Source organism: Bombyx mori, chromosome 24 (genome assembly GCF_030269925.1).
Source record: "Bombyx mori chromosome 24, ASM3026992v2".
In the NCBI taxonomy this organism is placed as follows: Eukaryota; Metazoa; Arthropoda; class Insecta; order Lepidoptera; family Bombycidae; genus Bombyx; species Bombyx mori.
The window spans coordinates 13308778-13452956 of NC_085130.1; the positions used below are offsets into that span (position 1 = coordinate 13308778).

Consider the following 144179-nt stretch of genomic DNA (forward strand, 5'->3'; position numbering starts at 1 on the left):
AGGTTTCTTGTCTATTTAATCTGGTGGCCAATGTCCCATTAATCATAAATTTATGGTAATACCAAACTTGTTGAAACGTTCAAAAACTTCACGCAAATGGTTTTGATGAGTTCTTAAATCTTCACTTGCAGTTATGACGTCATCGATATACCCATACAAAAAATCTAGACCTTCTAACACTGTGTGATTAATAAACCGTTGAAAGGTTTGCGCAGCATTGCGCATGCCGAAAGGCATGCGCGGAAACTCAAAAAGTCCGAAAGGTGTGATCACTGCTGTCTTCTCCACATCCTCAGGCGCTACCATAATAAAATGATAGGCCTTATTTATATAAATACGAGAGAATTTTTTTTTTTTGGTCAGGAGGAAATCGCCGGACTTCCGCCCTCCACTGGGGATGGAGGGCGGGGCATGTCAGAGTCGAACTGACTAAAACCTCCTGTCACTCAACAACCAACGTCCAAACCTCGCAGGAGACAGAACTCATGAAGAGGCAGAGGGGGAAAGTGAAGCGTTTAGTGCGGAGCAGCACATCTCTCCCGTCACCCTCCTCCTCGGGATGCCGGACCGGCGGTCGTCGGCGCCACGACCACCAGCTCTCTCGGTCGGCAGGCTATCCGAAGCCCGCCTAGATGGCGCCGGTTAGAGTGAGCTATCTATCCTACGGAATACCCCGCTGGACCAGAACCAGCGTGAGTCGAGGATAGCCGGCCTACCATCACCCGGATGCTCTTGCGTAAAACGCGTGCAGAGCAGCTTGCACGTCGTCTTCTTAGGCCCCCTCGCCGGTCCCCAGACCGACATGTGAGGGGGAACCGAAACACTTAGAGGGCCAGGGCTTGGGCGAGATCCGCCTCCCTGGCCCCCGCTGGATGGCGGCGGGATTGTGCGTCTCTCACGCGCCCCGCCGCCTCCTTCTGCGAGATGGTGCACTCGCAGAAGTCGAGCATCGCCTTCCACGACTCGTCGTCGCCGAGCATCGATGCCACAACACTCGGCAACGACAAGTCGTTTCCTGTTTTTGCGACGAGGACACGGCGCCACCCCTTCCATGCGGGGCAGGCAACGAGCGTGTGCTCTGCCGTGTCCAAGTCGCAACCACAATGGTGGCACTCTGCCGTCGGCTCGGCTCCGATCCCGTGCAGGAACTCACCGAAGCAACCATGCCCAGTGAGCACCTGCGTGAGCCGGAAAGTGAGGCGTCCTCTGTCACGATTCACCCAATTCACAAGAACCAGGCGAATCGCCTCGACGGTCCTACGACCGGCCGAAGGATCAGCCAGCCGTCTGGACCATGACTCCAGCACGGACCGCCGAGATTGGGCCCTCCGCGCTCTGACCACACTGGGGCTGGGACGCGCCACGCGCGGGCATGAAGGTCAGCCCGCCACTGATAGTCAGCAGCGAGCGCCTCCGCTTCCAGAATCCAAGGCGGCGTCCCAGCCAGTACACACGCCGCCTCAAAGGAGATGGTGTGATAACCACGGATGACTCTGTCCGCGATGGTGCGTTGCGGCCGTTGCAGCAGCTTCGCCACCCCCGCGGCCAGGGACTGGCCCCACACAGGTGCCCCGTATAGGGCCATTGATCGCACCACCCCCTATAGAGACGGCGCGTCACCTGGTCAGGCTCCCCGACGTTGGGCAGAAGCCGGCTTAACGCGCCGGCCACCCCCAACAAACGAGGGACCAGGTTCTGAAAGTGAGCACGGAAGGTCCAACGACTGTCCAGGATGAGGCCGAGGTACTTCAACTGCACCCCGACCCCGATACGGACGCCTCCAACCACGATATGGGCATCGACAGGTGGCACTCTCCGGGGCCTGTGGAACCACATGGCCTCGGATTTACTGAGCGCCACGTCGAGGTTTATTATTATATATTACTATATATTCTTTTATCTTAGCGTATCGGTACGGTGGCAACGGCTCCGCCTTAAAGTAAACAGGCGGTACACCGCATTGTATGAGGTCCTTAAATGATATAAGCTTAGTAATATGGGGATACTCGGCTAAGAAATCGTAAAATGGATGTGTTTCGTCTACCGTTTTTACTGGTTGGCAGACCGGACCAACCCTTCAGTCCCCAAAAATGTGAACTTTCCGTCTGTTGGGGAGAGTGGGGGGGAGGGTGACAGTGCTGAAGGGGTGGGGTCATGGCAATTTTGGGGCTAAATGATCGCACTGTGGTGTGGTGCTCTAATCTAATGCACTGTGGTGGTAATGAGTAGAGTACTTTTCCTTTTTCAGTGAAGAAAGCTGTTCCTGCACGCAAATCGTGCAGTTCGGCGTATGTGTAGTACATCCCGGATTTGGTTAGTTCTTTTACAAAGTGGTCTACTCTGTCCGCTGCGGCTACGCGCACCCGGGGCTCTTGGGTGTTTTGTGATGATGTTGGTATCTTACCCAACAGTTTCTTTGCGCCAAAACTTAGCATCAGCGCGTGTCCTTGTGTGTTCCATGCTGTATAATTTTGATCGCGGGCGTACTTTGTTGAAAATATGTCCATATTACGTGGAAGAGATGACAGTGGGGAGATGGAATTGCCACTGCTCGGTAATGGGTATGCGGAAGGCATTCTTAAAGATGTTGACTAACCTGCTGTCCTGGGTCGTCAGTCCGAACACGGCGCGGGTGGCGCCGAGTCTGCCTGTCTCCATCTCAACAATCCTCGATTAGCTTCTTACACAATAGAGATATATATACACTACTACGACTTTCTAAAATTACGGCTACATAAGTTATCGCTAGAAGAATAGTAATCACTAACAACAATATAATAAGAAAAATAACTAAATGACTGCGTCTGATCTCAACGTGGCTCTGGTTCCGTGACGGGAATAAAGGGGTTTCCTCATCCATTGCACTATACAGGTAACCTCACTTAAGAGTAAACGCTAGTCCTCGCATTAGGGTGCCGGGCTTCGGCTTCGCTTTTCCGTCTGTTCCGGAACGTCAGGGGTCTTGCTTCCTAGCTCCACTCTCCCTCCGGTGTTGGAATATGACGCTGCCAACTGCAGGCAAGGTGAGAGTGCTGAGGCGCCACACCATCACGGCTAATACTGCACGGGCAGCGGCTGGCAGATGATTTTGCCACAAAACCGTAAGCGTTTCATCCGTCATCCTATCTCCTGCCAGTTCCTTCATTCTTCTCAGGGATTGCGATGGCCTTTGGTCGCCTAAGTCTATTTCCCCTATTAACTTTTGGATTTGTCGATTTTCTGATTCTTCGTATATTACGAGAAGTCTCCTCATAAAGGCTTCGTAATTTTCTTCTTCTGGGGGTTTTAATAAAAAAAAATTTTTTTCATTGTGAGTTTACTGGTGGCCCTGAGGCCTTTCCAGTTTCACCAGGGTAGAGGGGCGAGCAAAGGCTCAGCCAGGAGGGGTGGGATTTGCTAACAGCTGCCCGAGCGCCTCCGAAAGAGACCTAACAACTCAAGAGCAGCTGCTTCGCGCTGAGAAGATCCGGCGAGAAACTCAGGGAATTGATCCATGAGTTAGGTTGCACGTCGAACTCTTTGTCGAGTTCGACGAGAACGGTTACCGGGGTCCCCGGTAAGCCTGCTCCTAGTGTTAGAGCTGAAGGCGTCTAATGCAAAGGTTATTGGATCTGATGGATCCGTAAGGACGTGTCTAGGGCATCGACGGTGACTGGCTCCTGCGTGATCAGGATTCGAGGAGTAGTCAGCAGCGGCAACGATAAGGCGATTATCATGAAATAAATTATCTGTTACCTGCTCTATTTCTTGCTTTCCCATGTTAGCCATGACGATATTTTGCTATATCTGCCAAGTGTTGGGACTGCAGTATGGCTTCGACTTATATAAACCATAATCGAGGCTGATCCTGCCAAATATCAGGAATTTTCGCTACCACTGACACTGCTAACACTAAACTGCACAATCTAAAAGTTTGAGTTTTTCACCTTAATACGCACAATGTTTTTCATTATAAATTGTTATCACCGTTATAATCACGCCTCAGCCACGTCGGCAGCAATCACGTCAGGGTCACCACTGTTGATTGTATAGAGCGTGTGTATATTATGCAGGGTGATAATTATTAACAAGACACAATAGTTTGCAACCTGTTTATTGTGTGACGACTCGATACAGACTGTCTAAGCTAAACCCGCTACAAGCATAATGTTGGCGAAACAGACCAAATTCGGAGAGAGATTTCACAGAAGGCATTTGAGCTCTTTGTATTACCTCAATTAACTCCATTTTCGTACAAAGCTTACGATGTTTCGGGATGTTTTTAAAATCTTCTAGAAGCGAAAGCATAAATAGTCTTGAGTCAGATTTTTGCTTTCGTTCACGCTCTTCTCTTATTGCGATATTTTCTCTTAATACTTGATGCAAATTTTCATCGTCACTTGTCTTTTTTTTTTTTTGAAATAGGTCGTTCTGTTTGAATATTACCGCTATTAGCGTTGATTTCGGAAGTGCGTATTTCACCCATGTTATTTTGAGTTTCATTATTTACTACAGTGGCCCTAAGAGACTGAAGTTGTTCGGAATATACTCTTGCGTGACGCTGCTTAACAATTTTTAGCACTGGCTCTGCGTTTTATTTCCCTGCTGTAACTAGTCCTGAGTTTCTTTCACTTTTGCGGTAGAGATATACCTAAAAATGAATATTTGTATACTTTATTACGATATCTTGCTGCAGGATGTTCTTTGATGGAAATTAGTCATAATTTTCGGATCGGACAATACAACTGTCCTAGATATCATAAATGAAGTTTGCATGGCGATTTCGGAGAACATGAGACAGTCAGTGCTTGGCCAGACAAATAGGCGGGCGCGGGTGCGGGACTTCACTTGTCCTTGTCCATAGTTGAGCGCGCAGCTCGTCCGAGTGGTGTCGTGTCCAGTGTTTGCCAAATACAATATTGATGAAACGGACTTATTTTTATTAGAAAATTTATTACTTAAAATGGCAAGTGCTACAAGTGGGATTAATCTAGACAGTCTAGACTTAGGAGCTATATGCAAACTACAACGTTCCTAACGCTCACACGGGTGAAAATTTAGCAGATATTTTGAGAAATATGAAAATAATATAGAAATATTATTCAGAATGGAAATTAAATGGCAAAATTTCTACTATTGTTACTGATAATGGTAGTAATATGATAAAAATTTGTGAAGTTATAAGAGATTCTTTAGGGCTTTCACTTGTATGTGATATTGTAAATAAATCCGAAGGCATTATTAAGTTTTTTTAAGAAATCTTCTGCTGGATGGCGTGCTCTAAAACTTGAGAAGAAGCAACGAAATCCTGATATCACTCCTCTGAAAGTAATTCAAGATGTGGCGGCTACTCACTGGAACAGCACCCTTTATATGTTGTCGAGACTTCTGAAGTTATCGGATGTTATCGCAATCGTTTGTTAAGAATTACCACAAGTGCCGGAATTCTTGACAACAGTCGAAGAAAGAGTTACCAGGAATGTGGTAGATATCTTAAAAATATTAGATGAAGCCACTAAACTTGTAAGAGCTGACAAATATCGAACGAGTTCCTTGATAATCATTTGTGTACCATTTGAAAATTTAGGTACGATAGAGAATTCATTGCAAACTGATCAAGGTAAAATGTTTTGTTCAACGGTAAGACGCAATATTGGGAAGTAGACTTTTAGTCCGCAAATATCCGCATATCTGCACTTAATATTCAGAAATGGCTTTCACCAACCAGAGAACATGTTGCCTGCACAAGAGATGGTGAGTCGTGAGCTGGGGAATTTTCTTAAAGAATTTTCAACTCTTGCTTTATCATCAGAACAGCCAGAAGAAACCACAAACAATTTTAAAAAGCCTGATATTCTGGATTGTTTGCTGTCGCGAAAACGGAATATTCCGAACGCCACGGCGGCCGCAGTGAAGAATATAGTGCGAATGTATATTGAGACTGAAGCCGACACAGGAAACCACACCGAAATTGCTGGCACTTTTTGGATGAGCAATACTCATTTAAGACCTTTAAACAAAATAGCATTTAAATACCTATCAGTGCCAGCAACTTCTGTGCCATCTGAAAGTATGTTTTGGACGTCGGAGTACGTGCTAACATCCAGAAGGAGCAGGCTGCTGGATGACCCAGTGGACCAACTATTATGCTTCTTAAGAAGAGTAAATCCTTGGAGGAAGACCTTGTTTTATTGTGGTCCAATAGCAAGCAAATCCCTCAACTAAAGTTGGATGTCCATGTTAGATTTGATCCAGAAAGATTGTCAAGAATTTTTTAAGTCTCAAGGGTGGTCTAACTTCTTCACAAATTCTAATTACCTCTATAGACAAATGGGATGATAAATTATCCCCAATCAGTATTTTTCTCCCTGGTTTATCTTTAAAGAATGGTATTTTAATGCATTTAATATAATCTTCGAACGTGTTACCATCAATCCATCCAGATGCAGTTCTATGATTCCGCGTTCCTTTGGGTCCACCTGTGATCCAGGAGTCATAAACATTACTAGCTTTATAAATTACATAAGGAAGGTAAAAGCACTCCTGCTGCTGTACCAGCCATCATAATTGATATGGATGATTTTGATTGATTAAGTACCCTTTCAGGGTTCCCCTTTTAACAATAATCTTTTTTCGCCCAGGATCATCACTGAGATATGTTTCATCGTAATTGATGATATTGTTTGGGTCGATTTCGTTTAATGTCTCTTCCAACTCTCCAAAATATTCTTCGATAGTATCGGGCTTTTTTTATATTTTGACATAATCATTATCGATATAAATAAATATCGTTATATCGATTTAATGTAATTATTTTTCATTATACTGACAACACTGAATTTAATCTGACTGACTGACACTTCGCTTGCTGCTGCTTACGTTCAAAATGGATGTGTTTTGATTTTTCTTCAATTTATTTTACTGGCTTTGTTTTATGGACTTCATCCTCTCTTCAACGACGACTTTGGCTCAGGAGTTAAGGATCACAGCTACATTCGATTATGGACACCGATCAATAACGTTTCACTTATTTATATAGAAAATTAACCTCAAAGCGATTTTTTATTTTTATTTTATTTTTATAATAGTGGCGTCAATTTCAATATATTTTTTAGATATCTAATACATTTAAGAATTTGAAGCAGTCCATTTTTATAGTATTATTTGTTGTCCATTTGTGGGCCTAGCATACTATGCAGAGTGGGCAATTCCCCTTTAACGCTCAACTTTACCGAATGAAAATAACTTCATATATATATATATATATATATATATATACATATATATATATATATATATATATATATATATATATATATATATATATATATATATATGAAGTTATTTTCATATATATATATATATTCAATTCATATATATCTACTAACTGGTATATATTTCATATTATATGTAAACGGTATATATTTTGTTTATTGTATGTATATATTTTCTATAATGTATTATCTATAGTACACCGCAACATACCTGCTATATTTTTTTATATTTTCCAGAATTTCTATAAATTAAACGGTTGTCTGGAAGAGATCGCTTTTAGCGATAAGACCGCCTATTGTACAAATGTATCTGCTTTTTTTGATTGTTTTTTGAATGTAAATTGTGTTTTGGTGTGCAATAAAGTGTATTCTCTCTCTCTCTCTCTCTCTCATCACCAAATTGCAATGAATGCTCCCTAAATGAAGAACAAGCTTTACAACATATCTTTTTCACTTTTCCGGCTTTTAATATTCATCGCATCCTATTCATCGATAAACTGCAAGAGGTTTATAAGGATAGCATCCCGCCATCTCGTCAAGAATTGCATAAATGTCGTTTTGAGAATACTAATTACTGGTGGTCTCCCAGTGGTCGAAATTCGAACATAATTAATTTAAATGTTAAGTTTGAACATTATTAAGGTTGTATTGTCAAATACTATACTTCTATTTTGTCTTTTAATATTAAAATCATCTAAAAACCTCAATTGCGAAGCCCACGGCCAAGACTTATACTTTTTATGAGCCTGGCCTGTAGAAGATTCATTATTTTTCTTGTACTTGTTGTAGTTATCCCTCAGACTCTTCACTTGGCTATCCATACTTTACCTAAAAAAAAAAAAATGTTACAGGTTTCTTGCTACAGGAGATACGTTTAAAACAATCGGCCATTCATATAGGATGGGATTTACAACTGTTGGTAAAATAGTGAAGGAAGTAAGTAAAGTAATATGGAAAACTTAACGAAGTGACACTACATTACTATTTAAAAATGTGTTTATTGCTTTTCGAAGTATTCTCCGCGAAATTTGACACATTTTTCCATACGATGGAACCAATCATTGAAGCAACCATTCCATTCGGAAGTTGGGGTCTCCAAAATGGCCGTTTTGTAGGCGTCCACGGCTTCTTCAGGTGATGAAAATCTCTGTCCACGCAATTTATTTTTTATTTTAGGGAAAGTATAGAAATCATTAGGGCTTAGGTCGGGGCTGTACGGCGGGTGGTCTAATAATTCTATGTTTTCTTGCTGCGGGTGGTCTAATAATTCTATGTTTTCTTGCTCTAAAAACTCTTTTGTTCTGTGCGCGGTGTGAGAACTCGCATTGTCGTGATGGAGGATGATGCGGCGGTTGCAGTTCTCTTTACGGAGTTCAGAAACGACCTGTGGCAAACAAATGCTAGCATACCATTCTGCATTAACCGTTCTTTGTCCCTCAAGAGGAATAGTCGTAACATGGCCGGTTTTGCAGACAAACGTGGCCACCATTTTTTTTGCAACACTCCGTGAACGAACAATTTTTGTTGGTAAAGCCAACTCATTTTCGAACACCCAAACTTGTGACTGGTTTTTTGTTTCGGGTTCGTACGCGTATATCCAGTATTCGTCACCTGATACAATGTTGTATACAGCATTTGAGAATGCTGCGTGGAATCTTTCGAGAGTTCTGACGCACCAAGTAACGCGGGCCGCTTTTTGCTCTTCACAGAGCGAATGCGGTATCCATCGGGAAAACAACTTTTTTACACCTATACTTTTAGTGCAGCGAAACTATCGTCGCTAACCTGCTCTTCATCGTCCTCATCATCTTCATCACAACATTGAGAGAATTCAGTTTCCACACTCGAACATTCAAAGTCATCCAGACTACTGTCGGCACTAAAACTACGGCCTCTTTTAGCCCGAGAACCCGAAGTTAATACGCTACCAGAGCGTTTAGAAGGACCTGGCTCGTCAGTCATTTTACTAGAAAAAGGTCTATTTTTCAAACGACTGTATTTTACAAACTAATCGTGTGAACCCCGATCCAACGCTTGATTTTAAAAGACCGTTACTTTACGCGTGTGGCCACGTGCGTCACGTACGGTTATCGCAACGGCCGGAACGATACTGATGCATAGAAAAATGATACATAGAAAAATGATGCATAGAAAAAACACAGTCGCAAGCCACGGCGCCGTGTGACCGGCTTCCCGCCCCTCCACGGCGCCGTGTACTCGGCCATATACATCTCCACGGCACCGTGTAGTTGGCATTAAATTTGTTAAAAATACTTGCCTTGCGGCGAGCCCCAATTTCTCGGATCTCAGCGGTTCTATTGAACACAGGTGGCGATGCGCCGCAATTACTACAGGACAAAGAAAAAACACGGCAAAACAGAAATAACAAAAAGAAACGAAACAAATAAAAACTTCCAGGAAAAACACTTGGTCCGCAGATGTACCACGAACACAGGCCGCGCGAACAATGGCCGGGCTAACAAAAGCCGGGCGAACAAAGGCCGAGCGATCGAATGGTCGATGAGCACGTCCGCACGTGACGGGTGCTTCTATCGGAATGACGCCATCTCGTGGTACAATTTTCAATTAAAGTTCCACGTGATCCATGAGGGATAACGGGTAAAATTTGCCGAAAATCACCACATAAAAGTATCGTTTTTCCTGGTTTACGTTTATCATTTTCATCACATAGATCCAACAATAATCTGGCTATGATTTTCAAAACTTGCAATGGGCACGTAGAAACTTCACCAATAATTATCAACGATGATGAATGTATGTCCTTGGACCATAGCTACTATTTGCAGTAATATTTACTACAGAATTTTCTAAAATGGATGTGGCGTTCTCTACACAGCGGCAGACATGCAAATATCGTATGGTGTAATGCGCACAAACAAACCTTGTGCCTTCTTATACAATACAACTGTTAAGCTGTTGGTGGAGTGTTTTATTTCGGGATATATTGTGGAACAAGCCGGGACAACTCCGTTTGTAACCGTACTTGTCGAACTCGACAAAGAGGTCGGCGTGCAACCCATGCATCAGCCCGCTGAGTTTCTCGCCGGATCTTTTCAGCGGGTCGCGATTCCGATCCGGTAGTAGATTCATTCGCGGAGCAATTGCTCTTGAGTTGTTAGGTCTCCTTGGAGGCGCTCGGGCAGTTGTTAGCAAATCCCACCCCTCCTGGCTGAGCCTTTGCTCGCCCACCTGTCCTGGTGAAACTGGAAAGGCCTTCGGGCTACCAGTGATCTTTCAATCATAAAAAAAAAAGAAAAAAAAAAGAAGTTTTTTGGGCGCGAAAACGTGAAAAAATTAAGGCGCACTGAATTTTAAAATTTGTTTTAAATATTTTTAACATAGTAATTTAGTGTATTGTTTTGTAAAATAATTTCATAGTATATGGTGGATAAGTTTGTATAAATAATTCGTTATGAGGAGAAGCGGGAAAAGGAAAAAAAAGAGGAAGGAAGATGAGAGCGAAACGGACGAAGGGGAAGAAAATTGTTTCTTTTCCAATACTTCGGACTCAGAAAAGAGCGTATGTATCTTTCTCAATGTATTTGCAAACACGGCGTCTCAGGTGTTTTACATTTGAGAACAATCAATAAATTTAAAGTTGGTATTACTTTTGACCTGGCCAATAACGCAAATGTTTTTTTGCAAAATAAGAAGCTATTAGACGAGCTTCGGTTAAAAGCAAGCATACCGGCCTCCGATACTGAAATTACTGGAGTGTTAACTTCAGTACCAGTAGGATTATCAAATAAAAAAATTTCAACTTCAATAGGTAGCTCTCGAAATATTATTCGGGTTCGTAGGTTTATGCGTAGGGTCAAGAATGACAACGGGTTAGTCACATTTCAACCAACACAGACAGTGGCAGTGACATTTGCTTTTACACAACTCCCACAGTACGTATAATTGGATTCTTGGCGACATGAGGTATCTCAGTATATTCCCCAAATAAAACTATGTCTAAGATGTTTGAAGTATGGTCACATAGCTAAATACTGTAAAATGCACAAGTGTGCTCAATATGCACGAAAAATCATAACTTTAAATCATGCACAGTGGAAACAATCAATGCCAAATGCGTAAACTGTGGTGGGAACCACGTTGCCATCTCATCTCAATGTCCTATTAAAAAGAAGAAAGTAGAAGAAAATAAAATAAAGTCTAAAACTGTTACTTATGCAAATATATTTGACGAAAAATCTTTTCCACAACTTACGAACAGACATAGTGTCCGAAATCTTTATGATTTTTTTTTTTTTTTTTTTTTTTTATTGCTTAGATGGGTGGACGAGCTCACAGCCCACCTGGTGTTAAGTGGTTACTGGAGCCCATAGACATCTACAACGTAAATGCGCCACCCACCTTGAGATATAAGTTCTAAGGTCTCAGTATAGTTACAACGGCTACCCCACCCTTCGAACCGAAACGCATTACTGCTTCACGGCGGAAATAGGCGGGGTGGTGGTACCTACCCGTGCGGACTCCCAAGAGGTCCTACCACCAGTGATTACGCAAATTATAATTTTGCGGGTTTAATTTTTATTACACGATGTTATTCCTTCACCGTGGAAGTCAATCGTGAACATTTGTTGAGTACGTATTTCATTAGAAAAATTGGTACCCGCCTGCGGGATTCGAACACCGGTGCATCGCTACACACGAATGCACCGGACGTCTTATCCTTTAGGCCACGACGACTCAAATGAATCTTCTAACAATCAATTCTTAAAGTAATTCATGATCAAAAAAATTATATACCAATTAACACTGGTTCCATACGTAACATCCTGCTTGAAACTTTCAGTCAAAATATCTTATTTCCTTCTTAATGGATCATTTGAATATACAATGGAACTCACAAAGTATTCTTTGCAATAGATTATACGAGCAAGATTATTCATTTAGCAATTATATGTGAAACTTGGCTTCGTCCAGAAACCGTTTTCAAAATTAAAGGTTTTAACGTTGTTAGACATGATTCAGGCAATAAGCACAATGGAGTGGCCATTTTAATCAAAGATACTATTCAGTACAAGCATTTGCCAACTTTTTCAGACAATGGTCTCCAAAATATATGTGTGACATTTTTTTTTTACTAACAAAGAATTAAGTTTAATTAGTTGTTACTGTCCTACTTACAGTTATCCCAGATTCGATAAAACTAAATTTGATAATCTTATAAAATCTATTCCACATCCTTTTATTTTGGCCGGTGATTTCAATGCTCACAATACATCTTGGGGTTGTAATTCAACATCACGTCGTGGTAGAGAGATTTTAGACGTCATCAATGATAATTGTCTAGTTCTGTTGAATGATGGGCAGGTTACTACTGTTGCATCTTCATCATGGCGTCCAAATGCATTAAGACCTTACAATAGTTTCTCCAGAACTTGCCATGTCTTGTGAATGGTCTGTATATAACGATCCTCTCGGCAGCTATCATCTTCGAGTAATAATTAAATTCCATTTAACAACTGCAACTGATATCCACAACACACTTCATACAACTCTTCCTGTTTGTCCAAATTACAAATGTGTCGACTGGAATTCTTATAAAAATAGTATAGATGTTGGTCTTCAAAAAATAAATTTCAGCCAATATTCATCTTTAGAAAGTTACCATATATTCTGTAAATTATTGGTTGATTCAGCTCAGGCTTGTAGTGGCGTTTCTCGTAGTAGTAAAAAATATATCATCTCGTAAAGGTCGTATTCCACGACCTAGACTGCCGTGGTGGAATTTCAAATGCTTTGATGCTGTTGTAAAATCTAAAGAGGCAAATGTGAAATTTAAAAATTGTCCATCACAAGAAAATTACATAAACTTTAAAAAACAACAAGTTTTTAAAAAACTTACATTAAAAATAGAAAAACATAACAGTTGGGTCCGTCTTTGTGAATCATTCAATCGCTCAACACCATTGACTTTGATCTGGAAACATATGAGGAAATTTTGTAAAATTTATAATTCAAAAGGAGAGCAAGATGGTTGGGTTTTGGAGTTTCTTGAAAAATACAGTTCTGTTTATCAAAATCAGCTACAAATTGAAAATGTTTTGTCAATTAATAACAACAGTTTTTATGTGATTCTTTTACTTTCCAAGAGTTGAAATCTGCAGTCGCTTCTCGTAAAGATACAGCATTCGGTTTTGATGGTATTCCATACATTTTGTTTAAAAACCTCAGTGATTCTGAGAAAAATATTGTTGATTCTGAATGAATTGTGGTTAAATATTGAAATCCCAACAGACTGGAAAATTTACATTTTAGTATTAAAACCTCAAAAACCTAAATACAATGCTAATTCTTATCGCCCAATAACTCGCACTTCATGCGTGGGTAAACTTTTTGAACAGTTGTTAAAACAAAGATTGGAATTTTTTGTTGAAAAATATAATTTAATATCTGACAATCAGTATGGTTTTCGTAAAGGTAAATCTGCACATGAAAGCTTCTGTCAATTGCCTTTAGATATTTGTAATAGTGTTGTAAATAGAGATTGTCTTGTTGCTGTATATTTTGATATTTCTGGAGCATTACCAGTTTTGATATTGATGTCCTCTTCAAAGAACTGTGTGGTTTAGGTGTACCTGTAAAAATTGTAAACTGGGTTCATAATTTCTTACTAAATAGAAAGGTTTATGCTAAATATAATGGTAAAATTTATGGTCCTATGTCTTCTTCAACAGGTGTTTGTCAAGGAGGAATATTGTCACCCCTGTTATTTCTTTTGTATATACACAGATTAAATGAAATATTAGGCACTAATACAAAAAACTTACAGTTTGCAGATGATTTAGTAATATAGGCTAGTGGGAAAAATATCCAGCAAGTGATTGCTGATATAAATTTAACTCTAACAAAGTTACATGAATATTTTAGTTACTTAAAGCTTGAAGTTAATGCGGCCAAATCAAAAGTTTTGGTTTTTGGTAAACATTCTTCTATTCCTCCTGTAGTATACAACAACTTACCATTGGTTCTGTCATTAGAGGCTAAGTTTCTTGGTGTTTTATTCACCACTTCATTATCCTGGAATGAATATGTAGAATTAATTATTGCAAGAGCCAATAGATCTTTGAATATATTAAAGAGTTTGTCAAAAATCAGTTGGGGGGCAGACCCTAAAATACTGCTGATGTTGTACAAATCATTGGTCAGAAGTCATTTTGAATATGGTCTGTTTTGGTTCAGTCCATAAACTTGTTGATAAACTTGATAAAATACAAAACAATGCTTTACGCTTAATTACTGGTGCATTTAAAACCACACCTATTAATGCAATGCAATTAGAGTGTAATTTACCACCAATCAAAATCAGATTAGAGCACCTAAAGGAAGATTCATTTTAAAAATATTTACAAATAAAAACAATACATTACTTATTTATTTGTCATCTGCTTCTTCAACTTTCTTCAATAAATAATGTCCATTTGTTCTTGAAAATATATCTGGGTTTCTTCAATTTCTCCATGATGCGAAATTCAGCGAAATGAATCCCATTTTCCTTGTTATCAAGGTGAATTTGAAAGTAAATACCCTGATATAAATATAGTAATAGATTCTGAATTACATAGAAAAGAACAAGTATATGAAAAATTTTATTCTTGGCGAGATCATAGATTCATTTATACAGATGGGGCTAAAAATGATATATGCACATCTTTTGCTGTTTGTGATAGTGTCCTGAAAGATGGACTTGGATATAAACTTGATAACAACTTGAGCATATATTCTGCTGAAGCTATTGCAGTTCTGTCTGCATTGCAACATATATATATAAGCATAAAAATACTTTTTTAAAGTGGGTTATTGCCACTGATTGTATGAGCCTATTAAAAAGTCTAGAACACAATGTAAATAAAACAAATGTAAATTATTTAGTGTATAGTATAAAACAACTTTTGTATTATTTGAATGTAGTTTGTCATGTAAATATTGTACTAGTTTGGGTTCCATCCCACATTGGCATATTGGGCAATGAAAAAGCTGACCATTTAGCAACCATGATAACAAATTATAGTGCGGGTTCTGTCCCATATTTTGAAGTTGGAATTCCTTTCACAGATATTCATAGTTGTCTTAAAAATGGAATGTGTGATAACTGGAAGAAACATTGGGATCATTCTACTCAAGTCTTATCTAAGGGTACTTGGTAGTCTTTTGAATTCCGAAGTAAATAAAAGACCTTGGTTTTGTAAAGGAGAATATGTAAATAGAAAGTTTTATTCTATTTTATGTCGTTTGAGGTTTGGTCATTGTCGTCTGAATTACCATCTATATCGTATGAGAATGATTCTCAGTGACTTGTGTGATCGTTGTGGAAATGCTGAACAACAATCTATAAACCATATTCGATTTTCTTGCCCATCCTTTAACATTTAGCGCCTTGTGTTAATGGATGAGTTACAGGACGTTTATGGATCTTCAAATTTGGTACCGCGCTGCATACAAGATCTATTGAAGAATGAGTCTACATACCAGTATATTTGTAATTTTTTTGTTAATACTGGAATAGAATTATAATTTACTTTGGTGATCTGAATTTTTTTAAATTCAATTTGACATATGTCAGTAGATTTTCAAAAAAAGATTACGGGACTTGACGTACCAACTAAGAATAATAATGACTGAAAACACTCCCGGATTATGAATAATGAAAATGTAGAAAATGAAATAATATACGGAAGACAATACATTGTTACTTAAAAACCTAAGACTAATTTTACGAAAGACGAGGCTGTAAGGACTCAGTCCATTGCCTGCTTGCAAGAGCAAAATATTAAAAAAAAAACAACCCCGTTTCCCTGCTACACGGACCACCACAATGGGCGTAGGCAATTTAAACACATTTACCATTCACTTTTGAAGATGAAATCATATTTCGTTGAAAAAGTGGCTCACCATCAACTGTATTAAATATTATTGCTACATCAGTTTGAGCTGCATCATTGAAACGCCGGAGATCTAAATCATGATTTACGTTAATGAGCATACAAATTTCTTTATTTTGATTTTCAACTTTTTGACAATGATTTTTGTTGATCGAACAAAAGGATTACGCCGTTCTAATTGGAGATAAAATTCAGGCATTATGTTGTTAGGTACATGTTTGATTAAAATGTTCTTGTAATCTACAATTGATAGCAGTGATCAGATCATAAAAATATAATTTGCACATAACACAGTGAGCGACCATATGTAGCAGTCATTGGACCCGATCTGTGGTAAAAAAACCATCATATATTGTATTGGAGACGTAGGTTCCCAGCTCAGTAGTTGTGTTTCAGCCAGTTATCTTCGCGACACACACACACTAGGTATGGACAAACCAATCGATCCCTGGTCGGGGATGGATACGGAGCTTGGTCAGCAAGGTGTCCTAGAGGTCCCCGATGTACGTCTAGGATTCAAAAATGAGTAAATGCACATACGCACCTGGGTCTGCCATACGGAGCTCCTGGACGCGTGCACTGTTCTAGATTCACTAGGCCTTTTGTTAATTTATTATAATTGAACTTCACCCGCGGTCGTCGAATTCGGTTATGTTTTAAATATTATAGATTTGGTTGCGTGTTGCTCGGCTCCCATTCGTAATTGATGTGTTGTGCATGCGATGTAGCTTCGCTGTCATTTGATGGATTCGAACGTGGAGATCGATTGGCGTTGTAAAATGTCACATTTAAAATATACCGCAAAGACGGCACATATATTTTAAATTAATACGCTCCAATTGTAACTAGTTGCCTCGGAAACTTTAGCTTCTGAGCTAACCATTACAAACTATGTGTTGAGTGCCCTGTAGTCGCCGCACGGTCGCCAGCCGTCGACCTTCTTACGAGCGAGGTGAAGAGGTGAGGACCACGAACTTTCGAATCTTCGAGCGGTGCCGTTCTGTAGCATTTGTTCGGATTCCTTTTTAGCAATTTGGAGTCTCTCTGGGTCAAGACGTCGCAGACGGCTAGTTACTGGCGGACCCGGGGTTATGTATGCTTAGGATCAACGTGTTTACCAGCTGGACGAGTAATATCAGGATACTGGCGTAATAGGTCGTGGTATCTCGTACCTTCGTGGCTCAGTACTGTGTGAACGGATTGTAGTTCGTCGATCCGTCCCTGGTGTGGTGCTGTGACAAAAAGTGATGTGAGTCCGTCGAGTAGCCTTTTGTTTCTGCAATCGACTAGCAGGTTATAAAAGCTGAGAAAGTCTACTCCAATAATCGGCTTTTATACATCAACTATGACGAAACGCCATCGGAAGTCTCTTCGAAGACCTAGGTCCAAGTGTAAGTTAACGTACCCGTAAGCAGCAATTGTTGTGCCATTCGCTGCGTATAATTCGTATTTTGTTTTGGCTTGTACAAGAATTCGTATTGCTGTACGTGGGTAAACGCATAAGTCCGACCCTGTATCGACCAGGTACTGCACCTTACTTTTTCGCTCTACGACGAAGATTCGGCCTGGTGACGCGGGACAACCGGTAGAGGCCACTAGCGGTTTCCCTCGGAGTTTTCCGAGGCGTAGCTGCACGGTTGTCTACACTTCTTTGCCTTATCTCTAAACTCAAAGTGGTACCAGCAGTGTGGATGGTCATCTGGTCGTTGCCGTGTTTGAGTTCTGGATCTGGAGCGTATGTGGCGCGAGTTTGACCTGGAACGGATGTCGCGTCTTCCATGTTGTCTGCCACGGCGGCTCTATATATTTACTTGCCTCGACAGCGCTTCTATGCGTAGCTCTAATGTAGAACTGGGTGTACTTGTCGAAGTAGTCCTTGATCCGGCGCTGGCTATTACGGGTGTTGTCGGTTGCACTATGTCCACGATGCAGTCGGCAAGCTCGGCTGCGCCTTCGAGGTCCAGCTTTGGTTGTGATGCTACAACAGTCTGTATGTTTACAGGTAACCGACTGGTCCACACCGTCCGCAGAAAGTCGCTTGGAATATCCGGTCCGGCCAAGTACTGCAGATGCTGCAGAAATTGGCTCGGTTTTCTGTCTCCCAGCTCCTCGTGTTGCAGCAACTGTAGCGGTTTTTTTTTCTCTGGACACGGTTATTCGACGGATTAGCTGCTCTTTAAACGTTTTGTATTTATCCGTAAGCGGTGGTGCAGTTAGGATGTCTTTCATCACCCTTGCGTACTCCTGGTTGAGCTGTGATGATACCGTGTGGTACATGGTACTGTCGCTAATAATGCCAGCGAGGGCAAATTGGCCTTCGACCTGCGCAAACCACACCTCCGGATCTTCAGGGCAGAAGGGCGGCACTCGAACAGACACTCGGCTCACCTCTGAGTTCGGCCCTGTGCTATCTCCGCTACCGCCGGCCGGTCCGCCGGTATCTTCACTAGTTGACGCGCTGCTCTTATCCTTTTTCGAAGCCATGATGCACTCGTGATCACGTCGGGGTCACCAATTGTAGCGGGTTTATATTTAGGTATCAACCCACTAACTGTCGATACGTTTGTAGCGACTTAGCTGAGACAGTCTGTGTCGAGTCGTCGCACAATAAACAGGTTGCAAACTGTCGTGTCTTATTAATAATTATCACCCTGCATAATATCTCACACGCTCATATAAGCACAGACTCAATGTAGCAAACCTACATTAATGTCATTCATTCTAAATCATTCACTAGGTCTTAAACCAGTCATAATTTTCAGTCACAAAATTCGTTTCCATCGCTGTGCCTGTAAAAACCTTTGTACTTTCTATAAATACCAATAAACACCCAGTAATAGTGATAAAGTGTTTATATTTCACAAGAACCACAAAACCTACAGTCCACTCAGTTAGTTCAACATCAAACATGGTCCTTACGAGCCGTAAATAAGTGAAATACAAGGAGTGCAACACGTGGTTTTCAACATTCGTGCCACGAGTCATCACACTACTCGCACGAATTGGTACAGCAGCGATTCTGCCGCTTCGAAGCTGCTTCTGGTGGATCATACTTGGGCCAATCGAGCATTCATTTGTTGGACCAACAACCTCAATCAGCATCAAGAAAGAAGCAAAGCGGTCGGCCATTTTGTCTTGTTCGACAATACATACATTTTAGGTGTAAACAAGACAAAGTGCACCTGTGCATCGAAGTATCAATATACATCGATCAAGCATACCAACATCAAGAAGTGCATCTCGTCAAGTTGGCTTCGTTCGTCTTTCGTCGCGCTAGAGGTAATTCGGAGGCCGCCGGGAGTGACCGAAAAGAAAAAGGAAGGCGACGACAACACCAACTTCACATCAAACGAGTAACATTTGCACCAATTTTTTTTCTATATTTATTCGTTCTATGAACGAACAAAACGGAACAACTCTGCTCACTATTTCCGTTTCGATTCGTTTTCGTTGTCAAAAACGTGACACGAACAACGCTAAATTCGCCATTTTGTGTTCTTGTTAATTCTTGTCGAGTCAATCGTTCATCTTTGCATAGAAATTGTGTTATTTTATTTAATTTTAACAACATTGTTTGGAATCTGGCTTCATCATGGAAAAAAGTGATACTGAAGACGATAATCTTATCACGACGAAAGAAAGAAGAGCATATAAGCAGCAAGCATTAACAAAGTTATTGACGAAAATCTCAGCCACCGACTTCGCTGCAGCTTCCAAAGCTTCTTTAGCAGTCTTGGAGTCAAGACTTATTTCGATCTATGCTGAATTTGAAACCCTTTGTCAAGAAGCGTTCGCATTGGGAGATAAGTCAACGAGCAAAGCTGATGAATTTGAAGAAAGGTATATCAATGCTCTAACGCTACTGAAAGAGAACTTAAGCCACTCATCAAGCCATAATCAATCCGAACAAAAAATTAAATTACCAGTGATTCAAATTCCACTATTCAATGGTAAGTCAAGTGATTATAAAACTTTTATAGGATTGTTCGAATCTTTAATAGATAAAGACAGGTCATTATATGACATAAAAAAATTATATTATCTCCGTAATTTTGTGACTAACGACCCTTATGATCTCATCAAAAACTTGCCATTGGTTGGTGAAAGTTACCATGAATCACTCAAAATTGGCTGCCCCGCTAAACTAACCACGGATCAAGGCAGACAATTTGAAAGTAATGTTTTTAAGGAACTAATGAAGTGTCTAGGTATTGTCAAGACACGCACTACTCCCTATCACCCGCAATGCAACGGGTTAGTGGAAAGATGGTACCGTTCACTCAAGGCAGCGTACATGGCCCGACTAGATTCTAAGGCGTGGGTTGAAGAATTACCTATTGTTTTGCTAGGACTTCGTGCAGCACCGCGGACCGACTCAGGCGTCAGTGCCGCCGAAATGACCTACAGGCAAACATTGCGTTTAGCGGGAGATTTTTATAATGATAGTATTATACCTATATTAGATCATTGTCAATACGTAAAGCATTTGCGCGCTATGATATATAATTTGAAACCTAAACCGCTACCGCGTAAGGATGCTCATACAGTGTTTGTACATAGCGATTTGAATAACTGTACTCAGGTTTTTGTTCGTTCAGATATAGTTAAAAAATCGTTAGAACCTCCCTATGAAGGACCTTATAAAGTCCTAAATAGAACAGATAAAGTATTTTTAGTGCAATTTCCTAACCGAGATGCGTATATATCAGTAGACAGGTTGAAACCCGCTTATATGTATACGGCAGAGGCAGAAAATAATTTGGTTATTAAAAATAACTTATCAACGGATAGACTTAAAATAAGTGACCACAACAAGGAACCTATCGGAACCTCCGAGAATAGCGATCAAAATCGCTCAGCTAATTACCGTGTTACACGTAGTGGTCGTATTGTGAAACCACCGGTACGTTTCGCTGATTAACGGAGGGTTCCAATATCCAAAAAACGAATCGTTTTATATTACGATCCGGTACAATATCTACGAATCGTAGGACAAAATAGTTCCTATAAAAACGACTCGTTTTTTAAATTACTGATGATTTGCTACTAACGGATGGGAGGGCTAACATAACGGTTCGTACTGCGTTTTGTATGGAGACTGTTGTCTGTAGTGTTCCTGTATTATTTTAGAAATGTCAGTGAGCTGTCAAAACTACCACGCGTAGAGCATTTTATAACCTACCGATTTTGTTCGGTTGTGCTTTGGAATTTTTGTGTTTGTGTTTTTTCTTTTAAAGTGTCGAGTTCAGAAAGTGATAACGAAGTTTTAATGTTACTGAATTCAAGCGACGATTCAAGTGATGATACGCGAAGTAATAGAGTGTATTAAACAAGAATCAATTATTATTCAGAGCTCGATAATCAGGAGTTTCAACTAAGATTTCGGCTCGACAAGCAGTCTGTGCAATTACTGTTAGGTGAAATTTATCCTTTTTTAAAGGCAAAAGGAACCAGGTTCGTATTTTTAATGCCAGCTGTTAATTGGTATTTTATGAAGTAGTTAACTATTTAACACGTGATTACATGAAAATAGTATTTACTAGTTTATTTTAATTCTAGGAATCATGGAATATCTCCCTTACATCAACTGCTATTAACTTTAAGTTTCTATGCCTTAGGAACTATGCTACTATCAGTAGCAGACTTTATAGGTGTTTCGAAAGCATCAGCATGTCGTACTGTTCGCGACGTCAGTAATGCTATAGCACAGCTATATAGCAAGTACATCTACATGCATTCCGATACCGAACAAGACTTTTATGCTGTTTCAAGATTCCCAGGTGTCCTTGGTGCACTTGATGGTACACACATTAGGATTCAGTCACCATGTAAGTACTTAATTATGTGCTATACTAAGGAACCAACTAAAGCTATCCTAAACTAAATACTCAATACTTCTATTTTAGGTTCTCAGATTGGAGAAGAATTTAGAAACCGAAAAGGTTACTTTTCCCTTAATGTCCAAGCTATGTGCAATGCAGATTTATTATTTATGAATGTGGTGGCTCGTTGGCCAGGTTCAGCTCATGATGCCACAATATTTAATAATTCAGACTTGCGAGGTAGGTGCCCATATAATAGGTACCTAATGATAATCAGTATTCATTAGTACTTAATTTCTTTTAATATTAATTATAATTAATTTTTCTCTTCAATTTAGCTCACCGTGAAAATGGCTCATTTGGAAATAAGTGGTTACTTGGAGATAGTGCTTATCCCTTGAAGCCATATTTATTAACGCCACTAATTAACACACAGACACGGGGCCAACAGCTTTATAATGAAGCCCATATTCGAACAAGAAACTGCATTGAAAGGTAACTCTTGATAATTTGATTTTGATAATAAAATCTTTTAAACTTATAATCAAGTACTTTCAAACTAAAAAAAATTAACTAATTTTTAATTTTAGATGTTTTGGTGTTGAAACGAAGATTCCCTGTTGTAGCCTTAAAATTGCGCCTGAGCCTTCTAAGAGCCAATGCAGTGATTATAGCTACAGCTGTACTCCACAACATTTGTCGACTGAAGAAGCTTGATGATATATCACCAGAAGTAGAAATTCCTGAGGCAGGCCTACAGAAAGTAGCACTGAGGAAACTTTTAGTACAGAAAGAGCTAATTTGATTGCAGAATATTTCCATAAGTTATTATTTTGTTATATTACTACTTTAATTTATAAAATACTTCGTACCTGTGCACTTACTTATTCTTAATTTTTTTTTATTTCAGTTTATGAGGATTGAACTCTTCAGAACAGTATCTACAATTAAGTTTGCTTACAAGTTGTATGGTCTGAAATTACTAAATATGTTTAAGTACCTACACATAAGATTTAACTGATTTGCTTAAAGTTAGGAAGGACATGCATTATAGGCTGTTACTGCATTTTTTGCTTGGTATTGTACAGTTTAAACAATAACGAAATAGACGTTAGTTATAGTCTTCCTGTTGTAGTCATCCTTCTGATCCTAATGTAATGTCAGGGAGATTGATGTTAACCTATCATAAAGGTCTGACCATGATGTGTGTGTGCAAGATGTAAAAATTATTTCCGACCCTTAGGTAGGTTTATAATAATTATCAGTTATTAATAGTAGGTTATATTGTATATTGATATACCTAAAGGAAATTTTGATTAAAGGGAAATGTGAAGGTTTTATGTCGTGTGATTTAATCCTGGTATGCACATTCATTGCTCTACCCCTAAAATATAAATCGCCACAATACCACCATATTTTTATGTAACAGTAATAAATACTTTCTTCTGGTTTATAGGGCAAAATGGCAGGTCTTTTGATAAGCGCTGATGCTTTTGAGTAAATAGGCGATAGTTACTACTATGCACCTAATGTGCCATGATATGCTGATCTGTCTATAATTATAACTAGTATTTTAAAACAAACTAGGTAGGTATTTAAAATTAGTAAATAAAATAAAATAAATTGAAAATACAATTTTTATCTTTTTTAAATACAAATACAATTTTATAAAATACAAAAAGAAAATACAATTTTTATCTTTGCCTTATTTTAACAATTTAAAAAAAAAATTGTCATAAACTTATCCTAATTCCTAATAACATGGCACTAAAGGGTAAAAAAACTAGTTAATATAAAAAATGGATATGGTTAATATTAAAATAAGGCTAAAAAATTAAATTTAGAATTTCAGTTGCTAGTTCTAAGTACTTTTTAAGCACTATTGTTATCTTTGTCTGAAATTTCTTTCTTTAACAGCTGAATTTCTAAATCTAATTTTTCAGCCTTCTCATAATATTTGGCCATAGCAAGATTTAGTTCAAGGCGCCCATCATCTCTTGCGTCTTTTTTCTTCCTTGCTGGAATTGAAAAAGTAATTTAGATAAGAACACATGAAGAGAAATGTTGAATTGTCTCAGTACTGCAATAAGTATTTATTATTATTATAATTTTTACTTAATATATAGGTACCTTTGGTTTGCAAGCATTTAGACATGCTCTGCATTCCGAAAAATTTTTTTGGTGTAAATGATCTTTGGTCTTCTAATTGCACCTCACATGGTGCTTTGTTTTATTGTCTGAAAATATATTATTCATAAAAAGAATTAATATATTATATAAATAAAGCATCAAAAATCCATATTAATAATTAATTAATGTTACCTCTTTTTGGACTTGGACACAGAACCACATTCCCTTCAGTTTCGGGTTCACAATGATCCGACTGGTTCTGAAGTTCAAGCCCACCGACTTCCAATTCCAGCACCATACCAACGCCTAATCCGTCACCACCAAAAGGGACATCGAACCCAGTGCAGGTCGACCCCAAAAGAGATGTTACTTTTTCTAACAATTCATCTGGTGGGATGAAGTCAGGTTTTCCACCACCAGTCTGTATAAAATAAAAATTATACATATTATTTATTGTAATTTCTGCATTATAATGTATATTAAATTAAGGCATAAAACCTGTACTTCGAAAAATAATAATGATTACCTTTAGACTATTCATTCGTACTTTTTGTGCTCTCTTTCGGGCCATCTTTTTCAAATTGTCCCATTTTAATTTGAGCTGTTCCTTCTGCTTGGGGAAGGAGCCACACTTGGCATTGTAGGCAGCCGTAAGGGCCACCCATGCTTCTTTTTGAGTCTGTTGGTAGTGGCGTTGGTTTCCTTGCTCGTAATTATAGGACTGCCTTCTATTATCTCTATGAGACATGCAACTTCATCCTTTCCATCCAAGAAATTGGTAGGTACACAGGGGGGAAGGGCGCCCCGGCGAAGGAGTAGTTCGAGCGCGGAGGCTCCAATCTCGGCGGTCCGTGCTGGAGGCGTGGTCTCGCCGCTTGGCGGACCCGTCGGCCGGCCTCCGTACCGTCGAGGCGGTCCGCCCGGTTCTCGCGGACTGGGTGGGCCGCGACCGCGGATGCCTCACCTTCCGGCTGACGCAAATGTTGACCGGCCATGGTTGTTTTGGCCGGTACCTTTTCAAAATAGCCGGAAGGGAACCGACGGCGCAGTGCCACCACTGCGCTGACCGCGACGAGGAAGACACAGCGGAACACACATTGGCGCGTTGCTCTGGATTTGACGAGCAACGCGCCGCCCTCGTCGCGGTCATTGGAGAGGACCTCTCGCTGCCGCGCGTCGTGGCTACGATGCTCGGCAGCGAGGCGTCCTGGAAGGCGATGCTCGACTTCTGCGAGTCCACCATATCGCAGAAGGAGGCGGCGGAGCGAGAGAGGGAGAGCTCTTCCCTTTCCGCACCGATCCGTCGCCGTCGAGCCGGGGGCCGGAGGCGGGAATACGCCCGTACGTCCCGGCCCCTGTAGGTGGCGGCCTCCCCCCGGTGAAGGTCAAGGGGCGACCTGAGGGGGTGAGGCCGTGCGGCGCGCTACCAGCACTCTAGCGCGCCGCCGTGGAGTGATTAGAGCGACCGGTCGACGGTGTATCGCGTCCCGACCCGGCAGGCTGGTTCTGGTCCAGCGGGGTATTCCGGGACACCAGCGGCACCGTCTGGGCGGCCCGACGGGCTGCCGTACCGAGACGGCCGACGTTTCAGAGCCTTCGATTCGCCTCGAAGGCTCCGTCGGCTGGGCGTCCTTGGGGTGAGCCGCGCCGTCTGGTTGTAGTGTTGACCGCGGTAGCCCCCCTACCTCATCCGGGTTCTGACCTCGGAGGGGATCGGACGTCGGGTGTAAGAGTGCAGGGGAGTCGTTTAGTGGGTGGGTCCTAAAATCCTTGGGCCCGCGGTCTGCTCACAACACCATGCAGATCGTTGAGTCTCACATACCCCGCGCGCCCCTTTTGCGCGGGGACCTCGTAGGAGGTTCGGCCCTCTACCCGAAAAAAAAAAAAAAAAAAAAAAGGTTCTTTTTTACACGATTAGAAAACATTTAATCCACAATATTTGAACACGGATAACTTACCGGAAACACTTCCATTTTTAGCAGTTTTATGTAAGTTTAAGCTAAAAATTATTTAACAATATTATAAACTAGATAGTGGACACTAAAATAAGGTACGTTAGTGATAATTTATCAGTTTGTAATGAAATAAACGAACAACAAAGTACGACGCTAACACAATTTTTTTGGTATTTTGGCGCGGTCCGGCCGACATCTGGCGTTTCCTTTGTCTCTTCATGGCGTTTTGTTCACATTACAGTTAAAACTAAAGTAACTGTTTTTAAATTGTGAATGTTCAAATAAAATTACACATGTGATGAATTACAATTAATTTATATTATTTTAAAATATTTATGTAAAAATACTAATAAAAACTTATGTATTTTGAAAAGAGTTTTTATTTTTAAAGGATCTTTGTGACACAATCATTTGCATTAACGAAACGCAGAGGGATTCGTTAGTAAGCAGCGCGCCAACGGATGCTCGTAGGTAACGCGGCAAGTAAAATAGTTGTGGAACGCTAATATACGCCTACGTATTGGTAGCATGATTACGATTAGTTGTTATAATACAATGACGATTCGTTATTTTTTGGAACCGGGCATAAGTAGGTGAATAGAAAAACGATATCTTTTGCACAGTACAAAGTATTTCGCAATAAATTAATTATAATAATTTACTAAATTGTAGACATTCTAAATTCATAAGGCAAATAAATAACACGTTCTATAAATTAACAAATTAAAATGGGTAACCAGTCATCAAAAGAGGAAGTTTTAGTAAACCAAGGTGGCGTTACTACGACAGATACAACTGCTCTGGTGGGGATAACAGGTATTATCCTTGTAGAAATAGTCATGTTCTGTATCCTGTACAGAGGATGCCGGTAGAGTGTAAAAAATGGTTCACGAAGCAAATTACGGATATCCCGAACCGAGCGCAGAGCGCGAACACGAGGTTGAGCTTTCGGCGACCCCAAGAACCAGGCAGCGTTGCAAAACCAGCCACTAAGTTGGAAAGGACAAACCCGAAATCCATACAAACTTGGGCCTGGCGTTACAGTGCTAGAATTTGGGCATAAGTTACAATACCTAAGAAGGTTTCATGAGCCCAATTTTCAGGTCTCCCAGCAATGGCCAAATTGGTAAAATCAGACAATGTTTACATTTTAGGTTATGTTTATTGTTCGAGATATTTTAATAAAAACGATATTTTTGAGGCTGTTTCCTACTAAAGATGAGTAATTTTTTACGAAACCTGTTGCAGCCACAGGTTGCTTTAAAATAAAAATGGAACCTGTTACGAGAAATCGCGCGTTAGGTTGTTTACGAAAACGAACGAAAGCCAAAAATTAAAAACAACGTAATGCGAAACGCGCTGCGCACGAAATGATTTTTTTAAGGGATTTTATGACCTGGTAACTAAGACCTTTAGGTCAGTCTTATTTTAATTTTAATGAAAACTTTTTTATATGAAAAACTATATTTAACTGATAACTTTTTTATATAAAATATAAATTATATAAAATATAAATCATTACGTGCTCCCATAATATTATCTCATCACATTTCATTTCATTTTATTTCATGCCTTTTTTATTTTTATTTTTTATTGCTTAGATACCCATCGACGAGCTCACAGCCCACCTGATGTTAAGTGGTTACTGGAGCTCATAGACATGTACGACGTAAATGCGCCACCCACCTTGAGATATAAGTTCTAAGGTCTCAGTATAGTTACAACGGCTGCCCCGCCCTTCAAACTGAAACGCATTACTACTGCTTTACGGCAAAATCCAAAATATCTTCAGTTGGCAACATTAAAGATAACATAACACGATTTGATACATTTGTGTTTTTCTATGGCATAGTCACATTAATATAAAAATGCAAAACTACCCTTTCATGCTATATTTAATGTTGTCGGTTGTGGATATTTTGAATTGCCGCCATTGTAAGTAGTTGTGTCACGATTCGATGGCCATACTCTATTTACATTGATTAAAATACCTATAAAAACAGTCATTTATCCTTAAGCAAAAGAGTATTAATTATTTTTTACACTTGATTTCCACTAAATCGATCCTATTTTATGGATGTTCTAATTCTAATCCGCACGTTTGTGGAGCTAGTTACGTATATTGAAATAAGTGTTGCAGATGTTTACAAAGATTGTTTAAAACAAAAAATTGAATTCAACTTATTTTCTACACTTGGCCATTGTCAATGAAGCTAAGATTTTAATAGGTTAATCAAGCAAAATAGACGAATTTTTTGGTACATATCCCATTCGTGTAACGCTTAGGCCCAAAATGGGGTTTCTCCTTTGTGAAATAGTGCTACAAATGACTTGAAGTTTAAAAATGTTTTTAAATAGGATTGCTTTTATTTTGTATTTCTTATTTGTTAATCAATGAATAATGTTACAAAGTTATGATTTTTACACTATTATTTTTTTACATTGTCTTATATACTTTTTTACATTTTACTCTTATTTTTTGTAATAATTTTTTTATTTTATGTCTTATTTTTAAGGGGGGAGTGATGTAGCGACTTAGCTGAGACAGTCTGTGTCGAGTCGTCGCCCAATAAACAGGTTGCAAACTGTCGTGTCTTATTAATAATTATCACCCTGCATAATATCACACACGCTCATATAAGCACAGACTCAACACGTTCAGGAATCGAACCCGAACGGCGTCCGGCCACAAGCAGAAACGATGTCGGTATATTAAATAAAACAATACGGAAAATAGTTGTAAATTACGACAACACGATACACTACAGATTATTAACAAATTAACGAGACACAAAACAAACGACTAACAAATATGTGAAATTACAATAGTGAGAGAAACGCGCGATTAGTACGAGGCTTTGTGGCGGACTGCCGGCGCAGCAGCCCGGCGTTACTTGCGATAACGCGGCCACGCGTTAGCTCCTAATTGGCGCGCGCACGCATCAGCTGATTTTAGCGCGCAGGTCCGCACTCAGGTAGCCGTGGCAGAATAATGCCACAATTTCATCTTTTCGCAGACCGCAGCTCCCGGCGTGAACCTTTAGCTGATCCACTGACCACTGAAGTCCTGATAAGTTGGCTCCTTGAGTCTCCTCTGAGTCTCCAACGAAAATCCTCAAAATTCCAATGCCCTTGACAACCAAGGGGAGTCCCGTGATTTCTTCTTTAATTTGTCGCGGCTTCGTTCCTCTCATGGGCCACCACCCGTTGATCAAGCACGCTGTACATCTCATTACATCATTTAATGAGGGTAGGTTGGCAAGGAAAGGGCACTTATCTTTTCGCAGACCGCAGCTCCCGGCGTGAACCTTTAGCTAATCCACTGACCACTGAAGTCCTGATAACTTGGCTCGTTGAGTCTCCTCTGAGTCTCCAACGAAAATCTTCAAAATTCCAATCTTCTTGACAACCAAGGGTGTCCCGTGATTTCTTCGTTAATTTGTCGCAGCTTCGTTCCCCTCATGGACCACCAATTTATGTACCGGCTTGTGGTACATAAGGGAGTTTCTTGTGGTAATAAAACTCCAGCACTTGATATTATTCTTATATATTTAAACGGAGATGTACAGCGTGCTTGAAGAGCGGGTAGTGAATGGACGAATGATAGTGAAATACATTAAGTTATTAAACTGTGATGCTTAGCGCCATAGAAGGCTAGCATCTTTGACATTGCTATTAAAATAATTGGAGGCACTGGCCTGAACAACTTCCCTTTTTATTGAAGGTTAATTTCAAATAAGTCTATTGCACAATGATTTAAAATATTCATTTTGACTTAAGGATGGTAATATTGCTTTACCCTTATGACAACATGAAGTGAATGCAGCTCACCTAGAGTGATTTCAGATGCATTCATCAAGGATTCAAGGATTTCAGATTTAAAGGATTCGATGTAATTTTTGCCTGGATTCCTAGTCACGTAGGTTGTTGGGGTCCAAGGGGAAGTTTTGTTGAGTTCCGAAGAGTAAACTAAGTATGTTGTTTGAGCACCTTTATTATGTCGGTTAAGCACAGATGGTAACGTCTTAACGAGTGCGTGTTGCTAAGTGCACTGCTCTAAGAATATAATAAAATAACCTGACACCACAATGACGACGCACGGCGTGTCCACGTATTAGTTAGATATGTGCAAACCGTACATAGGTATTTCTGGCAACGAACTTGCTGTCAATGATGCTGTAAACTTGCCAATGATGCCGTGGATTGTGGAGATATTTATCCATAGTAAAACTACATAAATGATCTTTTGTGTCTTCCAAATTCAGATCTGCGCGAATCTTGGGGACAAACATGTGCTATTTCTAGTCAAAATAAAGGAAAGAATTATGCTCAAATTCGAACTTTAATTTCTACCAAGCCTTAGTATTACAGTTTTAGATTTAGTAAGATCACAACTGCTGTAACGTTAGAAAAATTGAATTTAATTTTTTTTAGAAATTAACGCCATCTAGCGTATACTTGGCGCAGTGTGGGGAAATAATATGATTATGAAACTGCTTAGTTCTCTCACTCGACGCTGTATGGCGTCGACTGTGCTATCTTGTCTGTGGTTTGAAGGTGAGATTAGCACAGCACTATAGGCGGTATCTTCGAGAACCGTAAGACTATTCATATAAAAGGACAAGTCACTTTGTCCAAGTCCTTTTTCTATCAATATCTCTCGAGCTGCGAGGTGAAAGTATTCTTACGCATTTACCAGAGTCAATTAAATAGTTCCTTGGTGTCTTATATTAAACCAGGGTAAGTGTTTCATAATTTATTCTCCACACTGTGTCCACAAACTTTAACTAATTAGAAGTTAACACCACTTTGTCTTATCGTGTAGGTCCTAATAACTGGTACATTATATGCACATCAGTTAGGGTGCGGAGTGTGACCTATAGACCACCTTCGAGATCCCGCAGTACCTTTCTGCGTGGACGCTGCCGGAAGCGAGATGCTCTGGCTAGGCGATCCTAGAAAGAGTACTTGACTACAGTAGACCAAGAACACACCTGCATACACAACCTAGCTCGGATCCAGCAACCCCAGTTGCTGGGAAGAAATCCGGTGAACTTTCATCGTCCATTTGTGAACTAAACTGGTGAAACCGTCATTGGTTATAGTATTTTAATTTTAATCTCATTTTCATTGATTACTTTCTCGTGTGTTCGGTATACCTACCGACACACATGTAACCTAACCACTAGTACCTTACCACTAAATAAATCTTTGTGAACTATTATAACTAATGTATCTGTGTTATTTGTAGTGAATAAACACAAGTGTTATATTGTAATTGTTGTTATTTATTGGCGTGAGTCTCCCAGAACGGTAAGTGGTGGCGCCCTGAGATCCTCCTCACCGAGTCTCCTGTTCACCGGTTGTCTACCGGTGGTGACGTGTCTAGAAGTGGTGCGACTCTGCCCCGTGTCTCTCGACCCATAGATCACCTTTTGGGGAGTGACGCGACTCGGCCTCATGTAACATCAGCATACCAGGGACACCCTCAGACACAGACACGTTATACTACTATCATAATCTGGATGAGACTGGGTCAAGTTTGCACTCCATCTTATTTGGCTAGATTGGGTATAGTCAATAAATAACAATATGTGTGATTGCGGCGCTGATGTTGGCAATTTAAGTCATATTTTTTTCGCGTGCTTTGTAACACCTTAATGTTAGTTGCATAGTTTTAAAGCGACCCGTGAATTGGCGTGCTCTGCATTGAGATAGAGCTCTGATACTAGCGGCTCGCGCATGCGAACGCGCTGCATCGGGACATCGTTTGTTCGCACTTGTATAAAAGGGCGTGCTACCGCTATAACCACTCATTCAGAAGCCGCGCCATATAGTTGAAGGAAAGGTCATGAGAACAAACTCATAGTTAACTGTATACAAATATTACACATTCAAGTTAATTATTAGTGCCTGATTTGTGATATCGGTAAGACTTTAATTTTTCATATGTTCAAGCTGTAATGTTTCTTGTTACTTACTATGAATAATTAATGCATTATAGGGTTCCAATAGTCCCGTCAAGCGAGACTTTTTTATTTTAATTGGAATACGCTCCGTGGAACGTCCCGTAACTTCGCGGAATCAAATTCTGATCCTAATACTTTTCAACTGACGCCAAAGAACTAGAGTATCATTGATGGACCCCAGGATCCTAGTCTTCTTAATCACCATAATTTAAAAGATACGTGTCATTCTTTAACTGTAATATTTCGATGCACAACTATCAGGCGATTTACCCTCTTTAATTTTGTAACTGTGTTAACCTTTTGAACAATCTAGGTAAGTATTTTAAGTGTTCTTTTTTTATATAGTTATTTTCTTTTATTTTGTATTTATGTGCTTTAGTTTAATATATTTATTGTTGTGACTGCACTTCATTCTTTTTATTTAAAGGCGCCATTCTGAGAACTTGTACTCTCCACTGTGGCTAACGGTTAGTGTAACGCTTACCGTTACATGCTCCTTAAATGACTGTTCCTCATTTATTAATTCCTTAACATCCCTTGGTATTCCACTCTCGCTTTCTATCAATACTTTGTTGTGTATGTGGTCGCAAACGCCACTATTGGTAATAAAATAGTGGCCCACTTCAACTCCACCTGCACCAGCGCAGGACGCTGCAAAAACTTTTATCCGGAGACCTGACCGGAAAAGGAGATCGCTGGACAATATGGCGATTTATAATAAGCATATAGAGGACTACGCGGTGAAACCGAGTGACGCGCTCCTCCAGGAGGTGATGAAGACCTTTGAGGACATTCCATGTAAAGTCCAAGAATACCCTCAAATGAGGAAAGACATAAAGACCTTCCTGGAGGGGCAGTCCGATAAGTGCCTCCGTATTTTATTTGAAATAAGCAAGCGAGTGACAAGTTTGGAAGCAGCAGCAACCAAAACACGGTCGCCCCGTTCAGCCAGATCGCCCGAAAAAGACTTTCACAGCTTAGAAAAGTTGGGCGAAGTGGAGAATCAGGTACAACAGCGACTGAACGAACTGGAGAAGAGAATGCTAGCTCGCTTCGACGACCATATCAGGTTCCAAGACGATGACATCGTCCGCAAGATTGGCGAAAAAATCGACGACGCTAAAGCGGCCATTGACCATACGACAGAGGCCGTCAGGATCGCTCATCGCTCCCAGATTATTTTCTATGAGAAACTCGAAAATATTGCGGGGGATATCGCGGCGGTCAAAGAAACAGTGACTGAGGTCGCAAAAAGTAAGCAACCATGCGAACCTAGGACTTAGGCTAGCGTCGCAGCAGCAGTCAAGCCCGAGCGTCGACCGGCACTTCACTCGATGGCGGTCACCCTCGAACGCAATCAGGAGACTGCCGACGAGGTGCTCGAGAGAGTGAAGAAGGCGGTCGATGCCAGGGGTACTGGTCTGAAAAGCCAGCAGAATTTCAGAATGCACGGAAAATATACGAAAAACGAATGGCTATTTTACATCCTATTAATGACACAAAAAAATTAGAAGAAGATAGTTCAAAAATTATGGTTTCTCCCTACATAAATTGCCATATTGATAACGTCATCCAGCTTTGGAAAAAATAACATGAATCTGCACCAAGTTTTATTGAAACTACTTCATGCTCAAATAGTTTGTGTCAAATTTACACACGAACTATTCCAGCTATAGGTGCTAACCACAGAATAATAACAAGATATGGATTCAGAGCTCTTGAAAAAGCTTTACAATTTTTTCATATAATTTTCAATGTTCGTTGTCCATTGGGATCTTCAATAAAAATACTCATGGCAAGCCAAATATCAAAAGAATACTCAAAAACATGATACCAAATAATAGTGTGGTATCGGAATTTGTGCTGGAATGCATAAGAAGAAAAATTAAAACATGGACTTTGAAAACAGTGTAAATTTATCGCTGCATCACCTTATGATTAATTACGGACATCAAAATTGTGATGTTTTCTTAAATAATTTATCCATAGTTTTTAACCAAAAGAACATTTCGGCAATGAAAACAGAAACCAGAGAGCAAGATAAAAGCAGCCTGTGGCACGAGCTAAGGTATGGCAGGATTACAGCCTCAAACTGCTATGAAGTCGGTCGTTGTAAAACCATCGATGGGACTGGTAGCTATGATCCTGGGTGCAAGTCTCTGAAACTCCAGCCATACTAAGAGGAAAAAAACTAGAGTATGCAGCACGGAAATCAGTGGAAAAGTCAATTGGAATGAAAATTGATAAATGTGGTCTATATATTTCAGATATAACTCCAATCGTTGCTGGCTTGCCAGATGGAATTAATAAGAAAACCACATTTGAGATTAAATGTCCAACAACAGAAACTGCATTGAATTGTATTGCTAAGGATGGAGTTATAACAGAAAGATATTATGCACAATTTAAAATGCATAAAATATGTATTGTGCTAAAACTAAAACTTGCTAATTTTGTGTAAGAAGCAGCAAGTTTGAAAAAAATTATCAGGTCACTATAATTAGTATTGATTTTGATCCCGAGCATGTTGCACAGTTGTTAGATAATGTAGTTTCTTTTTGGAAGAATAACATTTCCAATCTTACAGAAAAGTATAATGTTAAATTCCTAAAACAATCTATATACCTATTTTCCTTTTCGGGAGTACAAAATATTGATGTGTACAAAGTGAATGTGATTTAATAAATATAATATTTCAATTTAAATATGTTATCTTTATTCCTTTTCATATATAAGCCCATATTTAGCACATTCGTTGAAAACAGAATCAAAATAATAATGAGTTGCTAGCCATAGAAGACCAGCATAGAAGTTTTATTAAAATCTGTTCAGTCGTTTTTGAATGAAGAGTAAAAATACTTCCAAAAATTCGTATTTATAAGTAAGGATTACGGATTTAATTAAAGCGTCTTGTAGGTGGCAAACTGTCTAAAAACTTGCTATTTTCCACCAAGTTGATATCACTTAACCTTCCTGCATATCCATTGGAAATAAAACTGACCAGACCATCTGGAGTGCATGCAACAAGATATTTTATTGTATTGGTTTTTTTATACTTTGACCAGGTTAGAGATTGGTACATGGCATTTTTAGGTTTTTGTATTTCTATTTCCAAACAATCAATGATACATATGACTTGGTTATCAAAAAGGCATAGGTAGGTTTAACTTGATAGTTTTTGCTGAAAATTGTCTAACAAGTTTTGTCTTACAATTACATTTGTAATTTCTAGGAGCTTGTTGAAAAATATATTGCTTGCTTGACTTACAGATAAATCAAAATCATCAGCCAATTGAGAGAATGTCCTATTTAATTTTATTCTCATCATTTATTCTAATAAGTAGTCTGGCCATAAACACTGTTACAATTGAAAATAAACAAAATATTACATTTGAATTTGGAATCTGTTATTTTTATATGCGCATTGAGTATTCTCATTTTGGCGCCAATACATTGTACAATATTTTGCGATATTAAAATGGAGTGCTGTGATAAAGAGAACCGAATTGCTGTGATTGCATTACACAAAGTAGGTATGGAGCCAAATGCAATTTTTAAAACTCTCCATACGCTTGGTATTAGTAAAATGTTTGTGTACCGGGCTATTAATAGGTGCAATGAGACCTCCTCTGTTTGTGACAGAAAAAGATCTGGCCGTCCACGTAGTGTTCGTAGGAAAAAGGTGGTCAAAGCAGTAAGGGAAAGAATTCGAAGAAATCCTGTCCGAAAGCAAAAGATTTTATGTCGGGAGATGAAGATAGCACCTAGAACCATGTCGCGTATTTTAAAAGATGACTTAGGACTTGCAGCCTATAAGAGACGTACTGGTCATTTCTTAACTGATAATTTAAAAGAGAATAGGGTGGTAAAATCGAAACAAGCGGTACGCAAAGGGAGGTCATAGAAATTTTTTGTTTACAGATGAGAAAATTCTTACAATTGAGCTACATTTTAACGAACAAAATGACCGTATTTATGCTCAAAGCTCTAAGGAAGCTTCCCAATTAGTCGACAGAGTGCAACGTGGGCACTTCAGTGATGGTTTGGTGGGGTATTAGTTATGAAGGAGTGACTGAGCCATACTTTGGTGAAAAAGGTATCAAAACATCGGCACAAGTGTATCAAGATACCATTCTTGAGAAGGTAATGAAGCCCCTTAACAACACCATGTTCAATAATCAAGAATGGTCCTTCCAGCAAGACTCGGCGCCAGGTCATAAAGCTCGGTCTACGCAGTCTTGGTTGGAAACGAACGTTTCGGACTTCATCAGAGCTGAAGACTGGCCGTCGTCTAGTCCCGATCTTGATCCGCTGGATTATGATTTATGGTCAGCTTAAGAGAGTATGGCTTGCTCTAAACGCCATGACAATTTGGAGTCCCTAAAACAATCAGTACGATTGGCAGTGAAAATTTTTCCCATGGAAAGAATGTGTATGTACTTCTATTGATAACTGGCCTCAACGTTTAAAGGACTGTATTGCAGCCAATGGAGACCACTTCGAATAAGCTTTTTATACTTTATATTGTTTTATATTTATGTATTAAACTAACACACTATAAAAGTAGTAAATGTTATTTGCAATAGATTTTTTTTTCCTTTGTCTCAGTATTTATGGCAAGACTAGGTATATTATATTTTGCTCAGAAACATCGGTATGTTTCTTAATCAAGCCTATTATGAAATATAATGCTTGTGGAAGTCCAATATATAAACGTGGTTTATTTTTCACTTTAGATAAAGTTATTATCAGATTCATTTTTTCAACTTTTTTAAAGTCTTTAAGAGCTATAGTCTGAAGTGCAAGTCTTTGATGGACTGGAGATATAGAGAGATAACTCATAGTCAACAGTAGATCCTTTTGTTGCTGGTGTATTTGACTCATCACTGTCAAATTTGTCCTCAAGTAACAACAGTTTTCTTTTTGCTGGTACTGATTGTTTACTTGTACTTGCTTCAGATATAATGAGGGGTGATCTGGCCAATACACACTTGCCTTGCCTTAAAAGGAGATGCTGTGCAGTCTTTATTTCTTGTACTAATATGTACACATTTACTTCTATACTGTGCCACATGACTAACTTCAATTGCTTTGTGTTCCTGTGCTGGAGCTACTTGGATAGCTTTGTCATTACTACACCTATTTTCAAGTGGCTGGACATCTGGAAATATGAAATAATGTTAGCAATTTCCAACAAACTCATAGTTTGTAAATATTAATATGTGTACTGATTATGTGTATGTGTATGGATTATGTGTACTGTAGAAGTAGTAGTAGTATGTAACTTCCTAGTCATCATCATCAGCCAATATATGTTCCCTTGCTGGATACGAGCGTCCACTACCATTGAGGGTTTTTAGGCCTTAGTCCACCACGCTGACCTAGTGCTAGTTGGTGGACTACACACCTAAGAAAATCCTAAGAACATTTAGGTGTGCAGGTTTTATCACAATGTTTTCCTTCACTGTTAAAGTAAATAAGTGATAATACTCTGTGATAAATTATCATTATCACAAACTTCCTAGTACCTTATGTAATAGGAACTGAGGTTCACTGAGGTTGGTGGTAGGACCTCTTGAGACTCCGCGCGGGTAGGTACCACCACCCTGCCTATTTCTGCCGTGAAGCAGTAATGCGTTTCGGTTTGAAGGGTGTGGCAGCCGTTGTAACTACACTTGAAACCTTAGAACTTGTATCTCAAGGTGGGTGGCGCATTTACGTTGTAATGTCTATGGGCTCCGGTAGCCACTTAACACCAGGTAGGCTGTGAGCTCGTCCACCACCCATCTCATTTTTAGTCGTCTCTTCAATCTCCTTGATAATAGAGTCTTTGCCGTTTCACAAATGCAGGCCGAGGTTCACTTTGAGTGAATTTTCGTATTCTATCTACCCGACATTCGAATTTGGATGGTAAACAGTTTGGTTTCATTCGAATTCGGACGGAGCCCATTATCTTGTATTGCATATAATTCTCCATGTCGTTTTTCAGCTAAAACATGAAATAATTTTCCAACACTTTCAATACATAACCTATAAAAAGATTATTAAATTGTTATTTTACTAATGTTAGGTACATAATTTCGTCTGTGTAAAAGAGTTATTATAATGTATACCTGTTGGAGTATTTCCACTTTCGGGTAGCGACATGGTAAGCGGGTGATCTTCGTAAGTCAATAAAACCAGAAATATCAACTCAGAGCGTATATTACGCAGGAGCGTTCCGTCTGACACGGCGACTCGCTTGCTTCTGAGCTCGTGAGACAACAACGGAGCGTTTTTATAGCAAGGTATCGTGGTGGGACGATGTTGTTTACGACTCTTATCTTGCACGTGTTGTTTTCGATGAATGCTTGCACCTGTTGTTTGTCGTCCCATCTTCGTTAGTCATGAACTAATGGTTTATAAAAACACGCGCCGACATACCTACATTATCTCTTGAAAGAGAAATAATGAACATATTGACTTATATATTTTTTATACCTTCATAACGATAGGTAGGAGGACATGGAAAACATATATTTGGTCTAAACTTTACGAGTATGCACATAATTTCATTTAATTTTTTTTTTTAAATTAAATTGTATGCCAATTAATTGCTCCTTCAGGATTTACAATTGTTTTTTTTTTCACGATTAAAACCGCGTAGAAAGTTTAAGCATTATAGTTGACGCATGCGGAGTACACATATTTTGCATACATATATTCAACTAATAAAAATAGTTAATTAAACAAAAAATTAATAATTTCGAAAGAGAACAAACGTATTTTGTATAAGGCCAATCGAAAATGAATATTTACGAGTCATTATACCATCATTAAAACATCAGGGATGTTTGCAGACGCGCACATAGATTGTTTTTACGCTACCATGCGTAAGAGGTGTGCATCTCTGTAAGCAGAGTGAGGGCCAGCTCCAACAGTATCCTGAGCATGATCGCAAGCAGGCTGGACTGTGTATAAATGGGTCGCTGTGGTGCCATCTCCCATGGGATGTTACGACAGTAATTCATTGTGATGTAAATATAACTACTAACATAGGTCTAAGTCTTATTAACAATTTATATGAGTCATGGTTACTTGCAATAAAAACATTATTATTGTTATTATTATATATTTTTTGTATTGTGTTTCTCGAAATACTCAAGATATTTCGGTATAATGAAAATCACGGGCCTAAGCCAAGTGAGCTTCATTCTCTTCTTGCAGAATATTTAGGTCTTCCTGCAAGAATTGACGGACTATACGGCATGTGTTTAATATTGCGGCTTTTTGCATGGTCATGTTCGTGTTATCTGCTATGTCTAATATTTTTAAATATTGGAGTAGGTGTTTAGGTATAACGCCTGTACTGGATAGCACCAGTGGTACAATGTAGACTTTGTTCATTTTCCAGATTCTTAAAATTTCTTCCTTTAATTCTGTATATTTATTTACTTTTTCAGCTATTGATTTCTGTATATTATTGGTGTTAGGAACTGCTACGTCTATAAAATGCACTACTTTATTTATTTTATCAATTTATTTAATCAATTATTTATCAATTGCGCCCGATTGGGAGGCTTTGCACTACTTGACGCGACACTTGGGACAGTGCAACACGTCCAATGATCCACGCAACGGCGAGTACTAGGAAGAAAGCCCCAATCACTACGGTGCTGCATGGGGCAGCGGGAAACTTTGCGGTGATATCATCCGTGGGCAACTGGCAGATGCTAACCTCACAACACCTTGACCCCGACACCAACGCAGCACTCTTCTCCTCTAACGTGTTGTGTATGAGCGTCAAATACCACTACTTGAACACGAAGAGCGAGGGGAGCTTCCTCACTGTTAACGACATGCTTATCGGAAAAACCACCTCATCTGAGGTGCTCGACACATCCCCTCTGTCCTACCCGGATCCACCAACAGAGTTTTTTAGACGGGGAAGACTTAGTAGCGACTTCCGACAATGGTGGGACGGTGATGCCAAATCAGAAACCAGTGGCGAAGGAGACCAACCCTCCAGTGAAGACCCCAGTCGCTCCCACCCCGGTGGAGGACCCAATCCCGAAGAAGACGTTGGGCGACGCGTCCTCCGCGAAGGACGGTCCTTCAGACCCACAGAAAGAGTAGAACAACACATATCAAACACAGGTATCCCAGCTGGCCTGGGGAAAGCAGGAAACCCAGGGTCATGGGCTGGTACAATTAGGCGGGGCATGCGAGACGCATTTAAATGTTTGTCCTCCACCATAATTCCACGCGGCGCCACATTGTATTCAGTGCGCCTTGACGATGAATTGGGCACTAAGATGTTTAACGTTGAACCCCCTTTTCTACCCAACGTCAAGTCACTGGATAAGTTGAGGCGCTTCAGGATGCGCGTGCCTCCCGACTTCCCACTCAGCGGCACATCATACGCACTGGGATTATACCTATCTATACATACAAATACTGCAGAAAGCCGGGCAGCACATCATTGCCTGAACGTTGAATGGAATACTGTACAAAATCAAGAGGTTACTCTCGTTACGGAAAAAAACAGGGCATACTCGACGCATCCGGTGGATGCGACGACGATTTCATCAGGAAAACTATCAAATGTTTGTCAGCATGGTCATTCCCACGAGTGTTTTCTGATGGTCCCGCATACGCACTACTGATGCACTTGGAGAATTTGGGGGGACAAAGCCCTTGGATAGAACAACAAATAATCAACGACATATCGACCTGGACATCCGGTCACAGCGAGGGGAACTTTGAGGTGCTGAAACCATACTTGGACAGAGCAATAGATCGGGGGGGAGTTCCCAACCCTGCTAAACCACACCTATCATTCTCTGAGTTCTGCTCAGACGTGCTGAGGTGGGGGACAAGTGGGGGCGCGAGGAAAGTACACTTTTTTGGAGAGGAGTTTAGGTCAAAGTAGGCGTGGGCGTTTTCGCGAATCCTAGACCCGGAGGGCGGATTACGTGAGAACGTGGACTTGTACGCGATGGCACTAGAAGAGGGAAACACTTGCAAAGTCGCATTTAAGGAGGAAAGCAAAAAAACACGTCAAATAATAACAACCCCAATGTCGTCATATCTGAGACAGTGCTACCTCGTATACAGGTGGGGTAGGATGCGCGGATACACCCCAATCAGCCAGGCGTCTTGGCTTGGACAATTTCAGAAACGCCAATACGCGTGGTACGGGTGTGCTGATGCGGAGAGATTTGACCATTCGGTATCAAAAGAGATAAATTATTATTATTATATTATATTATTCAGTTTTTCTTCCTCGACTTGCTATACCCCAAAATTTTAATGATATTTTATGTGAAAAAAAAAGAATAGAAAATGACTAAATGATGTAGAGAACCCTAGCGTGTGTTACTGTGCGTGAGTAGTGCCTCTTCTTCTTCCCCGTCGTCCTCCTCGTCGTCCTCCTCGCTGCGTTATTGGCTGTTGTGTTGCCGTTGTATGAGTGGTGTCTGTTGAATTTTGTGTGTTTGATGAATGTTGTGTGTTGAGTGGCTGTTGTATGTCTGGCGGTCGTGGCGTGTTTTGTGTGAAGTGTTCTTGTATGTTATGTACGAATACTGTCTCCAAGCACCCTACTAAGTATAATTGATGTGTGAATAGCTGCCTGTTTCTGTAGGATACCAATGTTAATGTTGCTGTCCAATTTATTTAGGTATCTTGTAATACTTTTAGCTACTACCCCGGTAGCGCCAACGACTATTGGGATGACAGACGTTTGTGTATTCCACAAACGACTGACTTCAGTTTTCAAAAGATGGTATTTGCTCAGTTTTTCAATTTCTTTAGCACCTATGTTGTAATCGGATGGTACAGGAATATCAATTAGGAATGTGTTGTTGTTGGTTTTATCAATATAAATTATATCAGGTCTATTGTGCGTTACGGTGACATCGGTTTGTACAGGCATCTCCCATAAGATTTTAGTGGATTCGTTCTCTTTGACTTGTGGCTGAGTGAGTGTTTCCTTCCACCAAAGGTCGGAAACTTCTATTTTGTGTTTCTTGGCTAGACACCAGTAGACGTATTGGACCAGGCTATTATGTATGACGTTTGACATAATAAGTCCCAGCCAGTTTTTCGCATCCTGATATGATGTGCTGCGTGGTTTCATCTTTGCTAGCACATAGGCGACATTTTCCATCTACTGGTTCTTTTAGTATGCCCGTTGATGTTGTCGTGTCATAACAGCTTGATCCTGCACCGCAAATATTGAGGATTCTATGCTGGGAGATATCTGTTGCTTCTTTAACCATTTAAATGAAAGTTCGGTATCTATGTTGGCCTGGTCTAGTACTTTTATAGGGAATTGTCCATGTAGCTGTTTATTTCGCCATGTTTTAACTTGTTTTTTTATAATTGCGTCTTTTATATCTTTGTCTGTATGTGTATGTCCCTGTGGTAAATGTATTCCTCTCTCTATTTCTTGTGCTTCGTTAATTATTGAGTATTTGACCCTATGTGTATCGTGTTGTACTATTGCTTTTATTAAATGATCTCTTTCTACTTTTAGATATTGCTTATATTTAGTATCTGTGCTTTATACATGTTTTGTACATTCAACAATCCTCTTCCTCTTTGTGCAATCGGTAAATACAATCTTTCTGTGTCTGCCTTTTGCTGGTGTACTTTTTTTTATTGCTAGTAGTTTTCTCGTTTTAATATCTATTTTCTGTAAATCACAATTTTTGTAATTAATAATACCGAAAGAGTAGAGCAGAACTGGAATTGCATATCGACGCTTGAAAGGCAAACGTGACTAAGCGACAATGCGTGAACTTTACAGTAGACTAATTTAAAGTTGAAATACCTGAAAAAAATAAATTTTTTAACGAATCTAGATGTAGTAGAATATAGCTAGTAGCTGTGGGATTGAAATGATTTTAATGGACTTAGAAATATAATTTTTTTGTGCCTCGAATATGGTTATTGACTATTATTTATGTACAAAGCAGTTATTGTCGCTTAGTCACGTTTGCCTTTCAAGCGTCGATATGTATTTATACCTTTGATTAGATAGCGCGAGTTAAGATGGGTATTTAGTAGTTTCTTAATCCTTTTGAAATATTCTTTGGTTATCGGTTCCCATATTAAACTGTGTTCTATTTTACCTGATTCGTGAATTCCTAAATATTTATATCTATCTCCTATTGCAAGTTGTTGAAATGTTTCCCCGCTTAATAATATGTGACCTTCTCCGATTGTACTGTTTCGATATCCTGAACTAATATGTATTGTATTGCACTTATCCAAACCGAACCTCATCCCTATGTCTTTTGTAAATATTTCTACACTTTCTAATAAAACTTTTAAGTTATTTTTATTGTTAGCATAAACTTTAATTTTTTATTTTATAACTAATTATTTATAACTAATAATTTTTTTTAATTATTAGTTGAATTATGGATGAATGAATGGTAAATTATATAATATTATAACTATGCACTGCACTAAAATTCGCATGTCAAATAATGACAAAGCATACACGCTGCTTTTAATTTATGTAATAACTCATTTTCACTATGCTTGGCGAATAAATGATTTCTTTCTTTCTTTCTTCTTTCTTTCTTCTTTTAGGTCATCCATATATAACAAGTGATTAATCCAGAAACTGTCTTTAAGTTTGTAACCCTTCATTTCATACTTGTTCAGTATGAATGATAACGGGTTAATCGCTAAACAGAACAACAATGGCGAGAGGGAGTCGCCTTGAAATATACCACGCCTGATGTAAATTGGTTCAGTAGTAATTGAATCCTGGGAGCCACGCGCCGTCATGATCACTTTCCAAGAAGGCATGGCCATCTGCAGAAACCTTTTAATCATGAGAGGACATTTATAGATATCAAGGATTTTGAGCAGCCATTGGTGACACACTATCGAATGCTTTTTGATAATCTATTCACGCCATGCTCAGGTTGTGCATCCTCTAAGATGGCTTTGTTGACCATGAGGTGATCTTAACAGCCCCTAGCACCCCTGCGACATCCCCGTTGTTCTACTGCCATTACGTTGTTCTCATGGCAATTGTTATACAGTACGTTGGCCAATACAGAAGTAAGCAACTTGTACATGCTAGGTAGACAAGCTATTGGTCTCAAATTTTTCGGATCTTCAGTGTTTTCGTTTTTAGGAATTAATATGACCTGACCTGTAGTGAACCATTTTTCCGAATTTTCTATACCTGCAACTATTTTTGTAAATAATGAAGCTAAATATTTATGGACACTGGTTAGATATTTAAGGTAGTAATTCTGTATTTTATCTATTCCCGGTGATTTCCAGTTTAGTAGTTTTTTAATAGCAATCTTTACTTGGTCTTCTGTAATCTCTTCTATGTCTACTGTATTTACCTCGTTTGATGAAATTTCTATTTCTTTAATCCATTTAGCCTCCTTCTTATATTGTATAGGATTGGATAGTATAGACGACCAAAATTCTTCTACACTTTCTTTACTTGGTACCTTGATATCTTTAGAACCCTTACCTTCCAAACTTCTATACAATCTGTGTTCATTTTCGGTAAAGAGCCTATTTTGTTCCTTTCTAGTGTTCATGTCTTCATACCTCTTTATTCTCCCAGCTAAAGCTTTGATCTTCTGCTTTAAAGTTTCAGCTATATTTTTATGATCATTTCCGCTTGCAATATTTTACTGGTTGTATAATTTGTCCTTAATTTTTATCATTCGGCGTGTACTAATCCCTCTTTCTATTTCTATTAATTGTCCTAAATGTTTCCTTAACTTTTCTATTTTAGTTTGTATTCTTTTTTCCATGGTGGTTCAGATTTAGGTTTTATTGTATTCTTCGATATATAGGGTGTTTGGTTATTATTTAGTATTAGAGTTTTGGCTGTTGCATATATAACATTGTTTATATCCCGTAGAGTTGTTCCTGAAGTAATTAATATATTAGGTAAATATTTATTTAACGTGGATAGGTTTTCGAGAAATCGTCTATTTATTTTAGCTTTAGGTAGTACAAAGCTTTCTTCGATTGATATTTCTTTTGTTTCAGCTAATGTTTGAAGAAAATGTAATACTAATGGATCCTGATCTTCGTCAACTACTATATTTTGTGTCAACTGATTTATTATTTCTGCTGATTCTGTTGTTTGTTCTGTATGTTGCGTGTCCTGTGTGATTAATTGTGTGTTAAATATAGGTGGTGGTGTTATGGAGTGTTCTTCGATGTTATTTACTGTGGGCTCTGTTTCTATACCTTCTGCTTGTTTTTGTATCTGGTCCAGTAATTCTTGTGATATTACATTTTGTTTTATTATTCTACGGGCTTGATTTGATAATGTATTGCCATTGAATTTATGAATTTTAGGGTTATTGGGGTTTCTCTCTGTAAAAAGTTTATGTAATTTACTTATATAACCTGGTCCTTCTGATCTGACTTTAAAATAACAAAACACTAATTCCCTTATTTCTTCCGTTGACCAATTTCGTCTTCTGTCATCGCTAACACTGTTATTTGTGGTCGTTGTAGATGAACCGATAGAGCGTGTGGGCAAAGCCCTACTCTGCAAAGTGTCATCCACCCCCTCCCCGCCCCGTTGGTCGGCTGTAGTACCTAGTAGTGTAGTTTGAATTTGAATTTGAATTTGAATTTGAATTTGAATTTGTAGTACCTTCGGGTCCCCCGACTCTCGCCCGCCTGTTCAGCAGAGAGCCGCTGACGGTCCGTATGCTGTCATGTCCAGCGCCAGCTCCAGACGTGCCCCGGCGCTCACCCCCGGGAAGCGGCCCTATACGTTTATTATTTAAGTGTCTCTCCATATTGAAGGTGACGCTAGCGCTCCGTTTGCCATCACTAAGCCTTCGCTTTTAGCTGTGATGTTCCACCCCTCACGTGGCATGTTATAGCTGGACGTGGAGTTAGGCTTGTAAGGGGCTTATTATTATTATTACTTCCTCTATTCGAGCTCTAGGCTCGGTTTACTGAGCTCCCGCCCCGAGACCATCAGGGAAAGGGTGGCTCAGTTTCCCCTCCTACGAAGACCGTATCCCCCAAGACTTTCGTGATGATGGTGACCGTGTGTATGGCAGCTTGTTTCTGCATGATGTGTGGGTTGATGTTTGCATCTAATTTATTTATGTATTTCTGTAGGCTTTTGGCTATTCGTGCCTGATTGGATAGAGTATTTCCTGTGAATTTTCTAAACTTTGTGATGTGTGAATTTCGGTCTTTAAAGGTCTTTTCTAATCGTTTTATATAGCCAGGCCCTCCTGCTTTGGCTAGATAGAAACAAAACATAAGTTCGTCTAGTTCGGTTCGTGACCACTTCCTTCTTGCGTCATCATTATTATTATTATGGACAAAAAAATATTAAAAATTGCATAATTTTTTTTAAAATGAATACAACCAACAATATCAAGAACAAACGAATTAATAGAAAAAATGTTAAAAATAGAAAAAAAAAATTTTTTGAGGGGCTAACTTTAGTCGCCTCTACCCTCCATACCAAAGAGTATGTTTTTTCAAATGGCATTACGCAGTGCGTATTGCCTCATACAAAGGTAAGGAAACGGAACAGTAAAGGAGAATAATTTTACATCGGATAAAGGGTAGGATCAGCAGAATAAAAACCTATCGCTAATACAAAATACTACAATAGGGAAAGGAACACTAATTAATAAATTAAATCAAATAGAATATTAATTATATACATATAACTAGTCAGGTCATAAGTATTGTCACACAGTAAAAACTTTTCTTTTAGAATGCTGGCCACAAAAAGTTTATTGAATTCGAATTTCGAATTGTTCATGAAAATAAAAATGTATACTTTTAGAATTTTACTCATTTTTAATTATGGAGTGGACGCTTAAAGAAGACCGTGTTGCAGTTATTGCGTTGCATCGTTGCGGTTACGCGCCAATTCAAATTTTTAACATACTGAAAAATTTGAATATAACCAAAAGATTCGTTTATCGTACCATCAAACGATACAATGAAGACTCTAGTGTAGATGACAGGTCAAGAAGTGGTCGCCCTCGGTCTGTTAGGACTCCCCTCCTCCAGTCCAGATTTGAATCCGTTAGATTACAAGATATGGCAACACTTGGAGGAAAAGGCGTGCTCAAAGCCTCATCTCAATTTGGAGTCACTCAAGACATCCTTGATTAAGGCAGCCGCCGATATTGACATGGACCTCGTTCGTGCTGCGATAGACGACTGGCCGCGCAGATTGAAGGCCTGTATTCAAAATCACGGAGGTCATTTTGAATAAACTTTAGTGTCATAAGAATCTATGTTTTGTTAAGTTCATTTTGGTATATGAATGGTTACAGAATGAATAAACTTGTTTCAATTATTTTACATTAAACATGTGACAGAATTTATGACCTGACTAGGTATATATATTTATAATTGTATATTATTGTTGGAAACATAAAATTGTGTCTATGGTTAAAAGAAATAAAAATACTCTATGGAGTCTGTCGAACAAACGCAGCGCGAGTGGTTTTATTTTATATTACATTATATAGATTCATAGCTGACTAACTAGGCAAACAAAAACTTTAACATGGTCCTTCGACCACGACGTGAAACCAACGCATAAAGAAAACAGTTTACCAAGTGGTGCAAGAAGAAAACGGTGCGACATACATTGCCGGCGAATTTTGCGAAACGCCATTTTGTTTTGCCCGGCAACGCCGTGAACGCCGCGTGCTTTTTTTCATCGACACGAAAGCAAGCAAGCACTCCATCCATACATTAACGCTGTGATTACCGCGTTCTTTCAAGTTATACAGTGAAACTAATACTATCTGCATTTTCAAAGTACTACTGCGTATACGCAGTTGTAAGGCAAATATTCGTGCAGGTTATATTTGCTACTAGATTGCAATTATTGTGATTGTGAATTATTTTGAATAAGTCGCGGCAATCATATCATGGCAAAGGACAAAGAAGATATACGAAGTATGTAAGAAGGAACATAACCCGCATGCAGAACAGGGTGGCAACAGGCGCGCTCGATGACCCTGCAAATGCTCCTTCTCATGCAACGAGTATGAAAATATAAATATAGAACTTGGAGATTTAGCGGAGGATCCTGATGTAACGGAGACGAGTTACCTGGAGTGCCTGTCGGGCATACGAACACTTTTAGCAAGTCTACAAAAGCGAAGCGCTGTTGTCCCGACTGCGACTTCAGAAGCGAGAGCTTTAGCTCTTGAATCTGACGAGACGGCGCATAGACTGAGTGCATACAACTGACACAGGACGAGGATAAAGGTGATGCTGCACAACCATCACTCTTACACACTCAGTTTGGTTACATAGTAGCAGGTAGTGTCCCTGATTCATATATTCAGAGTTCTGCTGTTGCTCTATTCTGTCAGGAATGTGAAACTGACATAAGCGCCACCATAGCTAACTTTTGGCAATCTGAAAAAGTACCTGAGAAATTTGTGGAACATACCTCAGAACAACAATATGTTGAGAAGCATTTCACCGATACAGTCAAGTTAGAAAACAACCAGTTTGAATTGAATTGCAGGCAGGCAAGCCAGCATCATCATATTTAAAATCTCTGAACCCATTTATTGATGCTGAAGGTATCCTGAGAGTAGGTGGTAGGCTTCAACATTCTGCGCTGCCATACAGCCACAAACATCAAATTATTTTGCCTAAAGAATCCACTGTGACTCATCTTCTGATTCAAAATGAGCACCTTAAATTGTTACACTCTGGTCAGAAGCTAGTTTTAAGTAGCTTGCAACAACGTTATTGGATTGTTAATGGTTTAAGGTTAGTGAAGAAGTTTCTTCATAAATGTATGACCTGTTTCAGGCATAAAGGTGTAACTGCTAAACAACTGATGGGATCATTACCTGCGGACCGAGTAAATATTAGCAGATGTTTCAAAAAGATTGGACTTGACTTTGCAGGGCCTGTGGCAGTTAAACAATCTAGAATGAGAGGATTTATAACATCTCATGCCTACTTATGTTTGTTTGTATGCTTTGTAACTCATGCCTGCCACATTGAACTTTTATCAAGTCTAGAAACTCATACATTTATTGCTTCACTAAAACGGTTTATAGCCAGACGTAATGTCCCATCTGAGATTTATTGTAATAATGCTAGCACGTTCAAGGCAGCTAATACTCACCTGTCAGAACTTTATAAGCTTAACAGCTCAAAAACCCACCAGGCACAGGTGCAAACAGCAGCTTCCAAATTAGGTATAAATTTTAAATTTGTGCCATGTTATTCACCAGTTTTTGCTGGACTTGCAGAAGCAGCAGTAAAAAGCACTAAAACATTGTTAAAAAGAGTGCTTGGTTCGCATGTGTTAACATATGAAGAATTATATACTGTTTTAGTCCAAATTGAGGGCATCTTAAACTCAAGACCAATAACTCCATGGTTAAAAGATAATGAGGATTTGTCTTACTTGACACCGGGTCACTTCCTAACAGGTGCACCTCTCAACTGCATCCCTGACCAAGATTTCACCAACATACCGGAAAATAGACTCAGTTTCTGGAGTAAATGCACTGCAATGCAGCAGCACTTTTGGAGATATTGGTCAAAACATTATTTAAATGTATTGCAAAATCGCCCTAAATGGAAAGATAGCCAACCTAATGTAAAGGTAGGTGCCTTAGTAATTTTGAGAGAGCTAGCTACCCCTCCAATGACCTGGCCAATGGCACGAGTAACCCAAGTCTTTGAGGGGGCAGATGGCCTAGTACGGGCCTTAGAAGTTAAAAAGGCCAATGGAAGAGTGCACCGAACCTCGATTACAAAAATTTGTATACTTCCACTAGAATAAGAAAAATTAAAATAAATTAAAATCTTGTAAGATACCTAAAATAGTTCTAGTATGTTCTTAATTAGCCAGGTATCCGTAAATTATGTAAATAGAGTTAAGTTAAATAAAATTAATAAGATCCTAGTTACCCAGGTATCCTACAATTTTGCTATTGTTTAATTAAACAACTTCTAGGATATCTGCGATTGATATAAGGTGTTGGGAAATTTAGTTAGTTTAAGTTTCTATGTATGAATTCTAATATAAACATATTGTAGATTAGATTGATCTATGTTACTACATTATTACAAACTATTGTAACAATTATTATTTAAAATTTTCATAGATACATAAATCTTTATTAATGTTTATTTGGAAGTGTCATTTCTATTTAAGAGTCTTACACTCAATAATGTTCGAACATATTTGTTTTTATTATGTACAATTTCTTAAAGTTTAATACCACATGCAACAGGTATTACGATAAAATTTACAGTCCACTCTAGAAGCAGATATCATGCAGTTAATAAAATACATTAAAGTTAAACTCAATTATTGTACTTGTATACTTTGTTTAAAATGAATATTGTCACCTCATCTCTTGTGGGGGAATATGTTAGAAACATAAAATTGTGTCTATGGTTAAAAGAAATAAAAATACTCTGTGGAGTCTGTCGAACAAACGCAGCGCGAGTGGTTTTATTTTATATTACATTATATAGATTCATAGCTGACTAACTAGGCAATCAAAGACTTTAACAATTATTTACAGTAAGAAATAAACATAACTTTTTATATACATTATGATTTAAAGATGAAAGCAAAACAGGAACAGATGTAGGTAACGGGATACTGGAAGAAGAATGAGAGTGAAGAATGAGGGTGGACAGGACAGACTGATATGATTTCAATCATCAATATGCAGCCCACACTCACACATTCCACTATCAATAATATGAAACATACATTGGCGCGTTGCTCTGGATTCGACGAGCAACGCGCTGCCCTCATCGCAGTCAAAGGAGAGGACCTCTCGCTGCCGCGCGTCGTGGCTACGATGCTCGGCAGCGAGGCGTCCTGGAAGGCGATGCTCGACTTCTGCGAGTCCACCATCTCGCAGAAGGAGGCGGCGGAGCGAGAGACGAAGAGCTCTTCCCTTTCCACACCGATCCGTCGCCGTCGAGCCGGGGGCCGGAGGCGGGAATACGCCCGTACGTCCCGGCCCCTGTAGGTAGCGGCCTCCCCCCGGTGAAGGTCAAGTGGCGACCTGAGGACACCAGCGGCACCGTCTGGGCGGCCTGACGGGCTGCCGTACCGAGACGGCCGACGTTTCAGAGCCTTCGATTCGCGTCGAAGGCTCCGTCGGCTGGGCGTTCTTGGGGTGAGCCGCACCGTCTGATTGTAGTGTTGACCGCGGTAACCCCCCTAGCTCATCCGGATTCTGACCTCGGAGGGGATCGGACGTCGGGTGTAAGAGTGCAGGGGAGTCGTTTAGTGGGTGGGCCCTAAAACAGGAGGTATAAACCAGCGAGTATTATAACTCCTACGATTACTCCAAGGCCAATAGATAAATACTGCAGATTCTGTAGGTTATCTACTGTCTCCTTATTTATCGTCAACGATTTGTCCTCTTCTTTAACATAATAGTTTCCCATTTTGGGGTATTAGGTGTAGATGTTATCGTACATAAAATTGAAACGAAACTGGACAAATAATGTGCATGAAGTACAATATGCATAAAAGTAATATAAGTAAATTGCTGTCGACATCACGCTCCAAATAATAAATTCAAAATAATTATTTTGTCGCATCATGAAATCGCTCAACCTCAATTAACAAATCGCACCGGTTTTCGTATTTGCCTACCGCTACGTGAGTATGTATGAGTTGGAACGACAATACATTGTTTAGGCACTGATACATTAAAAGGCAAAACAATATCGTCCGTAATGGGCGGACATAAAGACGATGTTAGAACGTCCTCCTCAATCCGCCGGTTTCAATCTATCTATCGACACACGCATTTCTCTATGTGGTAACTGAATTTTAAAAACCTTAGAAGCTCGCTGTAAAATTTTATAAGGTCCTGAATAAGATGGTTCGAGAGATGAACGTTCAACCTCATTTCGTACAAAAACGAATTTACACGTATTCAAATCAGGGTGTACAAAAATAGATTTTTGATCTCTGTTTTTAATTGAAACAGGACGAATTTTATGAATAGATTCTCTAATTTTCCCAATTAGCTCTGCGTCATTATTACATTGTTGTTTTGTGTTAGCACAAAACTCTCCTGGTAACCTGATATTATTGCCATAAACCATTTGTGCTGCGCTGACACCTGTGTCGCTACGTGCAACAGCGCGTAACCCGAGTAGGACCGTAGGTATCTGATCAATCCACGTACTGCCCGTGCATTCGAGCATCGCTCGCAAAGATGTCTTGAGAGAACGATGCCAACGCTCGACGATGCCATTGCACTGTGGGTGGTTCTACTCTTCGCTACACCCAAGTACTTTAGAAGTGAGTTGAAGAGATGACTCTCGAATTGGGTACCTTGGTCACTAGTTAACCTAACGGGACATCCAAAACGCACTATCCAACCTTCATAAAACGCTTTAGCTACGGTGTTAGCAGAAATATCCTTTAGAGGGAAAGCCTCAGGCCACCGTGTAGTTCGGTGATTAACATCAACAAGTATCTATAACCTTCTTGTGACGTCGGCAGTGGGCCGACTAGATCTAAGTGAACATGCTCAAATCGATCTGCCCGCTGAAATTCACCGAATCGCGATATGGTGTGTCTCGTGACCTTAACCTTTTGGCAATGAACACAGGTTTTGGCCCAGAGACCTACGTCCTTGTTCATATTCGGCCAATAAATTTTTTCGCTAACTAACTTCCGGGTCGACCTTATACCTAGATGGCTTAGATTGTGCAACATCTGGAATGCCTTTCGTCTAAAACTCTCAGGCAAATAGGGTCGAATACGGCTAGTTGACACGTCGCAATAAATGGTTTGATTAGAATCAGGTAATGAAACTTTTTTAATATTAAAATTAAAGTTCGTGTCCGGTGACTTTAACAACTCCGACAATTCGCCGTCAGCATTTTGCGCTTGGAATAATTCTTGGTAGTCGATGTTCGTGGGACACGTTACTGTCTCTATGCGCGATAAGAAGTCTGCAACTACGTTCTCGGAACCGTTCACATATCGAATATCAGTTGTGAACTTACTGATAAACATGAGCTGTCGAGTACGTCGTGGGGTATCTTTCGCGCTAAGTTTTTGACTAAACGCATGAGTTAACGGCTTATGATCTGTTAGCACTGTAAAAGTACGTCCTTCAAGCATATACCTAAAATGCTGTATGCTGAGGTAAATAGCTAACAGTTCCCGATCGTAAGCACTATATACTTACGCTCCGTATCCGTCATACGTCTAGAAAAGTATCCTAAGGGTCTCCAAGAACCTCGGACTTCAGTTTGTAAAACCGCGCCTACGCAATCATTAGACGCGTCCGCCATGAGACATAAGGGAGCGTTTTCACTTGGATAAGTTAACAACGCTGCCTCTTGTAAGTCGCGTTTACACTGTAAAAACGCATTATCCGATTTTTCGTCCCATAGTATCTTCGACTTATCCTTTTTCTTGGCGCCTTTTAAAAATTTATTGAGCTCTGCCTGCCGCTGGGCCGCTTTTGGTAAGTGAGCTCTATAGAAATTCAGCATCCCTAAAAATTGCCTCAACTTGTCAACAGTTTCTGGGCGAGGGAAATAGACTATCGCCTTGACCTTGTCCCCCAAAGGTAACACACCGTCGCTGGACACTTGATATCCCAAGAATTCAATTTTCTGTTGACCGAAAACGCATTTACTCAAATTAATGGTTATGCCGAATTTGTCAAAACGTTTAAAAGTCGCGTCCAATTGCGACTATCACCGTCCGAGCTCATAGCTTGTATTCCCTGCAACACCGAGTTGTTCATGAATCGTTGAAAGGTTTGGGCTGCATTTCTAAGACCAAAACTCATTCGCGGAAATTCATATAGACCGAACGGCGTGATAATTGCCGTTTTCTCTATGTCGTCGGGGTTTACAGGAATGTTGTGATAAGCTCTGCAGACGTCCAATCTAGAGAAAATAGTTTTATTAGGTAAGATATATGTAAAGTCTTGTATCCTTGGGATAGGATACAAGTCAGGTTTAGTTATGGCGTTCAAGGCTCTATAGTCGCCACAGTCGCCACAAGGTCTTAATACGCCGTCTTTTTTAGGCACAACTAGACCATGCTCCATTAGATGGACGACATATGCCCATTTCCTGCATGAGTGTGAACTCAGCCTTAAGTTTCTTATATCGGTCGGGCGGGAGCGGCCTTGAGCGCGCTGACACCGGCCGGCCGCTTGTCTCGATAAAATGCATTACGGAATGTTTAGGTACGTCAGTACAATTAATCGATTTGCAAATATCTGGGTATTTAGACAATAATTGTTCATACGAATGATTAGAATCGATAGTTCTCAACGAGGGCTCATTCCAATTTACAACAGTGGCTATAGTACCGATGTTAGTTTGTCGATCAATAAATCTATGACCAGATAAATCCACTAAAAGTCTGTGATATTTTATGAAATCTGCTCCTAAAATAGGCTGTTTGACATCGGCTATTATAAATGTCCAATGATAATTACGTCTTAAATTTAAATCTAATACAATAGTTTTAGAACCATAAGTCTTAATTTCCGAACCGTTTGCGGCGTATATCGTATAGTCGCACACTTTAGAATCGCACTTTTTCACTAACCTGCTGTTATACGGAATTACGGACACACTAGCACCAGTATCAATCAGAAAACGTAATCCTGTCGTAGAATCAGTAATTGTAAGGCGGTTGTTGGTAAGAAGACTCGTACAGCCGTCCGCCGCGGGCTGCACCTCCATCAGTTTTCCGTGGTGTCCTTCCAGCTACAGGGCTGAACGCACTTGTTGGCTTTCGTACTGTTAGAATTGAAACTAGGAACTTCTTTTTAAAAAACAATTTTAATACTCCCTAGACTAAATTTATAGTATTTATAGGGAAAGTGAGGAAAACTCGGTATACGTCCCACTCCGATGAAAGTCTGACCCGAACTGCTTTAAAAAGCTAGCTAGAAATCATCATCGGGAATAAATGCTGATGTTGATGTTTGGTAAGCATTATTGTATGCTATGTAGGGATATAACAACCCCCCGTTTAAGATGAAACTTATAGGTTTTTGAAAATAAGTTTCAACTAGATATGCGAATTCTCGGAATTGGAATTTCTTTCATTTCTTGGACTTCATCTAATGCACTATCGGGCTTAGTTTTGTTTAGGAAAGTAGGACATTTACCGAATCCTTTACATAATTTATAAAATACAAAAAACATGAATAAAATAAGTAAACAATAGGTAATAATAGGGCAGTGGGAATCGTATTGTATAATTGGGTCAGGCGTATTCACAATATTATCAATATTCGTCATTAATTGATGATTTGAAACACTTACAAGTTTTTCTAAATGCATATCGTACAATTTTAAAGGTTCTAACTTCTGTTTGATTGACATATATTTCTTTAAATCACAACAAGGGTCATTGATAAGATTAAAATCAGAAATTACGGACTTAGTCGTTATGTTATAGCTAGGTTTGTAAATAAATTCCTTATCTCTACAGTACGCCTTAAGAAATGTATGGAGGGCAAGGTCTTCCATGGCTTCTATTCTACCCGCAATTTTACTCTTTTTCGGATTAGAAAGGTCTTTTGACATGTGTTGTTTATACTTTTTTAAATTCATTTATATAATTATCTAATTGTGTTTTGTCCATGCATAATATGTTATTTATTTCATTCCGACTTATATATCTATTTAATTCTAATTTAAACTCATACCTCTTATCAGCTGTCCAAAAGTTGGGTTTGCTAGTATTATATCTCCATGTGGAGTTTTTAAGATTTTTAGTGAGTTGTCTATTTTTGTCCATATTTATAGTGAAAGTTATTGATTTGTGATCGGATAGTGTAGTGATATCGTGATTGATTTTCCAGTCGGTGATTCTGATGTGTCTGTGGTCACTTATCATCGTCAGATCTATATGCGAAGATCTAATAGCATTATTGGCCACAGTAGAATATGTACATTCATCGCCAGTATTAACTAAAATTAAATCATAATCAATAATGATATTGACAATGTCGTCACCGCGGCGACTACAATACCTAGAACCCCCCCCATCCATAAAATGGGACAGGTTGCGGACCGAGGGACTGGCGCTAAGTCCCTGTGCAAGGGAGCTCTTTTGAGTTCCAGGTCGTGGAGCTGTTGGTAAGGGAAGGGTATGCCTGTGGCTGCCAGGTGTTATTGACGTGTTGTGTTTGGTCCTTCTCCGCAAGCCTCCCCACCGCGACAAGGTCACTCCACCAAGGGGGGTATGAAGATCTATTAGATAAATAGGAAGTAATAAGTTCCAATGCACCATCTCTAATACCATAGTATATAATGACTACGTTTTTAAGAGTCCGCACTTCATAGTAAACGTCACAAAATGAAAATGAGCAGATCCGATCTGATGGCAACATCAAAACAACCACAGACTACAAAAATCCTACCACTGTCAAAAATAGTGATGGGCATTAATATCGACGTTCAATTAATAATGATGCGAATGGAAAAAGTGCGGGAAACCTCAAATCAGTCACACGTACTTTTTGTTAATTTTTCATTTTATTTTGAATTTCATGTTATTTTTTTTTTATATTTAGATCAGATAAGTTGTAGTTTTTATATATTTTGTAGTAAGTTTGTATTAAAGTGTAAGTTTTGTTTATTTTGTGTAAATTTCATCCTATTGGTAAGTCTTCTTTTTTTCACTTATCTTTCATGACCATGACATGATGGACCCCTGGGTGATCCTGGGGGGACAGCCCCCGATATAGTTCATGTAGTGACAATTTCAAATAATGACGATGGTAGTACAATGGATACAGATGGTTCTGTGTCTCAGACATCTAGTGGCCGTAAAAGAGTGTCAGCTCGGCCCAGAATCTGCAGGCACTGTAATAAAAGACGACGAAAACACCGTGGTGATAAGAAGGATATTAAAGAAAGTGATTTGCAATGTATAGAAATTAAACAAAACCTTTCCAAAGTCGATTCCGGCAATAATTTTGCTATAGTAGTAGAGCCCATACAAAAAAATAACACGGACTCTCCACCACGGCCACAGCCCCCTGTTGCAAGGCTGTTATATAACTCATTCGAGGCTGCTCCTTATGTTGTACAAGTTCAAAAACAGTTTTCATCTCCCGACGATAATGTTACTCTACATCCAGTTACATTTGGACGTTTTCACAAAATAAATTCTGTTAAAAATATTGTGAATGGAAGTTTAAAAAGGATAGGTTGGAATAGGTAGGTAGGTGTAGATATGAAGTTAACCATCTTCTCTGGGATACTCAGCTGGAGCATTTTTTGCCTGAGTACAGGAAGAAGGACATTATGGTATGCGGATGCAATGTCAAGAAAAACCCCAACCAAGGACTCTCTTTTAGGGAGAGCAATGCGTATATCCATTGCAAGGCAACCTACGCTATCCATAGTGCTCAATCCCTTCCTAAAACCAAATTGACTTGCAGGGAGGATGCCTCTACTCTCCACAAACCACTCCAATCTATTTTTAACAAGGTGTTCTAAAATTTTGCTCATGGTACATGCTAGGGCGATGGGACGGTAGCTACTTGACTCGTTATTAGGTTTTGCTGGCTTGAGGATAGGGACGATTATTTGAGTTTTCCATTCATCTGGAGGGATTCCTAAAGAATAAATATTATTTAATATATTTAGAAACATTAATTTGGACGTAAAGCTACATTTGACAATGAATGAATAAGGTATTCCATCGATTCCCGGGGACGAGTCCTTAAGAGACTCCAAAACTGCAGTGAGTTCATCCAGAGAAAAAGGGGCCACAAGAGTATCAGGAGTAGGTGAAAGCGGAGGGGGAAGGGAAGAGGACTCAGCTAAGGTGGGAACGTAAGGGGGAGCAAGTCGACATGAGAATGAATCGATCCAAACCGATGGGTCGTTCGAAGAAGAATTGTGGTCTACAGATACGGATCCGCGAAATCTCCTGACAATATTCCAGACCAAAGAAGGGCGGGAACTGGGAGAAAGAGACTCACAAAACATGTTCCAGTCCAGTCTCTTTCGTTCAGATAGTGTTCTGACTGTCCTTGCAGCTACTTCTTTATAACTTATGTAATTAGCTGGAGACATGTGTAACGCGTACTCCTTCTAGGCTTCTTTACGTTGTTTACATAGATCAGAGCAGTCAGAGTCCCACCAGGGAAGTGATGGAATTTTACCCCTAGAAGCGTTTTTAGTAGGAATCGCAGTCTCTGCTGCTGAAAGTAAAGCATTCCTAAAGATGGAGTAAGCAGAATGGGTGTTCTCATGGGGGACTGGGGGAAGATTAGCCAAAAGAGCGTCAACAGACTGAGAGAACTGGGTCCAGTCCGCCTTGGACAAATTAAATTTAAGTCGAGGGTTGCGAGGGGGGAGTATATAATTAGAGGAGTCAGGAAAGGACATAAGGATGGGGAAATGATCACTACCATGCGTATTGCATAGCGTAAACCATGTGAGGCGCGAAGAGGTGGCTGGAGCGCATAGAGAAAGGTCTACAGCGGATTTTGGGTTCTGGCCAGGAAGAACTCTACGTGTGGGGGAGCCGTCATTGAGGATGCAGAGGTTGTGGTCATCAACTAGGTCAAGGAAGGCGGAGGATAGGGAATCATTCTGATAACAACACCATGAACTGTGGTGGATGTTAGTCACCCAATACAGCAACAGGAGGGGGGAGGGCACCAATGATTGAGAATAGATTTGTTAGGATGGACATGTTAGGATCAGGTATATAAACAGATAAAAAACATATATCTAAGGCTCTAACAGCCACTACATTGAAGCAGTTACTGTCATGTGGAGGGAGGGTGATCTGGGAATATGGGATGGATCTCGGAACTAAAATGCAGCTACCGCATTTTCCATTGTTCTTATCATCCCGGAGGCACGCAAAACCAGGAACCCTGAAGCGGGAGCCCGGGAGTAGGCGTGACTCCTGGACAGCAAAAATCAAGGGATTATGCTTATTTATGAGAAAAATCAGTTCAGCTTTTTTTAATCTAATGCTGCGACAATTCCACTGTAGGATTGTTGGGAACATTGTTGAAAATCGAAATCAGCTGAGTCAGTTTTTGATAGACGTTGTTCGGTAGGGCTACATCATTCATTTTCGAAATGATGTTGATGAGGGTGGACAAGAGAAGTTCTAGTAGATTTTCTTGTTGAGGGGGGTTGGGGGATAACAGAGCGCATCCATTGGGAGTAGTGGAGGCTGGAGTATCTACAATACGACAGTGGGCTTCTCTATCGTAGCCTGGGCTTAGGGCAGCAGAATAAGGGCGTCGGGCTATATTAACAGTCTTCTTATAAGAAGAGGACTGAGAATTGGAATGGAGTGGCTGAGAGAGATCAGTGTGAATAGTCGGAGGATACGTGGACGAAAATGATTGAGTCATTCGGGCAGTATCTGCAAATGATCTTCTCACCTGTGAGAACCTAGCCGATGCTTCTAAATATGAGATGCTTTCCTGTGACATAACTAATTTGATCGATTTTTGTCGACTGTGCTCTGGGCAGGATGTGTCAGTGGCAGAGTGGGGGCCGGAACAGAACAGGCATAGAAGGGATGACTTCGAGCAGGTAATTCCTTCGTGGGGTTGGGAGCAAATAAAGCAGCGAGGGGCGGATCGGCACTGCGTTGAAATATGACCGAATCGGCAGCACTTGTTGCACTGGATAATGGGAAGGACATAAACTTCAACTAGGAGAGAAGTAAAAAAACAGAAAATACGATTTGGAAGTTTTTGACCAGAGAAAGTTAAAACTACAGATTGGGTAGGTATCCAGGTAGGGACATTATTTTCTGTTTTCTTCCTATTCAAGCGGCGTGCTTTAATGACTGCACCGCAGCCAGCAGGAACTTCTACCGATTGGACCAGCTCCTCTAAAGTCCATTCTACTGGAATATCACGCACAATTCCCATTCGTGTAACATTATAAGATGGGATGTTCGCTTCAAATTTAGCCGGCTGAAGTGCTGGGTGTTCTAGAAAAGCGTTAGCCGCAGCAACAGATTTAAATTCCACTGAAACCCTGTTGCGGCCAATGCGTTTCACACCATCCTGGATTACATTTTTTATGCTGTTTCTGAATAGAAAGTGTCCGAATTTGATGGGTTTCAAGGTGGGACCAGCAGACACATCTGTTACCGTCTTACTAACGTGGACTAGAAAAGGGGCAATGTCATCTTCACAGTATCGGGTCTTACGTTCAACAAAATCGGGATGTGTGTACGTAGACTGAATCGACGGCGAAGTTTGTGAAAGATTAGTAATCGTTTTTTTAGGGGGAATGTTTTCCTCAGACTGTGGTGGTGGTCGTTTTCTGGAATTGGGTGGATCAATATCCATCTGAGAAGAAAAGTTTTTTGAGTGGGGCGCACGTGGTCCTTTATAACCTCCCCCAGGATCGTGCGGATCATCCATGATTCTTACCTTTTAATAATATAACAAACACAATATATTTACACTCACGACACAACAGATATATACCAACACCAACACGAATCAGTAGCGCAAGTCAACAGCAATTTAAACGAATATTATCAATTAAAACACCGGGAAGCTTCGAAGACACTTGTGTTCACACCCGACGTTACCCGAAGAAAACCCTGTATTTAATGTATAAAGAACGACCAAAATACATATTGAAAATCCATTTTAAAAGTTTTCCTGGGAAGCGCAAAGAATATAGCACCCTAATTAATTGGTGAAGATCTACATTATCATATGCCCCCTGCATATCAAGGAGAACACAAATTGCAGTAGAACCTAATAACAAACACTTCTTCATATCAGTCAGGTACCTAAGCTATAAAACTTTCTGCTGCACTTTTGCCTTTTCTGAATCCAAACTGACAAGAAGGAATAATTTTCTGGTTTTCAACAAAATAGTCCAATCTAATCTTAATCATTTGCTCAAACAATTTACCAAAACAAGATGTAAGAGAAATGGGTCTGTACGAAGTAAAATGATCATTGGTTTTGTCAGGTTTTAACACTGGTATGACAAATTGCAACCTCCAGGATTCTGGAATAAATTGCTGAGACCAAAGCGAATTTAAAATATTAAGTAGAATGTTTTACAGAAACATGTAGATTTTGAATCATAATATAAGGAATATCGTCCGGACCAGGGGTAGTATTCTTTCAAGACAAAGCCATGTCGAGTTCTTAAAAATAAAAAGAGTTAAGTCGAAATTTGCTCCACTGACTTACATCATTAAATTCAAATAAAGCAGAAATATTATCGTTGTTATTACTAAGCTGCGCTAACTTCTCTAAAAAACTTTCGATCCACTCATCATTTTTGGACAGATTTCTATTAATGTTATTCTCTTAAATCTTCTAAAAAAATTCCACGCTCGGGATACTGGAGTGAATCTATTAAAAGACTTTTCCAATTGTCTTTCTTAGCCATTTTGATATTTTTTTTCCTAGAATCTATTTTCTTATATTCTATAATAATATAATTGTCCATTGTCATATTATGTCTATAATTAGACAACGCTTCTCTTGATTTACAGCCTCAGCACAAGTATCATTCCACCAAGGAGCTGGAGGAGCAGACTTTTTACTAAAAGATTTATGTTTTAACAATGGAACACAGTTTTCTTTTAAACTAAGTAGCAATTTAGAAAATACATGATATTGAACTAAAGGATCAACAGTTGAGGGAGAAAATTTATCAAATATATCTTTGGATTTGTCTTTGTACATATTACAGTTTGTTTCATTATATAAATATATGTATAGACTCTTGAACTGTATATTTTTGAGTTGAGGTAATGATGTTAACAAAAGTAGGTAAATGATAGCTCCCTAAAGAATCATCACCAACATACCACTCACAAAGTGGTTCAATATCAGGGCTAACACAAGTAACATCAATGGTTGATGCAATATTACCAGGTCTAGAAATAGTGGTAGCTTCACCAGAATTTAAAATACATAAATCAGCATCATCAAATATATCCTGGAAGTATCACAACTGAAAGCTATATTGTGAGCATTACACTCACCAGATACAAGACAAAGCTTGGGTAATTGCAAACTAACCTTTCTCAAATTAATCAAACTAATTGAGCTATTATTTTGTGGACAGTAGACACAGAGCACTGAGACAGGACCACATACTGTTATTATGGAAATAGCTATAAATTGAATATTTTGATAGAAAGTAGTTTTTAAGACTTTTAATTTAATATAATTTTTTATTACGACACTTACACCACCATGCTAATTTTTTGCATGTTTTCCAACAAAAATATCACCAGATATATAAAAAGGCGGACCAATAATCTTTTAACCAAGTTTCATTCAGCAAGCACACATCTATTTTACTTTTATATAATAAAGATTTAAGAAGTGTTTTTTTTTATTATTGACACTATGTTATGTTGCATTAATCACAAATAATCCATTATTTTGTTAAACTTTGAATTAAGATATCCTTAATGTGAGCAGTTGTGTTTTATTAGAATTACCTAACATAATTTTTTTTTATTTTATTTATTTATAACTAAAGTTTTGATGATTAAAATCATCAAGAACTGATCATCTTTAATGAGCTGATCATAAGAACCAATATTAGAAGGAGCAGACTGGACTGGAGTTGAACTATCTGAAGAATTTTGTGATACCTTTTGTTTCTTAGGTTGGACAGTAGATGGAGCTAACTTATTGTGAGCTAACTCTACAACTGATTTATAACAGTAACAGAGGAAAATCACTTGACAATAATACAGTTGAATACATTTTAAATGAATAATTATTCTCGTGTTTTTTTAATCTGAGCTGCTTTTTGAGGGCAAAACCTGGATATTGCCAAGTGGTCTCCTCCAAAGTTAACAAACTTCAAAAATTCTGCAGAGCATTCTTTATAGGAATGACCACCTGAACGCTTTGAACAAACCTGATCTTTTCGACATACTTTGGCACTGTGTCTAAATCTCATGCATTTAAAACATTGCATGAGAGGAAGAATATAAGTGAAAACTCTGTAACGCCAGTTGCCTAAATAAACATACTGAGGGAGAACAGTTCCTACAAAGGTAACGCTTATAGCAGTGAGGGGTTCCAGACCATCACCAGCTCTTTTCATAAAATGTCTAACACCAACAATTTTAAAGTCTATCATTAGTTTGTGGTATAAATCTGCGATACTGCATTCCTTGGGGGATAAAACGAATTATACCCACTTGCACAGATCTTCCACTAACTCAATTTAAAAGAAAATTATATTTATGGCTAATAGACAAGGCTTATTATAGTGTGCAAGAATTTTTAAATGATAAACGTTGTACATAATAAAATATTAGAATAAAAAGTGATAAAATGTAAAAATAGATAGATTTAGTAAATTTTGTGTTATAATTAATATAAAAATAAATTAAATTTTCGCATGCCTAAACAGGCGAAATATATGAAACTATGTCCTATATCCATAATATCTTGTAAACTATATTTCTGGCGAATAAAGATTTTCTTTCTTTCTTTCTTTCTTTCTTGCTCCACCGAAGAGGCTGGTACAAAAGCTTTCATTCATATTATTGTCACGTAAGCTCACGTTTCGAAAATCATTGGCAGCTGCAGCTTGTTTGAAAACCAGCATAATTTTGGCCGCATTAACTCGGCGACATTCCTTGATGCCCTTCACATTTTTGACAAATGCAACAGGACAGGATTTTTATTACCGATCTTATCTTCCGGTTTAATTCCCTATACGTTAACGGGGAACTCTTCTATATTACTGTTATCCGGATAGGATCGCCTAAAATCTGGTTTAGAGTAAGGTTTATCATACTTATCGACATCATTCGATTTTACAGAAGTATCTAATCGCCTCTTTTTCGAGTCTACGGGTGACTTTGTAGACCCGTCTTCATCACCATCACTCTCTGAATACATTATTCTCTTCTAAAAGTACTCTATCTTGAAAAGACAATTTAATCTAAAGTAAAATAAATTTTTATTTGAAAGCCTGCATCTTTTTTTTTAAATTAATTTACGGCCAATGGTTACAAGACCTTATATCCTATCTTAAATTAATTCACACACACGGAGTACGTAAAAATTTACAAGTGGTTATAAACAAAACAGCATCAAATTGAAGTATTTTCAATTGGTGCTTAACATTATTCGTTTGTTTTTAAACATTTTCTATTGGGTTAACAATATATCTGTAAATTGGTTTGAAATACAATGAGTTTGATAAAATTACTTCTAAGTCCATCCTTACGCCTGTTTGTAAAGGCGACTTACCCTTACAAGCATAGTCCAGCTCAAACGCTAAAATTAATTTATTTACCTGCATTAAATTTATGAAACATCATCATCATCATCATCATTTCAGCCTATCGCCGTCCACTGCTGAACATAGGCCTTTCCAATAGATTTCCAGTGCGACCGGTCCATTGCCACCTGCATCCAACGAGACCCAGCGCTTTTTACTAGGTCGTCGGTCCATCTAGTAGGTGGCCGTCCCATGAATGAAACATGAATATACGTAAATATCTCCGTCTCCGTCTAATGAGGCCGAAAATTCGCCATGTTTAGCGCACCAAATGTCATTGTCACGTCAGTTCGGCCGTCTGTTTTGGGTTGTACAATATTTATTGACTTTGATATCGATTTAATATGATTGCTTATATCAATTTTTCTAATTTTATCATGCTTAAAACATACAAAAATAATAATTAAAACATATTTATAGGATCTCAAGAAAGTCGATGCTCCAAAACTATTATCTATATATATTTTAATTCATTTTTTTTTTTTTATTATTGCTTAGATGGATGGACGAGTTCACAGGCCACCTGGTATTAAGTGGTTACTGGAGCCCATAGACATCTACAACGTAGATGCGCCACCCACCTCGAGATATAAGTTCTAAGATCTCAGTATAGTTACAACGGCTGCCCCACCCTTCGAACCGAAACGCATTACTGCTTCACGGCAGCCCTCATCCGAAAAATTGGACACCATTTTTCGGTCGGAATCTATTGATCATGACACTATACATAAATACCTCTTTAAAATATGTCATCAAAATATATTTAGACATTCTGTTTAGATATTTCGGAAAAAAGGCTACCGACAAAATCTCTTCGGAACTATTTAAATAAAATAATTATATTCCGCAGTGAGTAAAACACTATTGTAAATTCGTTAAATATTTAATAATTAAGTGATTTTAGAGAGGAAGTCACAAGCAATAACGTTTGAAATTAATGAATAAATGTTCTGTAGGTGTTTTTTTTTTTTCACGCGGTCCCTTGATACGTTTAAAATTTGAATCACTCTCAAGTGAAAGTGATTCAAATGGTGCGGCGCACCCTCCTTGAGGTGCGCTGCGGTAGTGTGTTACGGACTTTAAAGTCAGCAAAACAATTAAAATAGATTGTAATGGTCTAAGAAAAACATGTCCTTAAAATACGATAACATTTAGCATGCTAGAAATGGACAGATGGCACTGTACTACGCCATATCTTTATGTTTTGCGACAAACGACAACTTAAAATCAGTGTAGCAACTTTTAAAAATCATCATATCGTTTACTTGGCAAATTCGAAGGACGAACTTGTCTTAGATTTCGCACATCTAAATCATATCATATTTGCACATAACAATATACCTACTTACTTCCTATTAAAGTATAAATTCTACAAATAATTAATACCCAACAATATTTAAAATAAAATTAAGAACGTTTATCGATAAAACCTAATAGCATTGAAATCTTTCGTACAGCACTAAAACCGCCATGTTTTGTGGCCAGATGACGTCACAATGGCACGAATTTCTTGTTGACGTTTCATTTCCATAGGTTTCCTACTTCAGCGTATGTTTCAGATCAGCGACCCCATTGACACAAAATTGACAGTTTGTGTCCGTTGCTAAACGAAGTTTAAACAAATGAGCAGGAATTCTGCAATGACCGAATCTTAGTCTATTAATGGTGGTAATGAATTGTCTGGAATTCGCTTCTTTAAATTTGTTATACCAAGGTACATGTGGCGGGGTATTCTGTATCTTTGTATACCATTTCCCTTTTTCTTGACTTATAGACTTCCAGTGTTCATACCACAGGGTATTAACATTTTCCGATATTTTATAATAATTTCCAACCACTCTTCTTTTTTTTCATTTAGTAGCTTTTCTATCTATTGTCCACTTTGGGCCTGAAATGGGCATTCCCCTTTGCATTCTTGGTTTTTAGAACAACTGCAGCTGTTTGTAAATATTCATGGTAAGGTGTCAGGGTCACTGAAGTAAGAAACCTATCTATGGTCAAGGTAAGGTCACAAATCACCTGATATTTAAATGTGTCTTTTAATAAAATTGCCACACCGCCATGATCATTGGGTCCATTTTGAAGAACAATATTGTATTCAGGTATATTGAAGGGACTGTTTTCTCTCAGCCATGTTTCATTTAAAAATTCAATAATCAGGTAAATAATTAAAAATTAATTTGTAAAAAAATGCTCATTCCTGCAGATTTGATATCATACTCAGAAAGAAAGTTAATCAATAAAGGCTTTTTGTTACGTACACTTTAAATGTTAAATTGAGCAATTGTTAGAAAGAATTTAAAGTTACTCTGTAAATAGTTAAAACTAAAATTTGCGATTGTCTAGACTAGGTTTTTTAAAAATATGTATATCCTTTATTTTATTAATTGTTATATTATCATCATTAGATGAGTTCGCTAAAGTAACTAGTGATCTTACAATAGCGTTTAATAGAATGTTGTTGTTGGCAATTTGTTCTTTGTTCATTATAATATGATATTTAATTTTGTTGTTATATGAAACATGAGTAGAATAGCTATTGTTATTTACAATAGATTTTTCCTTAGATTTTAAAGGTGGAAAGTTTTTTATCATTATTTGTTACTGAGGCAAATGTACTGTTTTGTTTGTGAATTCCTAAACGTTTTAACTCTATTTTTTTCTTTCTTATAGGACAGTCCCGGGAGACGGCTAGATGTCCCCCAACACAGTTAATGCTTACTAAAATGTCAGACACACACTCTTTGTAATGGTGAACTCCTGCATTATATAAACACATTTGCTTACTGTGACATACTTTATCGAAATGATTAAATTTGAAACATTTGAACCACTGTATTAGAGGTGAAATATATGTCTGTACTTCGCAGCTAAACAAGTTGAGATACAAATAAGGGGGTAATGTAGTTGTAGAAAAAGTTATAGCGACAGAGCTCATAGGTATTAACTTCTTGTCTGCATTTCTTTTCATAAACTTCTTAACAGATATTATTTCAGCATCGCTACTAATATTTTTATAGATGTCTTCGTTGGATAAGTCTGTAGGCACAAATTTAATCACACCCACCTCAAGGGCGGATCCAGCTTTGACGCCAGGAGGGGGTCACATAGTCAAATTTTCGATGCGCTCGTTCCCAAACGCTTGCCATCATACAAAGTTATTATTTTATATTAAATTAATTAAATATTGAAAGTATGTAGTTACATAAAATCTGTATAGTGACAAAATATATAAATAAAATCATTATGTTCAATTAGTGGTTCACCTAAGTCCTGGAACCAGCTCAGGGGGGGGTCATGACCTCATGACCCCCCCCTGGATCCGCCGTTGACCCACCTTCTCTACTAAGTGGGCAGGTATAAAGGCGCGAAATTTGTGCTTGCTGAGAAAGTTGTCAAGTTTGTTAAAGCTATTAGCATCTGCAGCTTTTTGGAAATTCACACCAATTTTATATGCATTAATACGTGAAACACATGTAATGCTTTTGACATTTTCATTTAATAAACCTGTTAATTTTATTGGATTTTTATTGCCGAGTTTTTCTTTTTCCTTTGACTCCACATAAACGGTATAGTTTGCAGAGTCGTTTTCAAAGAATAATCTAGTGTATTCGTTTTAAAATAGATTTTATATTTATCTTCTTCAAAACTACTACATACATCTTTGGTGTTAGCGTATTTTCTTTTCTTTTTGTCTGAATGCTCTTTCCGTCACTATGCTGTCCCATTTTATTAAATGGGACGCAGAGCGTTAATACTCTTTAGATAAAGTTATTAACTTAAATATCAAATGAAAATAATTTAAATTCAAATACGAAATTTAAAAAACGCGAAGAGTGAAGTTGCGTGATTTGCTTAATTTGTCTATTTAGTGTTTATTCAGGTTTAAATGTGTAATAACAGTGGTTTATTAACAGTTTAGTACCTGTCTCGTTTTCAATTCATTTCATGCCATGTTTTATATTAATCAACTTCATTTCATTTCATAATATAATTTTTAAAATAAAAAAGTTTTCATTCAAATTAAAATAAGACTTGACCTAAAGGTCTTAGTTACCAGGTCATAAAATCGCAAAAAAAATTAGATAGGGTACGGTAAGACATGTGCGATTAAAAAAAAATACTACACATTTGTACTAGGGATGACGATTCTTTCCAAAAAAGATCGATTTTTAAATCGATTCGAATCGTAACCTGATAAATCGATTCATAAAAAAATCGAGGTCTAATAAATCGATTTCTAAAAAATCGATTTTTTTCAAATTTGTATTTACAATGTAAATATAAATCCATTTTATGAAAAACAAAAATGATACCATAATAAACAATCTCTGGGATCTCTTATCAGTGAAATCAGGAATTTATTAGTTCAGGGAATTCGATAATTACAATTATTTTTATTACCATATCAAAATATCAGATCAGATATAAAAGAAGACATTTATTTTCTAAATGTATTTGTTACATTAAAAAGTTAAGAGAGTAGATAACAATAGCTTATAGTTCCCAGTGCTTCATTTCTAAGCTTTTTAAAAACAACAATTTGTCAAGTCTAATGGGATCCAAGCGGTTCCGCTCATCACTTGCGATGTTGCCGGCAATCGAAAAAAGGCGCTCACAGGGAACAGATGATCCTACGATACTCATATACATCACGGCTATTGAGTGAACATGGTGATAAATAGAGTTTTTTTGTTCTTGCCAATAAAGTATAGGATCATACTTTAGGTGCACAACTGCCTGTGATAAATAGTGTTTAAACTCTTCGTTTAAGCCTTGACTTTCCAGTGCAAGTGTATTACATGTAGAGAGTTGCTTTTTGACAAGCAACTTATGAAAATCCCAAATTCCTTTTTCTAAATCAGTCCCTTCTATTGCGTCGAATTCTTCACTATTATTTTGTGGAAGTTGTTGCTGTGATTGAATATCTAAAATTGAAGTATTTATTCTATTTATTGCTCGAGAACAGGCTACATGGTCAGTAAAATGAATTTTTATTCCGTAACAAACACTACATAGAAATAAATATTTATTTCCCTAATCACAGTATGTATATTACAACAATCAGCCAACCAAGGCATATATATAAACAAATGAATGAATAATAACAAGACAAAACAAAGACGCAATATCAATCAACAAAGTCAAAGATTATCAACGTAACTTTTTTTAATAAAGAGAAGCGACGAAAACTAAACATACCGCCATCTCGCGAGTTTTTAAGTAATTAAACATTTAACTGGCAATGCCGTAATATTGTGAGTACAATCAGCTAATTCTAAATATATATTTTTTTTTTACCAAAACAGAAAACATCGAAAGTCGATTTTCAAGGGTAAAATATCGATTCACTGAATCGATTTAGTACGACATATCGATTTAAAAAATCGATTTATTTGGTCCGAGAAATCGATTCTACGATTAATCGATTTAAGATCGCCATCCCTAATTTGTACTTTTGAATAAATTTGTTAAATACATAAGAAGAGAGCGAGTTGGCTAAAATATCTGGAACAGTCGAAGGTATTTCAGAGATTTCTGCTTCAATTTCAGCTATCAGTAAAAGTCTGTCGGTACTGTAACAACTAAATTTCAGCAACATATGTTAAATTTCAGCAACATATGTTCAATGTCAGCACCTCCATGCCCACAGTACGGGCATATAACATCTTCAATATTCTTCAATTAAACGCAAACTTTTTAGGTGAGTGGGCACACGGCAATGTCCAAATCTTAATCTGTTAATTACAGTTATCTGCTCCTGAGAGCTTAGTGTGGTGTTGGCATAGCGAGGTTCGGTGGGCGGCGTCTTTTTTATACCGGTATTCCAACCAAAGTTGCTTCAGTGAAACGGAGAATTCAGCATGGAAATCTGTAAATGGAACTTTAAGGAGTGCGGAGTGATCAATGTCAAGATTTCCAATGGTAGCCCGGTCAGCTTCTTCATTGCTCGTAATTCCGGAATGTGAAGGTACCCATTTGAATGTTATCAATATTTCTTTACGAACAATCTAGATTGATTCTTTAATGTCATACACAATATAGTATAAGTGAAATTTACTAGAATTGTTTTCTAAGCTACTATTTGTAGGTACTCATGGAATCAGTCAAAATTAACAGGTTATTTGTGTTTAACAACTCAAAATGCAACAGAACCTGAAAACTAGCATAACATTCAGCTGTAAAGATACGGCAGTTACTCTTTATCTTATAACATTTAGTTAATTTTATTTGAGATGGCAGGCAGATGCTACATTATGGTCAGTTTTACTACTATCTCTATATAAAGTATAAAAATTTGAATTTTCCAAATATTGCAATAGTTCTATCGGTGAGTCTGTCTTTGAGTACAAATTAGTATGTCATTATTAATGACTTCATATGGTATATAATATATAGGCCATTTCATTGAAGACTTATATGTACTTACAGTTAGTCTACTTGTTTCTAGACATCCCAAGAATAAAGGTTGAATAGGTACATGTTTCAGTTTTCATTGCTATGACTAGTGTTGAACACATAGCTCCTGAAATGATTCTAAGTGCTTTAATTTTGTATTACGTCTTCTTCTTTTTCTCCACCTTATCCCCCTAGGAAGGATCGGCAGAGTTAATTTTTCTCTTCCGTTCTCTCCTATCAGCCATCATTTGAACACTCACTCCTCTCTCTCATATTGTCATTCACACACCCCAGCCATGTCTTCTTCGGTCAACCTCTTCCCTCTACATTTGTGTTCGTATTATGTCTAGTTTTCTCAAAAGAGTTCATTTTTCATATTCATATAGGTTAATGAACTATAATCAAAGTAACTGCGAATAATACTTTTGTAGAGCATAGAAAAGGTTTGAGGATCAGAACCCCAATGGATACCAGCTAGTGATCTTAAGATATTGAGACCCTTTGAAGCATTTTTGATTATGTACTTAATATGATCTTCACATTTTAATCTTAGATCAAGCCACACACCTAGAAATTTATGTTTATCAACCCAAGGGGGAGGGCAGTTATTATACATAACTATACTTATACAAATTGAGTTTCAATTTATAAAAGTTATATAAATTTAAGAAAGTTTTATTTAACTTATGAACAGCAATATCAACATCCTTATTGATTGTGTATATTAACAGATCATCAGTACTTAAATTGAAGAAATTGACATAGATAAATATTTAGAAATTTGGTTGATATAAGTATGTAAATATTATAAAATAAAGGTGAGATGTAGCATCATGCATTGTGCCTTTGAAAACATACCTAGGACCATATCGCATGCCCAGAACATTACTGCACTTACTCAAAATAGCGTATTTTTCAGAATCGAAGAAAATCCTTTATTCCATGGTGTACAAAGATTATTGAATTATGTTTTAAATTCTGCATTTTTGTAAACTAATTCTTGTCTATATAATATTGTTCAGTTAGTATAAAACATTCTGTGAACGCAAAAAATTGTTTTTTTTTGACTTGATTCACTATTGTGGAACGACTAAAAGAAATAAAAAAAATATTATTTCGACTTATGTGCTTTTTAATGAATGATTCTGAAATAATGTACTGTTGTTTTGTTGATTTTTAGTGGGATACAATATACAATAATGAACTTTTAATTTTGTTCTAAGGAATAGCCTTGTTAAAAACAAAACAAAATAAAAAATATACAAAAGAAATAGTAAAACAAACTAGATCAACAACAACAAACCTACTATAAAATAGAGTAAATTAAAACATAGGATATTAACATGTACTTTTCGAGTCAGTATTACTATTCTAAGTTGAATGAAGTCTTGTAATAGGAATTAACATAATTAGAAGGGATTCTATTTTTTTCGATTAACTCCATAATATCTCTTTTTGTTTCCAGTCAGAGATTCTGTATATGCTTTAACCAACAGCGGAGAAAAGTCTTGATCTTTGTAGCGTCGTGAACGATTTCGGACACAGACTTTCTTAAAATCAGCCTCTTCATAAGATGTTTTGAAGAAGAAAAACAAAGGATGTTGTTTTTCAACGTGAAGTTGCTAATAAGTTGATTATTGTCTTTGTCTATATTGAAGTTGTTACCCCAAGATTCTTGAAGATCTTTTAGGTCATAAAAATCATCTTATGTAAGCTCTTTTAAAATATAAGGCATTCCTGGTTTTTGGCAGTGCATATTAAAGTAGCATATTGTTGTGGGCAATATTTTTTTTTTTCATACCCTAGCTGATGCTCTAGAGCAGAGCTCCCCAAACTTTTTTGTGTCGTAGACCCCTTGCCATGTTTTCCGTGTTGGGTAGACCCCCTACTTACCTGATATTGGTTTCCTGTAAATTTCTAACTGTAGTAAAGTTTAGTGTTAAAAACTTAAAGTAAAAACACATGTTAATTTTTATATTTATTAATTGAATTTTAATTAAAACTACTCAAAATGAAATTTTGTATCTGTTATGTAAAATATACGTAACATAATATAAACATAAAATAAACTACATATAAATAAAATAACATAAGCAATAAGTCAATATTTTTAGTGAGAAGGATGAACCTGATGCTTTAATAATAAATTATCAACATTTAGCGTCAATTTTGTAAGGGTTAATCTTAAATCTCCTCAGCTACTGATGTCTTGATATTATAAGATAGTATGAAGTAAGTAAATAGGTACTATCAGTGTATGTGTTGAGATCCACTATCGTGGACCCCCATATTTTTTTTCGCTGACGTAGACCCCTTGCTGGTTGTCATAGACCCCTTGGGGTCGATATAGACCACTTTGGGAATCACTGGTCTAGAGAGACCATGTCAGCGTCGCCGGGCTAGTATGTGGGCTCAAACCTGACGATGTTGCTAACACCAACCCTAGCAAGAGCCGTGCTTCGCAGAATCTACCACCGAACCGGAAACTCGACCCATTGAGAAGATCCGGCGAGAAACTCAGTGGGCTGTGTCTGTGGGTTAATATACTCCACATCAGTATCAGGAACAGTCTTCTCGACTATCATTTCAATGTATTTAAGTACACAACTTAATATCTCTACTGCACCACGTTTGGCTTCTGTTTTATCCCAGAAGAAACATACAACATCCTTTACGTTTAAGTCACGAACGGATATTGGAATTGATTGATCAATTCTTTAAATTAAATTCATAATACATTAAGAAAAAATCATAGGACAAAAAAATTAATAAATAATATACCTTCATCCCTGTTTCAGCCTGTCCTATAAATATGACAATTGGGACATGTGTACAGAAATAATACAAGTTAACAATTATAAGAAAATCAGCTTTATTTGAAAATTATGGTTAATTTTTTCATGAAGTCTTACTTATTTGTTGAAATTTATTCAGGCCGATGTCCGGACGGTTGTGATGCCCTAAGCCATGGATCATCCAATTGTCTATCGGATTTCTGTATTCCCAGCGCGGTGTTTTCACCTCCAGAGGATAATTCATCCTCGACTCTATTCAGGTAACCTCCTTGACCAATTTTCTCTCTTGGCCAACTCTTTGGCTTTGGATATATCAGTCAACTCGCATCTTTTCTCATGTACTTGTGTTGTGTTATGTCCACAAAAATAGTCTTAAAAATAAAAATATTATGAGCTTATTTTGTGTCATAAGGTATGAAACAATCACTCCAAAGTGTTTTTTCACATTTAGCACAAAAGGTTATAGGTTTCTTCTTACAACCTTGTCCCTGACAACGCTTCTGTTTGTCCATCTTTGTCATATAGTGACCAACATTATCAAATCTGACAGGTTGTAAAAGAACTTCTGAAGAACTGGGTGTCGGTTTACTTGCCTTTCAATTTTTTCATCCAAGCGAAACAAACCCTTTGTCTGAAATCTAGCAGAGGATGATCTCATCTTTATTTATCTGGTTGTAGATAAACCATGCATTCACAAGGGACATGTCTAAAACACGAATGACTAAAGGCTAACACCATTTTTTACCTCTAAAGCGGATTGAACATTTAGAAATCAGCCAATCATGGTAATCCCTCCCATATTTAATATATAAAATTCTCGTGTGACGGTGTGCGTGATTGAACTCGTCCGAAACGGCTCCACCGATTTTCGTGAATCTTAGCGTGCAAATGTGCCAGGGTGGAGAATCGGACAACATCTATTTTTCATCCCCCTCAATGTTAAGGGTGGTCCTCCACCCCTAATTTTTATTTTTTATTTTTTAGACAATTTTTTTTGTTTTTATTTTTTTATGATACAGCATACAAATATACATACAACCCTAAATTTTCACCCCTCTACGATCAACCCTTTTTTTTTATTTGTTAATTAAAAACTTAATTTTTTTTTGCAAGAACTTTGTTTTTATTTTTTCATGACTTAGAGTAAAAAAAATCATATTACTCTGAATTTTCACCCCTCTACGATCAACCCCTATTTTTTATTTGTTAATTATAAACTTTAATATTTTTGGCAAGATTTTAATTTTAATTTTTATTTTGTCATAAATTAAAATAAAAAATCTGATGTTACTCTCAATTTTTCATCCCTCTATGATCAACCCCTATTTTTAATTTGTTAATTATAAACTTTAATTTTGTTTGGCAAGAATTTTTATTTTTATTTTGTCATGGCTTTAATTTTACTGATATTTGATGGCAAATGGGGTATCATTGACAGGAGAAATAATTAAAAAAAATACATTTCAAAAAAGGTTTTATTATTTCAAAAAAACCAGGTGTTGCAGGACTGCAACATTGCATCAATCATGCTGAAAACTACCAAACAAAGTTAATAAGTGTGAAAATTTTTAAAACAGTTATTTTGCTTATTATAACACAAAGCAATCCCACATTTTTCGCAAATTGTTTGTATAGAGTATACCCCTTTGCAGCCTGGAAATTTGCACCTCATTCGTGTATCCACCCACACAGGCCAGTGACCGTATTGGTCCAACCTTACATCCTTTGGAGGAACGTGTTGAGTTGGGCCTTTCTTCTTTTTCTCCTGTATGAGACATTCAACATCACTCTTGCGCTTTGTACGACTAATTGTTTTATATTTGCATAACGTTTTGCTACAGCTACTCTAAAATCAAGAAGTCCTCTGCTTCCTATTGCTATTTTTTTTTTCCTTCTAACGACAGACTAAGGACGGAGGAGAAACCTCGCATTGCGAGCGGCTTACATTCACAACTGCTATCCTTGTACTGAACTGGATGTTTATTTTTCATGTGAGAAATCAAGTTAGTTGTATTGCCATAATTTTTGTAACTTTTTTTGCAAAACTTACAAATAACGGTTTTTTGTTTAATATGTACGAGTTTAAGACACTTGTGTTCAAGGGCTAAAAAAATTCTTGTACCAAACTTTTGTTCTCTTCTTTCTATTGCAAGCTGCTGGTTCTTGCTGTCACTCCGCCCATACATAAGGGGTGTTTCATTTAGAAGTTTTTTTTTTTAAATAAAATTTTTTTATTTTATAATTTTTATTATCAAACAAAAGAACCATTCTTCACAATAATTTTTTAAAGATAATTTCTTTCAAATGTTGTCCGCGACTACGCTTCACAACGTCCATTCTGTAATTCCAATTTTCAATGACGCGTATGAGTATTTCGAGGTATTTGGCCAGTAATCTTGGCGAGTAATATTGGCCTCCAATGCCTCAATTGTAGCCGGCTTATCTATGTAGACTTTGGACTTTACACAGCCCCAAAGGAAAAAGTCAAGAGGTGTGATGTCACATGATCTAGCCGGCCAATTTACTGGTCCAAAGCGTGAAATGAGCTGTTCGCCGAATCGCTCTCTCAGTAAAGCCATGGTTTCACGGGCTGTATGGCTAGTGGCGTCATCTTTTCGTCGAGACCACAGGCTTCAATTTCTGGTATCAAATAGTCTGTTATCATGGCGCGATAACGGTCACCATTCATATTAATGTTCCGGCCGGCCTCTATTTTGAAGAAATATGGACCGATTATTTCACCGGCCCATAAACCACACCAAATAGTTGTTTTTTCTGGATTTAATGGCAGCTCTTGAACCTCTTCGGGTTGTTCATCACCCCAAATACGGGCATTTTGTTTATTCACGAACCCATTAAGCAAAAAATGGGCCTCATCGGTGAACAATATTTTTGTCGAAAACAGTGGATCTTTTGCAAGCTTGTCAGGAGACCAGCTACTAAAACGGAAACGATTCGGAAGGTCAGTCGGCTTCAGTTCTTGTACTAATTGAATTTTGTAAGCTTTTAAAGAAAGATCCCTACGTAAAATACGCCAAGTTGTTGAATATGACAGGCCAAGTTATTAAGAACGGCGACGAATTGACAATTCACGGTCTTCGTGTACACTCTCCGCTACCGCCCCTATATTTCCTTCACTACGTGCTGGATGAGGTCTATTTGGTCGAGTATTATCCAGTAATGAAAATTGGGTCTCAAACTTACTGATGGTAGAGCGAACTGTGCGTTCGGTAGGCCGATTATGTGGACCATAAGATGCTCTAAGCGCCCGAAACACATTCCTCGTAGAACGCCCATTTTCGTAAAACAGTTGAACAATTTGTAGACGCTGTGCCGGGCTAAGTCGTTCCATTATGAATTGTCAAACACTACCGAACAAGAATGTTACTTCAGCTGACACGAGGCATGCGCAATTTGCAATTAAATCCCCACCACAAAAATTACCTCTAAATGAATCACTCTTTATATTATAATCATGAGCGACAGTTGGCCTCAATCTATTCCCACACTTGACAGATGCGAGACCATGGAAATGCCACCTGTCACCACCAATTGCCTGCTAGTCCGCAGTGTCCCCATGCAGTCAAAGCCGCGGACCTTAAGTTCTCCGGCCACTGCTGGAGAATTATAAAAATTTATGGTGAAGACAATTTAAAAGTCTGAGCACGAGAGCTGTTACTGTCCCAGAAATTGAATCGTCCTGTGAAGCCTAGGTGTCATGGCAAGCGTGAACTTCGAATCGCCATAGGTAACCACTCGGCGATTCGCACACATCATAGGTTATAATCTCAACTGTCGCTGACTTTTTAGGAATTACATGGTTTATATCGAGCCAGCCCTTCCACATTGTCAAACTCTCATCCACTGCTAAATTCTGTCCCAAATTTTCGGATTTTTTTGTTGTTTAAGTAGTCTATTACTGGCTGTATTTTATACAGCTTGACCCGGCGTCGTGTCAACGTTGCAAAGTCGCAATTTGAGTTATTATTAAAATGAAGGCATTTATAATAGGTTGGGGAAAAGTTTCATCGCATTTTTTAAGAAAATTCACAAAAATTTTTTATAATATTTACATTTAACTAAAGTATGTAGGTACCAATTTGTTCGCTAACTTTTTGCCATCCTGTAAGTAGGGACATGATCACATTGCTATAGAAATTTTGGGGCTTTTCATCAAAATACCGCGAGAATTGGTTTTGGCAGTCCTCTCGTGATGTTAACCCGACACTGCCTAAAGAATTCTGAAGAGGCCGAAACAGGTGGAAATCTGAAGGTGCAAGGTCAGGATTATACGGCGGATGCATTAACACCTCCCATCCAAGCTCTCTTAATTTTTGCTGAGTGGCTAAAGATGTGTGAGGTCTAGCGTTATCATGATGAATAACCACACTCCTTCTGTTGATTAATTCCGGCCGCTTTCTCTCAACTTCTGGCTTTAATCTCATCAGTTGTTCGCAGTAGAGTTCAGAATCGATGGTCCTGCCTGGTGGTAACAGCTCATAATGAATAACGCCCTTCTAATCCCACCACACACACAGCATGACCTTGTTGCGAGTTGACCCGGGTTTCGGCACAATCTGTGAAGCTTGACCGGCTTTTGACCACGACCTTTTTTCGCACGTTCTTATCATACGTGATCCCTTTTTATCAACTTATCAACAACTTATCAACTTTACAACTTTTAACAAGTTATCAACTTTTTCAAAAATTGTTCGGTTTCATTACGTCGTAATAAAGAATCAGAAATGAGTAATTTCTTTCAGTGAGCTTGTGAGGTACCCAAATTTCAAATGCGCCAAAACTGTTTAGTGGTCAATTCCCAGTTCTTCAACTACGTCGTAACTACTGATATGCCGACCTTGCTCCACTTTTACAAAAATGGCATCTATTTTATCCGTAATAGGGAGACCAGAGTGACGTGCATCTTTGACATCAAAATTTTACTGATTGAAAACGCCTTAACCAAATTTATGCTACTCTCACAGACACTGCACTAGGTCCATAAACATCGCAAATTTTTTTTCGCGGCTTGCGTTGCATTTTTGCCTTTTTTGTAGTATAATCTTTAAATGTATCGAATTTCGTCGTTAGATTTGAAGTGTTGTAAAATTAAATCACCCGCACAGCTTAAAACACTATCAGTTTATTGTCAAAAGAAAGCACAAACACAAAAAAGGCGAAAAGAGTGGAGATATGAGAAACGATAACATGAAGCGACAGTATATACTATTACAAACTTATAAGTATTTTATAAACACTGTTGTAAGCCAAAGTCATTCAAAAAGCGCAAGCGTCTCGCCTTAAATCGACCAGCTGACTAACTTTGGCGAGGACCGATACCAAGTGTGTCTAGATGTACATTTATTTTGTATTTGCAGTCACTATATAAAAATCGTTTGTCCGTTCAACATACAATTATTTATTAAAATTTAAATCTATTTGTATAATGTAATAATGTAAATGTAATAATAATGATAATATTACGTAACAAATAATTTTTAAGATGCTACAGATTCACTCATCATGACAGTAAAAAAAAAACACACACATTTTCCTAATTTGAATTTGGAATTATCTGCTTTAAAATTTAAACTTTTAATGATACCAAAATCACCCAGATACAAATAGTATAGCGAAAGATATTTTATTACAAGTTCATACATATTACAGGGTGGGCCATAAAGTTGAGCGGATTATAAAAAATAATATAAAAAAACTACAAAGCTCAGGAAAGAAAAAATATAATTACAATAAAGATTACAAATGGGAATTTTATTTTTTAAAAATAACATCGCTGAGATGTGTGCCATCTACACCTACACATTCTTCCAATCTAGCCCTCAAATTCGTGAAAACTCGCTGGCACATCGCTCGTGGGATATCGGACATTTCCTTGCGAATAATGTCTTTGAGCTGGACAATTGTCGTCGGTTTATTGGCGTAAACGCGACTCTTGAGGTACCCCCACAGAAAAAAATCCAGTGGCGTGAGATCTGGGCTCCGGGGAGGTCATGGAATGTCCCCTCGACGCGATATCAGTTTTCCATTAAACATTTCGTTAACAACTGCCAAAGACTCATTGGATGTATGGGATGTCGCGCCATCTTGTTGAAACCAAATCCTGCTGTTATAGGCTTCAAAATTATGCAGTTGTGGAAAGAAAAAGGTACGTAACATTGCTGTGTAGCGATCAGAATTTACTGTTATTGCCTGGCCTCGCTCATTTTCGAAGAAATGGGGTCCGATGATTCTATGAGCCGACATGGCCGCCCAAACCGTAACTTTAAGCGAATGCAAAGGTCTTTGATGTTTCAATTGGGGATTTTCTTCGGCCCAATACCGACAATTTTGCTTATTGACAAATCCACTTAAATGAAAATGAGCTTCATCCGAGAAGAGGATATTGTTCAAACTTTGAAAACGCTCTAACATTGTTTCGGCAAATGCACGACGTAAATGGTGGTCATTTGGTTTCAATTCCTGTACTAATTGGAGTTTATATGGGTGTAATTTAAGATCTTTTGGTCAAAATACGCCTTAATGATGATCTTGATATGGCGAGCTCAGCTGATCTCTTTCGGGACGACTGCTGGGGATCGCGTCGTACAGACACCGCGACTTCGCTTACATTCTCCTCCGTTCTTATAGACCTTGGACGCCCCGCAGGTTTTTCATTTAATGTCGAACCCGAAGACTCAAACTTTCTGACCCACGATCTGATCACACTTTCACTCGGACATTGGTTTAAATCATGTGAATTAAACTTAGAACGAAATAAACGCCGCGCAATAGTGCCCGAATCGTCATTTTTGTAATACGCTTTCACACAAAACGCTGCTCACCGGTAAAACGCTCCATAGCAACTGAATTTCCGAGAACCAAGGAACCTATCCCCACTACCCGCACCCCGCTCCCGCGTTTCTGTCGCGAGTAATGTGATTTTGAAATTCGCACGCCTTTCTGGCACACCCTGTATAATGCGAAAAAACCTCTCCCCAACCTATTATGTCATCTCTGCGGAGAAACCTGGGGTTGAGAATATATTTTGGGAGATCGACCAATGCTCCACCAAGCGGCTTTTGACTACCATTCTATAGCCAAAACTATTGCAAGATACGTATAAGCTTCATTTATATTCTTATCTTGCCAAGAAGTAATCCGGCTTCTGGGATGGATCGTCCCACTCTACAACATGACCGTTGCCAGCTGCTGTGCGTAAGTGTTGGTTTCCGTGACTATCACTTCCATAATATTACGATGACATATGGCATTAAATGCATCGTATGAAACATCACGAAAGAAACCGTAGGGCCACTAATTTGGTTGAAATATTCTCGCCGCAATGAGGTTCGATATGAGATATTAACATCTTTCTTCGATTCAAAATGAAATTTATTACTTGGCTTTATCGTCGTTAAAGGAAGCGTTGGCGAAGAGGGTGCGCAAGTGTTGGTTTCCGTGACTATCCCTTCCATAATATTACGATGACATATGGCATTAAATGCATCGTATGAAACATCACGAAAGACACCGTAGGGCCACTAATTTGGGTGAAATATTCTCGCCTCAATGAGGTTCGATTTGAGACATTAACAACTGTCTTCGATTCAAAATGAAATTTATTACTTGGCTTCATTGTCGTTAAAGGAGGCGTTGGCGAAGTGGGCTTCGGCGAAGAGGGCATTGGCGAGGCGGGCATCGGCGAGGCGGGCGGTGGGGCAGAAACAGTTGGTCGAGGAGGTTGAGAAGGCCATTCTGAACTGATGTTCAGATTGCCTTCTTCAACAACCTCATGGGGAGTAGTGTGATATGTGGGCTATGTAAAGGAAACAAGTGTTTTGGTCGACGGTCGTTTATTTACTGACTTACTGCCTAATACAAAATACATTGTGTTACCTACACTACAACTAAAGTAACGTGTTACACACTACACAAGTCTAAAATATGTATTGGCATTAAAAGAAATATATCAATCTTAAAAGAAATTGTCGAAACACAGTAATAAATATTGTTACTAGCAGTAATACGTTTCGGTTTGAAGGGTGGGGCAGCCGTTTTAACTATGTGTGTGGTCTTAAGGTGGGTGGCGGCATTTACTTTGTAAATGTGTATGTGCTCCGTTAACCACTTAAAGGCAGGAGGTCCGTGAGCTCGTCCACCCATCTATACATATAATAAATAAAAAAACCTAACAACAATGTATCATAATTTAAGTTTTAGTTTTAAAGAGGTAATTACGGTTCAGAGGCCGAAGGTCTGGCTTGGTGACGAATACCACCACGTGTGCGAACGCTTCTACCGCCACCACGACCACCCCTAGCTCGGCCACGGGATGCAACAAGTTGACTGCTTTTGACTTTTTCATTCATCCCATTTAGAAAATTGGTTGAATTCATGTCATCATGGTAATCAGAAGACTTTGATTGAGATTTAAAGATAGGTAAAGCACTACTAATAAAACCATTTTCTGTAACAGCATTAGGGATGTTCATGTAAAAACAAAATCGTTTTTTTTTTTGTCGTTATAATATATCGAAGTGTTCTATCGATACTTTACGTTATATCGTACAAATATATCGATATGTTCGATATATCGTAAGTGATTTGTATTTAACTAGTCTAAAATAATGAATTAGACAGGGTTCAGGTTAATATAAGTAAAATAGAGTGCAGAAATAAATCAACTTTATTTATTTATAAATTCCAATACTTTAACTCTAGACCTTGCAAATACAAAATTTTATTTAATCTTTTGGCTTGCAGTCTACTTCTCTGCTGAGTTAAAACCTGTGCGATTTTTGTGAAAAGTCTCTCAGATGGAACAGAGCCAGCCACCATTGTTAAATATTTAAATGCTGCATTATATAACCAATTCCGCTGGACCAGTTTATGGTGATCGCTCCAGAGACTATAATCCGATGATAGATTAATTTTGTCAGAATTGTGCAAAACAGATTCCGTAGTTGTACATAATTCATCCTGCTGAGTGTTTTTATTATATCTTCAATTTTACTAATGGCATTTGCGCAGGCCAACGGATATTTAAAATGAAATTTTTTGAACCTCTGGTCCTAATATTGTAGCAATAGCCAATGATGATACTATTACGTGTTCGATAGCACTGTTAATCTCGGTAAGAGTGCTTTTATGTACTTACTTGATTAAAGGTTCTTCAATTACTAGGTTTTTCAGTTTTGATATCATGCAGTGCACTAATGGAATGACTTTCGCACCAGAACAATATTTATCGATAATATTTCTGTTCGATCCGAACCCAGCGCCCTCGTGGCAGCCTAGGGCTCCGGAAACCAGCACGAGGTGCGCGTCGAACATGTGCCGCGATTCGCGGCGCCGTATGTACTATTTTAACAAAATATCATGCAATCACTCACCGGAACCGATGACTTCGTCTTCTCACGCCGTATCACTTAGGGAGAAGGGTATAGGGCAGGAATGGATAAGGATTAGCGATGATACAATACTTTAGCGTAGATCGTCAATATATGCAGGTACCGTCCCGTTCGAGAAGCAAGACAAAGTGACAGATGTCAAATCGCGAAGGCACCGTCAAATCGCGACCCGTGTTGCCGTGGTAAAAATTCAAAAACTAATGGATTGGTTTCAAACAGTCACCCGCCCGGACAGGTCCCCTACCTGTCCCTAATCAACTGGCAGCTGGGACAACGTTGTGACCGCTCGTTTGAGAACCGAGTCCCCGACCAGAACCTCTGCAGACCGAGGGGTCCCATCCTTACCGGGAAACAGATTAACAATGCGCCCCCTACGCCAACGCAGTGGCGGCAGGTTAGCATCCTTAACCAACACAAGGTGACCGACGTGAGGGGGACTGGTTCTATCCGTCCACTTAAAGCGCTGCTGGAGCAGATGTAAATACTCAAGGGACCAACGTTTCCAAAAATCTTGGGACATCTGCTGCAACATCTGGTATCGCCGCAACCATCCAGGCTTGACATCTGAGAGGGGATACTCCGGCAACGCATTGAGTGGCTGTCCTATCAAGAAATGGCCTGGAGTTAACGACTCCAAGTCATTCGGGTCTAAACTGAGCGGGCACAACGGCCGTGAATTAAGTACCGCTTCAATTTTACAAAATACCTTGGTTAACTCCTCAAAGGTGAGCGAGGTTTGCCCTATCACGCGCATCAAGTGAGTCTTAGCCGATTTTACTACTGCCTCGAAACTTCCACCCGAGTGGGGGCATCCTGGAGGACTGAAGGTCCACCGAATACCGCGACGAGAGAGGGCCGTTTCAATATCCACCTGGTTATTGTTCAAGAAATTTACTGCATCCCGCAAATAACGGTCCGCACCTACAAAATTCGTTCCGTTATCGGAGCGTATCAATTCAGGTAAGCCTCGGCGGGACACAAATCTATCCAAGCTCGCAATAAAGGCTTCCGTTGTAAGGTCGGCAACAACTTCAAGATGTACAGCTTTGGTTGAAAGGCAGACAAAGACGCACAGATAAGTCTTAATTAACCTAACATTCCGCAAACGTGAAGCCTTGATCATGAAGGGCCCAGCGAAGTGCATACCAACTCCAGAAAACGGCCTGATCTTCTTCACTCTGTCTGGCACTCTGTCTGGGGGCAGATCTCCCATCTGAGGCTGCATCGTAAAAGCCTTAAGCCGATAACAGGGTAAACACCGGAACAGGACGCTCCGAACCGCACGACGCCCCGATAGAATCCAAAATTCCCTCTGGAGGGATGCCAACAGCGCATTGCAACCGGAATGCGAATTTGCGATGTGGTGATCCATCACCAACAGGTCAACTAACTGGCTCTTCTTGGGAAGTAAAAGAGGATGGCGCGCCGAATAAGGTAAATTGGAGTTACTTAATCTACCTCCCGCTCGAATTAACCCCTGGCCGTCTACAAAGGGGCTAAGACGAGCGATAGCTCCACGAAGCTTAGGGCGCTCAGTCCTTAGCGCCTTCAATTCTGAAGGAAAGCTGGTGGCTTGCACAACTTCAATTAATTTCAGCAGCGCCTTCTGCCGCTCAATGGGACACAAAACAGGTGTCATATTGCTTTGAGATACCGACAAACGACAATTCCGAATAAACCTCAAAATCCAGGCGATAACCTTAACCAGCTTGTCCAAGGAGCTATAACGGTTGATGAGCAGATCCATATCCAACCCCTCAATCACTCCACTACTCTTCGTTCGTTCGTTACTCTTCGCTAACACCAACCGTATATCAACCCTTCCAGTTGAAGAAACCGCAAGTATACCGCATGTACACCGATGAGGCAGGAAACAGTGCTCCGTAGCACTCCAATCTACCTTGGAAACAGACATGTGACCTAAGGATTCATATTCCCGCATAAACTCTACATATTTCTGCCGGAACACCGCGTCGCGCCTCATGCGTCTCTCCATTGACAAGAGTCTAGTCTCTGCTGCCTTCCTCGAGCTGCCTAGCAGTGGGCGAGTCGCCCGAAATGGAAGTCTTAACAAGAACCGCCCCGAATAGAGACGACCCGCAGTATTTTCGTAAAACAGCTCACATTCCTCCTCATCCGGGTTAACTCGATAAGCTGTAGGAGGTTCTTCTAGTTCCCAAAACCGTTGGACTACTTCCGAAAGCGTAGACCCGACCAGAACATTGTCCGATTTCCTCGCAGCGACCGGCCGGAACGCAGGACCCAACAATACATGCCCTAATTTTGTGTCCATTGCAACCAAACCCTCCGCATGAAGAACGCGCTTCCCAGTCAGGAACAGCTTCCCTAGTACATCCGCCCCAGGTAGTACGTCTACTGTGTCAAACTTGGGGTCCGCTAGCCGTAAGTCTGAAGTCAATGACCGTACGAGGGCGGCACTGAAAATTTCGGGAATTGACGAAGTGACACAACATTACTATTTAAAAATGTATTTATTGCTTTTCGAAGTATTCTCCGCGAAATTTGACACATTTTTCCATACGATGGAACCAATCATTGAAGCAACCATTCCATTCGGAAGTTGGGGTCTCCAAAATGGCCGTTTTGTAGGCGTCCACAGCTTTTTCAGGTGATGAAAATCTCTGTCCACGCAATTTATTCTTTATTTTAGGGAAAGTATAGAAATCATTAGGGCTTAGGTCGGGGCTGTACGGCGGATGGTCTAATAATTCTATGTTTTCTTGCTCTAAAAACTCTTTTGTTTTGTGCGCGGTGTGAGAACTCGCATTGTCGTGATGGAGGATGATGATGCGGCGGTTGCAGTTCTCTTTACGGAGTTCAGAAACGACCTGTGGCAAACAAATGCTAGCATACCATTCTGCATTAACCGTTCTTTGTCCCTCAAGAAGAATAGTCGTAACATGGCCGGTTTTGGAGACAAACGTGGCCACCATTTTTTTTGCAACACTCCGTGAACGAACAATTTTTGTTGGCTTTAACTCATTTTCGAACACCCAAACTCTTGATTGGTTTTTTGTTTCGGGTTCGTACGCATATATCCAGGATTCGTCACCTGATACAATGTTGTATACAGCATTTGAAGATCCTGCGTGGAATCTTTCGAGAGTTCTGACGCACCAGTAACGCGAGCCGCTTTTTGCTCTTCACAGAGCGAATGCGGTATCCATCGGGAAAACAACTTTTTTACACCTAATTGTTCATGCAAGATTATTTGTATTTGACTCATGCCAATGTCTAAAGTTGCCTGAATTTCGCGGTATGTCACATGTCGATCTTCCTCAATCAGCTTACGCACAGCATCAACGTTTTCTTGGGTGACTGCAGTTTTTGGACGACCTTGACGGGGATCATCACTGAGCTTGACACGTCCACGTTGAAACTCAGCAAACCAGCGATAAATTGTGGTTTTGGACGGGGCTTCATCACCAAATGCAGAAATCATCCGGTCAACACACTGTTTTTGTGTTAAACCACTTCGAAAGTCATAATAAATCATTGCTCTTGAATTTTCTCGAGTCAATTCCATTTTCTCAACGACTAAACAAGTTTGACAAAACCACGTGACAAGACCGAGAATCTTTTTTTAAATAAATAAATGGTATTCGATTTTTAAAACCAAGGAGTTTTCAATTAAAAAGATTTTAATATGACAGGAACAGTGGAAATATTCCATTCCCGATACTTTTAGTGCAGCCTAGTATGTAACTGTTTACCTTCACCGGAAGGTGACGACCTCAGGCATCACCAAAGCTGAGACTCTAAACTGTAAGCGAGGGTTAGGATTCGATGAGAAAATAAATGAAGTGTGACCGATCACGTCCGAAATTCTAACATTGCCCACTCCACGAATAGAATAAGAAGACTTGTAAATAGGATTGCCCAACCGTACTGCAAGGTTGCTCGACATAATACTACCCTGTGCGCCGGAATCCAACAGAGCTCGAGCAAACACAGTGTTGCCATCCGAATCCAACACCCGAACAGAAGCTGTAGGAAGTAAAACAGCTGCTGGGGCAACACTGCAGTGAGCAGCAATTTCCTAGCGGGGGCCCGGTTCCCCGCTATCCCGGTCGGCGCGCGACGGAAGCTCGTAGCGTGCCAGCGGATCCCACGCTCCCACATAAGGCCCTCGTTTCCTGTCTCGCCTCATATACTTCCGCGTACGATGGCCAAACGGGCCAAACACTGGAGGGAGTCGCTCCAGCGTCGGCCGCTCCCTCAGCGGAGGGGAAAACCGTACTTCTGAGGGAGGGGGAGACGAGTGAGCAGGACTACTCGATCCAGCAGGGCTACTCGATCCAGCAGGCGAACACGGCCCCGCACGGGGGGACAACGTGGCCACCCCGGCGTAGCTAGTGGGCATCCGCTGGCACCCGCCCGCAGTACCAAACCCGGCGCCTCTCTGTGAAGCCTCTTTCCGAGGGTCCACGCCGCCGAATTGGCGAGGGCTACGACTGGTGCGCTCACCGGTCGGCGAGGCTGGATGACTGCGTCCGGATGACCTCGGAGTGGCGGCAGACTCCAGACACAGGAGGGCATGGTGCCGACCGTCGCAATTAGGGCACAATTGTGGCTGTGGACAGACGCTCGCCGTGTGCGGCCCAAAACAAAAAAAGCACCATCGCCGCTGGGCATCGATGTTGCGTCTACCCCTGATGCGCGTCGACCGGAACTTCGGACAGGCGGCTACGTCGTGCCCGCTCTCATGACAGAAGGCACACCGTGGGCTTCCCATCGCTGCCATGAGCGCAGTCAGTCGTTGAGACGGCCCCCTCTTATCCCCTCCCCCTCCCCTCTGAGCAACCGAAACGGCGTAGCCGGAAGTCGGCACACGCGACCTCGAGGAGGGCGGTGGCATAATCTCGTGTCGGCGACTTTCCGCTTCTAAAAATGCCAGCAGACTGGCCAGGGTAGGCAGTTCGTCCCTACCTGCGTTGTCCTGCTGCTCGAATCGAGTGAGCACCTCAACCGGCAGCCTACCTGCAACAATATAAAAGAGCAGATATGACCATTGGTCTACTGGTAGACCCAAATTGCCCAAGGCCTTAGTGGCCACCGTAACTGGATTCAGTACCTCGGTTCTGATATCGGAAGCCCGAGAAAGCTTGGGTATAGCAAACAGGCTGGCCAGCTGAGCGTCCACCAACCGTCGTTGATTTTGATATCGGTCGAACAGGATCTGGCGTTCGACCGCATAATTGTCGTTGGTGATAGGCAAGTGTGCCACCAATTCACCAGGTTCACCTCGCAGAGCACCCCGAAGCTGAGCCATCTTATAAGAGGCAGTCAAGTCCGACCGACCATGGACCAGGCTGTCAAACTAATTTATAAAGCCGACCCACTCGTTCAGATCACCGTGGAAGATCGGCAGGTCGATGGAGGGGAGGCGTGATATGACGCCTGACGAAGTTCCCGAACCTCCATTAACACCGGAAGACGACTGCTTCTTAATATCGGCCACCCGTTGCAGAATGGCATCAGCGTACTCTTGACACTGGTCCACGTCAAGACCGATGGCATGGATCACCTCCTCCACTTCGGACCCCAAAGCAACGAGGTCAGACAACCGATCGTACACTACCTCCAACCGTTCGTGCACCTGAGACGCCCTATCAAGCAATGCCGCATCCCTATCCGTTCTGTCAACCAAAGCATGAGCTGATGCGAACCATCGGAGCTCACTAGTCACCTTCCCGCGAATGTAGAACACCGACATGTTACTTGCAGCTTACAACCAGAAAAAAAAAAAAAAAAAAAATCAAAATAAAAATTCAAAAAAATCAAAAGGAATTATTTAAAGGAGTGAGGCCACCAAAATATTCCGACTCCTAAGTATTTAGGTATTCTAGACCTCACCACTGTACCAAAGGACACCCCAACAAATAAGAAAAAACTTAAAATTAAAAGATATAAGATAGAAAATTGCTGATACCAGGTTTTGAGTTGCAAACTAAACTCAAGCACACCTGGCCTCTAGACTATAACTAGAAGCTAGTCACCAAGCAGGACCCAATCAACAATTTACTATCACAAAGTATTCACACCGTTCAACAGGTAATTCAAATAACAAAATTAAAATTAAAAATTAATTATATGATAGCAAATTGCTGATAAAAATTTGTGAATTAATTTTCAAACACTGATGGCCTCAGGACTATACCAAAGCCAGTCACCAAGCAGGGCCCACAGTCAGCAATCCACTACCACAAATTCAAACAAGTAATTTAAATTTAGAACAAATTAAAACAAATAACAAAATATATATAATAGCATAATTGCTGGTATAAGTTGTGAAATGACACTCATACACCGTTGGCCTCTGGACTATAACTAAGCTAGTCTCCAACAGGGACCAACCAGCAATCTACTACTACAAGTTCAACAAGTACCCCAGTTATATTCAATTACAAGTGTGTTGCAGCTCAATTATACTAAAATAAAGGTAGTAAGTGAGCTCCAATCATACACAAATTAATAATGAATTATAAAACCAACTGTAATAACATCCAGATTGTTACACACAACTATGCTTAAATAGATGTGGTAATCTACTGTTATGATGGGCAGAATTCACATAAATCTGTAGTAATATGTAGTATGAAAATAGCTGATCACTGTAGCAGCTGTGTACTAGGTCATAAACTCAGCCAGCACAGCTGTCCAACTCAACGTACAACCAGTCAGCTATGCGCAGTGGAAGCAAATAACTCAGTCTTACTATTACTAACTATTACTATTCACTAATTTTATTAACCAGGTGGATAGAAACACACTAAACGACCTGACCTAGGTCAGCAGAATGATAGTTTAAACAGAACCGAACCCTATGCCTACACTATTTCTGCTGACTAGTAACAAAATTAAGTAAGGTTAGACGTAACAAATTTTACAATTCGTGGTAATTACTGTAGATTTTACAAATCTAACCACGCTCTGCTACCAGAAATTGTTCTATCCGAACCCAGCGCCCTCGTGGCAGCCTAGGGCTCAGGAAACCAGCACGAGGTGCGCGTCGAACATGTGCCGCGATTCGCGGCGCCGTATGTACTATTCTAACAAAATATCATGCAATCACTCACCGGAACCGATGACTTCGTCTTCTCACGCCGTATCACTTAGGGAGAAGGGTATAGGGCAGGAATGGATAAGGATTAGCGATGATACAATACTTTAGCGTAGACCGTCAATATATTATGCAGGTACCGTCCCGTTCGAGAAGCAAGACAAAGTGACAGATGTCAAATCGCGAAGGCACCGTCAAATCACGACCCGTGTTGCCGTGGTAAAAATTCAAAAACTAACGGATTGGTTTCGAACAATTTCCTTAGTCGCTGCTTCCAGTGGACGTAAAATGTTAAGAAGCGATGTTAATATTGTCAACTCAATACCAGTTAACATTGGCGGTGCTGCTTTATGACAAATCAGCATTTCGTTAATCAAGAAACCGTATTTTTTCATATAGTACGTGCTGTTTCAACGTGTATGGACATCCTGAATCAATTTTGTGTCAGTCTTAACTGATTTATGCAACTCATCGCCTTCCACAAAACTTTGTTTAAAAAAAGTAACAATATTTTTTGCTTTCGTTATTATTAGCTGTAATTCAGGAATTCCCAAAATATGTTAGCAACTAAATTAAGTGTATGCGCAAAGCATGGAATATGTTTATTTTTTTCCCAAATACAATTTTGACAGCCTTCTCCATATTTGCAGCATTATCTGTTACTACTGCTCTGACTTGATCCGCATTAAATCCCCATACTTCACATGTTTTAGTGAGCATTTGTGCAATATATGCCGACGAATGTCTTTCATCTAAGTGGTACACACCCAAAGCTACGGAATGAAATTCAATTCCGATGCCGAAATGAGCAGTTATACCTCTAAGTAACTTCTCATTTGTGGATCTGACCAAATGTCACTTGTTAAGGTAACATTTTCTCATAAGAGGTTCTCATCTGAACATTATTACATTATTTTTTTTTTTAGTTTTGTCACCAAGTATATGTGTATATTTCTCCAATACTTTTTTCGATTGACCTCTGGCGTTTAAAAGCCAATTCCCTATTATAATCAATCTTATGATCGGTTTGAGAATTGTTAGTACTTATCTCGCTGGCATCCATTGGCGGCGACGTTGAAGTTGAAGGCAACAGTTGATGTTCGTTAAGGGTAGATTTTGACATCGTAATATTATCTTGTTTTTTATTTATTTATTTATTTATTTATGTACACACAAAAAAGAAGACATAGTACAGAGTAATAAGAAAATTATGTACCAAGGCAAGTTTGGTTTTCAAAAACCAGGGATAAAGTTTGGCAAATCAAAATCTTTTGTAGCAGCAGCAGTATTTTTAATTTGAAAATCTTCCAGATAGACAGCTTTATGATTTTTTTTATATTTTATTGCATGGAGGTGTTGCCAGCCGCTTTAACATTTTTTTGAAATAGCTTGCATCAGACAGTTTTCTCTTAAATCACTTATTAGCTAGCTATTCTAATCGACTTTTCTTCGATGGTCCAGGCTGTGGCTGAGAATCTAAATCAACGTCAAATGTGAAAGTTTGAGGAATGACAGGAGTTAAAATTGGAGTCATAGTTGGAAGTTCATCTTAAAATTCATTTTCTTCCATTAACTTTGATATTTCCATAACGCTGCTTGCTACATGTTTCGCCAGAACAATGGAGGCATACTGTAGAGCATTTGCATCCAAATGTTTGCATGCTTTTTCCAGTCTCAATCTTCAGGATTTTGATATCTTCCGAGCCACGACTGGACCTATACTCGGAGACTGAAAACGAGCAGCATCTTGTGTTGGAAGAAGCGATGATAAATGAAAAGAATTTTTAGTCACTGTCTTGGCAAATCGTTTTTATCGCAAGCCGTCTAGTGAGTCGTCTATTACCGCCGTATGAAGTTACGAAAAAACGCTCGCCACCAAGAGTGAGCAAAGATGGATCGACTTTCTCACTCAGGAATAGCGCCGTACCACGAGCTAATTCAGGATGTTTCCTCATAATTTTTATAAATTTTAATTTCCCCATATTATAGGCTGCTGATGTTGTATCACATCCTGAAAAAGCATGATGAAGCAGTAAATTCTGTGTTATGAGATCTCCATACATAAAAGTTGAAGGGCTATATAACTGAGCAGATGTGCGCCCTTTTGGAGGTTTAGAAATATATATGTTAGGCTGTCTTGTACCTAATGCCGTGAGCAATACAAGAATGTCAATGTCCTATGCCACAATAATAATAGAACCATGAGATCGGGATGCAAAAAACGAAGCAGAGACGATAAGTGAATCTGCATCTAATTCAGCTTGGTAAACAGAAAAACATTCATTACCAAGAAATTTTTCTTGAGATATTGTTAGTACGGTACTCTTATCAAACTTAATTTCAGTACATTGATGTTATTTCGTGCCACGCATTGACGAACCCGGTCAACTTTGGAGCGCTGTAACAGCGTATTAAATGAATGAAATTAAAAAAAAATATAGGGAAAATTTTTCCTCAAAAGATCATCTACATCTACGTAGCTACAATATTAAGCCTTTTCAACATAAATGAATAAAGATGACCTATATATAAATAAATATACTGCCTTGCGATCCTTCCACCACTTGAGAGAATTTGTATGCCTCTTGATTAAAGGTTCGAGCATATATTTGTCGAATTCGACTATACCAGGTGCTACTGGATTTTCAGGTACCAGTTTTGTAATCTCAGTATCAAATTCATCCCAGATGGATTTTACAATAAATGATAGAGTCATTTACCTCTCTTCAACAGGCACTACCTCGCTTGCATTATTATCAATAGCACCGATTTTTTATTTTAGTTGAGTTGCAGCCCTTTCAAAGTTCCTAACACTTTTTTTTTTTGCTGAACCCTTTTTGTTTTTAAATCTAGGGTCCAAGATAGTTGCTTCACTGAAGAGTATATTGCTCTCTGTATCGTGAAACCGTTGTGTTATTTGTAAGACTAATGTTTGAATCAATTCTTGAATAGGTCAAGAGTTTCCTCAGTGCACTTCTCGATCTGTTTATTTATTAACTTACACTATACGATGACATTCGAAACCGTTACGTATTCTTCGCCACTTCTCTCTTTCGTAACCTCATAGAAGATATTTAATATAGGAATCGATTTTTCTATAATACTCGTAGTCCAGTCGTCTTGGGAAAGCGACAGGTCATTCCGTATAGGGGCCAGTATAGCAATTACAGCTTTTTTTTTCCTATCCTTTACACTCCAAACTGTACCGTTCATTGTTTCTGAACGTTATATCTGATATTATTTCAATACTTTTATTAACATTCCTTTCTTGCTGTCTGGGTACAGTTTCTGCAAGTAGTGCCACTATATTATCGTTTTCGGCTTCATTGTCATTAATTCTTATATTATATATAGGTGTAGCTACATTCAATAGATATTCAATACAATTCATAGAATCCAAGGGGTTTGCCATGTATGCACTGCTCATCAATATCACATAAAAAACAACTTACATTTCTTAGAGTAAGTCTTTCAAATAATATATCCCAAAGGACCTGGTGGAAGGAAAGGGTGCCTTTAAATGGCTTAAGATTTTTTGGAAGAAGATTTTCTTTTTGTTTGATTTCAAATGAAATAAAAGAAACAGAATACGATTCAACGGGATCGCTTCTCAGCAACCGGGATTCCTGTATGCGAGCGAGGCTGGGAATGCGGGTGTGTCCTGTTACTACTGTAGTCAAGCAGCCTGCCTTTGGATCGACTTACTAGAGCTTCCCGCTTCAGGCAGCGTCCATATAAGAAAGTGCTATGGGATTCCAAAGGCGCTCCGCACCCTAACTGAAGTAAATTTGTACCAGTTATTAGGACCTACGTATCAAGACAATATGTTTTTTTTTTTTTTAATAAATAATTAAATTTAATGGACACAGTGTGGAGAATAATTCAAATACACTTACCCTGGTTTAACACACGTCACCAAGGATTATGGTAAATCAACGAACATAATCACCTCGCAGCTCGCGAGATGTTACATGAAAGAGGGATAGACGAAGTAAACTTGTCCTTTTATAATATATTTCTCGAAGATTCTGCAGGCCAGAGATGTGGAAAGTTTGTCGTCGAATAATCGAGACAAAATCGCACAGTCACGGCATGCAATGTCGAGTAACCGAAACTATTTGTGTATATTAAAAAAAGATATTGAATTCTCCACACTGCGCCTCGTACAATCGTTAGATGGCGTTGCCAGTAATTTAGAAAAAGGTTTAAATTAATGGAAATGAAATATTTTGGCGTTACAACTAGTCCACGTCAAACCCAAAAGCAATCAGGTCAGACAACCGATCGTACACCACCTCCAACCGTTCATGCACCTGAGACGCCCTATCAAGCAATGCCGCATCCCTATCCGTTCTGTCAACCAAAGCATGAGCTGATGCGAACCATCGGAGCTCACTAGTCACCTTCTTGCGAATGTAGAACACAGACATGTTACTTGCGGTTTACAAACCCGAACAAACCAAAAATAAAAATAAATTATTTAAAGGAGTGCACGTTTACTGGTGGTAGGACCTCTTGTGAGTCCGCACGGGTGGGTACCACCGCCCCGCCTGTTTCTGCCGTGAAGCAGTGATGCGTTTCGGTTTGAAGGGTGGGGCAGCCGTTATGACTATACTGAGACCTTAGAACTATATCTCAAGGTATGTGGCGCATTTACGTTGTAGATGTCTATGGGCTCCAGTAACCACTTTAACACCAGGTGGGCTGTGAGCTCGTCCATACATATAAGCAATAAAAAAAAAAGAAGAGTGAGGCCACCAAAATATTCCACAACAAACAATGGAATACCCTATCCGGAACTGTGTGTTCTTTTAAGAATTGGATTATTTGGTCTTTAGTGTTATGTATTGGGATCTAAACACCTTTGATAATTATTTTCCCTTTCGATCTTTCTTCTACTCTGTATGTGTCACCGGGTGTCTTTCTGATGTGAAATTGTTTTAATTGTCTACCGATTGCATCATCTATCTGTGGTATTTGGTCTGATGTTGATTCTAATTGGTTACTGTCTGTAACTTTGTCTGTGTTATCTGGGACTTTGGGTGTAGGTGTTATTTGTGATTGAATTGCGTTATCCGGGGTTGTAGGTAAACCTAATAATGTGCGAATGTCAATGTCTGCTATGTCTATATTATCATTAGATGTGCTTGGTTGAGGGTTGTTGTTAAGTTTATTATGGTGTAAGATTTGAACTCTGGAAAGTGCATCGGCGTTTGTGTTTGCTTTTCCTTTTTTATATTGAACATTGTAATTATATTCTGCTAATCTTAGGCGTCAAAGTGTGAGTTTAGAGTTCGGGTCTTTATTTGACATAATCCTTGTAAGTGGACGATGGTCTGTATATATGGTAAACTGTTTACCATATAAATAAGAGCGAAAATATTTAATGGCCCAGCGATACTCAATAATTCTTTTTCTATGGTTGAGTATCTTTGTTCGGTGTCTGATAGTGTACGTGAAGCGTACGCTACTGGCTTATCTGACCCTATTTCTCCTTGCGATAGTACTGCGCCTATAGCAACGTCCGAAGCATCTGTAGTTAATATAAAAGGTTTTTCGAAATCTGTAGCCCTAGCACGAATAACTTGCGAAAATGTATTCGTAACGTTATCGAATGATATTTGTATGAGATTTGTACAGCGCCCCTATCGTACGTAAACGATACTTGAAACTTATAAACAATCAAACGTTATAATTGCGAGCACGAACACTGTTATGACGTACGGTAATGTAAATATCGAAGGCTGAGTATCGAGTATTGTCGAAACTTTATTCACTTAAAATTTGTTGGTGAGAAAGGTTTCGTAACGTGTTTAAATATAATTTTATGCGTGTTTTTATTTTTTAAGTTATTTTTTATAAATAATAGTGTTTTCTTATCACTTCAGTTAGTTCTTATATACAATTAATTTTAATAAATTGCTCAAAATGCAAAGACCACCGTTGTACGAGCGTAGTCCTTTAAATTATTTTGTTGCTGCAAGTTTACTTGAAAATAAAGAATATTCATCAAGAGACGCTCTTCCTTCGTAGTGAAAACGTAGAGATTGAAAACCCAAATATGGCTATAACAATCTCTGAACATATTTTCCAAGAGAATACTACAGGAGATGGGTTAATTAGGGGTAGAGCTATAAGAAGTATTTTAGTGGATAAAATTAATAGACTTCATACATAATTTTACTATTATTTATTCATTTTGTAAAAAATATAGTAATTGGTAAAATTCAATAAAATAAAATAATTAAGTAATTGGTAAAATAAAAGTAATTGGTAAAAAAATATGGTAATTAAGCTTTACTTAAGACTTTCTCTCCATAAACCTCAGAAAAGCTTCCATTGCCTCTTTCATAAATTCCAGCCATTGACCCTGCATCCGTAGCTCTTCATCTCTCTGTCTTACTCTTTCTCGTACCTCAGATTATCTAACTCTCAACCGATCTCTCTCTAATTTCTCATATACCCTATCACGCTCTGAAGCATACTCCCTTGCCTTTCTGTTGTATATCTAAAAACATTTTTGTCAAATTGCTTTTTCTTTTTTTCTGTGGCGGAGGGTTCCACTCCTCTTCCTCGTTAATGACTGGAGGGGGAGCCACAGTTGATGCCGGTGGAGCTACTGTTGGTTGGCTGCTTGTGCTAGGAGTATTCCAATCTATAAATTATTCCAATATGTAATAAGCCAGTTTATACAATTAGTCTCATTTAGGTTATCATACATATCATAGCTGTGATATCCTTCTTATTTTATGTATAAAGATACAGTATTAAGAAACAATGAACTTCAATAAATCTAAAATTAAAAGTGCTACGCACCTATTTCCGGTCCCTTTAAAATAATTTCAGTATTTGGCCTCTCAGATGAAATTTCTTCCTGAAATAAAAAAAAAAAATACTACATTCAATATTTATTGCACAATTGAAATGTAAAGTATAGCTAACTTGTGGAAACCCAGCTTCTTTTAGCTCCATGCCAGTAGCTGCCTGCACTCCAATTATCTGCATGACTCTTTGTTCTTGGTCAGTTAATAATAGATGGAGCGCTGGTCCGCCACCAGTGCCAGTTTTAGCACACTTTTTATTGCAATTATTCTTATAATCACTCCACACCTTAATTAACAAACAAACATTCAAATTTCTAAACAAGAAATATTAATAACAAAGTTAATAGATTCAGTCAAGTGCTTCAGCAGAAAAAAATAGCGTCCCTTGAGTTAGCACTTGACATACCTTACGCCATTTGTCCTCACTCTTAGGATCTCCTGAAGAATCGCTATTTAATATTCCCGTTGACTCTTTCCACTTCATCTGTATAAAATTGCGACCTCGTGGACCGCCTGATGGTTTTGATAAAACTCCATTTCTGGAATATAAATTGTATGGCACATTACATAAATATTGACTTGAAATACTTGAGTTAATAAAACTTTTCTAATAAATTAGAACTTTATAAGCACTTACGCTTCCATAAATTCCACCATTGTTAAATACTTTGAGTGGCTAGTTCTCATATTTAAATAGGTAAATCTTGAAAAATAAGTACTAAATTAATAAAAACAATGAAACACCTTCGCTCTTCACAAGAACCAAAGCAAACATCGTACTTTATTACTACCAATTCCTTTTATAACTATCTTATCCTGTTTTACTAAATTCAATAAATTCCTATGTCGCGACAACCATTCATACTTAAGTACACATAAACTAGCTCCACTGTCGATTAATAAATTAAGATCAATATTACTATTTTTATGTTGACACTTAATCACACAAAAATTACTAGAACTAAAAATAGAATGAGTGCGCTGCTTAGGTGCAAAAAAACTAAATTGTTATAATTATTTGTGAAGTTCTTTGACCTGCGCTATTTTCGTAATCGTTACAAATATAATTTTTCTTATTGTTATAAAAATTACTATCTTCTTGGTCTCGAAAACCTCTGTAGTTTCTGCGTTTAACATTGTGGTTAGCTCTAAATTATATAACCTGCTCTTCTGAGTGGAAAGACAGATTGCTCGTCTACCGCAGCTGTAATAGCTTGAGAAGACGCAATATCTCATATGCATCGTGCTTCTCGTTAGCCTCGTGAGATTTACGAACAACTCCTCAATCTCAGAACCAAAATTTTCTATAGTCCTACGACCTTGAGTGGCTCTAAATAATTGGGTTTGTAATGCTTCAGCCGATTTTTTCGGTAACAAATAAACGCGAATATCTCCTACCAAACTTTCAATATTAGTATACTTAGTTTTAAGGCGCAGTTTTGCACTAGGTGAGAGACGTGTTTTTAATACGAAATCTATTCATTTACTTTTACTGTCATCATTGATGAGCTAACTATAAAGAAGAATACCATCGATAAGTTGATTTGTCACCTGCTCCTGGTCATTCATTACCGGCAACAGGGAAATTGCAGTTTTAATATCAAATGAGTCTGACATTTTTGTAGCACAATTAGAATATTCTATCAAATCTTTAGGATTAGTTTGACTACTACTATCTCTCAAAGAAAATAAACTATTTTGTTAAAATCACGCTGTATCTCATCAATTAATGTTTGGAAAATCTCACAAGATTTGTTATCTAATTTCTGAACTTGAATTCAAAATACACTCCAATTTACTTATATTCTTTTCCAGCTTCTTCTAAATCCTAAATCTTCTGTACGCCTATTTGGACCAAGTTTTACTACATATTCTCTTAAATATTTTAAATTAGCAAGTAAATTTCGCAATTATTGTGACATAATTTCCTTAAACTGAATATAAAGTAATTCCGCATGACCTTAATAATAACATATAAAACAGAACATTATAATCGGGTAAAATTACAATAGCAGAGCAAAAGCTTAAGTTGCAGTAAGCACATATTTACTGTCAACGTATATATGGGCGCAAACGCCACTATTGGCAATAATTAACATAATAATATATAGTTTAGTTTATTATATGTTATTGTTTATTTATTATTAGCAAGATGAAACTGTTATTCTACCATATTTAAAAATTAGCAGACACTGTTTTGATGTGAAAATGTTCAGAATACGTTTAATGTTTATATTATTGTTTAAAAACACAAATGACTGTATAAATAATTAAATATGAATAAAGCATAAATATTAATAATAATTTATATTATAATTAACAGTAATACTTTAATCAAGTATTGTAATTGTTATGCAATGATGTTGTTGACCCCATCTATCATTAGGCTGGATAATAACAATGTTAGTTTATATAAGTTAAAAGTAATTTATGTAAAATAAATTAATTTCAAAGTCATGTAAAAATCACTAAAAAATGTATTGTGAATATTAAGCCATATTTTGTGAATTGTTTCGTAGTAATTACATTTGTTTGTATAAAAGTAGTTGTAGTTGCTATATAACCAACACAAAATGGCTAATTGTGTAAGAACCACCGAATAACTAAGACGTGGCTTTTTGTTATAACGAGTAATGTTAAAGTTTTACAGAATTGTATTGTAATTTCATTGTATAAGAACATATGTGTCAAAACCCTGGCTTAACGCCGATATATATGTAGGTCATGACGTCTCAAGTAGCGCGGGTGAATGAACTCCTCAGCATTGGACTCGAATTGAGTCCCAGCTGCTCCACCTCGGACCCGTACAATTCATCCGAACTAATCTTCTGTGAGGGTTTTTTATCTTCTGTAATTTGAAAATCTTCTTTCCTCTTATTTCTCGTCTTCACAAACTTCTATTCTTCATAATTGTATTTCTTCATAATTTATTCATCAACCCTCGTATTTTACGTGTGTTTCAAAATTTTAAGTACTGGGCGCTTTAAAACTACTTAACGAACCGGTAGAATCGTGGGATACACTCATCATATATATGGTAGTTTGTAAATTAGATAGCACTGTAACGCCAGAAAATTTAACTTTTTTTTTTAATTAACGCCATCTAGCGTTTATACGTGGCGTAGTGTGGAGAAATCAATAATTTTTTTAATACACATATAAGTTCGGTAGCTCTACACTGCATGTCGTGATTGTGCAATCTTGTATGTTGTTCAACGACAGACTTTGCACATCACTGGCATGCAGTATTTTCGAGAAACGACACATTAATAATATTAAAAAGGACAAGTTCACTTTGTCCAAGTCTCTTTCGTGTAACATCTCTTGAGCTGCGAGGTGATTATATTCTTTGATTTGCCAAAGTCAGTTTCATTAATCCTTGGTGTCGTGTGTTAAACCAGGGTAAGTGTTTTTGAATTATTCTCCACACTGTGTACACAAACTTTAATTAAATAAAATTTAAAACAATTTTATGTCTGATACGTAGGTCCTTAAAACTGGTACAAAATACGTACTACAGTTAGGGTGCAAAGCGTGACCTTCTGTTCGCCTTCGGGATCCCACAGCACCTTTCTATATGGACGCTGCCAGAAGCGGGGAGCTCTAGCAAGTCGGTCCAAGGAAGGCTGCTTGACTTCGGTAGACATAGAACACACCCGCATTCCCAACCTCGCTCGCACACAGCAACCCTGGTTGCTGGGAAGTGATCCCGGTGAAGTGTATTGTTTCTTTTAACTAATTTATATTTATTTTCTTTCTGTGTATCTTTCTTGAGTGTTCGGTGTATCTACCGACACACCTTCACCTTTGTAACTTAACCTCTCACTACTACTTTGTAAATTATTGTAACTCGTTTTATCCTTTTATATTTGTGTGTAATAAACACAATATTGTTATTTTTAATTTGTTTTTTTTTATTGGTGTAAGTCTCCCAGAGCGGTAAGTGGTAGCGCCCTGAGATCCTCCCACAGAGTCTCCTGTTCACCGGTTGTCTACCGGTGGTGACGTGTCTAGAAGTGGTGCGACTCGGCCCCGTGTCTCTCGACCCATAGACCACCTTCTGGGGAGTGACGCGACTGGGCCTCATGTAACATCCGCATACCCAGGGGCACCCTCAGACGTTATAGCACCACCGAACGAGAATGGGATCAATACCGAAAATCCTGGCAGGGTTGCCATGTATTGGACTGATGTAGGCAAAATAATAAAGAACTGTTCAAGTCGATAATTCGTATAATACTGTCATAATTTAGTGTGTGCAGTTACAAATATAAGGTTAGGCGTTTTTTTTCCCCTACCTATGCTGATAGCCTTGAGAGGCTATTTCAGCTTCACCCTAACGTTTGTAGGTGAGCTCGCGGGGCTCAACCGGAGAGATGCTAACACTGACCCTAGCAAGAGCAGTGCTTCGCAGAATCTACCACCGGATCGGAAACGCGACCCACTGAGAAGATCCGGTGAGAAACTCAGTGGGCTGTGTCTATGGGTTAGTTCGCTCGTCGAGCCCTTCGTCGCAAGCGACGGGTTCGACGAGGACGGTGACCGGTGCTTGTGGTGCCTAAAAGCACCGTTAATGGATCAGGAGGATCCGTAATGACGTGCTTTGGGCGACGTCGACGGTTTACCATTGGGTCTACTGGGTCGGGTATGTAATTCCCAGCGGCTACGATAAGAGGGTTCTCATGTCGTGCCGCCTTCTCAAAATGGCGCAGAGATGCCGACTGCAGATACTTACTAACTGAATAGAGCTCCAGGTCATCGTGGAGATCCACGTTCCTAAGCAAGGCGCTCCGACGGCTATCCTGCAGAATCGGGATTAAATAACCTAAAGGGATTTCAAGTGGGTGCGGGCTACGTGAGCGAGCACGTTTAAAGTAGGCGGCGACGGACGCGGGGGGGGGGGGGGGGCGGTAGGGATTGCCACGGGCGGCCCTATACTCTAAGTACTCGGCCCTAATTGATGGGTACCTATCCCAGAGGAACCCGACAATGTCACTACTACTTTCACTGTGAGTTCTGTGACGCAGCTCGCAAGTGAGCAACGGATCGGAAAGCAAGTCCGCGCACGACCGAGTCGTGAGCGAGAATGTCTGAGGTTAGGCGAGCTGCACACTACTATATGATAAAGGTCCCACTCATTAACAATTGCAAATAATTTTAATTCAATATTTGCTCTACTATGGGTATCTTAAAAAATTGAGCATTGCATTACCAATAGTTTTAATTCAATTTTGCACGTGAGGTTCATAAGTCAGTGGTTAGGCACACTTTAATGTGATTAAGCGATCTAAGGTTATTTAGTTCTTCTTGAATTATTTCTATGGTGCTCTCGTATAGAGCCGGAATCATTATGTTAGAAATTGCTTTACGGCTAGGTAATGAGTACCCCGGTATCTAACTTGCAAAACTTTTTGAACGCTTTCTCTTTTACCAATGAGAATGGTTGACATCCGTCAATGAATAAATTTAATGAGTCGCGATTAATTTTTTTTTTCTGATCAGCTGTTCTCTTTCGTGCTGCACCACACCTTTCCATTCTTTGTTGTTGAGGCGCAGCTGGCGGTACCAATTTCAATTCAATTTCAACAAATTTTCACGATTGACTTCTACGGTGAAGGAATAAAAATCAAATCGTGTAATAAAAATCAAACTCGCAAAATTGTAATTTACGTAATAACTGGACCTCTTGCGAGTCCTCCATGCCCGAGTCAGAGTCGGAGCACGAGGAGGCGGGCGCAGGCGACCTTAGAGGGCGTGACGGAGGCCGCGGATGATCGCTCAGCTGAAACGGTGGCCACGGTGGACAACGCAGCAGCTTTACTCGCCAGTGTAGGCGACACGGGAGCGGCAGGCACGACGGAGGCTGCGGTGCTCGATGCAGAAGCTTTGCACGCAGGTACAGGTGACGCAGGAGCAGAGAGCACGACGGAGTCCTCGAGAGGGCTCGCAGTGTGATTAGCCTTGAAGTTCAAAAACTCTGAGGCGAGCTGTGGGTAGCGAAGTCGGAGGAACTCCGCAAATACAGCGTCCATGATCCCTGAGTGCCTAGGTGGGGCGGCTTAAAAACTCTCGCCTTGCGGCGAGGCCCCAACTTCTCGGACCTGAGCGGTTCTATTGAACGCAGGTGGCGATGCGGCGCTATTACTACAGGACAAAGAAGAACACAACAAAACAAAAATAATAAAAAGAAACAAAACAAATAAACACTTCCAGGAAAAAACTTTGTCGGCAGATGTACCACGAACACAGAAATAACAAAAAGAAACAATACAAATAAAAACTTCCAGGAAAAACACTTGGTCGGCAGATGTAAATTTTCCCAAACTTAGCCAACGAATGTGGCTATGATAAAGGACATCTGTATAGTCGGAATCCAGATCCTGGAGAAAGATAGTAGTAGTAAACCTGTTGCAGCCGAAATCCGTTTGTATATTTGGTTAAACGGAATGATAGGAGCCTGCAGCCGAGCTTCTTCAAAAAATGATTTCACCTTTAGAATACTACTCCGGACATCAATTTTTATAGCTCTCGGCATATTTAACGCTTAAAATTCAGAAGTATCGTAATAACACACACTGTACATTCGATAGTAGTAGACCCGGACAGTCTAATGACATTTCAGCATGGCGATCATAGTTCCTATTTTTGCCACTTCACAGATAAGTTGGTTGCACTGTACGATGATGGTAGAATGGCGGCGTCGCTTTGTTGACAATAGCGTCTCGCGAGTGAAAGTACTCTTCCGCACGCAGCTCGTGTTTATTATATCGTAAGTATCGTAGTAGTTCGCTCTCTATCTTCGCGTACATGTCGACCATGAATTGTTGACAAAGCTTACGACATCGTAGGACGTTGTACAGGCCGTGTCTAATCATCAGTCGATACGCATAATAATTCTTCGAGCTCACGTTCTTGTTTGTTTCGACTTCTGTAATAATATAATATGAATTTAAAACTAATTCCATTTAATAATTGAATTGTTTTGTTAAATGAGTAATAATTAAGTTCATAAAATTGCTGAACGCTGAAAGCTGAATAAGTTCTGAATGAATTACCTGATACGTGATCTCGTTGTTTAATATTTATGTAATATCCGTCTTGTCCCTTCCAGAACATTAGCGGATATTGGAGAGCGTCACATGAACGGTGTGTATCGGCAATAAATTGAAGATTATTATTTCTTCTGCCAATCACAATTTCTCGTGCATCTGTACGATCGCCAACCATGATTCCAGCAACATCGTCAACAACAGGTGCATTGAATCTACGAATGTGCTCTCCAGCTGGTGATCAGGAATTGTGTGGCAATTGACAATTGCGTGATTATCGCTTTTCAATTTGTGCATGTGTGATTTGAATACATTGTGCTCATTCAATAGAACGTTCAGCTCGCCGACGATGCGTCTGGCAAAAAATAATCAAGGCTTTTTTAGTCACAACGTGTATTCACGCGATTGGCGACCGATCCACAACCAACGAGAACCAAACACCCCTTCCCAATCGATCGACACCTGTCCACTAACTATTCTTAGAAATAGTACTAATAAATTAAAACAAAACCAACAAACAAGGGAATTTAATTAAACAAAGAAACAAAATTTAAGTACAACAAAACTACTTTCGACTGTGTAATTAATAAAAGTATGAATGATGAATGAAGGGAGATCGACGGGGACAGCTTAGTATTGTCGGTCAGTATGCCCGCTTAATTGAAATATAAAAGTACGTCTTAAAAATGGATGGAAAAAAAATATATCACTTTTTATGTGGGTAGAATGAAAATAGTTGAACTGCCTGAATTCGTATATTATTGAGCCACGAGTTCTTATTCGCTAAGAGCGAGACGGCACTACTATTTTAATTTAGTACTTAAAACAACTTAACTATGAATATAACGAAAAGTAAATAGAAATAGGCAATAAAAAGTGAATTGAATTTTAACAATCAAAATGAATTCTAAATGGAATCAATTATATACAACATTATATATTATATACTATATACAACATATTATATACAATAAATACTATATATATTATATACATATATATATATATATATATATATATATATATATATATATATATATATATATATATATATATATATATATATATATATATATATATATATATATATATATATATATATATATATACTTTATAATAATACTATATTATATACAACATATTATATACATTAAATACTTAAGCCTACCTGTAAAGGCTCCGACGCCGCAGACCTGTGAAGGATTGGCCTTCGGGTGTTGGTAACAGCCCCTCCTAACCCTGAAGGGTAGGGGAGGACTGAGAACAGACACGAGCGGCCAGACTCAATGGCACTCACGTACATCGGTTTTATTAAAAAATAAAATGGTTACGCAGTTTTCACAGGCTGATCGACACCTACCCGCTATTAACCAATGTTAAGAATAAAATAGTGTCGATCAATTCACCTGTTCCCGGGTCCCTCGTTTGTGCTGCTCGGAACGTTACCGCGCCGAAACAGCTGACGCCAGATAAAACACACTCGCGTAAGATCACTTTCTGCACAGCACACGACACAGCAAGGATATCCTGGACGCACTGGTGTCCCGGGCTCACGGGTAGGTACCACACTCCGCCTATTTCTGCCGTGAAGCAGTAATGCGTTTCGGTTTGAAGGGTGGAGTAGCCGTTGTAACTATACTGAGGCCTTAGAACTTATATCGCAAGGTGGCTGGCGCATTTACGTTGTAGATGTTTATGGGCTCCAGTAGCCACTTAACACCAGGTGGGCTGTGAACTCGTCTACCTATTTAAGCAATAAAAAAAATGGATTCGCGGCACAGGGAAGCTTTCTGGTCTTTTAAAAAAACCTATGTGCACTGGGGACTTATCTGGACCATTCGATGCCGTGACGCGTGGGGGGCTCCGCTGAAGAAGCTTCCACTGACTTAGTGGGGAACTCGGAGGTGTTGCCTGTTGATTACAATCCGTACTTGGATGTACAGCCCGTATTTCACAATCCGTACGGTGGACCCCCAGTTTCCTGGAAAGCGTCAAAGTGACACTTGTAGTGCGAAAGGTCTGACACCCAGGCACTAGGCGAGACAAGGTGGGTGGCGCATTTACGTTGTAGATGTCTATGGGCTCCAGTAACCACTTAAAAGCAGGTGGCCTGTGAGCTCGCCCACCAATATAAGCAAAAAAAAAACTAGCAAATAAATCTCCCAGCTATGTGTTTGTGTTACATTACTTATATGAACTAATACGATGAAGTATAGTTTATGTATAACATTCCAACTACGAGTATTATACAATTGGCTTTAAAACCTCAACGAAATTAAGATATGTGTCAATGCAAACATTTTAATTACATTACTACGAGTTTATAATTCATATGAACAATCTTGTATACAAATTTTCGGTGGCAATTTTTAATAGAATAGTGACTACAAAAATCAAAAGCTTATTATTTTAAAGTATATGAAGTCGTAGGATAACCGGGTTGTAGCTTTTTTTTCCCCCTACCTATGCTGATAGCCTTGAGAGGCTATTTCAGCTTCACCCTAACGATTGTAGGTGAGCTCGCGGGGCTCAACCGGAGAGTTGCTAACACTGACCCTAGCAAGAGCAGTGCTTCGCAGAATCTACCACCGGATCGGAAACGCGACCCACTGAGAAGATTCGGTGAGAAACTCAGTGGGCTGTGTCTATGGGTTAGTTCGCTCGTCGAGCCCTTCGTCGCAAGCGACGGGTTCGACGAGGACGGTGACCGGTGCTTGTGGTGCCTAAAAGCACCGTTAATGGATCAGGAGGATCCGTAATGACGTGCTTTGGGGGACGTCGACGGTTTACCATTGGGTCTACTGGGTCGGGTATGTAATTTCCAGCGGCTACGATGAGAGGGTTCTCATGTCGTGCCGCCTTCTCAAAATGGCGCAGCGATGCCGACTGCAGATACTTACTAACTGAATCGAGCTCCAGGTTATCGTGGAGATCCACGTTCCTAAGCAAGGCGCTCCGACGGCTATCCTGCAGAATCGGGATTGAATAACCTGAAGGGATTTCAAGTGGGTGCGGGCTACGTGAGCGAACACTACGCTTGCATACGTCATGACGGGGCGTATACAAGCTTTGTAGAGAGTTACCTTATTGCGGAGGGACAGTTTGCTTCGACTACAAAGCATTGGATAGAGTCGTCCTAGAATAAACGCGGCGCGGTCGCGTACCGTTTTTATATGGGGACGGAATGTCATCCCTCTGTCGAGGGTGACGCCTAGATATTTGACCAAAGAGAGTGATGGGGCTAACGGCGGAGGTGTTTGCGCGCCTACTACGGAGTGGGATGCTCGAAGTGATGTTCGGAGGGCGACCCCTTTTGAAGAGCACCGCTGTGCTTTTCGTGGGGTTGATGTCAATTTGCCACTTCCGAAACCACTGTCCCATGGTGGCTACTGCGATCTGGAGTCGCCGATGAAGCAGCGACATCTTCCTACACGAGTAGTAGATAGCCGTGTCATCGGCGAAGAGCGCTAGATGGGTCTCCGGACACCGGGGTATATCATTGATATACAAACTAAATAATAACGGGGAGAGCGCGGAGCCTTGCGGGACTCCGGCAGTCAGTTGACGGGGACGAGAACGAGTTCCCTCTACTCGATATCGAAACGAACGGTTCGACAAGAAGTCTCGTATGATGAGCACGAGTCTGTCTGGCACTCCCATGTTGTACAGTTTGTAAATTAAACCGTTGTGCCAGACTTTGTCGAACGCCTTCGCGATGTCGAAGAAGAGGGCGCCGGTCGGGATTTGTTTTAGCCTATTTAGTCCTATCAGGATGTGCTCCGTGAGGCGGTGCACTTGTTGTACGCACGAGTGTTTAGAGCGGAATCCGAACTGTTCGTCTATGAGAATTTTGTTCGCGGTAACAAAGTCCCAGAGGCGTTTCCTAAGGAGCCGTTCGTAAATTTTTCCTATCGTCGGGAGGAGACTAATCGGACGGTAACTAGATGTTTCGTTTGTCGGTTTGCCCGGCTTATGTATACCGATAACGTCCGCTTCTTTCCACACCGCGGGAAAGATGCAGTGCGTCATAGCGGCATTTAAAATTGTAGCCAACATTGCTATCAGTTGGACTGGCAAAAGTTTTAGCGCGTGGTTGCGGATGCCGTCGGAGCCGGGTGCCTTCCTAGGTTGGAGGTTGTGGATCGCGTCTCTAACTTCGTCAGTGGTAATGGGGGGTAACGCGTCCGAGGGCGGCAGGGAAGCTCTGCGCTCGACCTCCCTGTCGACTAACTCGGTGTGTTCGGGGTCCGCGTGTTGAGTGCTGGTGGTGCACTGCTCTTGCAGTGCATCGGCCAGCAGCCCAGCCTTGTCATCGTCATCGAATGCCGGTGGTTGGCCTGAAGGGCGTACGAGGGGAGGCCTAGTAGCGGTAGTTTCGGATTTGAGAGTCCTAGCTAGTCGCCAGTATGCTTGATGGGAGGGCGCGAGTTGTTCTAAATAACTATGCCAATTATCGTTACGCGCGTCGCTTAGGCGGGAGTGGACTTCGCGTTGTAGACGACGCATCCGAATCCGGTTTGAATGCGTGGGAAGACGATCGTAAACCCCGATTGCCGCGTTCCTAACTCTTAAGAGATTCCTAAGATCGGGGGACAGTCTGATGCGGTGGAAGCTGTCCTCCACATCGACTTCTTTTGAAGATCTAATGATCGCGGAAGAGATGTGATCGATAATGATGTTTATGGATTCGACGGTGTCCTCGGGGGATAGATTCGAATCCGGGCCGTAAGGGAAGATTGGCGGAGCGGCTTCGGCTAGACACGTGTCCAGCTTATTCCAATCCACCATGGTCCTCGTAACAGTGACTGGGTTGTGAGGGCGACCGAGCTGCATAACGACAGGTCAGTGGTCTGAGTCGAGCTCTGACAGTGCTTCGATGGAACGCAAGCGCAGAGTTACATTCCTAAGCAGTGCCAGGTCTATAGTGCTCGGACGGAGCGCGATGTTATATGGATAACATGTTGGAGTTGAGGGACCGACCACTTCAAAGGTGAGGTCGTCTATAAACGCGTCGAGACGCCTACCGTTAACGTTTGTACGATGGCAGTTCCACCTAGTGTGGTGGCAATTTAAATCGCCTGCCAGGATGACGGAGTCTCCCATGCCGAACAGTGACTCGGATGTCACTGCTCAGAAGGGGCTTGTCCGGGGGGAGATAAACGGATGCGGGTTGTAGCGTGTACATATATTATATAGTAAGACATGAGCTTATTGTGACTTGTTTAATGGCGGATGCACAGACAGACAGTGTTGCCATATATTTACATTATTTACCAGACATTTTAAGGTAAAGTCAACACTCAGTTCTAAGGTATCTAACTTTACCTTTGGAACATAATAAACGCGTAATAATGCTTGAACCTTTATCAACACCACGAATATTGTGTTAATTATGTTAGATAATAAAACATAATCTTCGGATGTATATACTGACTTTTTTTTACATGACTCTACACAACTAACTACTAGGCCACAACTATTCTTTTAATAAACTTATGATAGTTACATATAGTAATAAGGCCAGTTCTTACACCCCCACATAGTTTTATACACTTGTTATGTTTAATTCTGTTCACTGGATTTGTTAAACTATCTGGAAGCAATTCTTCGGTATTACAATACTTTACTTCTATTACTTTAGACAACACCAACTGTCTTATAAAGTGATATTTTATATGCTTAGACCTTTTACCTACAGCTGGACTATACACAAGCTTGCTTACACTCTGACTATAATTAAACAAAACAGGAATTCCTTCCTGTGCATTGAGTTCTACGCAGATACCCTTAATGGATATAATTTCCTTAGCGGCCTCACAGATGGCTATGTACTGAGCCTCAGGTGTACTTAGCGCAATACAGCCTTCTTTGCGAGTTTGCCAAGAAATGACAGCACTACCAAATATAAGAGCACAACCTGAAAATTAGTGACCATCGGAATTGCTTCCCTAATCAACAAATCAGCAAATCCGACCAAGGGTTCACCAGTCTTTTTGTAACAATTTTGGTACTCATTTGTACCCTTCCAATATCTCAGTAGTCTAAAGCTCCCATATGTTCACCGTCGTTACTATTGTTAAATTTCGATAAATAACTAACAGCAAACTTGATGTAAGGTCTTGTGCAAATCGATAAATACATCAATGAAGCAATAATCTTTTGAATTATTACTTAATTCTTCATTTTTTTTGAGCCTCAGTCGCCTTTTCTAATTTTATATTGTATTCCATTGGTGTACCAGTTAGAGTCTTACATACCGTATCTCTGCAATAGCATTTCAACATACTCTGAGATAAATAAATCTCACCTTTGTCACATGATCTGGCTTCACCCAAATCTTTTAGCTCAAAGGAATTGCAAACATATTGTTACGCGCTGGGGTTCGGGATAAATAAAAGTTCCGCCAAAATACAACTTAAAACTGTATTAGCACTCAGAGCACTCACAGAACTACAATGGCCCGAATTTTGGAGGCAGACGAAAATAGGTTGAATAAACTCGAATCAGTGCGTCTGGGGCGGTGTCTTCGAGATCAAGCTAAACTTCTGAATTTATCGGAAAGTTTGTTCAGAAAACAATATAGAATTTCGAAACGTCTATTTTTGCAATTATGCTCTGAATTGAAGCCGTTACTACCTGGGTCATACACAAATCCGTGGATACCGCACCGTCTCCTTCGAGGCGGCGTGCGTTCTCGCCGGGACGCCTCCCTGGGACCTGGAGGCGGAGGCGCTCGCCGCCGATTATGCGTGGCGATGTGACCTTCGCGACAGGGGGGAACCACGTCCCGGAGAAGGAGCGATTAGAGCGCGGAGGCTCCAATCTCGGCGGTCTGTGCTGGAGGCGTGGTCTCGCCGCTTGGCGAACCCGTCAGCTGGTCTCCGGACCGTCGAGGCGGTGCGCCCGGTCCTCGCGGAATGGGCGAACCGTGACCAAGGGCGTCTCACCTTCCGGTTGACGCAGATGCTTACCGGCCATGGGTGTTTTGGCCGGTACCTGCATCGCATCGCCCGGAGGGAACCGACGATGGAGTGTCACCACTGTGACTGCGACGAGGACACGGTCGAGCATACGCTCGCATATTGCCCCGCATGGCTGGAGCAACGCCGTGTCCTTGTCTCGCAAATAGGACCGGACTTATCGCTGCCGACCGTCGTGGCCACGATGCTCGGCAGCGATGAGTCCTGGAAGGCGATGCTCGACTTCTGCGAGTACACCATCTCGCAGAAGGAGGCGGCGGAACGAGAGAGGGAGAGCTCATCCCTCTCCGCACCTATCCGTCGCCGCCGAGCCGGGGGTCGGAGAAGGGCCTTTGCCCGACTCCGGCCCCTGTAGATGGCGGCTTCCCCCCGGTGAAGGTCAAGGGGCGACCTGAGGGGGAGAGGCCGCGCGGCGCGCTACCAGCACTCTAGCGCGCTGCCAAGGAGTTACGAAAGAGCGACCGGTTGGCAGTGTATCGCGTCCCGACCCGGCAGGCTGGTTCTGGTCCAGCGGGGTATTCCGGGGCACCAGCGGCACTGTCTGGGCGGCCTGACGGGCTGCCGTACCGAGACGGCCGACGTTTCAGAGCCTTCGATTCGCCTCGAAGGCTCCGTCGGCTGGGCGTCCTTGGGGTGAGCCGCGCCGTCTGGTTGTAGTGTTGACCGCGGTAGCCCCCCTACCTCGTCGGGTGTAAGAGTGCAGGGGAGTCGTTTAGTGGGTGGGTCCTAAAATCCTTGGGCCCGCGATCTGCTCTCAACACCTGCAGATCGTTGAGTCTCACATACCCCGCGCGCCCCGTATGCGCGGGGACCTCGTAGGAGGTTCGGCCCCAGGCCCGAAAAAAAAAAAAAAAAAAAATGGGTCATACACAAAAGAAGGTAAACATTTTGGAAAAAAAATATCGTTCGTATTTTTACAAAATTAGTCTCATTTATTAGTTACTAGCTTTTACCCGCGACTTCGTCCGCATAAGTTTTTTTGTTTTCTCCCGGCTATAAGTCCCCCTGCAACAATGTCCCACTATCGTGTTCCAGTCCTCAACTTCACATCAAAATTTGTTCAAAAGCAACCTAAGCTACATAATGGATAGCTCCGAATGTTTCCTTAGTAAATATAAAAAGTAAATAATGTAAATCGGTTTAAAATACTACTAACTACCTACCTGCCAACCCCCGATGTTAGACAGTGTGACATCCGTAACATCGTCTGCGTAGGAAGTACTAACTTAATGTAAGTAGTATAATAATGTAGGAAGCTAAAAATAAGAGGCCTTATTACTGTAGTACATTTTTGTAAACTATGTTCTTTGTTTTTCCCTCTCTGGCCAACACATGGAGATTCTGTGGACTTGAAACACGTGAGCAAGCCACGTATAATTGTCCGTGAGAAAAACAACTCTTTTCTAAATTAATGCCGGCTACTTTTAATGTTTGCCCCTGAGCTTTATTTATCGTCATAGCGAATGCGATTTTCAGCGGAAACTGTAATCTCTTAAACTGGAATGGCAAATCTGTCGGAATTATGGGTATACGGGGGATTAAAACGTTCTCTCCTTTTGCCATTCCAGTCATAATGATTGCTTTTACAATATTGCGACCGAGGTGTGTCACTTGCAACCGTGTGCCATTACACAGTCTTGGTGCATCTAAATTCCGCATTAAAAGGACAGGAACGCCTACTTTCAGCCTCAGTTTGTGTGAAGGTACTCCCGACAGTTCTAAAGAATTAAGAAATTCTACAGGGTATGATGTTACTTGTTCAGTATCCATTACAGTGTCTACAGAGAGAAACTCAACAATATCACCTTCCACGCGTGACATAATTTGCTCGTTTATCTGTCCCACCATTTCATTCGTCGGCGCTAAAATTGCTCTTTCACATAACCAGTCTCTATTCCTCATATTAGTTAGCAGTTCGCTATAGACGAAGTTATTTAGATCATCTGGATTATGCACAACATTGCAGAATTCACGATCCAATGTAATCATGCCATTACCATCCTTTGCCATACGATCTTCTCCAATTTTAAGAAGAGCAGCAGCATATTGTCCAGATTGTACATCATTGTGTAGTTGCACTCTCATATTTGTAGACAGACTAAACGTTTTTACGTGCACCCATAACGTTGACGCTTTTAAACACGCATTTATTTCATCTGCAGGGGTGCCTTTAGTGATAACCGGCAAAGTCTGTCTAAAATCGCCCGCTAAAAGTACCACCATCCCCCCCATGATATTTGGATTACTCTTGATGTCTTTCAAAGTCCGATCTAGAGCTTCAATTGCTCTTTTATGGGACATAGTACACTCATCCCAAACTAATAATTTACATTGCTGCAACATACGTCCACGCTCGCTGTTTTTACTTATATTACAGACTGGCATTTCTTCATGGGCTAAGTTTAATGGCAGTTTAAGCACCGAATGTGCCGTTCGACCACCATTGAGCAGAGTGGCGGCTATTCCGGAAGAGGCAACTGCTACAGCAATTCCTTTATCTTTTCGGATTTGCGCTAAAAGCAAGTTTAAAAGAAAGGTTTTTCCCGTGCCTCCGGGAGCATCCAAAAATAACAAACCACCTTCGCCATCTTCGATTTTTTTGAAAACATTGTTAAATACTAACCTTTGTTCTGGGATCAAACGTGGAACAGACTCTGTCAATTGTTGTTGTAAGGAAGCAGTATCGTAATCTAGTTCCCGTATTAAATCGCTACTGATTTCCTCGGTTCTCTGTGGTCTGATCATTCCATAATCTGATAAATCCTTTCTAGAAATTGTTTTAACCTGGTCTTCAATTTTTGTCAGACCCTCATTGTAAATGAAATCACTGTACGTGACATTGGGATTTTGCTCTTGTAATCTGTGCAATATATCGTCGGTCATATCATTTTTGTATTTATCCCACAATTGTTGAGGATTTGAAAGACCACATGTCGCTACTAATACAGCAAATAGCTCTCTCATCTTGCATGCTGATCTACATTGAGCAGCTTCTTCCAGTGTCACATCCCAATGGTTGTCATTCTCCAGTAATCCTCTTGCCTCACATGCTGCTCGAAATGTAGGATAATCTTGTGTGTTGTATTTTTTTAGATCATTGAAAGAGGTAGGTCCGCGCACATGGTGTAAAAGCATGCGTAGACAAAAACATTCCATGTTACTAACATGAACTGTATAAACTCGTCCTAAAGCATCTCCAGATTTGACGCCAGGCCAATCGTGAACTGAAGTACCTTGAATGCGGCGTTTCCAAGTTTTCCTACTTGCATCCCAAGTATAATACCTCGGCACCTCGACATAAAGAAGAGTTTTTGCAAACTCATCTCTGATACAAAGATCAAAAAAAGCAGTGAGTGTGGTTTTTGGCGGAGTAGTTATTCGTTCGTGGAAATTGTGTTCATTAAAATAAACGCGTTCACCATTTTCTAAATGCACGCTGAGATGTGTCACGGTGGGATGCCTTTCGTGCAACGGAAATGCTAACAGACGCCACACGGCTTCGTTGCTGCTGACATACCGACCAGACTGATAAGTTTGTACCTCATCTACGGGATTCGCACGATCAGTATTTCTAAAATTGAAAATAGCTTGATCACTACCCTTGTTTATATATTTGCAAATATATTTGATGGCGCGTACTGAACTGCATGCCTCAACATTTATGTGGGCGTTAAACATTTTTGATAAAATTGGTGAATAGGGGACTACCCAACTATTATCAACCGTAACGTAGCTACCATTTCGGAGCTTCACGGTTGCTGTTCGACCTCCGTCTGCTGGCGCTCTTCTACGATACTGCGGGTATCCGTGGTCGTTGTGAACGGTCTCTTTCACTAACTTGCGAGGAAATTTTTTTGTGCATTTTCCGTCTTTCATGCAGTGGCACTGTGGATTTTCGGGTCCGCATGGACCGTGAATCATATTTTTTACAATAATGTCATGGAGAGTCTTGTCAATGTTAGGATCCGGTATTTCAGCGCTGATTATGTTATCTATTTGATCGGGTCGTAACTTATCTTTTAACCACAATAATATATGGACATGTGGCAGTCCACGTTTCTGCCATTCGACAGAGTACATAAAGCAGCGCGCTTCTCTGAACACTCGGCCTTTATTAATCACATCCATTAGTTTTTTAACTTTTAGTCTAAAAACTCTTGCGACTGCATCATGTCTATCTATTGCGCTTTGCCCCGGCATCAACTGATTGACTATTTCGGGCCAGGCTGGGTTGCAAGTAAAGGTGACGAATAAGTCAGGGCGACCATGTGTACGCACATAAACAAACGCGTCCTGAGTATGTTCGTGTAAGTACCGCGGGCTATTTACAAATGAAGATGGTAAAATGACCATACGACCTAAGTTATTTGGATTTAAATTAGCGTCATTTGCCACAGCGTCTTGAAGATGGATGTAATTCTCTGCTCTTAGTTTAGTTTGATTTAATGATATGTACAGTAACCTCTCGCTTTCAACTTTAACGTACATGTCAACGTAAAACTGATTGGCCAGTTGCTTGCATCTTTGTACAATGTTAAAGTTGTTTTCTCGTATCATCATGTTGTAGGCATAAAAATCCATGCATGAAACCTTTTTGTTATGCAAGGGAAGACCTGTTACAGGATTAATTTGAGGAACTTGAAAGTGGTACCCCTCTTGTCCCTTACTAAATATGATCGGATATTGCAACGCATCATAAAATTTATGAGTATCAGGCACCCTGGTTAATGTGTCATCTCGGGCCTGTAAAACTATATCACGGAAAGCAAACTGTTCGCCTGTAACCAAGGCTGCGACTTCATTTATTAACGGTGCATTATACCGCCTTTCATGTTCCCCACTTGGTGTGCGATCGGGGTGCATCACCAACCTATAATCCTCTCCCGGCATTCTTTCTAGTGCTGTTTTGAAAGTATTGATAAGGCGATTATGTTCATGCAACATTCTCTGGATTTTTAAAACAGTATCCCTTTCGATTCCTTGTATATTTTGACACCTGCGATCAGCTTCGTTTTTTTCATCGCCCATGAAATAAAGTTGCAAAAACTTTGGTTGTTCATTATTTGCGGGAAGTAAGGAACCAATCCTGTGATACACCTGTCCTTGGATGGTAAAAGTAGGTGAAAATCCAGGCATTACGACCTCCTTATCTACACCAAATGACGTCATCTGAAAGCAAGAATTATACTTTCTAATCCTGCTTAAAAACCGGCGCGATTCGTTACTGTCGTATAAAAGTAAAGATTTAAGAGGTTCCTCTGGCTCGCCAAGTAATGGAATTTTAACCTTTCCACCAGAACAGCACATACCTGGAGTTTCTTCTTTCCATTTCAGTGCTTCACAATATCTGCATTTTTTATCCGTTCTCCCAATGATAACCAATCAGTGATTAACATAGTCGATCAAAGGGTCATACTCAAAAGCGGCACCATTAAATGCCTCCCACGTACTCATTGAAAACGTACGTCTTCTTTCTGCTTGCCGTTCAGCATTTAAAAGACGTCGTCTTTGTGAATCTTCGTCAGTCTCTGCCGCAATCAATTGCGCGTGACGTTCGGCATCTAAAACTCGACGTGTCTGAGTCTGTTCCACTGTCTCAGCAGCTCTTTGAGATGCGTGGCGTTCAGCATCCAGGGTCTGACGGGCCTGAGTCTGCGTAAACGTCTCAGAGGCCCTTTGAAATGCGTGGCGCTCAGCATCTAAGGTTTGTCGGGCTTGAGTCTGCGTATAGGTCTCAGAGGCCCTTTGAGATGCGTGGCGTTCAGCATCCAGGGCCTGACGGGTCTCAGTCTGCGTAAACGTCTCAGAGGCTCTTTGAGATGCGTGGCGTTCAGCATCTAGGGCCTGACGGGCTTGAGTCTGTGTAAACGTCTCAGAGGCCCTTTGAGATGCGTGGCGCTCAGCATCTAAGGTCCTACGGGCTTGAGTCTGCGTATAGGTCTCAGAAGCTCTTTGAGTCGCATGACGCTGAGAATCTAACATCTGACGCGTCTGAGTCTGCTCTTCAGATTCTTGGCTTCTAGCAACTTTTGCAGTTCGAGCTCTGCTAGAACTACGGCTTAGATTGGATTTACGTTTGCGTGGCATATCGAAAACAATAAAACAATAATTAAAGATTTTTAAAATCGGTAGTTTTAAAAACTACAACGTAAGACAATTTTTTATAAAAACTTCGATAAAGCAAACCTTTTTACTTATAACCTAAATATCTAAATCAATCAATAACGTATTGAACCTAAACAACTATGCACCTGACAAACCTTTTATACCTAAAACCTAAATTAACTAAATAAATTCAAAAATATTGAATTTATGTACCACACCACAATACACAATTTTCTTCACTACTGGTACTACCTACTTATCTATCAAAACTAACATAAAAGTACTATAATATAATGACAAAATCTATTACTAAACTAATTTACTACGAACTATAAACATCCTGATGTGAGCTAAAAAACACTTAACCTACACATTAATAAAATTGAGAATTAACAAATGAAAGCGACTGCAAAAATAAAGAATAATACGTATCTGAGTAAACCTAGAGATATGAATGATTGGTTAAGAAAATACCTACATCTAACAGCTACCTTAACTACCTAATAATAAAAATGTAACTAAGTACTTAATAAAAATACGAAAATGACGTCAACTTGGACTCAAAAATAATAACCTACCAAATATTTATTTAGATATCTAAAACAAAGGACTAAATTAAAGCTTACAGACCCTACGCGTAGACCGTAGTACCTATTTCAACTCTGAATTTAAAAAGAACGTTTTTAGCTAACCAAAAATACGCAACGAATAGAGTTTCGTAACGCAATATTTCAATATTCGCATACGTGCGACGACGACGTCTGCCCTCGTGCGTCTGCCCGCTTGGGTAGGCACAGTTGGGCACGGCCCTCCCCTCGCGCCGCACCGCCTCTTCGCTCGGCGCAGCGTCTTGTATTCACTACGACGACGTATGATTTGAAGGTTTGCGTTATATTGAATTATTTTCCCTCGTTGAATAGTAAACAAACTAAGTGTAGGTGTTATAATTTCGGTGATGAACTGATTACCTATCCGTTTCTTTGTCTAAAATGAGTATTAACTTATCACTATGATTGATTACTGAGCATAAAGTTCGTATAAATGTCTATCTAATTACCTCCTCAAGTTTAAAGCGTAGCTAGTTATGTAGAACTATATTAATTCTGTGGTGTAGGTAATTAGATTTTATCTGTATGTAATTTAACAGTCAGTTGAATAAAAAATCGTATACAAATCAGATCAATAGCTATGGCGTAATGTGATTCTAGACAGAGTTTTAATGTTGTAGATAGGTAGCTGTGTATAGGTTCCTGTGGGAATGAGATATTTTCCCGAAGTAAAAAGTAGTCTGAATTTTGGTACCTTCCTACCCTATAAGTTAAGTAGTGTGATGGTATGTCGCTAAGTTTCGATCCAAGTAAAACTGTTAAATAAAGACAGATGCATCAAAATTTTATAATAAATTCCCTAAATTATGGCGCCTACCGACCCTCTAAGTTAGAAAAGTGATCAAATACTAACTTTAAGTCTTAGTAACACTCATTTAAAAAAAAAAAACATCAAAATCATTTCAGTAGCTATGGCGTCATTCGCTTCTTGACACGATCACGCTAGATTTCCGAGGGAATGAGGTATTTTCCCGCCGTAAGAAGTAGCCTGTGTCCGTGCCTAGGATCCTATCTTTATATTAACCAAGTCTTATAAAAATCCGTTCAGACGTTAAGGCGTGAATGAGGTAAACTTTTAAACCAAACTATTAAAAATCACTAACTTAATTAGTTTTCTGCCTACTGCCTACGCCTTAAGTACGATAGCATGAATATTAATAGCCCATATCCTTTTCTAGGTTACTATCTATCACCTAACTAAATTTCATCAAAATCCGTTCAGCCGTTTAGGCATGATAGAGCAAAACTCCCACCAAAAACCATAAAAAAATCACTAACTCAATTCAGTTTTCTGCCTACTTCCTACCCCCTAAGTACTATGACGTGATCATTTTGATCTTATATCCGTTTTTAGGTAACCATCTATTACCTTACTAAATTTCATCAAGATCTGTTCAGCCTTTTATACGTGAAAGAGCAAAAGTCCCAACAAAAACGACTAAAAATCACTAACTCAATTTAGTTATCTGCCTACTGCCTACCCCCTAAGAACGATGGCGTGATTATTTATAGCCTATGACCATTTCTAGGTTATCATCTATCACCATACCAAATTTCATCAAAATCCGTTCAGCCGTTTAGGCGTGAAAGAGGAACAGACAGACAGACAGACAGAGTTACTTTCGCATTTATAATATTAGTATGGATTAATCATAGTATCTAAATTATAATTAAGACCGTTTTTCAGGTTTGTCTGAAATACAGGGTTTTTAATTTTTACTTCACCACAGAAGTGAGACTTGCAGAAAGGAATTAAAAAGAATAAAAATTAAAATTGAAAAAATATACTTAAGCCTAAATAGAAGTTTACTTATATTAAAAGGTAAATACATTTAAAAAAAGCTCTTCGTCGCTATATTCAAAAAGCGACTGACACTTTTTTTAGGGATGGAGTTGAGTCCTCTGTGTCGCTGGTATTAAAGAATGTATGGAATCTGGATTTCTTGGGGGTTACTGAGTCATCTGAGTCAATATTTACTATGTTTTGCTTCCGTTGGGTTAGTGGTTGACGGATTAATCTTGTTGCCAATTCAGGAGACGGTGTGTTTGAAAACGGTTCGAGCGGAGATAGTGTTTTTGGTCCAGTGACGGTTGATGCTGATGCAGTACCATTAGAAGATACTGGTCTGGGGGTACCCGTCCTTGATAAAGCAGATGATGGTGTCGTATACGAAGATTCTTTTGAATCGTGCGCGCGGCTTCGTGTCGCGCAACTCACTGACGACGTATTAAAGTGGAGAGTATTAAGCGGTAAGCAGCGGCTTGGCTCTGCCCAGTTCATTGCTGAAGTCCATGGGCGACGGTAACCACTCACCATCAGGTGGGCCGTGTGCTCGTCTGCCTGTAAAGGTAATAAAAAAAGAAAAAATCTATTGAAATAGATTCAACCTGAATTTGCCCAATTTCAAGATGTGTACACCTAATGTGAGGTGCACACAATAAGCAACTTAGTCGTCTGCAGTGAATAATTTTAGGAGCTTTTGAGCTCCATGTAATCTAGTGAATTTTTGAGATCCCTTTGAAGGGGCGTACTTTGTTAGCGTCGACAATTTTTTGTATATTAGATACATCATTATCAATACGAATAATGTTAATGCCTTTACAGGTGACTTTTAAACAATCAACAAAACTGTCAATAAATGACATGTCTTAGCCATTTGCAACAGCCTTGTTCCTTTTACACAGCCACCTACGTCATCAGGAGCACCTTTGCCATGGCTAGCCTCATTGAAATGCCACACAATAGTTCTAAATTTGAAAATTTGCTCACATCGCTTGCTATCATATGGAAAATTGTTTTATTACGATATTGAGTAGCAGGTCCATCACTTAATACATGCAGCTCTGACAAATCTGGTGTATTCAATGTAATTTTTTCAATGACGGGTTTCAAATGGGCGCAAATGAGTACAGGGTCGTGTCATAAGTTCTCCGAGACGGTGCAAATAGATGTTGTTTTTATAAGGTTTTTTGGAGGCTGGGAATCAACAGAATACTAAACGCAAGTGTGTAACGAGGGATGTGATTTGGATCAACCAAAGTGGGCTAACTGAATTTCTGATCCAGATTTGCAGGAATAATTTTATGTAAAATCAATATGCAGTAAGCTTTGTGATGGCAAAAATTTTTCTTTAATATATCGGATAGCCTTGTATTGGTTCATTATATTTGCAAGATGTTGCATAAATGTCGACAAACTTTTATTACATTTATTAACAAGTAATTGATGAGAAGTTCTCACGAATTCTTTGAGTGTTTTTTGACATAATTTTTCATTGCTTTTGATTTTGGGGCACTTTGTGTACATTGGCATTGTAATAATAAAAATAAATTTCTTTTCATTATAGATTTTACAAGATATTTTGCTTATCAGACCTTCAGAATATGAAGAGAGATTTTTTAACCGCAAGCATTATCATTAGAGGAATGTGCAAATAGTAAATGCTTTGTACAATCCTCTCAACTCATAATAAAATACGTTTCTTCCTAGTACTTTTCTTAAGGATTGAAGATGAAATTTTCAGATCTGTGTTAATGATCTTAACATTTTAAATGGGGATGCAACATTTGGAGAAGCTACTCATGATGCATTTGTTTGGCGTAACTCTGAATTGAATATGCATATACAGGATCTGCACCATAATGGTGAAAATGTTTGGTTTTTAGGCAAGTAACATATTATGAGCTCTGTTTCAGTAACTTAACTACAAAAATGTATTTATATTACTCAATTTGATACTTTTTTTAAACACTGAGAAGATAGTTAATGTCAGAGCCGGTAGGTACAGTACATACTCTGGAAATAAATTTTAGATTAGAAGTAGTTGGCCGTGTGACCCAGCTTCCGGCAGAGTACACAGCTGGGAGGTTCGGTCGCGGTTTCTTTTACGCGCCAGCAGTCGGCCGTCACGTGATCGCCTAGACATTTGACGCATCGCGGGCGCGCGTCAGTTCCGTAAGGAATGTCCGTAAAATTGACAGCGGTAGCATTGTCCGGGACTGCAACGTTTATAAGGGGCTTCTACTGTGACCCGGATAGGCCGCAGATGGTGCCGAGATATGAGGCAATCCGTTTGCCTTCCGGGATGGGCTCGAGTGTGACAAGCAGCATGTTATACGCGAATTTATCGCGTCTGCTATGCATCCAGTGCACACTTACGATCAGGTATGCCTGCCCGATGAGGTCCTCTTTAACTAGCTCGACGTCGAGCTCTTTCGGCACTCAAAATCAATCAATCAAAATGGATCGTCGTACCCCTTTACGGGGCACGGAACGGGCCTCGGGGCAAACCCCACTACTCGGGCAGACGCTCCCTGCCACACGGGGCAGGGGTGATGATCAGGATGATATAGAAAAAGGAAGTCTACCTCTGGGTCCGTCGCTGGGTACAAGAGTCGTCGCCTGGTCGATCGCTCCCATGATGGGGTCGACAAGGCGGACTGCCGCATCGTCGACCCTATCAGGGGTATTAGGGTCCTGAATTACGAGAAGGTCGACTAGTCGTCTGCTAAAATAAGTCTTTTGGAATTCTCCGGATATTTCGTTCAATTGCTGGATAAGATGAGCTGGAGATATCAGGTGCACGTCTATATGCCCTTGGTAGAGGTTTATAAGCGAATTGAACAGCATGCTTTGGAAAGTCTTTAAGCTGTTGATAAGAAGATATAGAGTCAATGATGACGAGTTCAAATAAGTAGTGGCGGAGAGAATCTGCATTTCCGTTTCAATTGTTATCATCAAAACTAACTCCTTCTGCTGCTCCATTCTTTAGTTTACTTAAATCACTTGCCGAATCGCCTGTGCCAAATATAACTTGAAGTCTTCACAGCTGCTACTAAGGGTTGTTGCATCTCTCGTACTATCAATCTGTATACACCATTTTCTAGGACCGCCTCCCCAATACAATCATTCTGTGAGTTGTAAATTAGCAACCATGCTTATTAAACATCACTCTGTTTCCACTAGCAATTATCCTGCTCACTGACTGTAAGTTCATTGTGAGGTTAGGTACACACAATACATTGTTTACATTGATAGTAAAGTCCTTGTCACACTGGAGGTCTCCCGAGCAAGAGAAGGGCACGACGGTTTGATTCGCAACAATGATCACCTTAGTTTCGGGTTGATTACACACATTCGATAATAAGTTCACGTTCGAAACAATATGCGTGCTTGCGCCGGAATCGCAAGTGCCAGTCTGATTGTTTAAACTTTTTCGTAAGAAAAACTGCACTGCACCGAGCAAGAGACAGGCACGACGGTTTGATTCGCAACAATGATCTCCTTAGTTTCGGGTTGATTACACACATTCGATAATAAGTTCACGTTCGAAACAATATGCGTGCTTGCGCCGGAATCCAAGTGCCAGTCTGATTGACTAAACTTTTTCGTAAGAAAAACTGCACTAAATGCATGTTTTTGTTTTTTCCGCAACTTGACACTGATTTTTGAAGTGTCCAGTCTGTTTACATTTGTAACAGCGTATTATTTTCTTTCTCGACGCCATACTGTGCCCGCTGCTTGATGGCGTTCCGATCGTTCCGTACGTTCCATTCGTTCCGGTACTGCCATGTTGTTGGACTTGTGGGTTTGCAGTACTGCCAACATTACATCTATGAAATTTTTTAGCGGCAAATGCTCCTTCCGATTTAACCTCAAAATCTGCACTCATGTCCAATAATTTAGTTTTTATAGCGTCTGCACTAATACTTATGCCCGAATGCTCGATAGCTATAATCATGGGGCTAAATTTCTCCGGTAATCCAGCTATCATGAGCGACCCAATCCACTGGTCATTTATCTCAAAGCTTGTACCATTAAGTTTTTGCGCGGTTTCGATGATCTGGCTGACATAGCTAGTCATTGACTCGCAGTTTTGTAGGCGAATGCTAATAAAATTTCTTAACAAGCTTATTTTTCGAGCATATCCAGAATCGTCGAACATATTCTTCAAAATCTTCCACAAGCTGTATGTTGTTGTCGCTTGTTTTATATGAACGTATAGAGAATCGTCGATCGTCAATATAAGCTTCGCTTTTGCCTTTAAATCATCTGCAATCTGAGCCTGTGTAGCTGTAGACGGCAACGGTTGCTTGATGCTGTTCGCCATTCCCTCCAGCACGAGAACATTTTCAGCCGCGAAACACCAGTCGTCGTAATTTTCCCTTCCTTTTAGTTTCGGGACATTAACCAAATAATTCGTAGACATGTTGTAATCGAAAATCACTGTGAACTTATACTTTACTTTTACTTTTAGATTATTTTAAATGGGACTGGGCCCATAACCCAATAAAACTATCGAATGTCAGACAAAGACTGTTTCCACAGATAATATTTTATAGGTGGCGCTAATATGTGTGTAACATGTTATTTTGTTACCTATAAATAACAAGTTTAAGTTAGTTTGGTTGACAAAGCGGTCGATCATATTGAATTGCCGTTGAATGTTATCTTCACTTTTCTTCTGTACTTTGTGTTTTAATTCCACGATGCTAGTTTGGTTTTTTATTAGCTCAAATAAATAGTCTTCGTTACTCTGAATCGTTTGTATGTCATTTTCATATTTTTCAGCAAAACGTTGGTCCAATATTCCAAACAACCTATTGGCTACGTAGCCCACTCCGTCCACCAAACCGCTTTTTTTTCTGATAGTCAAATGTTTGTGCGGATTTATCAAAATCGAGTTATGACCGAGCAGTTCCATCTCGTGGCTTAATTGTTCTATGGTGGTTCTGCAGGTTTCTATGTTAACACTGTGACACAAATCTTTCACAGTATTAACCCTTTTTTTTTTTTTTTTTTTTTTTTTTTTTTTTTTTTTTTTTTTTTTTTTTTTTTTTTTTTTTTTCGGGTAGAGGGCCGAACCTCCTACGAGGTCCCCGCGCAAAAGGGGCGCGCGGGGTATGTGAGACTCAACGATCTGCATGGTGTTGTGAGCAGACCGCGGGCCCAAGGATTTTAGAACCCACCCACTAAACGACTCCCCTGCACTCTTACACCCGACGTCCGATCCCCTCCGAGGTCAGAACCCGGATGAGATAGGGGGGCTACCGCGGTCAACACTACAACCAGACGGCGCGGCTCACCCCAAGGACGCCCAGCCGACGGAGCCTTCGAGGCGAATCGAAGGCTCTGAAACGTCGGCCGTCTCGGTACGGCAGCCCTTCGGGCCGCCCAGACGGTGCCGCTGGTGTCCCGGAATACCCCGCTGGACCAGAACCAGCCTGCCGGGTCGGGACGCGATACACCGTCGACCGGTTGCTCTCTTCACTCCACGGCAGCGCGCTAGAGTGCTGGTAGCGCGCCGCGCGGCCTCACCCCCTCAGGTCGCCCCTTGACCTTCACCGGGGGGAGGCCGCTACCTACAGGGGCCGGACGTACGGGCGTATTCCCGCCTCCGGCCCCCGGCTCGACGGCGACGGATCGGTGCGGAAAGGGAAGAGCTCTCCCTCTCTCGCTCCGCCGCCTCCTGCGAGATGGTGGACTCGCAGAAGTCGAGCATCGCCTTCCAGGACGCGTCGCTGCCGAGCATCGTAGCCACGACGCGCGGCAGCGAGAGGTCCTCACCTATGACCGCGACGAGGGCGGCGCGTTGCTCGTCGAATCCAGAGCAACGCGCCAATGTATGTTCCGCTGTGTCATCCTCGTCGCGGTCAGCGCAATGGTGGCACTGCGCCGTCGGTTCCCTTCCGGCTATTTTGAAAAGGTACCGGCCAAAACAACCATGGCCGGTCAACATTTGCGTCAGCCGGAAGGTGAGGCATCCGCGGTCGCAGCCCACCCAGTCCGCGAGAACCGGGCGGACCGCCTCGACGGTACGGAGGCCGGCCGACGGGTCCGCCAAGCGGCGAGACCACGCCTCCAGCACGGACCGCCGAGAGTGGAGCCTCCGCGCTCGAACTACACCTTCGCTGGGGCGCCCTTCCCCCCTAGAGCGGAGGTCGCTACGCCACCTGTAATCGGCAGCGAGCGCCTCCGCCTCCAGGTCCCAGGGTGGCGCCCCGGCGAGCAAGCACGCCGCCTCGAAGGAGACGGTGCGGTATCCTCGGATCGCCCTGACCGCGATCGCACACTGCGGACGTCGCAGAGCCGCGACGTTCTTGCGGGTCAGAGCGCGGCACCATACGGGAGCCCCGTATAGTGTCATCGACCGCACCACCCCCATGTAGAGGCGGCGCGCCACCTGATCGGGACCCCCGACGTTTGGAAGCAGCCGGCTCAGAGAGCCGGCCGTCGCCATCAGTCGAGGGCCCAACTTCTCAAAGTGAGCGCGGAAGTTCCACCGACTATCTAGTTCGAGGCCGAGGTACCGAAGGCCGGTCACCCCGACCCCGACGCGGACGCCTCCGATCACGAGGTGGGCACCCAGAGGCGGCGCTCGTCCCGGCCCGTGAAAAAGCAGGGCCTGGGTTTTGTCGAGCGCCACCGCCACCTCGAGCCCCAACCGTCGGATCCTAGTGACGACGTGTGCCACGCCTGCGCACGCCAGACGGGCAGACTCCCGGTAGTCCCTCCCCGGAGCCACGACCAACGTGTCGTCGGCGTAGCAAATTACGCTCAGCCCGGGGAGGGGACCCCGAATGACGCCCCGCAGGACCCAGTCGTAGCCGATGTTCCACAGCAGGGGGCCCAGGACAGACCCCTGTGGAACACCGCGCTCGACGGGGAAGCGGTACATCGCCCCACCGTGTCCGATGCACTGGATCGACCTGCCCTCAAGGTAGGAGCCGATCAGTCGGCGGAGGTATGCGGGGACGCCGTGATACTCCAGCGCCCCCGCGATCACCGACCAGGGCAGGGTGTTGAAGGCGTTGCAGATCGTTAAGTCTCACATACCCCGCGCGCCCCGTAGGCGCGGGGACCTCGTAGGAGGTTCGGCCATAGGCCCGAAAAAAAAAAAATGGTTTCATTGGCGAATGATTTTTATAGTTGTTAGTAGTGGTCGAAGGATTATTGTTATTATAAGAACCACCTTGAACAGAAACCATAGTCTTAACTTTTGTTGCACATTTACTACCGGTTTTTTGAGTATTTTGTGACACTTCACTGGTCTCAATTAAATCAGCTCGATTATGCAAAAATTCTAAAAAGGAATCAAATTAATAGTTTTATCTTTACCTTTTCCCAAAATACCCTTGTACTCTTCCCACTTATGGTAAGTTTTTGCATATATTTTTTGTGTGACGATGTGAATTAAAAGTGTGTCCCAATGCGTTACTGGTTCTCCTAAAGACTCAAGTGCACGCAAGCTCTTATTGATTTGATCTATCAAACGTTTCAAATTGACAGATGTGACTCCTTTGTGATCGGGTCGATGTTAAAGCAGCGACATGATTTTGTATTAATAAACATTTGTTGTCAAACCGTTCACATAAGAGCTTCCATGCCACTAAATAATTGGTTGCGGAAAAATCAACAGATTGAATTACTACAGCAGCCGAAACCTCTAACGACGCCCTCAAATAATGACATTTATTTACTTCATCGATATCATCATTGTTGTGAATTAAACTTGAGAATGTGTCGTGAAACTCCAACCATCGATCATATGAGCCTCCAAATTTGGGCAGCTGGATGGTAGGTAACTTAACAATGATTATTGCGTGAATGTGAAGCATTCGATGCGTTTTCAATCTTCTCATGTAGCCTTTGGTAGGTATTTAAAATTTCATGTGCATGAGTGCATGTTTTATAATACTGAGTTTCAAACTCTGTTCTTTCAGCCATTTGTAGATCCATGTTATCAGAGCTGCACTCTATTTTCAACTGTACCTCATCGTATAAGTGATATAAAGCTTCGATCTTACCAATGCGCAATTGTAACTCCCTGACCTCTGTGGCAGTGATCGTTGATTCATCTATTGTTTTCAGATGACTCGCGAACACTGTTAATCGACCTTTGATGCTGCTACGTTTCTTTATTAGTTCCTTTTGCTCAGTCATTTTGGGAGACAGGTATGATCGGTCTGATTAATTGAGTGTTGGGTTCAAATTATACATCATTTAACAAAGGATTTCCACACTTGAACTTTGTACTCTCGACCACTCTTCGATGGCGTGCAATCCCGTTCCAATAAATTTGCACTCCACGGCTTCAGTATTGTATGGAATCTTCTTTTTCAACAAAGTATGAGCTGGTAAGTATATCCATCCGGCTCGATCCAGGACCATGTAGGGTCCAGGTATGGATTTTAAAATTAAATGACGACAATTCGACTTATAACGTGTACTTTATTTTAAATAGTAAAAAATGCATTGAAAGACTTTCACAAAAATTTGAACATTCGCTTGTGCGCAATAGTGGGCATAGATTACAGAGAGTAGATGCCGATGAGACGCCATAACGATATGGAGCGGTGGCGCGAAGATTTGAATCTTGAACACTAAGTATCAATGGAAGCGCGAACTCTTTCCATGGGAAAATTTTTCACTGCCAATCGTACGGATTGTTTTAAGGACTCCAAATTCCTTTGTGTAATGAGTAAATAAAAAAATACTTAAAATATCTACCAATGCGTGCTGAATCTCAACATTACAAGATTGCGAACACTGTGTTTATGAATTACCAACGCTGTGAATTTGTTAAGTGAACTGTAATATGTCTGAATTAAATTTATCACAAAGTGTTTGTATGATAAATTTAATGATTTAGCGTTACCAGATAAAGAGGATTCTAAATAGTGAAATTTTTGAATTTCTGTATATTTTACTGTTATGCACTAAGGATAAAATGTATCGCGGGAGTTTAACCACTGCTCATATAAACCATCAAGGAAGGACCGTGCTGAAGGACCAATAGAACACATTAATGTTGATATAGAAAAACAATTAGTGTACACTACCCGGTTTATATGGCTGTTTCCGAGTTGTATTGCGCTGGCAGAAGACGGCTATTTCGATGGATTTCGGCTGTTGTAAAGAGGTTTCACCGGTAACTGTTTTAGTAGTAACTGGTAACCGCTTCACTGATAACTGGTAGCTGTTTCTATGTTGGAGATCCGCTGACAACTGTCTTGGTAACTGATTTTTGCACTGTCGGGTCGTCGCATCCCCTTGCAGTGGCGCCGGACGGGCCTCGGGGTAACCCCTTCTACCCAGGCTTGTAAACTTCCTGCCTATCGAGGCAGGGGTGATGAGCTGCAGATTTGTAACGTTTTTGGGTGGGACGTTGGTGCTTCTTCTTTTCTTCATCTCTTCCCACTTCTGTTCTTTCTTCCGCCTCTTCAGTCGGGGCGGCCGCTTCTCTCCTCCATTGTTTTCTTTACAATTCTTTTTTTTTTTGCGTCGCCAGGGGGAAATCCTCATGGATAGCCATAGACCCCGGCCAGATGGTAAGGCTGACTCTTCTGAGAAAGTGACTCAGCCTACGGACTAAAACTCCCTTCCGTTGATCTCCTGTCCTCTCTGGAACCGTTTGTGCATTACTTCAGAGAGGCTTTTGTCTTTTTCCCTTACCTTTTCCTATTTCCGTGAGCATTTCCGCATATTTATCCCATCCTGATTTACTTTTCGTCATTCTTCTCATCACGTTTTCCGCTGTCATTTTTCCATCGTTTCCTTCCGTTTTCTCTCTTACCTCTGTGAAGTTTGTGCATTCGAACAGGGCGTGCTCTGGTGTGTCTACGTGTTCGCAGTATAGGCATATGTCATTTTTTGCTTTCCCTGTTGCATGGAGATAGGTGTTGAAGACTCCATGTCCACTTAGAGCTTGTGTTAGTAATCTGTCTATTTCTCCATGTTTTCTTTCAATCCAGGGTCTAAGATTGGGTACGATTTTTCGGGTCCACGTACTTTTTCCCTTCTTCTGCCAGTCTTGTGCCCATTCTGTCTTCGTACGAGATATTTCTTCTTCTCTCATTCTTGTCTTTTCATAGTAGTGGCGGTGTCGTTCTTGTGCTAGCCGTTCGATGCGTATTACAAGCCATCGTTGTAGTTTGCGTGTACGAGTTCTTATAGTTCGCCACGCTCATGACTTTTGCCTACATCGGTGCTCCATAGAGCATTACAGACTGTATCGCGGACGCCAACAGCCCTAGGCTTGCTGGATCTCGGCCCTCCTTTTCGGGGCATAATTTGACCAAGAGCGACCATTAGTCTTTCAGCTTTTCCAGTCACTTCTTCTAATAGATGCTTATTAAGCTTCAAACTTTAATCGAACCAGGTGCCGCGGTACTTTAGTCTGTCTGTTGGCACCACCTTGACGCCCTGAACGGTGAAGTAGATCTCACTCAGTTTCCTTCTGCCGCTTAAGACGATTGCCTCTGTCTTTTCTGGGGTCTAGTGCAGTTTCTTCTGCTTCATCCATCCGCTTATCTTTTCTAGGACTGTGTTCGCTCTTGTCATCACTTCCTTTTCTTTCCTCGGTGTGACCACCAGGGGCAAGTCATCAGCGAAGCCCATTAGCTGTGTCCCGTTTTCCAGTTCAAGGCGTAGTACCCCATCATATATGTTATAATATAATATGTTCCATAAAGTTGGGCCCGGTATTGAGCCCTGCGGAATAGCACCGGTGACCCTTTTCTCTAAGACAGCTCCCGCGCCGTACGTCAGTGTGATGTATCTGTCCTGGAGGTAGCTTTATAATGTTGTATATGTATTGTGGCATGCCTTTTTCAGCCATTTCTTCTAGGATGAGCTCCCACGATGCAGAGTTGAACGCATTTCGAACGTCTTTTGCTATCTCCAGCAGCTCGTTGTCTGCATCAACTGTAGACCTCCCCTTTCTAAACCTGTACTGTGGGTCCTGTAGAGAGTCTGATTCCATTAGGTGTTCTTTAATTCTGCCTTGGCGTTATCGCTGTGGCAGATCGCAAAGAAAATGGTCAAAGTTTTCGCTGGAGATGTTTCAGCACGTTGAACAGCATTCGAAGTCGTGAAATATACTCGTTGACCGAATGGTCATCCTACCTATCTGGAATTCTCCAGATGCACCGCCACATGCACAACAGTATGATGACATTCGTGAATAGGGAATGCGAATATACGTCAAATCTCTTCATTGCAGTTCACATACCGACCAACTTGATAGCGCGCAATTTTATCGTTGGTATTGGAGGTTTGGATGCCAAAAACCGCCATATCGCTGCCTTTCGTGACATATTTGCAGAAGATGTATTTTATGTATTTTACTGAATTGCAATACTCAACGTTGCAATGTGTCTTGAACGTTTTCGAAATAATTGGAATAATCCAACTGTTGTCGATCACGAAATCCATTCTTTTCACTTTTGTTGTGATAGTTCGACCGTTATAATCGGGTGATCGTCGCCGATTACGGCCAGTCTCAATAACGTATCCTCGATCTTTTTTCAGTTATCTCGGATCGAAATTTCAATCCCAAAAATTACAAAACTGTTTCAATAACCAAACCACAGATTGCTTTGGCAATCCGAAAACGCAATCTATCTGCTAGAGGGCGTCAATCCATTTCTACCACTTTTTGGATCGCCGTCTGTGGGAAAAGTCTGTGGTTGGGTTTCAATAATCGATCTTTTGACTTTGACAAATCTATTTATGGCTATCTGCAATCTATTTTTACAATCCTAGAATTTTGGTCGATTGCAAGCAATCTTTCGGATTATTTACTGTTTACAAAATATTTATTTGGCTTATTAATTACTAAAAGAATTAAAATAGAACATAGTGGCCGGAACTTTAATGTCTAGTGATAGTGACAGTGATTTTGAAGTGCTGGAGCAGCTTTCAGATTGAGATAGTGAGGATACTGATGATACTGATGGAGACGAAGGTCCATCAGGATCACGAAGAAGCTATTGCCGTATTGATTATAGGGTTAAGCACCAGCAGATGACCACTTAAGGACACAGAATTTTATTTTTTAATGTTCCATTTTAATTTTCATCTTATTTCAAAGAACCGGTTTTTTTTTGTAAGCTTCATAGAAGTCTTTTAACGAATGAACCAGTATTTTTAATTGAACAATGGTTGAAAAAAAATAAAAAACAAAATAAAATCTACTATTAGAGATTTAGTAGTTGACCATCAAAAAACTAGTAGATGACCATATTTTACATCAGTAGATGACCATTCAGATGCTTGAGTTTTAATTGGGTTGTTATTAATTAAGAAGCAAAATAAGAGAAATTTACGTTTTATTTGAAATATATGAATAATAGAATCCACCACTCGTTAAAAGTTATATAAAGGAATGTATCTCAGGTACATCAAATACATTTCTAGCACTACTCGTCTTCTTGGGCTCGTCGTTGGCTGGCTACGCGGCTTCCCAAGGATAGACGAGCACATCAATATGTTCAGGCCACTTCCATAATCGACCATTTGCTTTCACTGATGAGATTGTAGCTGCTTTTTTCGTAGCTTTGAGTACTTTCCCTGGATAAAAGTTATTATCGTACTTAAATATGACAAATTGACCATCTACTCTTTATGGCATTCTTGATCAATCTCATTTGCTGTCTCATTAACACTTTCTCCTGAAGAGACTACAACAACCGAGTCTGAACTTGAGGAAGAGAATCGTAGATTTTTTTTACCCGCTTAGTTTGGGTTGAATTGATTTTTTTGAGTTTTTATTCTCTTTTTCTTTCTTTCTTAGCTTCCCATCTTTCGTTCCATTGGTGACTTCCCTTTAACTTTATTTGTAAGCGTTATTCTTGGTACACCGAACTTTTTGCAGTCGTTCTTATGGGTGTTTTATGAAGTTGAACATCCTTCACTGCTGAGAGCATTGCCTCTTCAGTGTAATTTAAGAATGCGCCCTTTTTCGCAAACATCTAAAATTATAAAAATTGGTTTTGAGATATTGATCATAGTTTACAACAAAGGTCAACTACTAAATAAAATCAATTTATTGTAAAAGTAAATACAAATAGTTCATTTTAATTAATGCTGCCCTTCATATGTACAGTATAATGGTAATAATACATGTTAATTTTTATTATCTGAAGTTGACCATCATGGTCCATTACTAGAAAATCATGGTAAAACGGAATCAGTAGTGGACCACCCCCATACTTCAATCTTAACAAAATTTCAAAATTTAAATATCTGTTATCATTATAAGTAAACTTTAAGCGAAAAGAAAGGAATAAAAACTTACCGTCAACTAGGTGGCAAACTGCTAATATTTACAACCAAACTTTTTCAATCTTTAACACATTACATTTGTATGAAAATGTTATTTTGTTTTATTTGATATGAAAATATTTATCTATTATTTATATTTAGCACAAACATTGGGACAAACTTATCATCATTTTAACTGCTAAACTTAATTAGATATTAATTTACAACACAAAAAATATAGATAAGACCTGCATAAAAATACAAACAAAAACATCAGCATATAATATATTATAATATAATATAAAGTTTATTTATATTCTTAGGTTTTTCAATTTCTAAAGTAATTTTTTTATTTTCTAACAATACATTTTATAAATTTGCTTCTAAAAGTTTAGTTTTTACATTATAACAATTTGCTAATGCTTGGTTTCTGGAAGCCCAGTGCTCATCAAATTTTGATTTTCTTTTGATACTTTTAAGAATTAAAGTAAATAATATTACTAAGTATCGCTGAGACTTAACCTTCAGAATAAAGTCTCCACGTGCATTTCTTCCCGTCTTAACTTGGAAGTATTAAGACAACGATAAAGTCTCCGCATGTATTTTCTGTCTATCAGTCCACAATAAACTCTAAAATATTTCTACTATCTATAATTGATAGCAAATAAACTAGGCCACCACATATTGCAAATTTATTGAATTTTATGGAAAGTAGAAAATTTACAACTTGAAGTTATAAAGAAAGAGAAATTCTGATCTATTTTAAGTAATAACTTTTCTAATTTAAAATTTATCTGTGCTTGTTGCCTGGGATAAACTACCCCACTTCGGCAACAATAATATGTATAAAGAAAGAAATTCTGATCTATTTTAAGTAATAATTTTTCTAGTTGGAAATTTACCTGTGCCAAGCTTGTTGCCTGGGATAAACTACCCCACTTTGGCAACAATAATATTATGGAAAGTGAAAATATAAATAATTGCCTAAATTACCAAATAGAAGACGAAAATATATTCTAGAGCAAAAAATATGGTCCAATGGACCTTTTTCATATCCTACACTTCATACTACTCGTAGATGCATGTTTTTAAGTCTACGCCCCGTGAAAATTATGTTACCATAAACTAGAATGTATGATGAATGAATATATAAGCTTGAGGGTAGATATTATTTTGTTGAAACATCAAGTAAAACGAAGTCACCTTTTGATTCCTGATTTAATCAACAATATGTTATCTTAACAATTCACTTTAACACTTGTCCAACTTTAACCAGTACGTACAACAGTCACTGAATCACACAACGTAACAAGGATATAGTAAGTGCACCAGGCAAACGCAGTCCAACGAATGTCCATTTCGAGGCACGTACCGCCTTTTTATACTGGCCGGCGCAGCTGGCTTATTTATGAGTCACTTCTGTTGCACCTGTTGTTTACGAGTGGAACGACACGGCCGGCGCACCTGGCTTGTGTGAGTTACTCCTATTGCACGTGCTATATAACATAAATATCGTAAAGCCGTCACGGCCATACTGACGTGCGCTCGTCCTCGTGCGCGCATTCTTATGGTATGTCTGTGACCAACAAACGTGTTCGTTCATCCTGACATTAACGGATGCAACTTAAAACGTGGTCTATGATATTAACAATCTAGTACGGTTCGGTTCGCATAATTCTTCAGAAAATCTTAGACTGGCTATAAATAGCCTTTAGACTGCTTACATACCTGGGCCAGTTCATTTAAAACTCTTCAGGTATGTAAGTATGTCCCTTTTAACTTAGACCGGAATTGTTATCCCTTCAGTTTTTCGAACTGGACCGGATAATGCTAGACCGAATCGCAATCCCTGTAGCTAATTGTTGTGGCTAGTCCAGATGAAAATCCCTATAGCCAAGCCATTTGACCGGACAGACCCTTCAATGACTTCACACTTTTTTTTTCTCTTTTTTTTTTTGCTAGTCCGGATCAACATCCCTTTAGCCAATACAATTATTATTTTTTCTCTTTTTGTTTTTTTTTCACTCTGCGTGTACGGTAGCATTTGTTGAAACATTTCTTAAACCAGAAGAATTTCTTCAGAAATAATGCGAGACCGACCATCGTTTTCTACATTTCCAACACCTGCACCCGAGGTGCCTGAGCTTACAGACATTGTATCACTACCCACAGACATAGTATCGCTATTTGCGGACAAAAATGTTGCTTCTATTGTCAGTGATAGAGTCGTCAACATTAAGATCAGTTTCATGAACAAGATTACTTAACCCATCTGTGTACGCCGTCACGTCATCGTCACTATAATTTTCAGAAATTTCTAGTAGGCCTGACGGGCCTCGAGGTACTTCGTGTAAGTTTTCATACCTATTGTTTTCCAAAACTGCAGTCATGTTTTTCGTTTTTCTTTTTTTTAATGATTGAAAGATTACTGGTGGCCCGGAGGCCTTTCCAGCTTCACCAGGACGGGTGGGCGAGCAAAGGCTCAGCCAAAAGGGGTGGGATTTGCTAACAACTGCCCGAGCGCCTCCGAAGGAGACCTAACAACTCAAGAGCAATTGCTTCGCGAATGAATCTACTACCGGATCGGAATCGCGACCCACTGAGAAGATCCGGCGAGAAACTCAGCGGGCTGATGCATGGGTTAGGTTGTACGTCGACCTCTTTGTCGAGTTCGACGAGTACGGTTACCAGGGTTCCTCAGCCTGCTCCTAGTGTTAGAGCTGAAGGTATCTAATGCAAGAGTTATTGGATCTGATGGATCCGTAAGGACGTGTCTAGAACGACGACGGTGACTTGCTCCTGCGTGATCAGGATTCGGGGTGCATTAATGTTGAAGGGACCTTTATATTTTCGGTCTAATTTACGAAAACAAAATCCCCAGCGGAAAAGAGTTTGACTTTAGCTTTGCCTCGACTAAACCAAGCTTCTGTTTGTGCTCTTTTTTATGTTTTCGCAGGCCTTCGACCGTGCTAAATAAATAACTAATCTAGAGGGATTCTCATTCTTGAAACTTTCGATATTTCAAGTGAACTACCCTGAAGGGCAAACATTATTCTATTAGAGTAAAGCCTGTTACTCGACAACGTGTACTATTAAGGGAGAGTTGAATATCCCCTTACTGCTCTTGCCATGATTGGTCCAAGTTACTTTCAGATCAAAGAGTGACTTGTTCATGAAACCGTTTACCATTGAATAAATTACTATGGCTTTGTTTTATAAGACTACATTCTGACCCTGAATGGAACATAAAGGGGAAGCCAAAACCACTTATCTGTAACACACTGAAGCTCTGGAACCCACGTTGACGTCTCTGGTTGGACCTGCCACAGCACCTGGAGCAGTGACGTTTTTCTTCTTGTAGCGCATGGAACACCCAGAAGCTACATGGCTCGCATCACCGCACACGTAACAGCTGACTTGCAGGCGAGAGCCGGGCGCCCACGGATGAGGAGGTTGTTCAGGTTTTGCTGGAATATCAAAAAAAGTTTGAGAGCAGTATCTGTCGCAACACCCTTCGGCACGATGCCCAGGTTTTCCGCAGAAATGGCAGCTTCCACGGAAAAAAACTTCGATTCTTTATCAGTATCTTCGTTTTTTCTTTTGAGGTTAAAGCCACGTAATGTGCGAAATAGATGATTTTTGGTGGTAATAACGACAGAGTTCAATTCCCGACGGATTCTTTCATCACACTGCGACAGTATTGATATAGCAAATCCGGTGGCTATTTTCTGGCATATTAGCGTCGGGAATCTTCTTTATAAGTTGCCATAGCCGGATACCGGCTTCAGCTGGTCCCTCTTTGCTTTCCATTTCAAATTTAATAACCACGTCGAAGTGGTCTTGCATCGTTAGAGAATTTTGTCAGCATCTCTTTAATAGTAGGCCAGGATATGTTACCAGGCTGTATTTTTGTGAGGAAAGTAGCAGCTCGAGCCTTAAGCGAATGTGTGAGAGTCAAAATTAAATCTACACCATCCAATTTCTTCTGTTCGATGATCATTTCGCTCAGCGTACACCAATTTACAACATCAGCCTCCGGTTCATCCGGGTCAAAATTGACCAATCTGGTTGGTGAGCTCTGGCTAGGTCGATGAACTGACATACTTTCAGTGATTACAAAGAATCATGGCTTCCATCCCAGATGAAAATAATGACATTTGTTCAAACATCATATTGTTGGCCGAATTATTTGATGACTGCAGTGGAGATGAGTCCGACACTTCTGATATAAGCTTGAGGGTAGATATTATTTTGTTGAAACATCAAGTAAAACGAAGTCACCTTTTGATTCCTGATTGAATCAACAATATGTTATCTTAACAATTCACTTTAACTTTTTTCTGCAGCTAAAATTAAGTTGTTAATTGTTTTCTTCGAAATCAATAATCGCTCTCATAATTATTTACAGTATTAAATAAGTTAATTGTGGTTAATGTTGCTAGAAATAAGCCCTTACGTACATTTTATTATTATTATATCCTCATAATAATAATAAAATGAAATGAAAATCCGGAAGCCGGCAACGATATTGTTGGTGTTGTTTTTAAATTCACAAATAAGCAGGCAAAGAGCGTAGCTTATACAGCCTAGTCTGTCGAAGTTATATATTTTTTATGTCAATAAAAAGCCGGTGTATCTCTTTTTATTGCTTTTTGGGAGTTTTGACGTCAACTCGACGAATACCACATTGACTGAGCATAAGCTTATGCAGACCTTTTATACACAATATTACAAATACAAATAATACAAATTACACAATAAACTATTAAAACAACATTAAAATAAAAATTCAAGTGACGCTTCACTCGGGTTGCTGCCAAAACTCTCTGATCATATATAATAAGAATAGAGTAATGGTAGGCCATTGATATTTTTACTAATGGAATCATTAATATCTAAAAATATTAAATAATTCATGGTTTTAAGTAATAATTATTATTACAATAAATATTGAATCGAACAAAAATAAACTAAGAAGCCTGTGATTTATAAGCATTAGCTTTTTTTTTTAATTTGTTGTTCAAGTCACAAACAACTCTTTCGTTTGACAGCATATAGGTTTGCTATAAGGCTGTATGGGCTAAGCCCTTTGCCTATTGGCGAATTTAAAAACGATGGCATGGATAGTTTTGGGATGTTATCAATTAAGTAATTTATTTTTTTGGAAAACAATGCCAGGTTGGAAGAAGTGTTGATACATAAACTAAACAACGTGAAAAAATAAGGCATAGTTTTTCAAGTACAAATAGTTTTAGACATAAAGTTGGCCCACTTTTGGGCATTGTCCTTTGAATTAATTAAATTAAATGGAAAACAACATGGCGATAATCAATATGATTGATGGAATAAACGCAGATGACGCAGACGACGCTTAAATTCTAATCCAATAGAAGCACGTCGTTGTTACCATGGATACATGTTCTCACTCCTGATTGGTCGACGCTCGCCGTCGAAATTGTTGTCACGGCATGATTCGTCGGAAGATGATCCACGCTGCTCCGAATGCAGAAGTACTTTTCGCAGCAATTGAGTTCTGGGTCTCTGGCTTGCAGAGTGTAGCAGACTAATTATGCTGATTTTTCGCAGGTCGTCCTCCCGCTGCCTTCGGGAAATAATGATGCACGTAGTTGCACTTTTAGATCTTACCTTCTTCCAAATCTTTACTAAGGGGTAGATGGACCAATGTGTAGAGCGTGGACTGTATTTTTATGCTGGTCGCTTCAATAATTTGATATATTTAGAGAGAAGATTATTTTTATTTTATTTTAATATAGTTACAATGCGTGCACGTACGACCTGAATTGTTGATTGATTTACAATGACTGTGTTGTCAAAATAATTATTCTATTTCAAAATTCAAAAAATAGTAATAAAAACTTCATGTTTAGAATTGCTCTAAACAATGAGTACTATCTATAACAATATTGTGAACTTCCAAATCGACGGAACAAAAAGGAAAGTTTAGCCCAGTGACAAAGCAGAACAACTAAAGAAAATGTGAACAAGGAACTATTGCAGTAATTACAAACTGAAGAAGACAAATCGTTGATTCGAAAGAAATGAGCATTGAAGCGGCAATGACCTAATCTCAAGCGACATATATATAGTTTTATAAAACTTCCTATCAAGATAAGAATTCCCTTTAATGAACCAAGTTGAAGAAGTTTTATCTTTAATTTCAGCATACCATTTACCTTTTAACTGAACTATTTCTAACCAAATATCTTTGAATTTTTCACACAATTTGTGTTTTATTATAATTAAATAATCTGAATCCGGAATTGGTACTAGTTTTATAATATGATTGTTAGGGTTTGCTATAATACATTTCGCCAAGTAATCAACCTCATCGTCAGCAACACCAACATGCGATGGTGTCCAAAACAAAATTATATCTTTATGATGATTATTATTATTATTATTTTTCTTTTTTTATTGCTTAGATGGGTGGACGAGCTCACAGCCCACCTGGTGTTAAGTGGTTACTGGAGCCCATAGACATCTACAACGCAAATGCGCCACCCACCTTGAGATATAAGTTCTAAGGTCTCAGTATAGTTACAACGGCTACCCCACCCTTCAAACCGAAACGCATTACTGCTTCACGGCAGAAATAGGCAGGGCGGTGGTACCTACCCGTGCGGACTCACAAGAGGTCCTACCACCAGTGAAGAATTAAACAAATTATAGTACTTTTCCCTGATATCACAAATAAAATAACTGGTATAACCCTTCAAAATGCTCATACTATCAGAGATAATTAGCCATTTCTCTACTGGCTCAGCTTCAATATAATCAAGTTCAGATTGAGTAGCGTCGTTGGGTCTTCGTGTCCCCTTACGGAGGCACGGATCGGGCCTCGGGGCAATCCCCTCTGCCCGGGCTTGGACTCCCTGCCTAACGAGGCAGGGGTGATGTTTGTTGCCTGTTGGTAGATGGTTAGAAGGTGATGAGTTGGTATGAATAGGTGTTGGTATTACTGAGGTTTAGTTTTAAGTGTGGGAATGATGATGATGATGATCATTCAGCAGGTGATTATGATGATGGTGATGATGATGAAAAAAAAGGGGCGGGTCTACTCCCATGAAGTAGGGGAGGGATGAACGACCCTCCTACCTTCGGTCTCTTCTCTTTGTTCGTTCCTCTTCCTCCTTTTCTCTTCCCCAGCCGCCGCCGCTTCACCCGCCGTCGCCAACCGTCCGCAGCACCCCGTGAGGTTGTGTTGGTATTTTTTTTTTTTTTTTTTTTTCTCCCGTCCATTGCTGGTTATCCAAAAAAATTTTGGGTCCCACAGCAATGGGGGTTTTTAATTTTATTATTAATGTTGATGATAAACAATTGGTCTTACGGCTATTTTATGGAGTATGGGGGGAGATGGGTTTACGGATCTGCGACGCCGCCGGCGATGGGAGATCAGCCTTCCAAGACACTTACAATTAAAATGGCAATACAAATACAATAAAATGGCAATACAGTAGTCTAGGTTTGGGATTTTACAAAATTCTACATGGGCACTCAACTAATACGATAGAAAGCAAACTAATCAATAAGTACTCTACAAGCAAACTACAAGCAACTACAAGCAATCAAAAAGCAACAGCAAAAAACACAACAGTAAAAATAATAAGCAAACAGTACACAGTAAGCGAGGCGAAACGAAACGAAAATAGATTATAACAATCCTCAAGAGCAATTGTCTATACAATTGCTCTGAGATTGAATTAGATAAATATTTTTTTTTTTTTTTTAACAGTACAACATGCAACAATACAATACAGCAAACGGCAATACATAAAATACATAAAGCATATATCTAATGTAAACCTACGTAAAGGGAAGGCTGACCAATCTAATTGAGTCCCCGCGGCAAGGACTGCGGCGGAGGCCCAACCGGGCTCCCAACGCCGACGGTGTCACACTTGGTCTTGCTGTGGGGAGACCGCATTCCGGCCCGCGGGCGAGCGAAAAAGACAGCCCCCGGGAAAGAAAAAAGGGGGGTGCTCTACCCTAGCAGTGGGGGTAGACCACTTGACTTTTGCCTCGCTGGAGCCCTCCCCCCACGATTCCGTACAGTCCACGGGGGTGGGGGGGGAGGGCTGCAGCTCGGCGTCAGGCCCCTAGGTGGGGCTGTAATATGCACCCTCTTTAACGTAGAGGGGCGGACTTACGCTCCTTGCCGAGGAGCGTTGGTACAGGCCCCTGAAGGGGGACCCGCCAGACCGATTTTTTACGGATGTGGGGTTACGATGAGACGATGAAACCCATCCCGAGGGGGACACTCATAGGTCCTCTCCGGTCTCACAGCCTATGAGGATCTTTAACTCCGAACGATCGTCGGGGGTACCAATAGCTCCCGCGGCAGGGCCTTACCATCAGGTGGTCTGGCGTGCAGCGGGGCTATGCAGCGGAGGTGCTCATGGGGGCTGTTTTCAGCTCGCTCGTACATATTACGAGCGAGCCTAGTCACAAACTCCTTGAGCGACTCCACCTCAAGGTCCCGGGCGATAACGTCATTTCTGACGTACCGCCCGGCCCCGACGATATTACGGAGGGAAAGATTCTGCTGGGCCTGTAACCTGGCTCGCTGGGACGGGGTTGGAGGTGGTACCAGGCCGCAGCAGCGTATGTGAGGCGGGAGCGGACGTATGTCTTGTAAATAGCGAGCTTAGTCCTGGTCGGCAGCCCGGACGCCAACACCGGCCGCAGCATGAACCTGGCCGCGCTCGCCGAACCGATGATTCGGCTGGCGTGCGCCGCCATGCTCAGTGAGCGGTCAATGTCACACCCGAGATACCGGACCTTCGGCTTAAACTCGATATTCACACCTCGGAGATTGAGTTTCTTGGGGACGACTCTGATACGGACCGGACCGTGGATAAGTGCCGCAGTCTTACCCACATTGACCGCGACCTTCCAACGGTCCAGCCACTGGGGCAGTAAATCCAGAAGCCTCTGCATCCTCATTATGGCTGCAGAGGGGAACGGGGAGGACGTGAAGTAGGCAGAGTCGTCTGCGAACAGTGCTAACATCACGTCCTCCTCCCACTCCCGAAGGTTATCCTTCAGAGTGGGGATATCATTCGTATAGAGGGCGTAGAGGATAGGAGATAGAACACTACCCTGTGGGACCCCGGCCGAAATTGCACGCACGGATGACCGTGCGTTCTCGACCGCGACAAAGAATGAGCGACCCTCCAGGTACGACCCGAGCAATCTCACGTGGGCAAGCGGTAGACCCGCATCCCGCAGCTTGTAAACCAGCCCCTCGTGCCACACACGGTCGAAGGCTTTCTCGATGTCGAGAAAGACCGCGACCGTGTATTGGCCCGAGTTGTACCGGTCCGCCAAGTGATGCAGGACGCGAGTCAGTTGCAAAGTTGTTGAGTGGCCGCTTCTAAAGCCGTACTGCTCCGGCCAGTGGAGGATATACGGCGATATTCTCCTCAGGAGCGCCGCTCAAACAAATTGCCCACGTGGGAGAGCAAGGTAATCGGTCGGTAGCTGGAGGGCTCTCTCCTGTCCTTGCCGGGTTTGGGCAGGACAATAATCTTGCCCAGCTTCCAGGTTTTGGGGTAGTGTCCTAACCGGAGTATGGAATTGAACAATCGTGTCATTGCTGACACGATTGCGTGAGGAAGATTAGTGAGTGCAGGGGGAGTTATACCGTCCTCGCCAGGGGCTTTGCGCCTTTTCATCATTTTGATGAGGTGACGCACTTCGCTAGGTGTTTGATGCTTTCATCATCTCCCAGCTCGTCCCTCGGCGAATCCGATTTGAGGAGTTGGAGTACGCCCTCTGTAACCTCTTGGTAGAATGCAGCCATCGAGGGTGCAGAGACATTTGGTGTGAACTGCCGCTCCAGTGAGTTGGCCAGGATCTCGGCGCGAGCCTGTGCCGAGAAGTGCCTAAGCCCCCCTCGTCCACAAGTGGACAGGTGGGGGAGGGCTTGTTGGTGAGCCGGCGACAGATGCGGTGGAGCGAGGCCATTGTACGGTCTTCCGACGCGTCTAATAGCCCCCCCTCCCAGGAGTCTCCCCGGAAGGCCTGCATCCCAGCTCCTCCTCCAGTCGGTTGAGCTCGCGCTTGATCCTGGGACATCTAGTTGTCGCCCAGAGCCTTCTCAGTGCCCTCTTCCGACGAATCATCGTCTTGAGGTGCACCGGGAGTCCTTCTCTGGGCCCCCCACTGGGTACCAGAGTCGTCGCTTGGTCTAGTGCTCCCCTGATGATGTCGACAAGGCGGAGTGCCGCCGCGTCGACCTCATCAGGGGTAGACGGATCTTGAAACGGGGATTGGTCGGCCAGGAGTCTCGTAAAAGACTCCCAGTCGACCCTGGGCCTTAGAGGGGACGTCGCGACCCGAGTTAACCCCAGACCTACCGTAACCAAGATCGGCAGGTGAGGGGTGCTCAGGTCGTACAGCGCCTCTATAGTTAGAGGACACCGTAGCCCCTTGTGCACGCAAACGTCCAGTACGTCCGGTTGGTACCGGGCCGCGCTCGGGACGTGCGTGGGCTCGTTGGGGCCGACTACACAATAGTCCCCCCTTTCGGCATCCTCGTATAACCTCCTGCCAGGCGCGTTGATGACTCGGGAACCCCATGCAGTATGTTTTGCATTGAGGTCCCCCAACACCACTCACCGATCTCACGTACTACTTCCGAGATCGCCCCGGACACTTTCTCCCAGAGTTTGAGCAGCCAGTTAGCGAAGCCGGCCATCTTTGGTGTCCGACTTTCGCTAGGCTGCCCGCGTTGCGTGTGTCGGGTACTGGTAAATTCTGTCGGGTTATCTGAGTCCTTGGTGGCTACTTCCTCCTCTTCTTCTTCTTCGGCCACCTCCATTTCCTCCTGTACTTCCTTGTTTATTGGAAGTAATTTGGGGTGTGCTGCCTCTGTATTGCTTAATTGGGTTTGATCCTGCTCCTTCCCCTTCTTTTTCTTTTTCTTCTTCTTCTTGACCGTTTCTAGATTAGTCTGGGGACCCAGCTCGATTGGTTTCCCAATAAGGTTAGTTGTTACTGGGTCTCCTGGCTTGGGTCTTGTTTTGGCAGTCGGGCCTGCTTTTTTGGGCATGTTTGCTTCTGCCATCGGTGATCGTATGTTGGGGTACAGTAGAGGGGGGACGGAGGGTAAGGGAGGATTTCCCCCTTCCCTTACCTTTCCCCTTTACGATTTTTGATTGGGTTTGCGTTTCATGCCGATTTGAGTTATGTTGGGGGTCTGCAGTATGAGTCCCAGGCTTGCCTGCCGGGGGCACCGATGGAGGAACAGTGACTCCCATCGCTCTGGCCTTCCTGCGGAATACCACGCATCGTTTATCCACGGCTGCGTGGCCTTTACCGCAGTTGGCGCATTTGTATGGTCCTTCTTTGGGCCCCGGGCAATCCGCCACAATGTGTTCTCCAGCACAACGTACGCAGCGGATCGCCCGGTGGCAGTTCGGGCCGAAGGCTTGGCACCGATGGCACTGTGCGGGGCCTCTGGCCGTGCGCCATCCCTCAATCGATATCCCCGGCATTGACAGTAGTTCATTAACTGTATATACCCGGGCGAG

At 40.2% G+C, this 144179-nt stretch overlaps 3 protein-coding genes, 3 long non-coding RNA genes and 7 other non-coding genes across 20 annotated transcripts; 9 read left to right on the forward strand and 4 right to left on the reverse strand.

Annotated features, from left to right (window-relative positions):
• The first annotated feature begins 9018 nt into the window (after nt 1-9018).
• Nucleotides 9019-26448, forward strand: LOC134198650 (putative nuclease HARBI1). Of its 5 annotated transcripts, none has more exons than XR_009976523.1 (7): nt 14740-20118; nt 21787-21996; nt 22075-22230; nt 22329-22485; nt 22617-22814; nt 22901-24902; nt 26019-26448. XR_009976523.1 is itself a non-coding variant. In XM_062675815.1 (5 exons), the coding sequence occupies exons 1-5, from the start codon at nt 19761-19763 to the stop codon at nt 22705-22707; spliced, it is 1008 nt and encodes a 335-aa protein (XP_062531799.1). In that variant the 5' UTR covers nt 14758-19760; the 3' UTR covers nt 22708-22867. The 5 variants fall into 5 exon arrangements, 1 of the variants encoding a protein (XP_062531799.1); XR_009976522.1 differs by having other exon boundaries at nt 14760-20118; nt 22581-22814; XR_009976520.1 differs by having other exon boundaries at nt 9019-21996; nt 22581-22814.
• On the forward strand, nt 17816-17911 carry Mir2772b (microRNA mir-2772b). Its single transcript, NR_107342.1, has one exon. It is a non-coding gene; the product is annotated as a microRNA mir-2772b (primary transcript).
• Mir3326 (microRNA mir-3326) lies at nt 18953-19058 on the reverse strand. The gene has a single exon (NR_107606.1). It is a non-coding gene; the product is annotated as a microRNA mir-3326 (primary transcript).
• On the reverse strand, nt 23612-62120 carry LOC119630477 (uncharacterized). Of its 3 annotated transcripts, none has more exons than XM_062675814.1 (5): nt 43057-62120; nt 24647-42722; nt 24313-24541; nt 24121-24227; nt 23612-24008 (listed from the first exon to the last, which is right to left on the reverse strand). In XM_062675814.1, exon 1 carries the CDS (start codon nt 60454-60456, stop codon nt 59032-59034), a length of 1425 nt encoding a protein of 474 aa, XP_062531798.1. In that variant the 5' UTR covers nt 60457-62120; the 3' UTR covers nt 23612-24008; nt 24121-24227; nt 24313-24541; nt 24647-42722; nt 43057-59031. The 3 variants fall into 3 exon arrangements, with proteins under 3 accessions (XP_062531798.1, XP_062531797.1, XP_062531796.1); XM_062675813.1 differs by having other exon boundaries at nt 24647-37205; nt 38158-62120; XM_062675812.1 differs by having other exon boundaries at nt 24647-62120.
• Nucleotides 36909-37040, reverse strand: Mir3325 (microRNA mir-3325). Its single transcript, NR_107605.1, is given in 1 exon segment — nt 36909-37040. It is a non-coding gene; the product is annotated as a microRNA mir-3325 (primary transcript).
• A 4212-nt stretch (nt 62121-66332) lies between the features above and the next one.
• On the forward strand, nt 66333-67843 carry LOC134201297 (uncharacterized). The gene is made up of 2 exons (XR_009976526.1): nt 66333-66484; nt 66998-67843. It is a non-coding gene; the product is annotated as an uncharacterized LOC134201297 (long non-coding RNA).
• Nucleotides 67844-69767: 1924 nt separating this feature from the next.
• Nucleotides 69768-72506, forward strand: LOC134201302 (uncharacterized). Of its 2 annotated transcripts, none has more exons than XR_009976535.1 (3): nt 69768-69847; nt 69941-70295; nt 72189-72506. It is a non-coding gene; the product is annotated as an uncharacterized LOC134201302 (long non-coding RNA). The 2 variants fall into 2 exon arrangements; XR_009976534.1 differs by having other exon boundaries at nt 70076-70295.
• An 8156-nt stretch (nt 72507-80662) lies between these two features.
• Mir2845 (microRNA mir-2845) lies at nt 80663-80746 on the forward strand. The gene has a single exon (NR_107456.1). It is a non-coding gene; the product is annotated as a microRNA mir-2845 (primary transcript).
• Nucleotides 80747-101753: 21007 nt separating this feature from the next.
• Nucleotides 101754-104406, forward strand: LOC119630483 (uncharacterized). The gene is made up of 2 exons (XR_009976536.1): nt 101754-102732; nt 103496-104406. It is a non-coding gene; the product is annotated as an uncharacterized LOC119630483 (long non-coding RNA).
• On the forward strand, nt 102847-102973 carry Mir3324 (microRNA mir-3324). Its single transcript, NR_107604.1, has one exon. It is a non-coding gene; the product is annotated as a microRNA mir-3324 (primary transcript).
• A 7734-nt stretch (nt 104407-112140) lies between the features above and the next one.
• Nucleotides 112141-116034, reverse strand: LOC119630476 (uncharacterized). Its single transcript, XM_062675848.1, has one exon. It carries the CDS (start codon nt 116032-116034, stop codon nt 112141-112143), a length of 3894 nt encoding a protein of 1297 aa, XP_062531832.1.
• A 4052-nt stretch (nt 116035-120086) lies between these two features.
• On the forward strand, nt 120087-120203 carry Mir3323 (microRNA mir-3323). The gene has a single exon (NR_107603.1). It is a non-coding gene; the product is annotated as a microRNA mir-3323 (primary transcript).
• A 21647-nt stretch (nt 120204-141850) lies between these two features.
• Nucleotides 141851-141998, forward strand: Mir3310 (microRNA mir-3310). Its single transcript, NR_107592.1, has one exon. It is a non-coding gene; the product is annotated as a microRNA mir-3310 (primary transcript).
• Nucleotides 141999-144179: the final 2181 nt, after the last annotated feature.

Excerpts from the sequence above, each read along its gene's own strand:
- LOC134198650 (XM_062675815.1), top strand. The coding sequence starts at position 19,761 with ATGGAAAAAAGTGATACTGAAGACGATAATCTTATCACGACGAAAGAA. Across the intron at positions 22,231-22,328 it reads TAATAATTCAGACTTGCGAG|CTCACCGTGAAAATGGCTCA; the intron begins GTAGGTGCCCAT and ends TCTTCAATTTAG. Across the intron at positions 22,486-22,580 it reads ACAAGAAACTGCATTGAAAG|ATGTTTTGGTGTTGAAACGA; the intron begins GTAACTCTTGAT and ends TTTTAATTTTAG.
- LOC119630477 (XM_062675814.1), bottom strand. The coding sequence starts at position 60,456 with ATGGATGATCCGCACGATCCTGGGGGAGGTTATAAAGGACCACGTGCG.
- LOC119630476 (XM_062675848.1), bottom strand. The coding sequence starts at position 116,034 with ATGACGTCATTTGGTGTAGATAAGGAGGTCGTAATGCCTGGATTTTCA.